At 47.8% G+C, this 144,179-nt stretch overlaps 1 protein-coding gene across 1 annotated transcript; it reads right to left on the reverse strand.

The window, feature by feature from the left end:
- Positions 1–1,773: 1,773 nt before the first annotated feature.
- DHX9 (DExH-box helicase 9) lies at positions 1,774–112,801 on the reverse strand. The gene is made up of 28 exons (XM_073571335.1): positions 112,651–112,801; positions 99,677–99,812; positions 86,998–87,138; positions 86,810–86,912; positions 86,539–86,672; positions 65,802–65,950; positions 57,791–57,837; positions 56,322–56,458; positions 38,045–38,134; positions 37,560–37,721; positions 36,959–37,036; positions 36,488–36,679; positions 36,109–36,250; positions 35,938–36,020; positions 35,329–35,485; positions 30,876–30,979; positions 30,187–30,400; positions 29,968–30,062; positions 29,387–29,460; positions 27,993–28,145; positions 27,721–27,881; positions 26,462–26,573; positions 26,214–26,375; positions 26,004–26,131; positions 25,686–25,915; positions 4,186–4,301; positions 3,415–3,615; positions 1,774–2,322 (listed from the first exon to the last, which is right to left on the reverse strand). The coding sequence occupies exons 2-28, from the start codon at positions 99,785–99,787 to the stop codon at positions 1,980–1,982; spliced, it is 3,819 nt and encodes a 1,272-aa protein (XP_073427436.1). The 5' UTR covers positions 99,788–99,812; positions 112,651–112,801; the 3' UTR covers positions 1,774–1,979.
- Positions 112,802–144,179: the final 31,378 nt, after the last annotated feature.

The raw sequence follows: 144,179 nt of genomic DNA on the forward strand, positions 1-144,179 counted from the left end.
CCAGTTCCCGTAGGTGTCTCTTAAGGCTATGTGCCCACAGTAGCGTTTTAAACCCGACACAAAACCAGACTCCTTCCCAGAAAATGCACATTTTTTTCCGCGCGTTTTTTGCTCAAAAAACGCACGTTTTTGATGCGTTTTTTTTCTGTGCGTCTTCTGGACTATAGGAAATAATTTTGCGGCTTAGTCCGCATTTAGCTAATGAACATGCTGCGTTTTTAGCCGCTAAGCGTTTCCTTAGCGGTAGAAAACGCATCCATTGGCACAAAAAGGCCAAAAAGCATTAAAATGAATGGGAAGCTTATTTTAAGCGTTTTTGAAGCTGTTTGACCCCCTAAAAACGCTTAATGTAGGCACACAGCCTAAAACCAGTGAACCTCATTCTCTGCTTCTGAACTGCAGCAGAGTAAGCTGGGTATATGGCAATCCTCTGCCTGTCGATTGTGAGGTCCTCTATCCTGAGGTAAGCTAGGGATTTAATGTCTCAATCTGTATAATTTAGTATTTTTGCAAGCAGAGGACGGGGATTAGACCCAGGGATAGGAGGTTGTGGTGGTACCCTATGAGCTCTTTCAACTGCAAAGACTTGTCAGCGGCGCATCCCCAAACTTCTCCCTCAGCCAATTTTCAATAAACTCAGTAGGGTTCCTCCCCTCCGTTTTTTTCTGGTATTCCCACTATACGAAGATTGTTTCTTCTGGATCTATTTTCAAGATCCCCATTTTTTGCAGCCAGCTCTGACAATTGTTGTATGAACTTCTTTTCAGCTTTCTGCAGTTTAGCTACATGATCTTCTGTGGTGCTCACACTCTCCTCCACTGCACCCATACACATATCAGCCTTCTGCATGGCCGCATTAATATTTGCAATCCCCTTTTGCACATCCTGCACTTGCAGAGTCAGCATGTTTAAAGTCTGCTTACATGAGGACACCAGGATAGGATAAACACATCCCTCAAGGTCGGCTCCATCTTTTCCTGGCCCCCTGCTGCATCCATAGTACCTGCTCCTGCCCATCCTGTAACTCTGTCTCCCCATCAGACAGTGCTTCCTCCTCTTCTTGGTCAGATTCGGCACCGGTGTTCGCGGCCGCTTCCTCTGTGCCCACTTCTCTGGCAAACCTCTTCAGCTTGGCGGCTGCCTCCATGCACCACTGGCACTCAGCATTAGCTTTCACCGCCTCTTCCCTTGTGGCCGTGCCATCTTGGAAGCGGCCTCCTTCTCCTGCCCCTGGATCTAGTCTCCTTCGCGTCATCTCCTCTCTCCGAAGGTTCAGGTCGGTATTTGCTGATGCCTGGACCCTTCTGCAGCCCACAGCATCTTATAAGAATCATTTCCGTTGTGGCTGTGAAGATTACAGGATTTTGGCGGGAGGTCTCCCCTATGTGTCCTCTCACATAGCCAGCTACGTCCCCAATTTCTTTTAAGTTACAGAAACAGCGTAGCTTAGCCATTCTTGTCTGTATCCATAGCTCCACCTCTAGTGGTCAGAGCCTGGACAGAGTAATTCCTGTCTCAGACATGAAAGACAGATGGAAATAACTCTTTAAAATATACTCTTTGCTCCTTGAAGGGCATACTAAACAATGGTGGGGAACCAGGAAGTAACTCCCCGGATTGTAGCTGCATACTCAGACAAAAAGAGACATCTATCAATATGTATTTTTTGTTATTTAAAATGATAGTTTAAGTTTATGGGAGTTTAGATAAAAGGCATACAAACAGATATAGATTACCAAACAAGAAATAAATGAATGGTGTTTTGAACAAATATTTTGTAAGGAAACAAAATTAGGAATTTATTAATAGGCAAATTTGACAATTTCTCTTATTGGCTACAGTGAAACGTACAAAAAAAATTACAATTTGAACACTACTTGTACAAAGGATGTGTCTGCTGTCTTCTTCAAGAGCAAAAAGAAAAAAACAACCACTCACAGGTAAAATGAAATGGACAACAAAAAAAGAAACTAAAGTCTTTAGAACCCTCCACGTGACTGGCCCCTGAAACCACCTCCACCTTGAGAGTTTCCTCTAAAGCCACCGCCTTGTCCTTGGTATCCACCTCTGAATCCGCCACCTTGATTTCCGCCTCTGTAGCCACCGCCTTGATTTCCGCCTCTGAAGCCGCCACCTTGATTTCCGCCTCTGAAGCCACCACGGTATCCTCCACCATAGCTGCCACCCCTGAAGCCCCCGCCTCTGGAGCCCCGGTAGCCACCTCCTGAGTTGTAACCACCACGGTATCCACCACCTCCTCGATTACCCTGGAAACCACCATCAAATCGAGCCATCTTAGGTGGACGAGGCCCATCTCCAAATCTGGAAGCAAATTGTACAACAGTTAACATACATTGTACTCTACACACTTTGTTAGGTCTTTATATATTTATATTAGGCTAGGTTCATACTGTGTTAACACAGCCCGTTGACGGGCTGTGTTAACTCTATAGCATAATGCGATATGCATTATGCTATCCATCTGTGCTAGCGGTGACGGAGCCTCACGCTGCAGCCCGCGTCCGAGGCTCTGTCACTGAATGACGGCACATCGCGAACGCGTGCCGCTTTATGGTATGCGTCGCGATGCGCCCGACAAGGGGCCTGAATGGCAGCATTAAAGGACTGCGTTACACCACGGTGTAACGCAGTCCATCTAACGGACTGCTATAACGTAATGTGAACCCAGCCTTAGTCTTTCCTGACCACATGCTTAAAAGATTATGTTCAGACCTTTTTTTTCTCTTTTTCAAACCGACGCATCCGCATACAACACTTGTCCCTGCGTACACAATGTTAAATATAGGTACGCAAGACGCATGTGGAGCTATGCGGATCTTAAGGAAAGAAGTTCGCAGGCCTATGCTGCGCACAAACGCTAATGTGAAACCAGCCTTATAGTCTGTATCAAACCATGCAGAGATGTTCATGTTTGGCACACATACCACTGTCTAACAGAATACATAGACGACAGGCAAGGAAGCAACTACAAGCACCTGTGGTGTTTTATCACAGGAGCAAGTGATTCTGTCATGTTTCCAGCCTTCTGAGCTCATAATAAATTAAGTTAGTGACATACAAGCTCTGCATCAGCCGATGCTCCTACTTCACTGACTTGGTTTACAATGAGCTCAGAAGCTCGGAGATGTTGCAAAAACACCCGCTCCTGTATAAAAAAAAAAGGTATTACTTCAGAAAACAGCAGCTGTCAGCCCCTGCATCCTTGTCTGTATACTCACTTATCATAAATAACTTCTGTTTCCTTCCTTGGCACTAGCTGTGGTAAGTGCAGATTATGAACTGGAGCAGGCACTGTACAGTACATAGAGGCACATTTCTAAGATCTCAACCCAAGAACATTTTTTTTTTTTTCCAATACATCCAATTCTGGAACTTAGAACATTCATCGCTTACCTGGAATTTCCAATCATGAGATTAACTCCTGCTGTGGATGGCTTAGATAATATGCGAATCATATTGAGCATCTTCTCATTAATAGGATCCAACTGAGACAAAATATCTGGTTGTTTAGTAACTTCTACAACGAGCGCTTCCATTGCAGATTTCAGCGCAGTTATGGAAGCAGCATCCTCATGGCACATCAACAGCTTGATCCTGCAGAGCAGATATTGCTAAGGTTAATTGTAGTAAATGAGACCACTTTCCCCAAACTATGAGCCAAGTTTATGCAAGATTTATTTTTTAAACCAAGGCAAAATACACACAAATCAAGGAAATTTATAAGGTCATCAGGTAGAAAATATATCAGAGCATCAATTTTTTAGGCTCTGTTAAGCATCACAAATGGCACAGACGTAGGTAAACATCCATCTAATGTTCAGCACTCTTGTGACCATTGGTTGACCTTGGCTCTGCACATTTTCACAGACAACTAGGAAAGTCTTCAGTTATTAGATCACACAACTGCTGAACCCTGAACCTCAACTTCTGCCATGGTTTCTGGGTGGAAACAAAACAACTCCACAGACTGGCAGTGTTCTTTGAAATGCAAATAAATAATAAGGATGCAAGTCAGCTGTTGCAGAGTTTGCCAGCTTTATAGTACAGCATATGGGAAATAACCAATAAAGCCAGGACATCTGGCCTGAATCACACCGTGGAACCACCTCCACAAACTTACACACAGGCACAAAACAAAAATGCAGTTAACACGTCAATACATACCAGTCATCCAAGATTATATGCTGTCCATCTGACATGACTTTTTTAGAACCGAAGAGCAACAGTTGTAGGGGGCTCACCATGGTCATCACTTTAGCAGAAATTGCTCTTGTACGGATCTGAAAATAAATATTTAATATGAGTGCACAGAAACATAGACAGGGTGAGGACTTACACATTACTTCCTTTGTAACTAATCTTAGACTTTAACATGTACCTCCTGTTTAAAACATCAGAAGTGTTTAGTCTGCTGGGGGCTTGTAAGCTGGGACCCCTCCAATTGTTGCAACAAAGTGATACTCAAACTGACAGAATAAAAGGGGAACAAACGGCTGCCTCTTTGTTCTAGTGATCAATAGATGTCACTGAACTGCATCAATAAAACACAAAAAGACACCCAAACGTTCACATGTTCAGCATTTGTAAGCCAAAAGCAGGAGTGTATGAAAAATACAGAAGCGGTGACGTGTTTCTATTACACATTTCCTCCGATTGTTCCACTTCTGATTTTGGCTTACAAGTACTGATGTAAAATACTGACCTAAAATGCTAATGTGTGAATGTGGCCTAAGTACACACATTTTGGACTACAATTTTTTTTTTTTTTTTTCATAAAGCAATTTTTTTTAATCTTGTGGTATTAGTTACTTTTATGGCACCAAATTAACCAAAATAATGCTCGCAATTCATGAATTCAGCACAAAATAAAAAATGGACTTCCTGTCTTCGGCCTTCTTCACTCGTCCCTGTATCCATTATTTTCATTGATAATGCATGTAGCCATTATAAAACTTATGCTATTATGCACATGTCTGTGCTTTTTCTTGGACAGTGTATCAGTGCAAAACACACATTAGAATGTCCGATTTTTTCCGCCAAGCAGGATGACAAGGGCCAATGTAAGTATGGGTCCATGAAAAAACACGTACAACACACAGATGGACATCAGTGTGTAACAATGCAAAGTATAGGAGCTTTGTAATTTATTTCTTTATCATTACTGGAAAAACACTGATGATAAAAACATCAAACATACACTGACTTTTTTTTGTTTTTAAAGTTGCAATTGATGAATTAAGCTAAAATATCTGGAATTGCCAGACATTGCCTACAAAGCAAAAAACAAACAAAAATCCCCCATGTACAAGAACATATAAAAGTAGCCAAAACAGGATTTTTGGTTGTTTACCGTAAAATCTGTTTCTCTGAGCCTTCATTGGGGGACACAGGAACCATGGGTGTATGCTGCTGCCACTATGCACAAAAAAGTTAGCTCCTCACCAACTGGCACTAGGCTACTCAATTAGTGAGAAAGTAGTAGGAGAAAACAAGATTAAGGAACAGACAACTCAAACCGGAACAATAGAACACGAGAAAGAACAAGAGTTGTTAAACATGGGAGGGTGCGATGTCCCCCAATGAAGGCTCTGAGAAACAGATTTTAAGGTAAGCAACGAAAAATCCTGTTTTCTCTATCGCCTCATTGGGGGACACAGGAACCATGGGATGTCCCAAAACAGTCCCTGGGGAGGGAATATGAAGCTTCATTCAGGTAGGAGAAATCACCACTGCCGCCTGCAAGATCCTTCTACCTAGGCTGGCGTCCGCTGAACCGTAGGTATGGACCTTATAAATTTTGGCGAACGTGTGGATGGAAGACCAAGTTGCCGCTTTGCAATGTTGTAGGGCGGAAGCCCTTTGGTGCACCGCCCAGGAGGCGCCCACTGCCCGTGTAGAGTGAGCACTGATCCCAGGGAGTGGCACTCTGTTCTTGACCAGGTAAGCCTCCAAAATCGTCGTTCCGTTCCAGCGAGCAATCGTAGCCTTAAAGGCCGAAAGACCTCTTCGAGCACCATCAGGAATGACGAAAAGGGAGTCAGTCTTCCTAGAGGGGGCGGTCCTGGCGAGATAGACCCTCACCAGGTCTAGCTTGTTCAATGAATGCTCCCAGAGAATGAGCCGGACTAAAGGAGAGGAGGATGATATCCTCAATTAGGTGGAAGGCCGACACCACCTTTGGAAGAAAGGAGGAAGCCGCAAAACCACCTTATCCGGGTGCAGAACCAAAAAGGGAGAGCGACAGGAAAGGGCCGCCAACTCCAAAAACGCGCCTAATGGAAGTGATGGTCACCAGAAACGCCACCTTCCAAGACCTAAAAGGCAGGGAAACCTCTCAGAGCGGTTCAAAGGGAGGACTCCTCAGAGCCTCCAGCACTAGATTGAGGTCTCAGGGGTCCACCGGTGTCTGGTACGGGGGAGCCGCATACTGCGCAAACCCCTGAAGAAAGGTTCTGACCGGAGACGGAGGATAGATTCTTCTGGAAAATTATGGAAAGTGCCGACACCTGACCCTTTAAGGAACTGAGGAGTCAGACCTGCGTCCAATCTAGTCTGGAGAAAGGCCAAGACGGAAGGCAGAGAAAATGACATCGGTGGAATGCGTTGAAACTCACACCAGTGGAAATAGGCTTTCCAGGTGCGATAATACACCCTGGAAGATGACGGCTTCCTAGCCTGGATCACAGTGAAAATCACCCGATCTGAAAAACCAGATGCTCTCAGTACCGTGGTTTCATCAGCCACGCTGTTAAATTGAGCGACCGAGAATTCTGGTGGCAGATCGGCCTTGGGATAGAAGATCTGGTCTGTCTGGGAGCCTCCAAGGGACGTCCATCAGAAGATTGACAACGTCCGCAAACCAAGATCTTTTGGGCCAGTCTGGCGTGATGAGAATGACCGGCACCCCCTCCACCTTTATCGTCGAGAGCCTGGGAAGGGGGAGGAAACATAAGGAAGCGTGAACTGGGAACAGGGAATGGCCAGAGCGTCAGCGCCCACCGCAAGCTGGTTGCGGGACCTGGAGACAAAACGTGGGACCTTCCTGTTCAGTTGGGATGCCTTGAGGTCCACGTCCGGAGTCCCCTATAGAATGCAGATCTGATGGAAGATCTCCTGGTGCAGGGACCATTCTCCTGCCGCAAGACCCTCGCGACTGAGAAAAATCGGATGCCCAGTTGTCCACGCCGGGAATATAAAATGCAGATATCGCTGGTACCTTTGGCTGCCCAGGAGAATCTTGGTTACCTCGGCCATTGCCGTGGAACTTCGGGTCCCTCCCTGGTGGTTGACATATGCCACCGCTATGGCATTGTCCGTCTGAACTCGGATTGGCAGGCCCTTGAGAAGAGTCTCCCAGTGGAGGAGGGACAGAAGAATAGCTCTCAGCTCTAGGATGTTGGATCAGCCTCTGACGCTGCCACCATCCTCCTCCCTAAAACCTTCATGGCTGAGCGGAAGGAAGCCGAGCGCTTTGTAGAGAGTGACCCCAGCTGGAGGATTACTCTCTTCTCTTTGGGGAGAAAGACCCTTGTCCAACGGGTGTCGAACAGCATGCCTAGGAAGATCAGGCGCCGAGTCGGAACAAGGCAATACTTTTACCTGTTGACAATCCCCCCCGAAATGGGAAAGGGTGTCGAGAACAATGGCGAGGCTGTCTTGGGCCTGAGAAAAGGACAGCACCTTGATGAGGATGTCGTCAAGACCACGGATTCTCAAAGTGGCCATCAAGGCTGCCATGATCTTGGTGTAAACCATGGGTCCTCAAACTACGGCCCGCGGGCCACATGCGGCCCGCCAAGGACTTTTATCCGGCCCCCTGCCAGGCCGACAATGAACTCATGAACTGCACTGCAGTTCAATGCCGGCGGGCCCTGTAATCGCGGGTGGGACGAGGCGCCGAGGAAAGGCGTTACGCAGCCCAGTGCACACAGACGGCGTGATTGTCATCACGCCGCATGCGTGGCCTGATGACGTCACGCCGCCTGTGCGCCTGTGCAGGAAGAAGACAGATGAGCGGGCGCCTCTTCAGAGCAGCGGGGGACATAGGTTTTTTTTTTTTTTTAACGCCGGGTCCTCTTTGGGTCATTTACCTGCCTAATGGGGACCTGTGCTGCCTAATGGGGACATTTACCTGCCTAATGGGGACCTGTGCTGCCTAATGGGGACATTTACCTGCCTATTGGGGACCTGTGCCGCCTAATGGGGACATTTACCTGCCTATTGGGGACCTGTGCCGCCTAATGGGGACATTTACCTGCCTAATGGGGACCTGTGCTGCCTAATGGGGACATTTACCTGCCTATTGGAGACCTGTGCTGCCTAATGGGGACATTTACCTGCCTAATGGGGACCTGTGCTGCCTAATGGGGACATTTACCTGCCTAATGGGGACCTGTGCTGCCTAATGGGGACATTTACCTGCCTATTGGGGACCTGTGCTGCCTAATGGGGACATTTACCTGCCTATTGGGGACCTGTGCTGCCTAATGGGGACATTTACCTGCCTAATGGGGACCTGTGCTGCCTAATGGGGACATTTACCTGCCTAATGGGGACCTGTGCCGCCTAATGGGGACATTTACCTGCCTAATGGGGACATTTACCTGCCTAATGGGGACATTTACCTGCCTAATGGGGACATTTACCTGCCTAATGGGGACATTTACCTGCCTATTGGGGACCTGTGCTGCCTAATGGGGACCTGTGCTGCCTAATGGGGACATTTATCTGCCTAATGGGGACATCTACCTGCCTATTGTGTGCACAGGAATTTATTCATAATTTTTTTTAAACTATATTCCAGCCCTCCAACGGTCCAAGGGACCGTAATCTGGCCCCCTGTTTAAAAAGTTTGAGGACCCCTGGTGTAAACACTTGGGGCAGTTGCAAGACCGAACAGAAGAGCGACAAACTGGAAATAATGCTGAAGTACTGCAAAACGCAGGAACCTCTGATGCCCTGGGAAAATAGGGACATGAAAGGCATCCTGAATGTCTATGGAGCACAGAAATTCCTGCGCCTCCATGGAAGCAATTTCAGAACGAAGCAACTCCATCCTGAAATGTCTCAGGCGGACTCTCCTGTTCAGCAACTTGAGATCCAGGATGGGCCGCACCGTGCCATCTTTCCAGGATTGGCCCACTTGGCAATGGCCATCGAGACCTAGGTGAAAGCAAAAGCCGGGCATAATGTGGAAGCGGCCGCTTCGAAGGCTGATTTTGCAAAGGATTCTATCATCTAGTCATTGGAGTCTTTGAGGGACACTCCATTAGCAAGCGGGAGCACCGTGCTGGTGGACAGTCTGGACACTGGCGGGTCCACGATAGAAGCTGTCCAATTAGCGGTGAGCTCAGGAGACAAGGGATATAAGACTCCGAGGCGTTTTCGTCTCTGAAAAAGTCAGGTTGGGTTCTCCCTTTTCCCTGGTGAGTATCTCCTCAAATTATCCATGAGGGGCAAAGACCTTAGAAGATGGTTTTGACAACGAAACCGCCTGATCTGCGGGCTCCGTAGAGGCATCCTTGTTGTTAAAGGTCTGGTTAACCGCCACAAAGAGGCTCTGGACCAAATCTCTCATGTTAGAGGTTTGGCCCGAATCCAGATCCGATTCATCCTCTAATAGCGAGTCCGAGAACGTCTCGCCTGACTGGCGAGAGGCAGACCACCGGGAAAGCCATGGAAAGTCAAGTATGGGCAACAGGGTCTGTGACACCTTGGTGATGTCCGCCATGGACTGCGACAGAGAGGCTCTGGAATAGGGGCTTCGCTGTAGCATGGGACAGAAAGGGGCTCCTGGGCAGTGGGTACAGTGGGGTCGCTGCAGCTCTGACAGAGGGGAGAAGACTGACCCGAAGAGCACACAAAATGTCTGACAAGAGCAGAGGAAGAAGAAGAGGTATGAGGGCAAAAGCACTCTCCTTTAGGCATGATGAGACAGACCCACTAACAGGTGCCAGAAAGTTAGGGGACAGGAAGGCGCAGAGGAGAGAGTGTCAGGCTGCAGAGCAGCTACTCAAAGACTATGCAGGCTGACAGCAGAGCAGGCCGATGTAAGCCCCTGCAGATACCATGCAGTCTGCGGGGCGCCCAGGAGGTTGCAAGACGTCCAGGAGGAGGGCGACCGGAAGCAGGCGACAGTCACAGGTGCCAGTGGAGAAAGCGCGTGCAGGAGGAAAAAGTGTGCTTTCTCCAGATGGTGCCCTTTGTCAGGGACTCGGGAGGAGGTAGCAAGAGGGTGGCGGTCAGTGGTCATACAGCTGCCGATGGAGTGGGTGGAGCTAAATGCCGGCAGAAGACAAGATGGGCGCAAGAAAAGCCCGCCCGGAGGCAGAAAAGGGGGCGGAGCTAACGCCAAACGCTAGGCCCGGAAAGCCAGGGCCTAAATTTACTGTCCAGACCGCAGGAGCAGCGCTGCGGAGGACCTGAGGAAGCACCAAAAGGAAGATAGCCTGGCACCCTATCCTGCTAGCAATTAAGGGATAAAGACCCTTAGCCTCAAAATGCCCCAGCGCTCCAAAATGGGCCAATAAAGAAATAGGGATTTTTGTGTACTCAACGTAAAATCCTTTTCTCCGAGCCAATCATTGGGGGATAAAGACAGTGGGTGTTATGCTGCTGGCCACTAGGAGGACACTAAGTACCCCAGAAAAAAAAGTTAGCTCCTCCCCTGCAGTATACACCCTCTCGCTGGCTGAGATTTCTCCAGTTCGTTGAAAAAAGCAGGAGCATAAACAGTCAATAATAACCATAAGTAAGTCAAAGCTTAAGAATGCTACAGTGAGCCAATAGGCTAAACAGGGTGGGTGCTGTGTCCCTCAATGATTGGCTCGGAGAAAAGGATTTTACGATGAGTACACAAAAATCCCTATTTCTCCTATGCCTCATTGGGGGACACAGACAGTGGGACGTCCTATAGCAGTCCCTGGGTGGGGAGCATACATCTAATACCCCATGTACCACTGAGTCAACAGTGAGGTACTGCTGATTGCAGGCTGCGTCTGTCGAGAGCTGCATCCGCAGAGGCCTGAGAATGAATTAGGCAATGTTTGTAAAGGTATGCAGGCTGGATCAAGTCGCAAATTTGCAGAAAGCCTTTGAAAAGTATGCAGACTGGACCAAGTCGCAGCCTTGCAGCCCTGTTCTGCTGAGGCCTGGTGCCGAATGGCCAAGGAGGCGCCCACTGACCGGGTAGAGTGCTCCTTAATCCCCACTGGGACAGGCGCGTTCCTGACACGGTAGGACTCCTGAATCGCCAAGCGAATCCACCTGGCTAGCGTTGCTTTTGACACGGCTAGACCCTTCCTATGCCCCTCTAGAAGCATGAACAGGGCATCTGACTTGTGGAAGGGAGCCATCCGCGAGATATACTGTCTCAGCGCCCTAACCACATCCAGGGCGTGGAGGGCCTTCTCAATGCGATGGACTGGCGCCGGACAAAAGGAAGGCAAAACAATTTCCTCGTTGAGATGGAAAGAGGAGACTACCTTGGGCAGGAAGGACGGGGACGTCCTGAGAACTACCTTTTCCTGATGAAAATTCAGGAACGAAGAACGGCAGGACAGGGCTGCCAGAACAAAACTCGTCTGATTGATGTAATTGCCACTAGAAAAAACACCTTCCAAGAGAGGACGGACAGTGACACGTCCTGCAGCGGTTCGAAACGAGCCTCCTGTAAGGCCCCGAGAACCAGGTTAAGGTCCCATGATTCCAATGGCCTTCTATAAGGAGGCGCCACATGGGAAACTCTCTGAATGAACGTCTTGACCTAAAGTTTGGTGGCAATTTTGCGTTGGAAAAGCACTGACAAGGCAGAAATTTGGCCCTTGAGCGAGCTAAGCGCGAGGCCTGATTTTAACCTAGATTGAAGGAATTCCAATATGGCCGGAATGGAAAAAACACCAGAGGTGATCGACCATGATCCTTGCCCAACGAAAAAGGTTTTCCAGGTGCGGTGATAGATGCACAGGCTTCCTAGCACTAATCATAGCATACTAATTACAGGATGAAAATCATGAAATGGTAAGACAGGATGTTGAGAAGGCCGAACTTTTAAATTCCTATTTTGCATCTGTTTTCTCTCAGAAAGGAAATGTAACATCAACTGTTCTTCACTGTCCTATTAAGGGAATAGAAGAATCCAGGATATCTAAACAGAAAGATAGTGAGGAAACACTTAGCTAACCTAAATGAATTCAAGTCTCCAGGTCCAGATGAATTACACCCCAGAGTACTGAAGGAGATAGCAGAAGAAATTTTTGAACCCCTCTCCATAATCTTTGAAAATTCTTGGAGAACAGAAGTTGTCCCAGAAGACTGGAGAAGAGCAAATGTTGTTCCTATCTTCAAAAAGGGGAAGAAGGTGGACCCAGGCAACTATAGGCCAGTGAGTCTGACTTCTATACCAGGAAAGATCTTTGAACAAATTATTAAACAACATGTATGTCAGTACCTGGATAAGAATGAAGTGATTAAACAGAGTCAGCATGGGTTTGTAACTAATAAGTCATGTCAGACTAACTTAATTTCCTTCTATGACGGAATCACTGATTGGGTGGATCAAGGAAATGCTGTAGATATAGTATATCTTGACTTCAGCAAAGCATTTGACAAAGTATCTCATACAATCCTTATTAAAAAAATTACTAAGTATGTAATGGACAAGGCAACTGTTAGGTGGATTCATAACTGGCTTTGTGATCGGACCCAAAGAGTGGTCGTAAATGGCTGCACATCCAGTTGGAAGAATGTCTCAAGTGGGGTACCACAGGGCTCTGTCCTGGGCCCTGTATTGTTCAACATCTTTATCAACGATTTAGATGAAGGAATTGAGGGTAAACTGATTAAATTTGCTGATGACACAAAGCTAGGAGGGATAGCTAATACTAGAGAAGAGAGAGAGAGGATTCAAAAAGATTTAAACAAACTGGAGAAGTGGGCAGCAACTAACAGAATGGTTTTAACAGGGAAAAATGCAAAGTACTACATCTGGGCAATAAAAATGAAAAGCATATACAGAATGGGAGGAATAGGCCTAAGCAACAGCACATGTGAAAAAGACTTGGGTATACTAATAGATCACAGACTGAATATGAGTCCACAGTGTGATGCAGCAGCAAAAAAGGCAAATGCAATTCTAGGATGTATTAATAGAAGCATACAGTCTAGATCACGTGAAGTCATTATTTCCCTCTACTCCTCTTTGGTCAGACCTCATCTGGAATATTGTGCCCAGTTTTGGGCACCACATTTTAAAAAAGACATCAACAAACTGGAGCAAGTTCAGAAAAGAGCAACCAGAATGGTGACCGGTCTGCAAACCCTGTCTTATGAGGAAAGGTTGCAGGATTTGGGAATGTTTAGTTTGCAAAAGAGAAGACTGAGAGGAGACTTAATAGCTGTCTACAAATATCTAAAGGGCTGTCACATTGTAGAAGGATCAACTTTATTCTCATTTGCACAAGGAAAGACTAGAAGCAATGGGATGAAACTGAATGGGAGGAGACACAGATTAGATATTAGAAAAAACAGTTAGAGTGATCAATGAGTGGAACAAGCTGCCACGAGAAGTGGCGAGTTCTCCTTCAATGGAAGTCTTCAAACAGAGGCTGGACAGACATCTGACTGGGAAGATTTAGAAAATCCTGCTTTGAGCAGGGGGTTGGACCAGAGGGCCAAGGAGGTCCCTTCCAACTCTACGATTCTATGGTGGAAATCACGTCGTGAGAGAACCCAGCCTGTGCTAAAAACCAGGATTCAATGGCCACGCCGTCAAAGACAGGGCCCCGGAGTTCTGGTGGTAAATCGGGCCCTGCGTGTAGATCCATGCGATCTGGAAGACGCCAGGTTACGTCGGCGACTAGATGTATTAGGTCTGCATACCATGCTCAGCGCGGCCAATCTGGCGCGACTAGGATCACTGGTACTCCCTCTGCTCTTCTTGATGACCCTCGGAAGGGAAGAGGGGGAAAGATGTAGGGAAACCAGAACCGGTGCCATGGCAGAACTAGGGCGTCCGCTCCGATGGCGCATGGATCGCGGAATCGGGCAATGAACCGAGGAACCTTGTTGTTTAGTCTTGAGGCCCTGAGATCCACATCTGGAGTCCCCCAACGATGACAAATCTGCTGAAAGACTTCCGGATGAAGAGACCACCTCCTCGAGGCAATGCCTTGGCGACTGAGAAAATCTGCTGCCCAATTTTCTACGCTCGGCCAATGGAGGATGTGACTCACTTCGTGCACGGCCATCCTGCTCCGGGTACCTCCCTGGTGGTTGACATACGCTACAGCCGTGGCGTTGTCTGATTGGATCCTGATGGGGTGACCTGTGAGGAGATGGTGGAAACTCCGTAGAGCTAATCTGATCGCTCGTATCTCCAAAATGCTGATGGGGAGACGTGACACTCGGGTTGACCAATGACCCTGTGCTGCGTGGCGACGAAAGACCGCACCCCAGCCGAGGAGACTTGCGTCGGTGGTTACTACCAACCATCTTACTGGGAGAAAAGACCTCCCTTGATTCAGGGAGGACCTCAGTGTCCACCATCTGAGGGTTTGCCTGACCCGCAGGGACAGAGGGATCCGACAGTCCAGGGAGAACGGGTTCTTGTCCCAAACTAACAGCAACGCGTGTTGTAAGGGACGGAGGTGGAACTGTGCAAATGGTACTTCTTCCATCGCTGCCACCATCTTTCCGAGAACTCTCATGCTGAAACGAATGGAGATACCGGGTCGGGAAAGAGTCCGTGCTGCCTGTTGTAAGGCTTGGGTCTCTCCTGGAGGGAGAATGACCAACCCGCGGGAAGTGTCCAAGATCATTCCTAAAAGGGAAATCTGCTGACCCGGTTTTGGGAATGACTTTTCGACGTTTATCTTCCACCCCAGATGAGAAAGTGTATTAACTGTAATATCCACGGATTCCTCGCAGGCTGGAAGGGACGGACCCTTGATGAGCAGGTCATCCAGATACGGTAACACCACCACTCCCCGAGAGTGGAGAATTGCCATGACAGCCGTCATGACCTTGGTAAAGACCCTGGGGGCGGTGGCGAGTCCAAAGGGCAAGGCAACGAACTGGAAGTGTTCCTCGTGAATTGCAAAATGCAGGAACTGCTGGTGGGACGGGCAGGTCGGAGTGTGAAGGTAAGCGTCCTTGATGTCGATGGATGCTAGGAATTCTCCTTTTTCCATGGAAGCGACAACTGATCGGAGAGATTCCATTCAGAATCGCCGTACCCTGACAAACTGATTTATCAGTTTGAGATCCAGAATGGGTCGCATCGTCCCATCCTTTTTGGAGCCACAAAAAGGTTTGAATATAATCCCCTGAATCTGTCGTGATCAGGGACCCGAATGATGACTCCGACCCTTACCAGAGCCTGAACAGCCCGAAGGAAGGCTCTTGTCTTTCTTGGGGGGAGAGGAAAGGAAAAACCGAGTTGGATGGGGGAGAAGAAAATTCTATCTTGTATCAGGAGGACACCAGCTGCCTGACCCACTTGTCATTGGGTAGATCTATGAGATCTTGTTCCCCTAGATCCAGAAGCCCTAGGCCTGGGTTTCCAAGAGCGGTTAGGTCTGTAGGAGACCTGGGAGCCTCTGTCTCCGCGCGGGGACCGACCTGATCCAGAAGAGAAGGTAGAGGAGGACCAACCGGAATTGTTGCGAGAAGATCGAAAACGCGTCGGCTGTTGGTTGTGAAAAGGTCGAACCACCCCTTTTGCTGAGGAAGGTATTTACTTTTTCCCCCGGTAGTATCAGAAATGAGATGGTCCAGTTTCTCTCCAAAAAGACGACCCGTTTGAAAGGGGAGAGAAGTCAACGATCTTTTAGATGTAGAATCCACCCGCCAGCCGCAGAGCCATAGGGCTCTTCTAATGGAGAGTGCATTAGCGGCAGTTTGAGCACCGCAATTGGCGGCATTAAAAGAAGCATCTACTACAAAGTCAGCTGCGTGAATTATCTGCCTGGCGACAGTGGTTGCCTCCAGGGGAAGATTGGTGCCCTGGAAGGAAGTAATCAAGACTTTTGCCCATGCGGCCATTGCATTAGTGACCCAAATTGCCGCGAAAGATGTGGGAAAGAAAAAAAAAAAACGCTGCTCCTGAAGCTTCAAAAAACTGAACGGCAAGGTAGTCAATTTGACAATCGGAGGGGTTTCTGATTGAGGAACCCTCAGAAACAGATAGGAGCATTTTAGAAGCAAGACGCGATATAGGAGGGTCCACCGGAGGGGACTGTAACCAATCCTACATTAGGTCTGGATGAAAAGGGTATTTAGCCTGAGTAGACTTTTGCCCTGTGAACCGCTCATGTGGCCGATTCCTATGTTTCTGGACGGCTGGTAAATAACCTGCGCACACGCTAGGTTCTCTTAAATGAGATAGGGTGTTCTGGAGCGGGAATATGTTCCTCATCCAACCTCAGTGCACCGCCGCTGACATTAAGTCAGCGCTTCTCCTGGGGGGCAGGACCCGAACCCCATACCTCCTCTGTGCTCAGGCAGGTCGTCGCTGTCCAGGGTCTTCCAGCTGTCTCATCCTCCGGGCGATGTAGCAGAGCTGGAGGAGGTCTTAAAGGGGTATTGCTCAATCGATCCACCCTGTGGTAGGGGGATGGAGAGCTCTGGGGCTGATTCAGGGCATCCAAAAAAGCGCTCTTAAGTCCTTCTCCATGCACTCCTGTGCTACGTCCTGTTGCGCTTGCCCTCGTATCTGTGGAGTCCCGACCGTAAGGGAACCATCGTCAGAGGAATCAGCCCCATTCGTCGCAGGAAAGTGTACGGGGAGGTATACTCCGCGTGCTTGCCTGTTGTTGCTTCGTGGGAGAGCGGGCCGTAGAAAGAACCATCGCCCCCTTCACTCCGTTAATTAAAAAATAAAAATTTACAGAAAATTCAAAAATAAAAAACGGTGGGCTCTGAAACCAGACCGAAGTGCCTCCTACAGACACTAAGCAAAGAACTGGAGAAATCTCAGCCAGCGAGACGGTGTATACTGCAGGGGAGGAGCTTTTTTCTGGTTTACTTAGTGTCCTCCTAGTGAACAGCAGCATAACACCCACTGTCTGTGTCCCCCAATGAGGCGTAGGAGAAAACAAAAAGTTCCATCATCTTCCCCGTGTTTTTTTTTTCTGTCCTTCATCCTTTCTTCTTCTTTGGGAACCTGGTGGAGAGGGAGAAAGTACCCCTTAATCCGGAGATGTAAGACGTCCGAACTTGGCTGCCTTGTGGGACGTCTTTGCCTCCAAATACCGACAGGCTCTGGTGGGCGAGTGGGTAGGGAGACGGGTGCAAGGACCGAATCCGGGTCGCCTACACACGCTTCTGTGTTAGGGGCTCTTGGTCCTGCCGGGAAGACATATGAGGATACGGGGTGGCAGTACACGCCGTACTCAGTCTTTTGGTGAGAGTACAGTTTTGACTATTCACAATGTATCCCTACGGGTACCTGAAAAGTTACGACGCACACTGAGGTAGATATGGGTTTAATGAAAGACCCGTGAACACCTCCTAGTGACAATAAGTTAAATTGAGTAGCCTAGTGCCAGTCGGTTCGGTATACACTGCAGAGGAGGAGCTAACTTTTTTTGTGCATAGTGTCAGCCTCCTAATGGCAGCAGCATACACTCATGGTTCTTGTGTCCCCCAATGAGGCGATAGAGAAACACAAAACTAAAACAAAGACTGCAGCGAGACCAGGAAAGTGGAATTGGTAAGCAAAACCTCCAACTACTACGCCTCAATTTCCTTGACTCTAGCCTCCACAGCACTGGTCACTACTGAACATGTAGAGTGCTGGCAAAAAAAAAAATCTTTAGAAGTTCAACGAAACCACAAAATTTTTAATATTCAAGTGTTTTATTGTGTATATTTCGTTACAATTACTATTTTGTCATGTCACTCTTACATTTTATCACCATCTGCAGTTGTAAGCCAGTTTTGCTATTAGACAGTTTTTGATTATGTCTCTCAGTGTGTGAACTTTTAAGAAGTGAAATCATGACGTGGATTTTACATGTAAAGTTTTTTGGGTTTTTTTGCCAGCACTGTACATAAAGTGCACCATGGATTCAACTCAACTAAAAGCAGAGATCTTTAGATCAGGAACAGAACAGACATTTATGGGATATTTCATAACTCTCCCAATTATGAACACATTTAAAGCACATCCTGCACTGTACTAATATACCTAATTTATAATGTATTTTAGTATTTTAGGAGTCTGAGTTGTTCCATTTTGTACAGATGAAACCGAAATGGACACCGACTACAATTCCAACTACACAGCTCTGGCAGAGACATGAATAGGGACTTTTTTTTTTTTTTAACAGGTTCAATTAGCATATTAGTGAATGCAATAGGGCAGTTAACTGAACATTCACCCCCCCCCCTGTAAAAGACCAAAAGAAAGCAGAGTGACCACAGCCCGATTTTGTACTTTCTTTGCTACTTTCAGCATTATAGAACATAGCGATCATGGAAAAAACAAAGTGACTGAGCGATTCCAGACATCAGTAACGGAATGGAAAAGATGGATTTTTGGTTCTTACCGTAAAATCTCTTTCTTGGAGCCTTCATTGGGGGACACAGATTACCATGGGTGTATGCTGCTGCTGCTAGGAGGCTGACACTATGCAAAAACAAGAAAATTGGCTCCTCCCTGGCAGTATACACCCACCGACAGATACCAAGTACCTCAGTTGGTGAGAAAGCAGTAGAAGCCACGGAACTTTAAACATATGTACCAACCCAACAAGGAGCTCAAAGCCCAACACGGTACAACTTAAGGGAGGGTGCTGTGTCCCCCAATGAAGGCTCCAAGAAAGATTTTACGGTAAGGCTGGTTTCACATTAGCGCTTTTTAAGCGCACGCACGGCCGGGGGTAGCTCCGCCCCCGAGCCGGCTCTCTGCCCGGCGTGCCCGCCCCTTGCTTGTAGCGCCGCCTCCTAGCGCACAGCGGCGCCTGCGATCGGCGCACCCTATCTTTAGCATAGGGTGCGCAGATAGTGCGGAGGCCGTGCGCTAGTTGCGCTTCACACTTTTGACGGTGCGCCGTGCGCGCCAAAATCAAACTTTTCGGATTTTGGCGCGCACGGCGCACCGTCAAAAGTGCGCAGCGCAGGTCAAAGCGCAACTAGCGCACGGCCTGCGCACCCTATGCTAAAGATAGGGTGTGCCGATCGCAGGCGCCGCTGTGCGCTAGGAGGCGGCGCTACAAGCAAGGGGCGGGCACGCCGGGCAGAGAGCCGGCTCGGGGGCGGAGCTACCCCCGGCCGTGCGTGCGCTTAAAAAGCGCTAATGTGAAACCAGCCTAAGAACCAAAAATCCATCTTTCTTTATCGCCTTATTGGGGGGACACAGATTACCATGGGACGTTCCAAAGCAGTCCCAAGGGCGGGAACAGCAAAAAGGAAGGAAAGAACCGGAAAGGCTTAGGTCGGCCGGTGAGCCACCGCCGCCTGCAGAACCTTCCTACCAACAACTGCATCAGACGAGGCCTGGGTATGAACCCTGTAGAACATGGGTCCTCAAACTGCGGCCCGCGAAGGACTTTTATCCGGCCCCTGTAATCGCGGGCGGGACGAGGCGCCGAGGAAAGGCGTTGTGCAGCCCTCAGTATGCAGCAGAGACCACACAGGCGACGTGATTATCATCACGCCGCCTGTGTGGCCTGATGACGTCACGCCGCCTGTGCAGGAAGAAGACGGAGATGAGCGGGCGCCTCTTCAGAGCAGCAAGGGACATAGATGAGTACTGTTTTTTTTTTCTTTTTAACTCCGGGTCCTATTGGGGACCTGTGCTACCTTTTGGGGACCTCTGCTACGTATTGGGGACATGTTCCTGCCTATTTGGGACCTGTGCTGCCTATTGGGGACCTGTGCTACCTGTTGGAGACATTTACCTGCCTATTGGGGACCTGTACCTGCCTATTGGGGACCTGTACCTGCCTATTGGGGACCTGTACCTGCCTATTGGGGACCTGTACCTGCCTATTGGGGACCTGTACCTGCCTATTGGGGACCTGTACCTGCCTATTGGGGACCTGTACCTGCCTATTGGGGACCTGTACCTGCCTATTGGGGACCTGTACCTGCCTATTGGGGACCTGTACCTGCCTATTGGGGACCTGTACCTGCCTATTGGGGACCTGTTACAGTACGTATTGGGGACATGTTCCTGCCTATTGGGGAACTGTGCTACCTGTTGTGGACATTTACCTGCCTATTTGGGACCTGTGCTAGTTATTGGGGACCTGTACCTGCATATTGGGGACCTGTGCTATGTATTGGGGACATGTTCCTGCCTATTGGGGACCTGTGCTGCCTATTGGGGACCTGTGCTACCTGTTGGGGACATTTACCTGCCTATTAGGGACCTATGCTACCTATTGGGGACCTGTACCTGCCTATTGGGGACCTGTGCTGCCTATTGGGGACCTGTATCTGCCTATTGGGGACCTGTGCTGCCTATTGGGGACATGTTCCTGCCTATTTGGGACCTGTGCTACCTACTGGGGACATTTACCTGCCTATTGGGGACTTGTGCTACCTTTTGGGGACCTGTACCTGCCTATTGGGGACCTGTGCTGCCTATTGGGGACCTGTATCTGCCTATTGGGGACCTGTGCTGCCTATTGGCAACCTGTGCTGCCTATTGGGGAACTGTGCTGCCTTTTGGTGACCTGTTCTACATATTGAGCACATTTTCCTGCCTATTGGGAACCTGTGCTGCCTATTGGGGACATTTACCTGCCTATTAGGGACCTGTGCTGCCTATTGGGGATCTGTGCTACCTATTGGGGATCTGTGCTGCCTTTTGGGGAACTGTGCTACATATTGAGCACATTTTCCTGCCTATTGGGGACCTGTGCTGCCTATTGGGGACATTTACCTGCTATTGGGGACCTGTGCTACCTATTGGGGACCTGTTACCTTTTAGGGACCAATGCTGCCTATTGGGGATTCTTGCACCACCCTAGTCTGAGCCTGTGGCGAAAGTGGAGTTCCACCAATATGGGCACTGGTGAGGCTGCATTGATGTGCACTGATCAGGCTGCATCGATGGGCGCTGATCAGGCCGCATTGATGGGCGCTGATCAGGCCGCATTGATGGGCGCTGATCAGGCCGCATTGATGGGCAGTGCAGTCTGTTTGTCTCTGTGTGGGAAATTTTATTGCTGGTATATATGTTGGTATTTTACTAATAGCAATTTTGAATCCCTAGAAAACAATGATATCAAGAAAGAGAAAAAATGGACTCGAAGTGTAGGATATTCGAAGAACCCCAAAAATTTGGTAAGTTTGATGATTTAACTACTTCATTTTTAATATTGTATTTGTTCCTATTTTGTTTTATTATTTCTAAATATGAAATGTGCAGTGTGCATATGAATTTGGTCCTAATTTTTTTTAAACTATATTCCAGCCCTCCAGTGGTTCGAGGGACCGTGATCTGGCCCCCTGTTTAAAAAGTTTGAGAACCCCTGCTGTAGAACCTCACAAAAGTGAGAAAGGACGACCAGGTCGCGGCCCTGCAAATCTGTAAAGCCGAAGCCTGGTGACGCACAGCCCACGAAGCTGCCACAGCTCGGGTAGAGAGGGCTCTCACTCCCGGAGGGTGCCGCTTTTCCTGAAGTCGGTACGCTTCCAGAATGGTAGAACGAATCCAGCAAGCTATCGTGGATTTGGACGCCGGAACCCTTTCCGGCGACCTTCATAGAAGACTAGCAAGGAATCGGATTGACGAAAAGAAGCAGTCCTGGCGAGATAAGCACGCAAGGCTCTGACTACATCTAGTTTGTGGAGGGACTTCTCAATAGGGTGAGACGGAGCCGGGCAAAAAGATGTAAGAACGATATCCTCATTGATGTGGAAAGAGGATACGACCTTTGGGAGAAAGGAAGGAACGAGTCTGAGAATGACCTTATCCTGATGGAGAATCAGGTACGGGGAACGGCATGACAAGGCCGCCAATTCAGAAACTCTTCTGATGGATGTAATGGCAATCAAGAAAGTTACCTTCCACGAGAGAAGGGATAAAGGAATGTCCTGGATAGGCTCGAACGGCGCCTTTTGGAGAGCGCTAAGGACGAGATTGAGATCCCACGGATCTATCGGTGAATGATGCGGAGGAGCCACATGGGCGACCCCTTGGAGAAAAGTCTTAACCTGCGGTAAGGCCGCCAGCTCTCTTTGGGAGAGGACAGACAGGGCGGAGACCTGGCCCTTGAGGGTACTGAGGGACAGACCCGCATCTAAACCAGACTGGAGGAACCCCAGAATAGATGGAATGGAAAAGGACATAGGAAAGACTTTTTTTTTTTTTTTAACCGTCGCACCAATGGAAAAAAGGTCTTCCAGCACCTATGGTAAATGCGGGAAGAGGCCGGTTTTCTGGCTTTGATCATAGTCTGAATCACCTGGTCAGACAAGCCTTATTCTCTCCGGATCGCGGCCTCAATGGCCATGCCGTTAAATTCAGAGACTGAGAATTCTCGTGGTAAAGGGGGGCTTGCGAGAGAAGATCCGGACGGTCTGGAAGCCTCCAGGGAACGTCCGCGAGCATGTTCACCAGCTTCGCGTACCAAGGGCGTCTTGGCCAGTCTGGGGCCACCAGAATCACTGGTACGCCTTCCGATTTTATCTTTTTGACCACTCGAGGGATCAAGGCAAGAGGCGGAAATAGATAAGGAAGTTGGAACTGGGACCACGGAATTATCAGGGCGTCGCAAGAGACGGCTAGAGGGTCCCTGGACCTGGCTACGAACTGCGGAACTTTGTGGTTCATCCGAGATGCCATGAGATCGACATCTGGGGTGTCCCAGCGCTGGCATATCTGATGGAAGACTGAGGAGTGAAGGGCCCATTCGCCTGATGCTAGACCTTGACGACTTAAAGTAGGCCGCTCAATTTTCCACCCCGGAATGTGAACGGCGGAGATCGCAGGAACGTGACGTTCTGCCCAGCGCAGTATCTTGGCTACTTCCGCCATTACTTGCTGCGCGTGGCCCCCTGGTGGTTTATGTATGCCACAGCCGTGGCGTTGTCCGACTGAATGCGGACCGGCTTGCCGAGGAAGAGAAGCTGCCAGTGAAGAGCCAGGAAGATTGCTCTGATCTCCAGAAGATTGATGGGGAGAAGAGCCTCCTGTGGGTTCCACCGGCCTTGAGACGTTTTTAGATGGCACACCGCTCCCCACCCTAGAAGGCTGGCATCGGTGGTGATGACTTGCCATTGAAGCGGAAGAAAGGACAGACTCTGGCCTTGCCCACCAAGTCAGAGATTATTTCACTCTGAGGGGAAGGAGAATGGGACGGTCCAAGGACAGCGAGGTCTTGTCCCAGGCCGAAAGAAGAGCCAACTGGAGGGGACGAAGATGAAATTGTGCAAAGGGTGCCGCTTCCATGGAAGCTACCATCTTCCTCAGAACCTTCATGCCGGACCGAAGGGGAATAGGGGTTGGCCGCTTGAGAAGTCGGATCCCTTTGGAAAGAGCTGAAAATCTCTCCTTTGGAAGAAACACACGGGCTAGATTTGTGTCGAATTCCATGCCTAGGAAGGTCAGGAGCTGTGTGGGGATCAAAATGGACTTCGAAGATACTTGAATAGAAGCCTGAAAATCGTTCGTGTGCGGGAACCGGAACGATCACTCCGGCGGCAAGAAGAGAGGAGACGGCTTGAAAGAATCCTGGAAAGTGAGACCGCTGTCTTGGAGGTCGGGACAGGAAAAAACGTCCCTTTGGCAGAGACGCAAACTCGATCTTGTATCCGGATGTGATGATTTCCCTGACCCAAGCGTCGTTGACAACAAACAGCAGGCGTCCATGAAAAAGGAAAGTCTGCCTCCCACCCTGGAAGAAATTCCAGGTGGGGGTGACCCGTCACTTGGAGGCAAACCGACCGGTCCGGGTACCTGACGACCTGGGGTATTGACCTCTAGATCTCCAGCAGGGAGCGAGTTTGTAAGATGGTCTTTTCTGCTCTCGCTCCTTAGAGGCGGAAGGCCGATCTTTGAGGTAGTGTCCGCATTCCATGACTTTAGGCAAAGGACTCGGCGTACGGCCACTATGTTGCTGTTAGCCCTTGCCACGCACCCAGCTGCATCTAGGGCGGCGGCCAAAAGGTATTTACCCGATTAATTTGATCTGCCATATCCGCCAACTCGTCCTGAGGAGCTGCTGCTAAGATGCCCATGCGAAGAATTTTTGCCCAAGCAGAGATGACCTTTGCTACCCAGGCAGGTGCGAAAATCAGACAGAGGGAGGCACCAGATGCCTCAAAAATTGATTTCGCTAGAGACTCTATTTGTCTGTCTGTTGGATCCTTAAGTGATGTCCCATCCGGGAGGGATAGGACCATCTTTGAGGCTATGCAAGAGACAGGAGGATCCACTTCGGGGGCTTTGGACCATTTTGCGCGTAAATCCGCATCAAAGGAGTACAGGACATCTAAGTACCTGCGGCCTGAGAGGCTCTGCTCGGGGTGCTCCCAGTGTTTGGTCAGTGTATCAAACTCTTTATGGTTTGGGAAAGTTTGGGATAGAGGCCTTGCCCGCTTAAATGGAATGGAACATTCCTGAGAAGGGGGCTTGTCTTGTTTAATTTCTAAGGTTTGAAAGATAGCTGAAAGGAGGCTATCGACCATCTTCCGAGTTTTAGACATGCCATCTGCTTCTGAGCTAGATCCTGATTGGGGATCCTCATCTGACCTAGTGTCGTCTCCTGAAGAGGGAGAACGCCAAGAGGGAGAATGGCCGCGGCGCCGATAGAGGTGAGCTGCGCCCCCACCGCTCTGGAAACCCCCCCCAGTGATGAAAAGACCCATTCAGCTGGAGCGATCGCTCCAGGGGACCGCTGATGCCTGTGCACGGCGGGGAGCGCGGCTGTCAGCATGAGGCGCGCGGCTGGCAGAGAGGGAGGAGGGCGGGAATTTCAAATGTTGCTCACAGAAATGCCGGCTGAAGGGAACGATCAGACTCTTACCTGACGTCCCTGAAGAGGATAACCGCAGGGGCCCTACGTAACAGTCAGGCCGCTGGGAGAAGACCTCTTACTCTCTGACATGTAGAAGACGGCGTTTTCTTGCTGGGAGCGAGGGATAGCCTGCTGACCACCACCGTCTTCCTCTCAGTCCTGTCCCAGGAGAGGGGTGAGGGGTTGTTTTGGCAAGGACCGGCCACCCATCATCCGCCCACAACACCGACTGGTGTTAGGGAAAGGTCCTGCCTGCGGTACTGAGAGTTGCGATGTGGGAAATCACCACACTGCTCGCTCAGCCGCCTGATATAGGAAATCAGAGTGAAAACTACACCCTGTTTCCTGATGTGAAGACCTGAAAGAAATAAGCGAGAAAAGATTAAAAAGTTCAACAAACACCTAAGGAAATAAAAGGATTATTAACTGCGGATCTGGGAAGATCCCGGTCCACCTCCTACAGACACCAAGCACAAACTGAGGTACTTGGTATCTGTCAGTGGGTGTATACTGCCAGGGAGGAGCCAATTTTCTTGTTTTTGCATAGTGTCAGCCTCCTAGCAGCAGCAGCATACACCCATGGTAATCTGTGTCCCCCAATAAGGCGATAAAGAAATACAGAACACTGGGAGAAATGCAACAATGAATTTAGCTTATCTAATTGAAAGAGGCAGTTTCTGTTACAGTTTTTACCTTTTCACCAAAAACAAAGAATGGAGACGGATACTTCATGTCTTGGCTGCTGAAGGGGCAGTTGACTGATGATTTGTGGATCAGTGCGTTGCGGCCCTCGGTTGTGAGAATTTTTCGCTTTTCTTTGTGGTAACAGACATTGGGGTAAACACCAAATGCCAACAGTGAGATGACCACATCAAGGTTATTATCTGGACCAGTATTGTTGAAAACTTGGTTCATTAAACATTCTAAAAGAAATGGGGATAATACAAAGTTATATTTCTACACATGGAAGAACAATGATGGGAGTGATCAGCTGATCTCTGGATAGTTTACCTTCAGGAAACCCTGCATTTATCAAGATGTCTTTCAGCTGCACTTTTGCTTCCCATGTCATGCGCAAGGTTGACATATTGAGACGCTTGTGTTCACAAAATCTCATCTCTGCGTCTTCGCCTCCCATTCTAAAAGGAAAGGAGACAAAGCAGGTTAAGATATAGACTCTTTATCAACAAAGTCACTCATTTTATATCCGGGCTAACGCACCTTGCATCATCCCAAGCTTGAAACACTGACAAGAGAGCCACATGATCTGAAAACCGATTACCAGAAAAGTTTCTATGCACGTATCCCAGTCTCCGACCTTCACTGATGAACGGCTCTGGGAAACATGTGGCTGCAGATATTGTGCAAAGTGCATCCCCAACACTGCAATGACAGAAAATCACACCAATGTAACTTTGAAGGTGAGAAAAAAAAATTGTATCACTTAATGCAGAATCTCATGTACTCACAAGAAGGTACAGCCCATGATCATCATTTTTCCTAGTCGTGGCTCAATAGGCAATTTAGCCAATATTCTTCCTAGAGGAGTCAACTCATCATTCATGTCCAAAGCATCAAGCTCTAAAAATATAAAGACATATAACAATTATAAGACATAGAAAATACAGTATCATCAATAGACCACTGTTCTGCCACTGTGACTTTTCCTGCCTTTATTCTACATGCCTGTCCATAGTACTTTCCTTTCAGGGAAAAGATGGCTAGATATAACTTTCACACCATCAGCAATCAGCCGATAACAGCACCAGCTTCATAATAACAGGAGGCTGTATTAAAGGGAACTTGGCAGCAGGATTGTTTTCAGTAACCCACAGACAGTGTCAGGTCAGCGCAATTATACTGATTAAAATGATACATTGGATGATGAAATTTGTCTTGTGGTTGTTGTTTAATCTTTATTTTCAGTTTTGTGTTAAATGATATGCTCATGTTCCAGTGCGGCCTGTGGGGGGGCATCTTCATGTGGTGATCTGATTAAATATTCATAATGCTGCATGCTGACACGTCACTGATCCCTCACTGACCTATCCCCTAGTTTGCATAATGAATATATACACATACTGGAGAAAAAAAACCCAAAACCTTCAGGCAGGTGCCACAGCCTTATCGCAGGTTTACTGTGTTAATAAATGTTCTTGAGGTTATCCTGATGGATTTTTTTTATATATACTATGTTGCAGCGCAGGTGCCACAGCTGGCACCTGCCTGTAGGTTATTTTTTCCCAGTATGTACAGATATTCATTATGTAAACTAGGGAGCAGGTCACTGAGGGATTAGTGACCTGTCAGCAGGCTGCATTATGAATTGTTAATCAGAGCACCACATGAAGACCACCCACAGGCCGCCCTAGAGAACGAGCACATCATTAACTCAAAACTGAAAATAAAGATTACACAACAACCACAAGACTGAGTTAATCAACCAAGGTATCATTGTAAAACAATACAACGGTACCAACCTGACATTGTGTGTAGAGTACTGTGCACGATCCTGTTGACAGATTCCCTTTAAGCTATAATGCCATTTTCAACATGTACTTAACATTACCTCCAAATTGGCTTCTCTAAAATTCATGGATGAACAATACATATTAAAAGCAGAGGATATTATACATTGTGAAACATTATTTATAATCTACAGTCCCAGTATTAAAATGTATGACCGACTGAAGCAATCCTATATTACTAACACCGATAGATAACTTGCCTTTCAGAGTGTGCTCGGCCTCTATTACAGCATCCAGTGGAGGAGGTTCTATGGCCTTTGATAGAAAGTGTCCGATGGCACCCAAACGTAGCAGCTTGATACTCAGAGCTACCTCATGCAATGGAGTACGGAATATTTCTGGTGTAAGGTGATTCTCCAAGCTAGTAAATACATTTGCAAAATTAGTATAATGTAACTCCTAGAGAAAAAACACCAAGATACCTTAAAAAAGAACAAAAAACCCCCTAACCATCCAGTACCCAGCTTCTCACCGTTCAAAGCGTGCCATGCTGCACAAGTGGAAACAAAAGCCTGCACGTACACGTCCAGCTCTTCCTTTTCTCTGCTCAAGATTGGTTTTGGAAGCCCAGACAGTGGCATAATTTGTCATGTTATTATGGGATGTAAATAGCTTCACTTTTTGCCTGTGAAATGAAAGAAGGCATGTTAAAGGGGTAACTGATCATTGTGCCTGAGTTGCTCATAGAGAACCAAGCGGGCACAACTTACAAAGAACTGAGTGCTACAAATCAATGTATCTCAACCAATGAAATATATCTCAACCAATTAAACGCACAAAGTTAATATATTTTTCAAATTTGCATAATATTCAATCCAAGATTGAAAAAATACTGAAATGTGCATAATATTGAATCCAATATTTAATATATTTTTTGCATAACTGTGTGTGTTCTTTACTTTGTTGGTTCAGAGATGTAGTCATGCACGAGTTCACAAGGCTACCAATTGTAACTGAAAGCAAATATATAGAGAGCAATCTCTGCTAAGAGTGTGAACACAGACCAGCATGAACCATAATGTCACAAGATACTATATTAGTTCTGCAGTAAATTATGGTAAATGTTGACTCATACTTTTAGCCAGCTATATACAAAAGAGAAGCTTTGTTTTTAAAAGGTATTAAAATGCAGTCTTTAGAATCCGTGTCATACACCCACCCGGGCTTATATCTCGTGAAAACAATGCCTGATCACTCTCTCTTCCAACACTAGTCATCGGGGTGAGGGGGTTACAACATACGGAAGATCACTGTCCAACTGCAATGATAAAGTTTGGTCCCAACTGTTTGCTACTTTGTACATTTTGCGTGAAAAACTGGCCGGGTACCGCCTTTGTAAGACTGAATGGTCAGGTCAGCCTACCACATCTTTGAACGATGGTTGGTAAAAATAATCCGTTACTGTTTATCAGACTTTGTACCATGTAAGGTGAATGGCGGGCCTAAGGGTATGTGTCCACGGGGCGTATTGGCAGCGCTTTGGACACAGCGGATACCCGGCTCCGCCAAAAGCGCAGCCCTCTGTTGTACGTGAGAGGATTCATTGAACACATGCGGAATCACCGCATCCTATTCATAAAATGTTATTTATCTTGCGGAGACTGAACGTCTCTGCAAGATAAATAGACATGCTGCGGTCTAGAAAGACGCGCCGCATGTCCAGTTACGCAGGTCTGCCACCTGTGTGTTTGCACGCATAGTGGAGATGGGATTTCAAAAATCCCCTACACTACACTCTAATATCTGGACGCTGCGGCTGTACACAGCATCCAATCCTCAGAAAATACTGAAAGAATACGCCCCCGTGGAAACATACCCTTACAGTTTTACTACACACCAACAGCTAATGTCGTCATGCATACTTACTTGCAGGAGTCTATGACGTAAACAACATCATTTATAGTGATACTGGTTTCAGCAATATTTGTAGACAGAATAACCTGTTGGATTAAAAATAAATATGAGAGGCAATGGATGCTCCATATCATACACGCAACTCCACAACTATTAATTTTAGAGCTGATGAATTGAGCAGTATAACAGTACCTCCCACATTTTACTCCATGAGGCACATTACTGAAATTCTTAGGGTATGTGCACACGTTGCGGATTCGGCTATGGATCCGCAGTGGATTCTGTACCATTAAAGTCTATGTAAAATGAAAAACGCTGTGCACATGCTGCAGATTTTTTCACAGATTTTAATCCGCTGCATGTCAATTCTTTCGTGCGGATCGGCAGCATTTTGACACCTGCTCCATTATAGGAATCCGCAGGTGTCAAAACCCAGGGGAAATCTGCACAAAAACTGCTGAAAATCCGCAGTAAATCTGAACTAAATCCACAGGTCATTTTACCTGTGGATTTAGCCTAATCCGTGTGGAAAAATCGGCAGGGTAATCCGCAACATGTGCACATACCCTTATACAAGTATTGACTTCTTTTACCTTGATCATTCCATCTGGAACAGGGTCAAACACTTTTCTTTGCTCCTCTCGTGGTATCTGGGAATGCAGCGGTAAAATTCGGTAATGATGGCTACCTATAGTTGTAATAAATAATTATTAAAATAAGTGTATTTTGACAACACGACAGATTTTGCACCCATAATTACCATTCCCACAATTACTATGGACGTTTTACATGTCAAACCCAAGTAGCCTTACCAAAATGAGGGTTCATCTCAAGATGCTTCTGCATGGCATAAATGAGATTCCAGCCAGGTAAAAACACCAGCACGGCACCAGGTACGTTTAGTGTTTCAATATATTTCAAGAGAGCTTCAATGAGTTCAATGGGGGTTTCCTTTTCACTCATCTGCGACATTGAGCGACGAGTCTCAGGGCCGTAACTATCGCCACATATTAGATTGCAATTGGTCTGCAGGAATTACGACAGGAATAGTAAAACATTAGTATCCACTAATACTCGGCTTTCTAAATCTGGGCCAGTGACATGCTTTAGAGAGCCATTGGCTTTTACATTAATTTGCTTCTTTTACATTACATTTGCGCTTTATTTGGTAAATACTATTTAGTTGCATTCGCTTTATTTTGCAGACCCACATCACTTGATTCTTTGGTCTACAGACCAGATCAATCAAGACTTTTTTCCTCTTTGTTTATCATAGTCAGCAAAATAAGACATATGAATAAAGCCCTGTAGAATATGTGTCCGCGAAAAAAAAAAAAAAAAAACTTGGATAGCAAAAATGAAGTCTAATGAAAAGCCCTAATCCGCTAAAGATATGAAGAAATAAGGAGAAAAGGTATCAGCAGTAAAATGTATAACTAGAATAGTTTGTAGGAAATATATCCGGAGATAGTAAATACCAAGCAACAACGTATCCACTCACCTCATCCTCCTCTCCTCCTCCTTCTTCATCTTTGTCTTTACGCTTTTTTTCCATGGGAGGAGGTCTAAACTGGGTCATCTGAATGCAGTCCTCCAAGTAGTACTCTATATATAGGAAAAAATATGAAAAGGTAAATGTTCTTTAGTTCTTTGCGCCTCTCACCTAAAAATAAGTAAAAAAGTTTGTGCCAAATGATCTTAAAATTCCCTGCATAGACAGGGCTACCATTCAGTCACCACTAGAGCGAGCTTCCAAAAAAAAATAGGGATTTTTGTGTACTCACCGTAAAATCCTTTTCTCCGAGCCAATCATTGGGGGACACGGAGACCGTGGGTGTTATGCTGCTGGCCACTAGGAGGACACTAAGTAAACCAGAAAAAGTTAGCTCCTCCCCTGCAGTATACACCCTCTCGCTGGCTGAGATTCGCCAGTTCGGTGAAAAAAGCAGTAGGAGCATAAACAGTTAACAATATCAACGCCTAAGAATGCTACAGTGAGCCAATAGGTTAAAAAGGGTGGGTGCTGTGTCCCCCAACGATTGGCTAGGAGAAAAGGATTTTACGGTGAGTACACAAAAATCCCCATTTCTCCTACGCCTCATTGGGGGACACAGAGACCGTGGGACGTCCTAAAGCAGTCCCTGGGTGGGGAGCATACATATGCTAATACCCCATGTACCACTGAGCGAACACCGTGGTACTGCCGATTGCAGGCAGCGTCTGCCGAGAGCTGCATCCGCAGAAGCCTGAGAATGAATTAGGCAATGTTTGTAAAGGTACGCAAGCTGGACCAAGTCGCAGCCTTGCGGAGAGGCCTGAGAATGAATGTGGTAACTTTTTGTAAAAGTATGCAGACTGGACGAAGTCGCAGCCTTGCAGACCTGTTCTGCCGAGGCCTGGTGCCGAAAGATCGAAGAGGCGCTCACTGACCGGGTAAAGCGCGCCTTAATCCCCGCTGGGACAGGCACGTCCCTGACACGGTAGGATACCTGAATCGCCAAGCGAATCAACCTGGCTAGACCCTTCCTATGCCCGTCTGGAAGTATGAACAGGGCATCTGGCTTGTGGAAAGGAGCCATCCGCGAGATGTACTGTCTCAGCGCCCTAACCACATCCAGGGTGTGGAGAGCCTTCTCAATGCGATGGACTGGCGCCGGAACAAAGGGAAGGCAAAACAATTTCCCCGTTGAGATGGCACGAGGAGAGGACCTTGTCCAGGAAGGACGGGAACATCCTGAGAACTACCTTTTCCTGATGAAAATTCAGAAACAGAGAACAGCAGGAAAGGGCTGCCAATTCCGAAACTCATCTGATTGACGTAGCTGCCACTAGAGAGACCACCTTCCAAGAGAGGACGATCAGTGACACATCCTGCAGCAGTTCGAAAAGGAACCTCCTGAAAGGCCCCGAGAACCGGGTTAAGGCTCCATGAGTCAAATGGTCTTCTATAAGGAGACGTCACATGGGAAACTCCCTGAATGAACGTCTTGAGCTGAAGCTTGGTGGCAATTTGTGTTGGAAAAGCACTGACAAGGCCGAAATTTTGCCGATGAGCGAGCCAAGCGCAAGGCCTGATATTAATCCGGATTGAAGGAATTCCAATATGGCCAGAATGGAAAATACCGGAGGTGATCGAGCATGAACCTTGCACCACAGAAAAAAGGAAGGTTGTCTAGGTGCGGTGATAGATGCGCATGGACACAGGCTTCCTGGTACTAATCATGGTGGAAATCACATCGTGAGGGAAACCAGCTTGAGCTAAAAACCAGGATTCAACGGCCACGCCGTCAAAGACAGGACCCCGGAGTTCTGGTGGTAAATCGGGCCCTGCGAGAGTAGATCCATATGATATGAAAGTCGCCAGGAGACATCGGCGACTAGTTGTATTAGTTCTGCATACCATGCTCGGCGCGGCCAGTCTGGCACGACTAGGATCACTGGCACTACCGGAACTAGAGCGTCCGCTCCGATGGCGCAAGGATCGCGCGATCGGAAAATGAACCGAGGAACCTTGTTGTTTAGTCTTGAGGCCATGAGATCCACATCCAGAGTCCTCCAACGATGACAAATCTGCTGAAAGAGTTCCGGATGAAGAGACCACCTCCCCGAGACAATGCCTTGTAATCCATCCTTCATTAGGTCTGGATCAAAAGGGCATTTAGCCAGAGTAAACTTTTGCCCAGTGAACCACTTATGGCTGATCCCTATGATACTGGACGGCTGGTAAATAACCAGCGCACACGCTTATTCCTTAAATGAGGAGTGCTGGAGCGGGAATATTTTCCTCATTCAACCTCAGAATCCTGTCGACTTGTCGACTGATTCTATAAGAGAATCAAGCGACTCTTGATCAGTTGGGGGATTCTGAGGGGCTGACGTGACATATACAAAATCAGAGTTATGCTCGCTGTGAACCTCAGGAGAGGGCGAGCGAGAGACAGGAGTCGCTGATGCTGAGGCGCAAACGTGACTAGGGGACGCGCCATGAGCCCGCTTTGGCAGAGACAGTCCTCCCGGAGGGGGAATATAGCCTTGGTCAGAGGCTCCACCGACCGTGACAGGGATGCAGCCCACTCGGGGGTACCAGACGCAGGAGGCCCATCAGCAGCGGCAGCGAGGGGCGTTGGAGCGCAGGTCGGGGCGCAGTTCGGACGCAGGCTGGGTCGCGGTCCGTGCATAACGGATTAGCTTGAGCACTGGAGAGTCATGCTTGCTGTGGTAAGGCCGACTTGCAGGTAGTACACACGGTAGAAAAGCACAGTGTGCTTCTTAGCGGCCCGTTTAGCCTCCTGTGGATGAGGCATAGCGTTCCAGAAAGGGTTAACGGCAGAATCTGACTGCAGCTGCAGGGAATGTGGCGGGAAGGGGTTAAGCTTTAATCTGAGGGCAGATGCAGCTTACCCACGGTCCTGTGTTATGTCCCCCGGGAGGAAAACGGTGGCCCTGTGGCGTCACCCGGAATTTGGCTGCTCCTGAAAGGGTTAACTGCAGCAGAGGTAACAGACATGGCCCCCGAGATTAGAACTGCGCGTCTCGTTTGGAATGAGAGGCGCCAAGAGGAGGGGGCGGTGACGATAGCGCGGGCGGCGCTATTCAAATTGCGGCGTTATTCAAATTGAGGCGTAGTAGGCCGGAAAAGCCGGAGACTAAATTTTTGGCCTACCCACTGTAGGGGGCGGGGGCAGCACTATCGAGGGCGGCGCTATTTAAATTGCGGCCTAGCAGGCCGAAAAAGCCGGGGGCTAAATTTCTGGCCTCCCCGCGGTAAGCGCCGGGTGAGGGGGGCCGCGACCGGGCGCCAGTGTACTGCCACTAAGTCAGCGCTTCTCTCCCGGGGACAAGGACCCGACCCCATACCTCCACTCCTGTGCTCAGTCAGGTCGTTGCTGTCCAGGGTCTTTCAGTCTCATCCTCCAGGTGATGTAGCAGAGCTGGAGGTTTTACGGGGGGGTATTGCTCAATCGATCCACCCTGTGGTAGGGGGACGTAGAGCTCTGGGGCTGATTCAGGGCATCCGAAAAAGCGCTGTTCAGGTCTGCTCCATGCACTCCTGTGCTACGTCCTGTTGCGCTTGCCCTCGTATCTGTGGAGTACCGACCATAAGGGAACCATCGTCAGAGGAATCAGCCCCATTCGTCGCAGGAAAGTGTACGTGAAGGGTTACTCTACGTGCTTGCCTGTTGTTGATTTGGGGGGAGAGCGGGCCGTAGAAAGGAACCGTCGCCCCCTTCACTCCGTTAATTAAAAAAAAAAATTACAGAAAATTCAAAAATAAAAAAAACGGTGGGGTCTGAAAGGAGACCCAAGTGCCTAATACAGACACTAAGCAAGAACTGGAGAATCTCAACCAGCGAGACGGTGTATACTGCAGGGGAGGAGCTAACTTTTTTTCTGGTTTACTTAGTGTCCTCCTAGTGGCCAGCAGCATAACACCCACAGTCTCTGTGTCCCCCAATGAGGCGTAGGAGAAATTAAAATAAAAAAACAACTCTGAAACATTGTACTTAAAAGGGGGTTGGACAACCTTTTCTTAAGTGCTGTAGATACCAGGGGAGCAAAGGTAAGAATAGGCTGCTCACACACTGCTGACAACACGGTATATCTGAACTAATACGGAGGATACCAGAGGTGCTGAGGTCTGACCTAGTACTCAAGATACCAGAGCTAAGAGGATGCTCACACTGTGTCCACCTTATCCGATCTAATCTAATATTGAAGATACCAGAGATGCTGAGGTAAGAAGAGACTGCTTACACTACTGTCCACCCAGTCTATCTGATCTAATAATGGAGATACGAGAGGTGCCGAGGTAAGAAGAGGCTGCTCCCACTGTGTCCACCCTGTCTATCTGAATGTTAAATGGATGTTGCGGAGGCATTTAGAAATTTATTCGTAATGACATTTTTTCTCTATTCCCAGATAGCACATTATTGAGATAGAAAAAAGAAACATACCTTGCACAGGAAAGGTTCGACCATACACTTCAATGATAGGGCAGTTAAAGAAATATTCACAGAACATGCTGGTGTCTATTGTAGCCGACATAAGGATAACGCGAATATCTGGAAAAGCTTGGATCACATCTCGCAGGACCACCAGCAAGAAATCAGTCTAGAAAAGAGATGTAAAAAAATACTAAGAAGATACAATGTAGAAAAAAATGCGTTTTTAAATAGCATATCAAAAGTATAGCGAGACCAGGGTACTTGGTGCTGAATACTGCATCAACAGGTTCAAGGTCTCGAAATGAATAGGATGCGGAGTGACTAGCACAGCAAGTGGATCAGCCCACCCCCAGTGCACGTCTCTGAATGGACATTGCTTTGGGACCTTATAGGACTATACATTGTACATGTACTTGTATTGCCATGTCGCACACGGCCATCTATTCTGTTTAGTTACATTACAAGTGCTGACATTTTCCCTTTACCCTTTCTAGTTTTAGTGCAAATCTCAGTATTTTTTTTTCTACAATTATGAACTATTTAAATTTATACTATATAATAGAAAAGTGACATCCTCAGTATACAGCAACTTGCCACTATCTTAGTAGAGAAACTCACATTAATATCCCGCTCATGTATTTCATCCACAATCACATGACTAATTCCTCGGATTCCAGCCTCCAGCTTCCGCAAAAGCACACCTACCAAATAAGAGAAAGAAAATCCATGTTTACACATTATAAATAGTGAAAAGTGCAAAAGCAGCGATGAACCAGAACAGCTACTCACCTACTGTGCAGAACAGTACACTGGCATGAGGACGAGGCAGCACAGACTCAAAGCGGACACTGTAACCACAGCTTTTCCCAACCTCTTCTCCTCTCTCATACGCAACCCGCTCAGCCACAGATACGGCACTGATTCTACGGGGCTAAGAACACCACAGTGAATTTCCAGCCATAACTAATGTATTACATTTGTAGATTGTGGGCCTTCGCGGGCAGGGTCCTCTCTCCTCCTGTACCAGTTATGACTTGTATTGTTTAACATTATTGTACTTGTTTTTATGTATACCCCTCCTTACATATAAAGCGCCATGGAATAAATGGCGCTATAACAATAAATAATAATAATATTACTGCATAATCATTGCCGCTCACAGCCCTACCTGAGTCACCACAATGTTGCACTGGGCTGCTCTGTCACTTTGAATGAAATCATCCAGAATATACTGCGGCACTTGAGTGGTTTTACCACAGCCTGTTGCCCCACGAATGATTACTACGGGGTTGTTGTATACTGCATTCATGATGGCACCTTCAAAATTCTTGACAGGCAGGGTTTCTCTTTCTTGCAGAATCTGCAGGATTAACAATAGGACAGTGAAAGTCAAAGCGTACATAATATCTACATGCACCTTATATGCCGACATCAGGGGGGAGAGAAGGGTTTGGCATGTCAGACTTTGGACAAATAATTTGTTCTTGGCGAGATAACCCACTGCCAGAAAGTCTGACAGCGGCTCTCTGAGAATACAGCAGCGCTCAGCAGAGCGAGCGTTCCTATCTGTGGAGTCATTGGGAGAGATCTCTGCCGGCCAGACCACCACTATCTACTGTGTATGGGGCCCCGTACTCACGGGCTGTAGGTTGTTATCTTGTTCCAGCTGGTACATCAGCTCATTCTTCAGGTCTGCACTGATCTGCTCTTGAGTTGCCTAAAAAGACAATTGAAAATGTAACCAACAAACAATGCGGCGCTATTAAATGAATACATTGCAATCTTATCTGTAAGTCAGGATAGTAGCCTCAATGCCAAGGCAAGATCTTCATGAACAAAAATTTCTAGGAGAGTTCTTTTCACGATAACCATGCAGTCTAAACAGGCTGACAGTCACCTAATGAATTAGAAAAATTCTTAAGTCATCGGGTGAAATGATCCTTTGCACTGCCCAAAATATCATCGCTCTTGGCAGCATATAATTCTGTGTAAACAGAATTTGTGCTGCCGAGAACAATGCTAGCCTATGTGCCTTGATCCATCACTGATTGTTCTGTGCGAATCCAAAGCTGTATCGGCCTGTGTAATAAAGGGTGTTAAATGACTGCTAAGCCCCAGGTCAGCCTATGTAGATGGACCCTTAGCTCCTTATGGCTAGCCATTGTCACATACATAGTCAACTTAAACAATCCCCCCACCCCCCCAAAAAAAAAAAAATAAAAAAAATTATTAACACTTACAAATGCAAGAGGACCTTCATCAATGTTGCTGCTGGTCCATGGGTTCCAGTTCTCTTGTGGTGGGGACCAGGGCACCACACCAGAAACATTTTGTCGCTGAGAAGGCTCAAAATGCACCAACTTTCCCTGTGTAATCGGCACTGGCTGGCTAGGATCCTCTGGCTGCAATTGTACAGAAGATTACCTTTTTACAACCCTATGACTATAATGCAGAATTAATTACATCCAGACATGTCATGCACAACATTGGGTGCATAGAGCGGTCTCCAAAGCTACGTTATACAGCAGGATTTCTCTAACAGCAGTGATGGCGATCAGCACTTCGATTGCTGCTATCAAGTGGTGAGTTAAGGCCTCTGTTATTACTATGCTGTGAAACCCAGCCACTGGTTGGGCGTCACAGGAGATAGTTACGTACTGCAATACGGAAACTGATCGTAGGTTCAGGCACCCTCGGAGGGCTAGTGGGATGAGACAATACTCACCGGATAAGGTATCTCAATGTTCAGTTCCTGGATAACACTATTCAGCTGCTTTTGAACATCCACGCTGAGGTTCACTTCATATGGTTCAATCTGTATATATTAAAAAGAAAACTTCAAAGACACTCGAATGGAAAACTGATGTCCAAAATATACAAAAGCATTCGTATCATGTCTGCACAAAATTTGCTATGGCCACATGTTATATGTTTTTCTTACCATTAAAATGAATGTCAGCAGTTTTGTTTTTTGCTATGTAATCTGAGAGTAACATCATGTTGGGGGGGGCAGAGCTTGAATAAAGAAATGGGTCACTTAGTAACACAGTTAGCAAGGCCGAAAAGAAGGATTTTTGGTACTCACCGTAAAATCTTTCTTGGAGCCTTCATTGGGGGACACAGGTAACCATGGGGTGTATGCTGCTGTCGCTAGGAGGCTGACACTATGCAAATAAAGCAAAAACTGGCTCCTCCTGCGTAGCATACACCCACTGACAGGCAGGAAGTACCTCAGTTAAGTGTTAAAGTAGCAGTAGGAGAAGCAACCAACAAACTCCACATATGTACCGGCTCAACAACCAAGGCACATATGCCCAAAACCAGTACAAACAAATGGGGAGGGTGCTGTGTCCCCCAATGAAGACTCCAAGAAAGATTTTACAGTGAGTACCAAAAATCCTTCTTTCTCCATCGCTTCATTGGGGGACACAGGTAACCATGGAACGTCCTAAAGCAGTCCCCAAGGGTGGGAACGGAAGGAATGCAGAGAAAAAAAGGACTGAGGCCGGCCGGTGCGTAACCGCCGCCTGTAGCACCTTTCCTTCCTAGGCCTGCATCGGACTAGACATAAGTATGAACTTGTAAGACTTTGCAATAACGTGCAAAGATGACTAGGTCGCGGCCCTGCAACCTCTAAAGCCGAGGCCTAGCAAGAAACAGCCCCAGGATTTATCCAGAGTATGGACCGGTGAGGGGCAAGAAGGACCTAGAGAAGAAAGGACAACGTCTGCACTAATGTGAAATGAAAAAGAAACGGAGGACGGCAGGATAATGCTGCCAACTCAGAACTCCTCTGATATCTCCTCATGTAGCCAATAAGGCTAATGGAACCAAATAGTAGTACTTACGCCACCTGAATCAGATCTTCAGAAACTGTCGTAGAAACTGGAGGATGCAGGTTTTCTCGCCCAAAGCATGGCCAGAATGACCTGATGGGGAAAAAACCCCAGTCCCTCTCAGAAGCACTGTAGGCTTCAAAGGCCATGGCGTTAAACTTAAACGACTGTGAAACTGTGGCGGAAGAGAGGCCTTTCGGAAGAATATCCGGACGGTCTGGCATGTACTCCAGCTCCAGGTACCAGGTCTGACTTAACAGCTTGTAGTTGTCAGGACTACTGGAAACCTTTCTGACTTTTTTTTTTGACTCTTGTGATTAAGGGAAGAGGTGGAGACAGAGGAGGCATCTGAAACTGGGACCACGGAATCACAAGTGCGTCGCAGCCGACAGCCATCGGATCATGGAACCTGGTAACGTACCGGGGAACCTTTTGGTTCGTTCGAGAAGTCATTAGGTGGGCATCTGGAATGCCCTACCTCCGACAAATTTAGCCAAAGACGGCGGTGTTGAGAGACTACTCGCCTGACGCTAACCCCCGATACAAAAAGAAAAAAAAAAAAAAAAAATTCGGGCTTCCCAGTAGTCTACCCCTGGAATGTGGACGGCTGATACGGCGGGGACATGGCAGTCTTCCCAACGCAGGATCATTGCTACCTCTACCCTGATCCGTGTATTACGAGTCCCACCTTGGTGGCTTATGTTCCAAAGACATAATGATAGGAAATTTAGATTGTGAGCCTCATCGGGGACAGCGATGATGTGTGCAAACTGTAAAGCGCTGCGGAATATGGGAATATGCCAGCGCCATACAAAAATAAATACTATTATTATTACTACTATGTAAGCCACTGCTGTGACAAAGTCTGACTGACTGCGGACTGGCTTGCCTGCGAGGAGAGATTGCCAGTGGAGGAGGGCAAGAAGAATTGCCTTGATCTCCAAAAGACTGATGGGGTGGAGGGTCTCATGAACATTCCAGCGACCTTGCGCTACAAGAATGAGAAAGCCCGCTCCCCAACCCTGAAGACTGGCATCGATGATGATCTGCCAACAGAGCGGGAGAAATGACCTCCTGTGCAGTGCAGTGACGGACAGTGTCCACGAAGAGAGGGACTGCTTCACATTGAGAGGTAAAAGTACTGGCCGATCCATGGAACAGTCCAGGGAAACAATTCTCTTGTCCCAGGTAGACCGGGGGGCCAATTGAAGAAGGCGGGTGTGAAGCTGGGCATAAGACACCGTTTCCATGACTGCCGCCATGACCTCTGTGAAGACCCTGGTAGCGGATGCCAGGCTGAGCTGGAGTGCCGTGAACTGGTAATGATGGTCCTGTATCGCAAAACCGAAGGAACCGTCGATGCCGTACCCAATAGAAATGTGCAGGAAAGCATTCCGAATGTCCACAGAGTAAAGTAAGTCCCCCTGCTCCATGTAGGGGAACACCGAGGGCAAGGACTCCGTTCTGAAGAGGCGAATCCGAAGGTGGCAATTCAACTGCTCGAGGTCAAAGATCGGGGAGAAACGTCTTTTTTTTTTTTCCCGGGTGTACGAAGAGGTTCGAGTAGAAACCAGAAGACCGTTCGTGCCAAGGAACGGGTACAATGACACCTGAGCTTAGGCAGGGACGAGACGGCTTGGAGAACCCATGAGAGGGTTGAATTAGCGGGAGGGAAAAAGGTCTTCCTGGAGGGAAAAAGGTCTTCCTGGGGGCAAAAAAAATTCCATCTTGTAGCCGGGTGTAACGATCACCCTGACCCAAGCGTCGTCAACCGCAGACAACCAAGTCTCCGAAAAAGAAGAAACCTGCCTTCCACCCTGGAAAGAAACCCAGGTAGGCATGACCCATCACTAAAGGAGAATCTGTGATAGGGGGATCCAGAGGACTTAAAGACAGGTCCTAGGCCTCTAGTGAGGAATAGCTTGAAGAAAGGTTTCCTTCTTTCCCCTTGTGCTTATCGGCCCTGCTGGAAGGAACCGCCAGAGGAAAGGCAGAGAGGTGCTTTCAGCTCTGGTGGCGTCAGAAGGGATCTGGACCAGCTTGGTCCAAAAGAGCTAGATCTGCTAGCTCCTCTGTAGGAACCGCCGCCATAATCCCCCGGCGAAGAGATCTTGGCCCAGGGCGATATGGCTTTTTCAGCACTCAAGTAGAGGCGAAATTAGGTCAGAGAGAAGTGCATGACACCTCTAAGACAGATACAGTTAAGGCCACAATGTCTGTCCGTAGCGTCCTTGAGAGACGTCGCATCAGGGCTGGACAGAACAGTTTGAGAGGCTAAGCGTGAAAAAAAAAAAAAGCAGATCCACCTTAGGGGGACCGGACCAAATGCTGACAAGGTCTAAACTAAAAAGGTCTAGAACGTCCAGACGTTTTCGTCCCGGGAAGCGTTTGCTGAGAAGTTCCCAGTGTCTAGAGGTGGTAGCCTCAGACTCTTTGGGAAAAAATGCTGGAGGGACGTCTCACCGTCAATGAAACGGAGATGTTCTGAGCAGCTACATGCTCCACTTTTACTTTGAGAGTTTGAACAATAGCCGAAATAAGGCCATCTACCAAGCCCAGCGTCCTAGAAGTCTGACCCACATCCGAGTCAGACTGACTGAAAAGCTACGTCCGACCTGACGTCCATCTCCGAGGAGGGGGAACGGGTAAAGAGGGGCATTCTGGATGCCGCAGAGGGGTCCGGTGAACTGGATGAGGAGCTAGACAGAGTCCGCTTCCTAATTCCTTCTACTGATCTGTCCCTGTGAAGGTCGTGGTCAGGTGCATGCGAATCACCATGGGAGGTGTTCGGGCACTGGTGGCGGCAGACAGATGCGGCATACATTCCAGGACCTGTACCAGGGATTGTGAATTTTCTAGTCAGGTACGAGACTGAGACCTGGCAACAGCCCACTCCGGAGGGAGGGGAGTGCTTTCATCCCGAAAATTGAATCTTCTGTCCGGCTGGGATATGGCAACAGCCCACTCCGAAGGGAGGGGAGTGCCGGCCTCCAGGCAGATGCCGGGGGACCTGGTCTCGCTTCCCTTGTTCCATACCAGATATGTCCTTGTGGACATCGAAGACAGGTGCGTGTGAAACACCATAAAAGGTGTTCGGAGCACTGGTGGCAGTAGACTGATGCAAAAGGCGCCCCAGGACCTGGGTCGTGGACTATGAAACCTCTGTCAGGTCAGATAATGACTGAGACATGGCAGCAGCCCAAGCTATAGGGCAGACACGGTGGAAAAGCTGCAGTATGGGCATAAAAAATGCAGACTGGTCAGAAGGCTACTGCTGTTATACATATGGTGGCCAAAAGGAGAGACCAAGACTGCTGCCGGGGATAGATAAGTCCCTATAAGGTAGACAAAAAGGCAACCAGCCTGGGCTGGTCCTACCTGAACCAGAGATGGCGCTGTCGCTGCCAAGACTGCAGTGTCTCCCAGATATGGTGCCGGATAGAGATGGATGCCTGCCAAGACCGCTGGAGATGCACAAATCTTCGTCCGCTGCTACAGATAGAGACACACTGCCTGCTGTGCCCTCTGGGTCCTGCGGCAGATGGTGACAGACAGTGCACAAATCCACAGATAGTGCATGATGCCAAACTTGCAGGCCTTGAGACGCTATACTTGGGTCGAGTCTCGGGTGACAGGGAGAGAGGGCTAGAGAGGCACACTCACTGACTAAACAAAACAACGTGGCCAACGGGAGGGGGCGTAGCTAAGCCCAAGGCGCACGCCGATTGGCTTGGTAATGCTCAGGGAGCGCACTGATTGGCCGAGGGACACTGACTGGCTTGAGGCTGGCATGAGAGCGTGGTTATGTGGAGACCGGGAGAGAAGGCCCAAAGCCGGGGGCTCAATTAGCAGAAGGAACCAGATAGGCCGTGCCATCTCAGGCTAATGTGCCGGCCGGCGAAAACCAAAGAAAAGAGCCCCTCCTAATGGCTTACACAGCAGGGGCGCCAGTAGTGACCGGACCTGCCAGGGAGAGACAGGTACAGCGCCATGCTGCGGAGCGGCGGGCGTGATCCAGCCAGAGCTGCGCTGGGAGGCGTGTCCTGGACGTAGCCAGGATTATCTAACCCAGCGCCGCCTCCCCTCAGGCACGAAAGAGCGCGAAAGATGAAGCTGCGGCCTGATAGGCTGACAAGCGGAGGAGGCGTGTGCGACCTGCAAACGGCCCAATTGCCGGCGCCGGGGATGACGCACAGAAGAGGGGGGGGGGGTGCCCGTCGGAGGAAAAGAGCGAGATAATAGGATGGCACGCCAAGGGGCGTCCGGCATAGAAGATGGCTAGGGAAACTAAACATGCCAACCGGGGGGCATGTCTGGTCAATAAAGGCATGCCAGAGAGGGGGGCGTGCCCCTGACTTAAAATGGCCAAAGGGAAGAAGAAAGCCTACAAAACGAAAATTTAACCTGTGGACCCGGGAGGAAGGAGGCTGTCTACAGCGGGGACCTATACACTGGTAAACGGGGGACCCGCTGGCTTACCACATGCTTGAATCCGGCTCCTCTTGATAGATGAGGATTGCATCAGGAGCCCTCAGAAGTGAGAGGGGCCTGGAAATGAAGATCCTCCTTCCTGCACCGTCTCCGGACTGTGCAGAAGACGGTATCGACCCCTTATTAAAAAGGGGGAAGGCCACCACCGTCTTCCTTTCAGACCTCTCCGAGGAGAGGGGTGAGGAGGGGATAAGGCAAGGACTGGCCACCGATAGTCACCCTGAAACACCCCAAAAAGGGGACAGGGGACAAGTCCTGCCAGCGGGTCAGAGTGTGGGCGACGTGGGTGACACCACATTGCTCTCTCGGTCGCTTAAATGTGGGAAAACAGGGTGAGCAATCTGCACCCTGTTACCCGGACGAGCTGTATCTGAAAAACAAAGCGAAAATGATTAATAAGTTCACACAGAAACCTGTGAAAGAAAAAACACTGCAGATCTGCACACTGCACTGAGGTACTTCCTGCCTGTCAGTGGGTGTTTGCTATGGAGGAGGAGCCAATTTTTGCTTTATTTGCATAGTGTCAGCCTCCTAGCGACAGTAGCAAACACCCCATGGTTACCTGTGTCCCCCAATGAAGCGATAGAGAAAAACAGGATTTTTTGTTGCTTACCGTAAAATCTGTTTCTCTGAGCCTTCATTGGGGGACACAGGAACCATGGGTGAATGCTGCTGCTACTAGGAGGCTGACACTATGCACACAAAAAAAGGTTAGCTCCTCCTCCGCAGTGTACACCCCACCGACTGGCATTATGATAATCAGTTAGTGAGAAAAGGAGATTTTTGTGTACTCACCGTAAAATCTCTTTCTCTTAGCCTTTAATTGGGGGACACAGAACCGTGGGTGTTATGCTGCTGTCCACTAGGAGGCGACACTATGCATAATCTGAAAAAGATTAACTTTGGCTCCTCCTCTGCAGTATACACCCCTGGACGGCGTCAGCCTTCTCCAGTTTTGTGCAAAAGCATTAGGAGGAATATACCAGAAACATAACCATGCCTGTAAAAAAAAAAGGCTACTATAAACAGGCTCAAACAACAATATGAGAACCCAACCGTAACAACGGCCCGCAAGGGCTACAGGGTGGGAGCTGTGTCCCCCAATTAAAGGCTAAGAGAAAGAGATTTTACTGTGAGTACACAAAAATCTCCTTTACTCTGTCGCCTTATTGGGGGACACAGAACCGTGGGACGTCCTAAAGCAGTCCCTGGGTGGGAAGCAGTGGACGAATATTGTGCTGACAGTCCCCTAGACTTGGAGTACTGCCGCCTGCAGGACCCGTCTACCCAGGCTCGCATCCGCTGAGGACTGGGTATGCACTCTGTAGTGTTTTGTAAATGTGTGCAGGCTAGTCCAAGTGGCTGCCTTACACACTTGATGTGCTGAGGGCTTGATGCCGAATGGCCCAAGAGGCCCCTACCGCCCGCGTAGAGTGTGCCGTGATACCGGCCGGAAGAGGAGAATTGTTGAGGCGGTAAGCCTCTTGAATGGTGGACTTGATCCACCTAGCAAGGGTGGCTTTGGAAGCCGGTAGGCTCTTGCGAACGCCTTCTGGAAGAAGGAAAAGTGAATCAGACTTCCGGAAAGGAGCAGTCCTAGACACGTAAACACTCAATGCCCTGACAAGGTCAAGCGTATGCAGAGCCTTCTCTACCCTATGAACGGGAGCCGGGCAAAGAGACGGTAGTGATATTTCCTCATTGAGGTGGAAGCTGGACACGACCTTCGGAAGGAAGGATGGTACTGTACGGAGAACCACCTTGTCCTGATGAAAAACCAGGAAGGGTTGTCTGCAGGAAAGAGCTGAAAGTTCAGACACCCTGCGTAGCGAGGTGATTGCCACCAGGAAAACCACTTTCTGCGATAGAAAGCGGAGTGAGACCACCCTAAGGGGTTCAAAAGGAGGTGACTGTAGTGCTGTCAAGACCAGGTTGAGGTCCCACGTCTCCAACGGACATTTGTAGGGGGGAACCAATCGGGAAACCCCTTGGAGAAAAGTCTACACTTGCGGCTTGTTAGCAATACGCCTCTGAAAGAGCACTGAAAGCGCTGACACCTGGCTCTTCAGCGAGCCCAGGGATAGCCCGGCGTCCTGGCCTGACTGAAGGGACCCGAGGGCCTTTGGAAGAGAATAGGGAAGTGGAATCTGCCCACGAGAGTCGCACCATGTGAAGAAAAACCTTCCAGGTACGATAGTAAATCCTGGCTGAAGTTGGCTTTCGAGCCCTGATCATGGTTTTAACAACGTCCGGTGAAAAACCTGCTTGGGTCAAAACCCAGGTCTCAATGGCCACGCCGTCAAATTGAGAGCCCCTGAGTTCTGGTGGAAGAACGGGCCTTGTGACAGGAGGTCGGGACGTGTGGGGAGACGCCAGGGAGCGTCTGCTGCGAGTTGCACGACGTCGGAGTACCATGTACGCCTGGGCCAGTCTGGAGCGATCAGAATGGTGGGAACACCCTCTTGTTTGATCTTCCTCAGGACTCTGGAGATCAGGGGGAGGGGTGGAAAAATGTACAGAAGCTGGAACTGGGTCCAGTCCTGAACCAGGGCATCTGCTCCGAGCGATCGCGAATCGCGCGTCCTGGCCATGAAATTGGGAACCTTGGCATTGAGATGGGATGCCATCAGATCCACGTCCGGGGTCCCCCAACGATGACAGATCTGACCGAAGACTTCGGGATGGAGAGACCATTCCCCAGAGTCCATTCCTTGTCGGCTGAGATAGTCGGCTTCCCAGTTGTCCACGCCCGGAATGTGGACCGCGGAGAGTACCGACCTTGCATCCTCCGCCCACTGTAGGATACGCGTTACTTCGGTCATCGCCTGGATGCTGCGGGTGCCGCCTTGATGGTTCACGTATACCACTGCCGTGGCATTGTCCGACTGTACTCTGATATGAAAGTCTGCCAGCAAGTGATGGAAGGCTTGCAACGCCAGGAAGCTGGCCCAAATTTCCAGGATGTTGATGGGCATGGTCGATTCCCTTGGTGACCACCTGCCTTGCGCTCTGTGATGTAGGTGCACCGCGCCCCAACCCATAAGGCTTGCGTCGGTGGTCAAAACCTTCCATTGACCAGAGAGAAAGGATTTTCCCCTTGCAAGCGAGGTTGGCTTGAGCCACCAGTGCAGGGACCTCCTGGTGTTTGCTGATAACCGGAACTCCCTGTCGAGGGAGAACGGATTCCTGTCCCAGGACTTGAGGATGGCCAGTTGAAGGGGTCTGAGGTGAAACTGGGCAAATGGTACCGCCTCCATTGCTGCTGCCATCCTGCCAAGTTCTCTCATGGCATACCGGAGAGATCTGGGGGACTTGCGGAGGAGTGTGTGAACTCCCAGACGGAGAGCCAGTGCCTTGTCCCTGGGGAGGATCACCAGACCCTTGGAGGTGTCGAATAGCATCCCCAGGAAGGTCAGAGACTGACTCGGGGTAGTCGAGGACTTCCGTAAATTGACTAACCATCCCAGGCACGTCAGAGTGTCGATCGTGATCGAGACGTTGACCTCGCAGTCCTTGAGGGTGGGGGCCTTGATGAGAAGGTCGTCCAGGTATGGAACGACTACTATGCCTCTGGAGTGCAGAACATCCATGGTAGCTGCCATGACCTTTGTAAATGTTCTGGGGGCCGTGGCCAGACCGAACGGGAGGGCCACAAGCTGATAATGGTCTTGGTTGATTGCGAATCTGAGAAACCTCTGATGGGCGGGAGCAATCGGTATATGCAGGTATGCGTCCTGTATGTCTATGGAGGCAAGATATTCTCCTTTTTCCATAGACGCAACGATTGACGGGAGGGATTCCATGCGGAAGTGACGAACTCGAACGTACTTGTTGAGTTGCTTGAGGTCTAGTATGGGTCGGACGCTGCCTCCCTTCTTGGGCACCACGAACAGGTTGGAGTAGAACCCTCGGAAGCGCTCTTCTGCTGGGACTGGCACTATGACTCCTGCTCGCAGGAGGGAAGAAACCGCTTGACGGAAGGCCTGAGCTTTGAGCGGGGATTTTGGAGGGACAGATGGAAAAAACCTGTGCGGTGGGCTGGTAGTAAACTCGATTTTGTATCCTGAAGACACTATTTCCTTGACCCACTTGTCTTCTGTAATAGGCAGCCAGACCTGCTGAAAGAGTAGCAGTCGTCCGCCAACAAGTGGGGTGTCTTCGAGAGGGCATGAGTCAGGACGAGGGAAAAGTCTGAGGTTTTCCTCCTTTAGGTTTTGCCTGGCTTGCCTTTGATTGCCAGTTCCTGTCCGGCCTCTGTGCCGCACGTGTGTTGTCCCTGCGGGGGGAACGATTACGGTTTTGTGCTGGGCGTGAGACGGACCAGCCCGAAGAATTCCGAAAGGATCGGAAACGAGATTGATTACGCCTTTTAAACGTGCGTTTTGGTCTTAGTTGAGGGAGGGAAGTACTTTTGCCCCCGGTAGCATTGGATATCATTGTATCCAGCTTTTCACCAAAAAGACGGCCACTGAAGTACGGGAGATTTGTTAGGGACTTTTTTGAGGCCGCATCCGCTTTCCATTCTCTTAGCCAGAGAATACGCCGGATTGTAATGGCGTTTGATGCTATTCCCGCTATTCCTCTTGCAGAGTCCAACGCTGCAAGGACCATGTAATCTGCCACCACTGCAATTTGCACCGCCTGGTCCGCCATCTGAGGATTTGAAGCTTGAAGGCCCTTTTGCAATAGAGCAGCCCAAGCCATGATGGCCTTGGCTGCCCAGACTGAAGCAAATGCGGGAGCCAAAGAGGCACCTGCGGCTTCAAAGATTGAACAAGCCATGCGTTCGACTTGTCTGTCTGCCGTGTCCTTGAGGGTTGATTGTCCGGCAGCGAGAGAAGCGTTTGTGCTGCCAGCCTAGAGACTGGAGGGTCCACTTCAGGCGGATCTGTCCAATCCTTGGTGTCTTTCTGTGGAAAGGGGTATTTTGCTTCCAAATACTTGCGATTGGCGAATTTTTTCTCAGGCTGCGAAAAATGCTTAGAAAGGATTTTTTTAAATTACGGGTGATTAGGGAAGACCTTCGATGGTTTTTGAACACTTTCAAAGGAAATGTTGTGTTCTGGTGCTTCCGGGGTTGGATCTGAAATGTCCAGCACCCGAAGGATGGAAGAGACGATATCCTCAACTATCGCAGTATTGCTAGGGGGACAAGGGAGCAAAGCGTTCTCTGTTTCGTTATCTGAATTGGAGTCACATATGCCCTCTGAGTCCTGCGCATCGCTAAGGAGCTCCCTAGCGGGCGAACTAGAGCGGAGGTTTCCCGTAGTCTGGGATCATTGTGGAGATCCGCATTGTCCTTCTCTATCAGGGGACGGCCTCGGTGACCTGAGGCCACTGTGTCTTTCCCAGGAGGGGGAAGACCTATTGCTATGTGAGGACACAGCTGAACGCGACCTGTGGGTCCGCTTACGCCTCGAACTGTCGGAAGCGCCCTGATCATGAGACCGGACGTCCCTTTGCTGGGTAACGTTCATAGCCGAGACATGACCCTGCAGAGCCTGCAGTAATGTGGAGGTCAGGTTATCTATAGACTGTGTCATAGACTGCGACATCTGAGTTGCCCATTCCGGCGCAGTAGCGGTCGCAGAAGCGTTGGTAGGGACTTCTTGGGGTTCTGCTCCGGTTTTTTGGGTACAGTCCCGGCCGTGCGGATACGTGCTGCCGCAGGGGAGAGTGGCCTTGCAGGCTGTGCAGACTGCATAAAAGCAGTCTTGCCTGGTTCTTTTCTTTGAGCCCGACATAGTACCTAGGCTGATTAATAGAGACCCTACAGGGGTATCTACGCAGAGGAAAAAGGAGTAGGAGAGCGCTATAGGTTATAGGAATTCACAGCTGAGTACCAAGGACCCAGCTGTGATCTTACCCCACCGGTGCTCCCCTTAGGTCCAGCGCTGATAAGCCCCATGTCCTGTGCCCCCCGGAGACTCTGTGCTGCCTTCCTCCAGGTGCAGCAAGATGGCCACCGGAGAGGGAAGGGGGCGGAGAGCTGGAAAAGGGCGCGCTGGGCCATGTAAAAGCGCGCCCTTCCTGCCTCGATCCGCCCCTTCTATGACACTGCAGTGTCATTTTCGTCATCCGGGGGGGCGGCGGCTTCGGCTAGGCCGAAGCAACGGTCTAAATTAGAGGCCTGATGCCCAGGAGGGCTCCAGAGCGGCGCGGTAGTCCGGGAGGGGGTCGGATTTGCACCGGACCCCCCCAGAATGGGCGACTGGCTAGCGGTGGGGGCAGCAGTGCTAGCGGTTCCTGTGTGGGGGGTCCCTGGAGCGCCATGGAGCCACTGCTGCTGCAGAGGCAGGGGCGCAGAAAGCCCTGTCTCTGCTGTGCCACGTCTGCCTGCACCCTCCCCCGGCCCCAGCAGGATCCCACAGCTGGGCTGGCGTCCCTGGTGCAGAATGCTGTCTGTACTCCGACCCTACCTGCGGCGTCTCAACCTAATGCCCCCTGCGGGGGATTAGGGAGGGTGCGTCTGTCACCGTCAGGGGGTCTTCATCCTGAAGAAGGCTGACGCCGTCCAGGGGTGTATACTGCAGAGGAGGAGCCAAAGTTAATCTTTTTCAGATTATGCATAGTGTCGCCTCCTAGTGGACAGCAGCATAACACCCACGGTTCTGTGTCCCCCAATAAGGCGACAGAGTAAGCAGTAGGAGAAACAAGATTGAAAGAACACAAAAACAGACATCTTAACTGTTAACCATAGAACACAAAACAAAGGAACAGATCAACATGGGAGGGTGCGGTGTCCCCCAATGAAGGCGCTGAGAAACAGGCAAACTTCCATTAGGTCGTAGAACTCACCACAGCCGCCTGCAAGATCCTTCTGCCTAGGTTGGCGTCCGCCGAAGTGCAAGTATGGACCCTGTAAAATTTGGCGACTGAAGACCATGTTGCCGCTTTGCAAAGCTGCAGTGCCAAAGCCCTGTGGTGCACTGCCCAGGATGCGCCCAAAGCCCGGGTAGAGTGAGCCCTAATCCCAGGAGGGGGCACTCTGTTCTTGACCCGGTAAGCCTCCAAAATTGCTGTTTGATCCAGCGAGCAATAATCACCTTGGAGGCCGGCAGGCCTCTTCACGCACCATCTGGAATGACAAAAAGAGTCCCGTCCGTCTTCCGAAAAGAAGCAGTTCTCGCCAGGTAGACTCCCACCGCCCTGACCAGGTCTAGCTTGCTCATGGAACGCTCCATCGGATGAGTCAGAGCAGGACAAAAAGGTAGAACAATGTCCTCATTTTGGTGGAAGGCGGACACCACCTTGGGGAGGAAGGAAGGCGGAGGCCGCAGGACCACCTTGTCCTGGTGAAGAACCAAGAAGGGAGATCGACAAGAAAGTGTCGCCAACTCCAAGACACGCCGGATGGAGGTGATTGCCACGAGAAAGGCCACCTTCCGGGACACAAAAAAGAGGCTCAAAGGGAGAACCTTTTAGGGTCTCTAGGACTAGATTGAGATCCCAGGTTTCCACGGTGGCCCGATACAGAGTTGCTGCATGCGCTACACCCTGAAGGTCTTGACCTGCAGTCAGGAGGATAACGTCTTCTGGAAAAGAATGGTAAGCGCTGGTACTTGACCCTTTAGAGAACTAAGGGCAAGACCTTTGTCCAAGCCTGCCTGGAGAAATGCCAAAATAGAAGGGAGAGAAAAGGACATAGGCGGGGTGTGATTGGACTCGCACCAGCTGATAGCAGATCCTGGAAAACGGTGGCTTCCTAGCCCTGATCATGGTGTGAATTACCCCCGATCTGAAAGACCTGACGCTTTCAGAACCGCGGTTTCAACAGCCACGCCGTCAAATTGAGCGACTGAGAATTCGGGTGGCAGATCGCATCTGTCTGGGAGCCTCCAGGGAGCATACACGAGAAGGTTGACGATGTCCGCGAACCAAGACCTTCTGGGCCAATCCGGTGCAATGAGAATGACTGGCACCCCTTCTGCCTTAATCATCTTCAACAGCTTGGGAAGAAAGAGAGGGAACAGATATGGGAGCACGAACTGTGACCAAGGAATGCTCAGAGCATCAGCGCCCACCGCGGGAGGTTTGCGGGCCCTGGAAACAAAACCATGGAACTTTCCTGTTCAGACAGGACGCCATAAGATCCACATCCGGGGTCCCCCAACGAAGGCAAATTTGATGGAAGACCCCCTGCTGCAGGGACCATTCCCCCTGCTGCAGGGACCTCGCGGCTGAGAAAGTCGGAGGCCCAGTTGTCCATGCCGGGAATGTGCGGATATCACTGGAACTGTCACCTCTGCCAAAGGAGGATTTTGGAAACCTCGGCCAACACCAAGGACCTCCGAGTCCCTCCCTGGTGGTTGACGTATGACACCGCTGTGGCATTGTCCGTCTTAATTTGAATTGGCAGACCACCGAGAAGCCTTTCCCAGTGGAGGAGGGACAGAAAGATTGCCCGTATCTCGAGGACGTTGATCGGCAGAGCAGACTCTTGTACCAACATCCCTTGACGGTCAGATGGCGAAAAACCGCACCCCAGCTGAGAAGGCTGGCATCCGTCGTCACAACCTGCCAGTGGACGGGAAGGAAGGACCGGCCCTGGGAGAGGAGAGGTGATGTCAGCCACCAATTGAGGGACTGTTTGGACCGGAACGAGAGCCGAATTGGCCGATCCAGAAAAGAGACAGACCTGTTCCACTGCGAAAGGATGGCCTGCTGACGCGGTCTTGAGTGGAATTGCACGAAGGGGATTGCCTCCGACGTTGCCACCATCCTCCCTAGGACCTTCATGGCTGATCGGAAGGATGTAAGCCGAGGGCCCTGAAGCAAGCAAACTTCCCACCGTAGAATTATTCTTTTTTCTTCAGGGAGAAAGACCCCTGTCCGATAGGTGTTAAACAACATGTCTAGAAACACGAGGCGTTGTGTCGGAAACAAGTAAGGACTTCTTCCTGTTGATGAGCCACCCGAATCGGGACAGGGTGTCGAGGACGATGGTCAGACTTTCGTGAGCCTGGGAAAAAGACGGAGCTTTGATGAGGATGTCGTCGAGGTACGGAAAGAGCACTAGACTCTGATCCTCAAGATGGCCATTAACGCTGCCATGATTTTTGTGAAAACCCTGGGAGCGGTGGCGAGACCGAACGGCAGGGCGACAAACTGATAATGCTCCTGATCTACCGCAAAAACGCAGGAATTTTTGATGTCCTAGGAATATAGGGACATGCAGATAGGCATCCTGTCTATTGAGCACCTGAATTCCTGCGCCTCCATGGAAGCGATTACTGTACGAAGGGACTCAATCCTGAAATGTCACAGGCGGACCCTTTTGTTCAGTAACTTGAGATCCAGAATGGGTCGAACCAAACTGTCCTTTTTCGGCACCACAAACAGGTTTGAGTAGAAACCTGTGAAACGTTCTGTTTCTGGTATGGAAACGATCACCCTCGAACTGAGGGAGTCGATGGATGCAAAGAAACCCAGGACCAAAGCAGGGTCTCTTGGAGGTTGGGATTCAAAGAATCAATCCCAGGGCAAAGAAACAAATTCTATTATGTATCCAGAGAATACAACTTCCCTGACCCAAGCGTCCTCCACCGAGGCGAGCCAAACGCTCTGAAGGAAAGGAGACGGCCGCCCAACTGCGGAGATGCGCTGGGGTATCGTTGACAGTCATGCAGAGGTAGACCTTCCAGGTCTGGACCTGGTGTATCTACCATGGGAGAGCGCCAGGAAGGGGTGGGCCTAAAGGAAACTTTCTTCCTATCTTGGCGCGCTTGTGGCCTCTGCTGGTGGGAAGGGGTCTCTGTCGACGCGAAACGACAAAAGGGCCGAAAAGACCGAAACTGCCGCTTCGGAGGAAGCCGACGGGATTTGGACTGGGAAAGAAGAGAGCTTGTGCCCCCAGTGGCATCTTTAATAATCTGGTGCAGCCTGGCACCGAAAAGACGCGATGCCTGAAAAGGCTGGCTGGTAAGGGACTTTTTTGATGACAAGTCCGCCTGCCAGGCCTTAAGCCAAACTGTACGCTGAATGGCAAAGACATTGCTGGAAGCCAGAGCTGCGCAAGACGTGGCATCCAAGGAGGCAGAGACCAAATACTCGCCTGCATGATAAATATGGTTGGTGAGCTCTGCCAGCTGTTCTGGTTGGGCCCCAACCAGAATGCCTTGGCAGAGATCCTTAGCCCATTTGACTATGGCCTTTGAAACCCAAGTGGAAGCAAAGGCCGGACCTAGCGCAGACACGGCCGCTTTGAAGGCTGACTTCGAAAGGGATTTTATAATTCTGTTATTAGAATCCCTTAGAGATGCTCCACCAGAAATAGGGAGGACTGTGTTGGCACACAACCTAGAAACTGGCAGGTCCACGGAGGGAGAAGCTGTCCAGTTGGCAGTGAGCTCCAGAGAAAAAGGATATAACACGCCAAAGCGCCTTCCTCTTTGAAAGCGTCTGGTCGGATTTTCTCTTTCCATGGCCAGAAGCTTCTCGAAGTCCAAATGAGGAGCGAAGACCTTGGAAGGTGGTTTGGACCGTCTGAACGAAACCGCCTGATATGCGGGTTAAGCAGGGGAGTCTTTGATGCCAAAGTTCCGGTTGATCGTCCCAATGAGGCTCTGAACCATACCCCTCATGTTACCTATTTGGTCCGAATCCAGCTCCAAAACATCCTCAGGTGCATCCAAGAACGCCTAAACTGACTCAGGAGAGGAGGACCGGGAAGAAGAGAGCTGATGGGATGGACCGTGGGGCGAGATGGAACGGGAAGAGGACCGAGACCGGTGCTCCTGTCTGGATCTTTTGCGGCCTATGTTGGCAGGCTCGGACGGAGCTTCCTGTGACCTGCTGGTTACTGAGGAAGTCTGCAGAGGCAACTTATCAAGTACTGGCATCAGGGTCTGAGACACCCTGGTGAGGTCCGCCACAGATCGTGGCAAAGAGAAAGCCCACCCTGGGATAGGGCACTCGCTCTCACGTGGGTCAGAAGGGGGCTCCTGGTCGGGGGACACAGTGGGGTTGCAGCAGGCCTGACAGAGGGGAGAGGACTGACCTGAGAGAAGTTTGCATTTACAAGACGAACATGCAAAGTGTCTGACTAAATTAGAAGACGAGGAAGAGGAGGAATATGGAGGACGAGAGCGATGTGACTTAGAATTAGATATGATGAGCAGACCCGAACAGTGAAGATGGGGGGGCGGAGTCATGACGCAGGACAAGGCCAAAATTGAAGTCGGGGCCTAGATTAAACCCGGCGCCCACCGGGGAATGTGGGGCAGCGCAGAGGTACCAAAAGGCATTGGAACTACCACAGCGATTACCCCCAAGCTGGGAGACCTCACAAAACAGGTAGCCCAGTTTGAACGTGTCGGGAGCAGGGGAACTGCAGAGACCAAGGGGACGGCGGTCCGCAAAAGACATTCTAAGATAAAGGCCCTGGACCCCTATGTTGTAAGGCACCCGTGATTTCCCCTGATATACCCATGTACCACAGCCCAGGGTCCTGCTTGTAGGAAAGAAAGGGACGCATGGGAAATATCTTTTTAAAATGTATTTACGACTTTCATATCTTCTGACGGGAAGACATGAGGATACAGGGTGGCAGTACACACCATACTCAGTCTTTGTGGGAGTACAGTTGTGACTATTCACACTGTATCCCTCTGGAAACCTGAAAAGGAACGACACACACTGAGGTAGATATGGGTGTAACGAAAGACCTGTGTCCACCTCCTACTGACACTAAGCTAAACTGATTATCATAGTGCCAGTCGGTGGGGTGTACACTGCGGAGGAGGAGCGAACCTTTTTTTGGGGATAGTGTCAGCCTCCTAGTAGCAGAATACACCCATGCTTCCTGTGTCCCCCAATGAAGCGATGGAGAAAATACATTTGTACATCCATTTCAGCCTATATTCCATCAGTATAAATCCCCAGATCTACGTCCTTCTAAAGAACCTAATAACTGTAAGGTACAATATTGCTACGCTCCAGGAAGACATCCAGGCCTCTCTTGAATCCCGACTGAGTTCGTCATCACCACCTCCTCAGGCAAGGTATTCCAGATTCTCACTGCCCTAACAGTAAAGAATCCTCTTCTATGTTGGTGGAAAAACCTTCTCTCCTCCAGACACATAGAATGCCCCCCCTTATTGGGCTGTGTTTTTCTGTATCAATAAAACACGGATTGTATCAGATCACTAGAGAACTAGGTGTCTAGTGCCTCCTGTTCTACTGCTGTATATCCCCACCCCCTCCACTGACTGGCAGCTATCCATGTACATTGCTATTTAGTGGTGTGGGTGGGGTTATACACAGCTCAGCATTCAGAGCACTGCTAGATCTGCAGCAGAGAAAACAGACTGCATCAAAACACAGCACGCAGACCAGTAATTAACACATCGTTGGAGTCAGGGTCTTCACCCCCTACATCATGCTTTTCTCAGATTGCATAGCAAAAACCTGGTGACAGATTCCCTTTAATATCTGTTGCATAAGAAAAGACCCTGTTGTGATAATTAAATTACTAAGCTGAAGGAATTCGGCATCATTACGGCAAAATCGCATGCAATTACGCACTACAATACAAGAGTAAAAAAAAAAAAAAAAAACCTGTAATACACAACAAATTTACAGGGGTGTCTAATGCCAAGCTTGTGCATCCATGTTTGACGTGTGGACTAACAGGTTTACACATGCCCAGATGTTGGTTAACTGCAGGAAACTTACTGATTCACCCTCCTTCTTTTTGGTTTGTCCCGAGTATGCTTCAATAACACCCAAGTGATACAACTGCCGCACAACTGACAGAGCACAAGACTGGGCAGCCAGTCTTTTGTTAGATCCATGTTCTCGAGCGTTTATGCCTGGAAGATAAAGTACATAAAGCAGTTACTTAAGCCTCATTCAGTCGGCAGTGTTTTTTTCAGATTTTCATCAGTGGCTTTGATCAGAGTTAATTTTTACTATGTGCAATTTTCCTGTACCCAAAAAAAAGTGTGTGTGTGTGTGTGTGTGTGTGTGTGTGTGTTCCAAAGAAAAACCTGCAGACGGCAACAGAGAACTTTTGAAAAACTACAGGAATGAAAAGGCTTACAAAAAGGGTGTCAGACAAAAACAGAAGGGACTATAAAAGTCCATGGGAAGTCTCAATCAGCAATCTGTCATAGACACTTATGCACACCCAAGACTAAGTAGTATGAGGGGAAAAAAAGGGGTTCAACCCCAATCATTTAAGTGATGTTATATGTGCTACTGTCTCTAACAGACATGTAAAAGCTAAACACTATAACAACCCCTCTATAAAATAACTCCAGAGTGGCACTAGCCGCAGGAAAGGTGGGCAGTGAATGGTTGGTTAATACCTTGCAATTTCAGCCGAGGACTATCCCTGGATGTCCCTTCTGCCCAGGGATATTCCTCAGCTGATATTGCAAGGTATTAACCATTCACTGCCCACCCTTCTCTGGAGCTATTTTATAGAGGGGTTGTTATAGTGTTTAGCTTTTACATGTCTGTTAGAGACAGTAGCACATATAACATCACTTTAATGTGCTACTGTCTCTAACAGACATGTAAAAGCTAAACACTAACAACCCCTCTATAAAATAGCTCCAGAGAAGGGTGGGCAGTGAATGGTTAATACCTTGCAATATCAGCTGAGGAATATCCCTGGGCAGAAGGGACATCCAGGGATAGTCCTCGGCTGAAATTGCAAGGTATTAACCAACCATTCACTGCCCACCCTTCCTGCGGCTAGTGCCACTCTGGAGTTATTTTATAGAGGGGTTGTTATAGTGTTTAGCTTTTACATGTTGGTTAGAGACAGTAGCATATATAACATCACTTTAATGATTGGTGTTGAACCCCCTTTTTTGCCTCATACTACTTAGTCTTGGGTGTGCATAAATGTCTGACAGATTGCTGATGGAGACTTCCCATGGACTTTAGTCCCTTTTTCTATTTTTTGTATACATGTGTTTTTTAATTGTGTTAATAAAGATGTTGTTTTAAAACTTTTATACCATTGTGTGGTACCAATTTTTCATTATTTGGTTACCATAAAGTGATAATTATTAATGGTGGTATATTACCCTTAATTGGGATTTTGTGATTATTGGGCAATTATTGTGATTACATTAGGAATGAAAAAGGCATAATATCGGTCATAGACAGAGAGGAGGTAGATGGAAACTTACTGCGTCCGAGCTGCTTAACATACAAGTGCATTTCAGCAAAAAAGCTCCTGCAACAACAGATAGAGGTTTTAACATCAAAGAAAAAATTACCCCTCTATTCCCCCAGGAAACGGCACCATATTGGGCCTATAACAAACACATATACACACATACGTGGCAGATTACAGTATAGTTAGTAGTTACCACCTTTTCTAGCCATTTATAAAATCACCAGAGTAGCCAGCGCGCTCACGCAAAACACAATGTAAGTAGTAAGTCGCAACTTCTGCCATTACATAGGACCAGCCAGTCTTTCAACCCCAGCATCACTGACCTGCGCATCGCTCCCTAGCGGACAGCGCCTGTGTGTTTCTCAGCCGGCCTTTTGTTCACCTGAAGAAAGTGACACCAGGAATCAGCAAGCAGCCATTATTTCACATGGGATTACTTAGTCCAGCCTAAGTATTAGCCCATGTTTTAAAGACAAAAAAGCCGATTCCTGTAGTCACCAGATTTGGTCCCAACAATCAGAGCCCGTTATGTTTAACTGTTTACAAGTAACAGAAAACATCACGCAATGAACGTAAACCAAGAATTATTTTTAAACTGGAAGTTAAAAAAAAAAAATAATACTGCAGGACTTAAATGACTGAATCCATTTCACCCCTGATTATATCGATTATAATTCATAAAATTGCACTAGTGCAGACAATTTTGAGGTGTACGAGTTTTACTGGGAGTAATGGAGGTGCTCCCTGTAATGCTCTATTACAACGACAGGCTGAGAAACACACATGCACTGTGAGAGCGGTCTGCCCTGGAGGTGGGACGGAGGACGTAAAGGGAAGCATATTTGGAACCACGTCATGCTTTAATCATCCATGGTTTCCAAGGAGGAGCAGGCGACTGAAGGAGAGCGATTCTCTAGGACTTTGCAAGAGATGTACAACATTGTTCATTTTGGCAATTTCTACAAAAGAGATCCTTAGAATATCTTCACAGAGTCATCTGTTGATATGGATTTCTTCAAGCCCTATTCAGCCTTGTTGCAGAAATTTTGCAGTTGTCCTATCCATCTATAAATGGATTTTCATAAGTTTTTATTCCACGTTTCTATTTTCACCATTTTCTTCCTTATGAAAAAAAACCTCCAAGCTTCTCCTACCCTTTAAACAATAAAAAGATAAAACTTGCTATCAGGAGAATAACAGGATTTTTGGTTGCTTACCGTAAAATCTGTTTCTCGGAGGCTTCATTGGGGGGGACACTGGAACCATGGGGTGCATGGGGCTGCCACTAGGAGGCTGACACTATGCACAGAAAAAGGTTAGCTCCTCTTCCGCAGTATACACCCCACCGACCGGCACCAATTTCGTCAGTTAGTGAGAAAGCAGTAGGAGAAGTAACAAAATAGAGTGAAACAGGACAACTCAACTGTAACCAACAAACAGAAGAACAGGAGTTGCAGAACATGGAAGGGTGCTGTGTCCCCCAATGAAGGCTCAGAGAAACAGATTTTACGGTAAGCAACCAAAAATCCTGTTTTCTCTATTGCTTCATTGGGGGACACAGGAACCATGGGACGTCCCAAAGCAGTCCCTGGGGAGGGAGAAGCAAACTTCCATTAGGTCTGAGAACTCACCACCGCCGCCTGCAAGATCCTTCTGCCTAGGCTGGCGTCCGCCGAAGCGTAGGTGTGGACCTTGTAAAATTTGGCAAACGTGTGGATCGAAGACCAGGTTGCAGCTTTGCAAAGCTGCAGCGCGGAAGCTCTGTGGTGCACCGCCCAGGAGGCACCCACTGCCCGGGTAGAGTGAGCTCTAATTCCAGGAGGGGGCACTTGATGCTTCACCCGGTAGGCTTCCAAAATTGCCGATCTGATCCAGCGAGCAATAGCAGCCTTGGAGGCCAGCTGACCTTTCCGCGCACCATCTGGAATGACGAAAAGTGAGTGTCTTCCGCAAGGGAGCCGTACTAGCCAGGTAGACCTTCATCGCCCTGACCAGGTCTAGCTTGTTCAAGGTGCGCTCAAGAGGGTGGATTGGACCCGGACAAAAGGACGGAAGAACAATGTCCTCATTTAGGTGGAAAGTGGACACCTCCTTAGGAAGGAAGGAAGGAAGGAAGGCGGGGGCCGCAGGACCACCTTATCCTGGTGGAGCACCAAGGAAGGGGGGCCACAAGAAAGGGCCGCCAATTCCGACATGCGCCGGATGGAGGTGATGGCCACCAGAAAGGCTACTTTCCAGGAGAGAAGGGATAGGGAAACTTCCCTAAGAGGTTCAAAGGGTGAACCTTGAAGAGCCTCCAGGACCAGATTGAGATCCCATGGATCCACGGGAGCGCGGTACGGAGGTGCCGCATGAGCCACCCCCTGAAGAAAAGTCTTGACCTGCGGTCGGGAGGATAACATCTTCTGGAGAAGAATGGAAAGCGCCGAGACTTGACCCTTTAAAGAGCTGAGGGCAAGGCCCACGTCTAGGCCTGCCTGGAGGAACACCAGGATAGAAGGGAGTGAAAAGGCCATGGGCGGAAACGTCATTGGCCTTACACCAAATGAAATAGGCCTTCCACATACGATAAATTCTGGAAGACTATCGCTTTCTAGCCCGGATCATGGTGTGAATAACCCGATCCGAAAAACCTGACCGTTTCAGAACCACAGTTTCAACAGCCACGCCGCTAAATTGAGCAACCGAGAATTGGGGTGGCAGATTGGACCATTAGACAGCAAATCTGCTTTGTCTGGAAGCTTCCAGGAGGCGTCCGCGAGAAGGTTGACGATGTCCGCGAACCAAGACCTTCTGGGCCGATCCGGAGCGATGAGAATGACTGGTATCCCTTCCACCTTGATTTTCTTCAACAGCTTGGAAAGAAGAGGAAGGGGAGGAAACAGATAGGGGAGCTTGAACTGAGACCAGGGAATGGTCAGAGCATCGGCGCCCACTGCGAGAGGCTCTCGGGCCCTGGAGACGAATTGTAGGACCTTCCTGTTCAGGCGAGACACCAGCAGATCTACGTCCGGAGTCCCCCAACGACGGCAAAGCTGATGGAAGACGTCAGGATGTAAGGACCACTCTCCCGCCGCGAGACCCTCGCGGCTGAGAAAATCGGTGGCCCAGTTGTCCACGCCGGGAATGTGCACAGCGGATATCACTGGGACTGATACCTCTGCCCAGTGGAGAATCTTGGACACCTCCGCTAGTGCCGAGGGACTCCGTGTCCCCCCTTGGTGATTGACGTATGCCACCGCTGTGGCACTGTGTCTGAATCCGGATCGGCAGACCCCTGAGAAGCCTTTCCGAGTGAATGAGAGACAGAAAAATAGCCCGTATCTCGAGGACGTTGATCGGCAGAGTTGTCTCTTGTGTCGACCACCGACCCTGAACAGTCCGATTGCGAAACATCGCACCCCAGCCGAGAAGGCTGGCGTCCGTTGTCACAATCTGCCAGTGAATCGGAAGGAATGACCGGCCTAGGGAAATGAGCGGTGACGTCAGCCACCAATTGAGGGACTGTTTGACCCTGGACGAGAGGCGAATTGGACGATCCAGGGAAATGACAGACCTATTCCACTGAGACAGGATGGCCTGTTGAAGCGGTCTCGAGTGAAATTGAGTAAAGGGAATCGCTCCGGCCGTCGCCACCATCTTTCCTAAGACTCTAATGGCTGACTGGAAAGATGGAAACTGGGGGCTCTGCAGCAATCGTACATCCCGTTGAAGAGATCTTCTCTTCGGGGAGAAAGACCCTCGATCGACGGGTGTCGAACAATAAGCCTAGAAACACAAGACGTTGTGTCGGAACAAGACAGGACTTCCTTTTGTTGACGAGCCACCCGAATCTGGACAGGGTGTCGAGAACGAGAGCCTGGGGAAAGGACGGAGCTTTGATTAGAATGTCGTCGAGGTACGGAAAGAGGATGAGACCTCTGATCCTCAACAGGGCCATCAACACCGCCATGATCTTTGTAAACACTGTGGGCGCGGTGGCGAGACCGAACGGCAAGGCAACAAACTGGAAGTGGTCATGATGAATTGCGAAACGCAGGAATTTCTGATACCCGGGAAAGATGGGGACATGCAGATAGGCATCTTAAATGTCTATTGAGCACATGAATTCCTGCACTTCCATGGAAGTGATTACTGAACTAAGGGACTCCATCCTGAAATGTCACAGGCAGACCCTTTTGTTCAGTAATTTGAGATCCAGAATGGACCGAACCGTGCCGCCTTTTTTCGGCACTACAAACAGGTTTGAGTAAAACCCAGTGAAACGTTCTGTTTCGGGAATGGGCACAATCACCCCGGAACTAAGGTGGGGTCTTTTGGAGGTCGGGACTCGAAGAAGCGATCCCGGGGCCGAGAAACGAACTCTATCTTGTATCCTGAGGATACAACTTCCCTGACCCAAGCGTCTTCCACCGACGCGAGCCAGACATTTCTGAAGAAAAGGTGTCGGCCTCCCAGTTGGGGAGGCGCCTCGGGACTTTGTTGATAGTCATGCCGATGCGGACAGTCCAGGTCTCGACCTGGAGGATCTGCCTTGGGAGGAGTGAGATCGCCAGGAGGGAGTGGGCCTAAAGGAGACCTTCCTATCCTGGCAGGCTTGCGGCCTTTGTTGGTTGGAAAAAAAGTTCTGTCGTCGCGACGCGGCGGAAAGACCGAAAGGGCCGAAACTAACGCCTTGGAGGGGGGTCTACGAGGTTTGGACTGAGGGAGAAGAGAGCTTGTGCCCCCAGTGGCGTCTTTAATAATCTGGTCTAGCTGGGATCCGAAGAGACGCGCTCCCTGAAAAGGCAGATTGGTAAGGGACTTTTTTGATGACAAATCCGCCTGCCAAGCCTTAAGCCAAATTGTACGCCGGATTGCAACTACGTTGCTGGACACTTGAGCCGCGCAAGACGCGGCATCTAAGGAGGCAGAGACCAAATATTCACCTGCATGGGAGATCTGGTTGGCTAGCTAGGCCAGCCGCTCCGGCTGGGCTCCATCAAGAATGCCTTGGCGGAGATCCTCCGCCCAAGTAGCTGTGGCCTTTGCTACCCAAGTGGAAGCAAAAACCGGACTTAGCACCGTCGCAGCCGCTTCGAATGCTGACTTTGCTAAAGATTCTATGATCCTGTCGTTAGAATCCCTCAGAGATGCCACACCTGAGATTGGAAGGACCGTGTTGCTAGATAGCCTAGAAACAGGAGCGTCTACAGAGGGGGAAGCCGACCAGTTGTCGGTGAGCTCTTGAGAAAATGGATACAGCACGCCGAGACGCTTCCCTCTTTGAAAGCGCCTGGTCGGATTTTCTCTTTGCCTGGTAAGGAGCTTCTCAAACAAGCGAAGACCTTAGAAGGTGCTTCTGCCCGTCTGAACGAAACCTCCTGATTTGAGGGTTTCGCAGGGGAGTCTGATCTCGAAAGTGTGGTTGATCGCTGCAATGAGGTTCTGTACCGTAACCTTCATGTCCGCGATATGGTCCGAATCCAGCTCTAAAATCCCTTCGGATGGCGCATCCAAGAAGGCTTCGCCTGACTCGGGGGAGGAGGCGGCACGGGAAGGAGACTGCTGGGAAGGACTATGTGGCGAAATGGGGCGAGGAGAGGATTCCAGCCGGAGATCCTGCCTGGGCCTCTTGCGGCTAATGCTGGCTGGCTCAGATGGAGCCTCGTGACCTGCTGGATCCTACAGAAGTGTCCAGGGGCAACTTATCAAGAACGGCCACTAGGGTCTGAGATTAAGGGGATTCACTCTCACGTGGAGCAATAGGGGGCTCCTGGGTGGCAGGCTCAATAGGATTGATGCAGTCGAGGCAGAGGGGAGTGGACTGACCTGAAGGAAGCTTGCGTTTGCAAGATGAACATGCAAAGTACTTGACTAAAGTGCAAGTGGAGGAAGCAGGAGGATGAGCACGATCAGGCTTAGAGTTAAACATAATGAAAGGAAAAACACTGAAGCGGTGTCGGAAGGCTGGGGGACAGGAGGCAGAGGAGGGTGTCAGTCTGCAGTGCAGAGCTTACTCATGGTCCAGTGTCCTGTAGATACTTCCAGCAAGCGATGCTGCACAGCTCGTCTGGACCTGCAGTGGCCACGAGTCCGGCTGACAGGCTGACAAAATGGCGGCAGCCTGAGAGGTGCAGGGTAGAAAGCGCACACTTTCCTGATGAGACCGAGGAAAAGGGATGGGCGGAGCTAACCACAGTTAGGAGGCCAAGATGGCGCCGCCCGCAGACAATAGACAGGCTAGGAGTGGTAGGGCCGAGCGCCGCCCAGCATAACACGGAGGGAGAGAGCGGTGGGCGGGCCTAAAACGGGCAGGAGAGAAGTCCGCTTAAGTATGAAGGCGGGGGCGTGGCTGCGACGCAGAGCAAGGCCCAAAATGAAGCCGGGGCCTGGAGTAAATGCGGCGGCCGCCGGGAAACGCGAGGCGGCGCGGAGACATTGCTGCACTGCCGCGGCGACCGCTCCCGACTGGATCCCTGCCTGGAGCCCGGCTGCAGAGATGGAATAAGATAAGTGCAGCCGGGGGGGGGGGGTTGGCAGGGTGAGGAAAGAGGCCAAAAGCTGAGAGGAACCGTGATTCCTCGGGAGACATGTCACTCAGGAGCCCCATACTTACCCTCTGTCTGTTCCATCTTCTGAGGAGGAAAAACCTGGAGAAAGAAGAGGTATCTTCATTATCCAAGTGGCTGTAGAAGGATGTCCGCGCTTCTTCCAAACCGACAAGCTCTGGTGGGTGAGTGGGTGGGAGACCGGGGACGAGGCCAGTCTGGATCGCATGACACGCAGCCGTGTTAGGGGCTCTTGGTCCTGCTGTGGAGAGCCATGAGGATGTGGAGAGCCATGAGGATACGGAGTGGCAGTACACGCCGTACTCATAGTCTCTTTGTGGGACTACAGATGTGATCCTTCACTCTGTATCCCTCCGGAACCTGAAAAGAAACGACGCACACTGAGGTAGATATGGGTCTAACGAAAGACCCGTGTCCACCTCCTACTGACACTAAGCTAAACTGACGAAATTAGTCCCGGTCGGAGGGGTGTATACTGCGGAGGAGGAGCTAACCTTTTTCTGTGCATAGTGTCAGCCTCCTAGTGGCAGCAGCATACACCCCATGGTTCCTGTGTCCCCCAATGAAGCGATAGAGAAATTAAACTTTTTTCTTCTTGGTAGACACTAACAATACTGTGAGCGATGGATGTAGGCACAACTGGGCACTTCCTAGATTTCATCAGTGCAAAGCGATCTGTCAAAGTGCCAGGCATACCAACAGCCGCCGCTCATAGCACGGTGAGCAGTGACCAATTGCACCATGCATGCCCCCATAACTAAAAGTTGGTGGCTACCGGAAGGAAATACATTAATTTTCTCTCAATAGCCACACTTGCAGTATGGTGGCCGGGCAGTATTGTAATGCCATTTACCAGCAGACTAATGCTGTATCTGCAGGCAAATAGCATATTCAACAGGTTCTTTGTAAAACAATGCTTACAAGCTCAATAGAAAAAAACTTGTAAGCATTGCACATCATCTTCTGCTTATTTTTACAGCAATGGTCAGTCTCCAAGACAACAAGCTGTAAACAGAAGAAAAAAAAAATTTTCATGCATTTTTTTTTAAATTTACAAGCAGTAAATTGCAATATTAGTTAGATTTACAGCTTTAATCCACAATACCAGTTTTTGAAGATGGGAATAACCCTTTAAGACACTGGCAGTTAAATCAAAAGCAGGTAGGTGGTTCACCCGTTCTACCATCCTTTGTGTGAATACCCGCTGCAGGCACACATCAATGAGCTACAAACCTTAGTATGTACTGCAGTTAATATATGGATATTTTTAATGCATGTGCTTAATATCCAGAAATATTGAGGTCAATATTCTCATTGTCATGTGTGTAAATTCGGTTAACCTCCAGGCCACAAGAAAACTGTTAAACTAAGTCTTCCTTGCCATGAATGAAATAATATCGTGGAACCGGCAGCAGAATTCACTAACAATATATTTTGTGCAGCAGATAAACGAGAATCTACAAAACATACTTGTTATGATCAGGCCCCACTTCTGTGTACTTGTAATCGCCTTGTGACTTTTCCTTTTGAAAAAATTGATTGAGACGAGCTTTTGCATTTTCAAGAGTCCAGTTCCCATGCAAACCTGCATTCAAGTCGACCTCTTCAGACTCCAATGTCTAAAATGTCAAGAAGACAACACAAAAGGATTAATTCAGAAGGGAGAAACAAAAAAAAAAAAAAAATTTTAAAGTGTAGGAAAGATTTGCCATCACGGACTGTCCATTTTACTACATTTAAGACCCCCATGCACATTAGACAAACATCAGCAGATTCCACTGATTTCAACAGCTTTGGACAACAGTCTAAGGTGTATGCAGGCAGGGTCGGACTGGCCTACCTGAGAACTAGAGGATTCGCCAGTGTGCCCAGGCACTGACACCTGCTGGCATACAGGGACGGCAGCTGCCTAGGGTCTCCAGCCAGTAGCGTATCGCTAATAGCGGCACACCATGAAGCTGCTATCGGGCTCGTGAGTCAGGGGGACCCGCCCAGTGCCAGGAGAGCAGCAGCGGGTGACAAAAGGCAGAAGCCAGCTGCTGCGGCTTAAGCCTCTCCCTGCTGCTAAAAAAATAGGGATTTTTGGGTACTCACCGTAAAATCCTTTTCTCCGAGCCATTCATTGGGGGACACAGACAGTGGGTGTTATGCTGCTTGCCACTAGGAGGACACTAAGTAAACCAGAAAAAAAGTTAGCTCCTCCCCTGCAGTATAAACCCTCTCGCTGGATGAGAGATCTCCAGTTCAGTGAAAAAAAGCAGTAGGAGCTTAAACAGTCAACAATAACTATGTCAAAACCTAAGAATGCTACAAATGAGCCAGTAGGCTAAACAGGGCGGGTGCTGTGTCCCCCAATGAATGGCTCGGAGAAAAGGATTTTACGGTGAGTACACAAAAATCCCTAATTCTCTTACGCCTCATTGGGGGACATAGAGACAGTGGGACATCCTAAAGCAGTCCCTCGGTGGGGAGCATACATCTGCTAATATCCCATGTAACAATGAGTCAACACTGAGGTACTGCCGATCGCAGGATGCGTCTGCCGAGAGCTGCATCTGCAGAGGCCTGAGAATGAATTTGGTAATGTTTTGTAAAGGTATGCAGACTGGACCAAGTCACAGCCTTGCAGACCTGTTCTGCCGAGGCCTGATGCTGAATGGCCCAAGAGGCACCCACTGACCGGGTAGAGTGCACCTTAGTCCCCGCTGGGACAGGCGCATTCCTGACATGAATAAAAAACAAATCTGAACTGAGAAAAGTAAGTTAATGTGTATGCACAATGTAAGTGCATATAAACACATGACCATTAACCAGAGAAAACAAAAAGCAAAAAACACAAATATCCTGAACTAAAAGTAAAAAATATACTGCAAATAATGCATAAAGGTAATAATAATAATAATAATAATAATAATAATAATAATAATAATAGTATTTAGTAAACATAATTTTGATCAAAATAATGTACAAGCCATCTCGCCACGTCACGGCAACCCTTGTGGGACAGTCCCTACTCTAGTATTTAAAACCTTATCACTTGCCAAGTGGCGTGAATGTGAATAAGGGTCGAGCGACTGAACCACTTGTAACAGCTTAGGCCAGACTGGATGGCTTTCCCAGCTCAGAAAGAGGGCGGTCACACCCATATATGCACTGAATGCACAATGAAATGAATAAAAAACAAATCTGAACTGAGAAAAGTAAGTTAATGTGTATGCACAATGTAAGTGCATATAAACACATGACCATTAACCAGAGAAAACAAAAAGCAAAAAACACAAATATCCTGAACTAAAAGTAAAAAATATACTGCAAATAATGCATAAAGGTAATAATAATAATAATAATAATAATATTATTATTAAGGGTATTTAGTAAACATAATTTTGATCAAAATAATGTACAAGCCATCCCGCCACGTCACGGCAACCCTTGTGGGACAGTTCCTACTCTAGTATTTATTATTACCTTTATGCATTATTTGCAGTATATTTTTTACTTTTAGTTCAGGATATTTGTGTTTTTTGCTTTTTGTTTTCTCTGGTTAATGGTCATGTGTTTATATGCACTTACACTGTGCATACACATTAACTTACTTTTCTCAGTTCAGATTTGTTTTTTATTCATTTCATTGTGCATTCAGTGCATATATGGGTGTGACCGCCCTCTTTCTGAGCTGGGAAAGCCATCCAGTCTGGCCTAAGCTGTTACAAGTGGTTCAGTCGCTCGACCCTTATTCACATTCACGCCACTTGGCAAGTGATAAGGTTTTAAATACTAGAGTAGGGACTGTCCCACAAGGGTTGCCGTGACGTGGCGGGATGGCTTGTACATTATTTTGATCAAAATTATGTTTACTAAATACCCTTATTATTATTATTACTACCTTTATGCATTATTTGCAGTATATTTTTTACTTTTAGTTCAGGATATTTGTGTTTTTTGCTTTTTGTTTTCTCTGGTTAATGGTCATGTGTTTATATGCACTTACATTGTGCATACACATTAACTTACTTTTCTCAGTTCAGATTTGTTTTTTATTCATTTCATTGTGCATTCAGTGCATATATGGGTGTGACCGCCTTCTTTCTGAGCTGGGAAAGCCATCCAGTCTGGCCTAAGCTGTTACAAGTGGTTCAGTCGCTCGACCCTTATTCACATTCACGCCACTTGGCAAGTGATAAGGTTTTAAATACTAGAGTAGGGACTGTCCCACAAGGGTTGCCGTGACGTGGCGGGATGGCTTGTACATTATTTTGATCAAAATTATGTTTACTAAATACCATTATTATTATTATTACCTTTATGCATTATTTGCAGTATATTTTTTACTTTTAGTTCAGGATATTTGTGTTTTTTGCTTTTTGTTTTCTCTGGTTAATGGTCATGTGTTTATATGCACTTACATTGTGCATACACATTAACTTACTTTTCTCAGTTCAGATTTGTTTTTTATTCATTTCATTGTGCATTCAGTGCATATATGGGTGTGACCGCCCTCTTTCTGAGCTGGGAAAGCCATCCAGTCTGGCCTAAGCTGTTACAAGTGGTTCAGTCGCTCGACCCTTATTCACATTCACGCCACTTGGCAAGTGATAAGGTTTTAAATACTAGAGTAGGGACTGTCCCACAAGGGTTGCCGTGACGTGGCGGGATGGCTTGTACATTATTTTGATCAAAATTATGTTTACTAAATACCATTATTATTATTATTACCTTTATGCATTATTTGCAGTATATTTTTTACTTTTAGTTCAGGATATTTGTGTTTTTTGCTTTTTGCATTCCTGACATGGTAGGATTCCTGAATCGCTGAGCGAATCCACCTGGCGAGCGTTACTTTTGAAGCGGCTAGGCCCTTCCTATGCCCCTCTGGAAGTATGAACAGGGCATCTGACTTGCGGAAGGGAGCCGTCCGCGAAACGTACCGTCTCAGCGCCCTAACCACATCCAGGGTGTGGAGGGCCTTCTCAATGCGACGGACTGGCGCCGGACAAAAGGAAGGCAAAACAATTTCCTCGTTGAGATGGAAAGAGGAGACTACCTTGGGCAGGAAGGACGGGGACGTCCTGAGAACTACCTTTTCCTGATGAAAATTCAGGAACGGAAAACTGCAGGACAGGGCTGCCAACTCCGAAACTCGTCTGATTGATGTAACTGCCACTAGAAAGCCAACCTTCCAAGAGAGGACGGCCAATGACACATCCTGCAGTGGTTCGAAAGGGACCTTCTGCAAGGCCCAGAGAACCAGGTTAAGGTCCCATGATTCCAATGGCCTTCTATAAGGAGGCACCACATGGGAAACTCCTTGAATGAACGTCTTGACCTGAGGTTTGGTGGCAATTTTGCATTGGAAAAGCACTGACAAGGCCGCAATTTGGCCCTTGAGCGAGGTAAGCGCGAGGCCTGAGTTCAATCTGGATTGATGGAACTCCAATATGGCCGGAATGGAGAACACCAGAGGGGATCGACCATGATCCTTGCACCACAAAAAGAAGGTCTTCCAGGTGCGGTGATAGATGCGCATGGACACAGGCTTCCTAGCACTAATCATGTTGGAAATCACGTTGTGAGAGAAGCCAGCCTGTGCTAAAATCCAGGATTCAACGGCCACGCCGTCAGAGACAGGGCCCTGGAGTTCTGTTGGTAAATCGGGCCCTCAGAGAGTAGATCCATGCGTTCCGGAAGTCGCCAGGGGACGTCGGCGACTAGTTGTATTAGTTCTCCGTACCATGCTCGGTGCGGCTAATCCGGCACGACTAGGATCACTGGTACTCCCTCCACTCTGATCGTGATGACCCTCGGAAGCAAGGGAAGAGGGGGAAAGATGTATGGGAGCTGAAACCGGTGCCATGGCAGAAACTAGGGCGTCCGCGCCGATGGCACATGGATTGCGCGATTGGGCAATGAACCGAGGAACCTTGTTGTTTAGTCTTTAGGCCATGAGGTCCACATCCGGAGTACCCCAACGATGACAAATCTGCTGAAAGACTTCTGGATGAAGAGAACTTGTGTGACCTGCAGGGACAGAAGGAACCGACGGTCCAGGGAGAACGGGCTCTTGTCCCAAGCTAACAGCAACGCATATCGTAAGGGATGGAGATGGAACAGTGCGAATGGGACTGCTGCTATTGCTGCCACCATCGTTTCAAAAATTCTCATTCGTGAGTGAGAAATCGGTCAGGAAAGAGTCCGCGCTGCCTGTTGTAAGGCTTGGGTCTTTTTTGGAGGGAGAATGACCAACACGCGGGAAGTGTCCAAGATCATTCCTAACAAGGAAAACTTCTGAGACGGTTTTGGGAAAGACTTTTCGAAGATTATCTTCCACCCCAGACGAGAAAGTGTATTAACTGTTATATCCACGGATTCCTCGCAGGCTGGAAGGGACGGACCCTTGATGAGCAGGTCGTCCAGATACGGTAACACTACTACTCCCCGAGAGTGAAGAATGGCCATGACAGCCACCATGACCTTGGTAAAGACCCTGGGGGCGGTGGCGAGTCCAAAGGGCAAGGCAACGAACTGGAAGTGTTCCTCGTGAATTGCAAAACGCAGGAACTGCTAGTGGGACGGGCAGATCGGAGTGTGAAGGTAAGCGTCCTTGATGTCGATGGATGCTAGGAACTTTTCCATGGAAGCGACAACTGGTCCAAGAGATTCCATTCGGAATCGCCGCACCTCGACAAACTGATTTAACAGTTTGAGAGCCAGTATGGGCCATATCGTCCCATCCTTCTTTGGAATCACAAAAAGGTTTGAATAAAAAAACCCTGAACCTTTCGTGTTGAGGGACCGGGATGATGACTGTCCCTTTGCAGAGCCTGACCTTTGCAGAGCCTGAACAGCCTGAAGGGAGGCTCTTGCCGTTTATTTTATTTTATTTTTTTTTGGGGGGGGGGGGGGGGGGTGAAATCGGAAAAAACGTGTTGGAGGGGGGAGAAATTTTCCTCTTGTATCCGGAGAACACCAGCTCCCTGACCCCACTTGTCGTGGACAAAAAAAAACATTGAATAAAAACTATGTTTGCATCCATCCAGATGTGTTACTTTGTGAGATCACTGAGGGATGGTAGGGGGAGGATCCTTTTGAACTCTCGTGGTTTCCTGCCCCACTCCGGATGAGAAGGATGTCCTCTAGTGTGGTGTCAGGATGGATTCCTGGAAACACAATTACCGGTAGGTCCAATTACCGTTTTCCAGGTCACCACCTGACAGCACACTGGAGTAGTACCAAAGTATATTGGTCTTAGGGCGGGATCACTGCGTGGAGTACCTTTCTCCCAAAAGTAAGCTGTGTGGATGTTATGTCTAGTTTATAGTGCTTGGAGAAAGTACTAAGACTGGTCCAAGACACTGCCCTGCAGATCTGTTCTGCCAAAGCTCCCCGTCTTTCTGTCCATGAAGCGGCCATGGCCCTAGTTGAGTGGGCTCTAAGGTTCCCCGGGGGAATCTGACCCTGTGCTCTGTATGCCATGCTAATAGTGGATCTAATCCACCTTGCTATTGTTGATTTTGATGCTTTCTTCCCCTTGTTGGGGCCTCTGTATTGGACGAAAAGGTTGCTATCCTGCCTCCAGGGTCTGGTGACGTCCAGGTACCCGAGTACAGTTTCCCTTACGTCCAAATTATGGTAGTTTTTTTCCCTGCTATTCTTGGGAGACTGGAAAAAGGAAGGGAGTACTACTTCCTGGTTCATGTTAGAGTTTGAGATAACTTTGAGCAGGAAAGCTGGGTCAAGTCTTAGGACTAAACGGTCACTAAACACCTGTAAATAGGGATCTTGGGTTGATAAGGCCTGCAGTTCTCCTAACCTTTTGGCTGAGGTGACTGCCACCAGAAAGGCTGTTTTGAGAGAGAGATTACCGATATTTATCTCTGCCCCTAGCTGATACGGCTGTTTGCATAACGTATTGAGGACTAGGTTAAGGTCCCAGGGTGGTATGCTCTTCCCAATTAGGGGTTTAAGCCTTTTCACCGCTCTCGAAAACCGGGCTACCCATGGGTGTGATGATAGAGCTGTGTCATAGAACACACTCAAGGCTGCTATCTGCACTCTCAGAGTGCTGGGTCTAAGGCCCTTTCTGAACCCTTCCTGCAAGAAATCAAGTATCTTCGGGATGTTGGGCTGGTCAGTTCCGACTGTCGCCTCTCCACAAAAGCTGCAGAACTTTTTCCAGATCTTGTTATATATCGCCGTAGTCACGGGTTTCCTACTGGCTTGTAAGGTAGAAATAACTTTGTCCGATAGCCCCCTTGCTCTTAGGACCTGCCACTCAGGATCCAGGCTGACAAGTGGAAAGCCTCCGGTCTTTGACGTAGGACCAGGCCCTGATGGAGGAGGTCTTCTCTTCTTGGCAGGAGAATGGGTTCCTCGTCCGCTAGTTTCCTGAGTAGGGGAAACCAACTTCTTCTTGGCCAGTAGGCAACCACCAGTATGACCCTGGCTCTGTCCTCGCAGATTTTCCTGAGGACCCGTGAAATGAGGGCTAGGGGCGGGAAGGCGTACAACAGTCCCCTGCACCAAGATTGTGATAGGGCATCTATTCCTGCCGGATTTCCCAGGGGTTTCAGGGAGTAAAAGGTCCTGAGCTTTGCGTTCCCTTTGTCCACGAACAGGTCTATTGTTGGTTGTCCCCAACGATCGCACAGGCTGCTGAACACTTCGTTGTTGAGCTCCCAGTCTGTCGCAGTTATCCTTTTCCTGCTGAGGAAGTCTGTGATCTGGTTCCGAGAGCCCTCCAATTGCACGGCCGAGATTGAGAGGACCTCCTTTTCTACCCATCTGAAAATCTGATCCGCTAAGCCCTGAAGTGTTGGGTGTCTTGTCAGCCCTGGTGACGGCGAAAGGCCACTGCTGTGGTATTGTCTGACATAATTTTGACGTGTCTGTTCTTCAAGTGAGACCCGGCGACGAGCAGTACTTTCCAGACTGCATGTAATTCTCTGACGGAGGACCTGTTGCTGTCCTCCGGACTCCATCGCCCCTGGTGGTACCTCCCTGCGACATGTCCGCCCCAGCCGAATAGACTCGCTTCCGTTGTTACTACAACCTCCGGAGACTGAACCCATGAGACACCTCTCTAGGTTTCTCGGAATGGTCCACCACAATAGCGATCTTCTGGCTCCTGGGGGTCAACAGTATCTTGCTGTCCAGTGAGCCCTGCCTTCTGTCCCAGGACGCTAGGACTGTGCGTTGCAGGTCGCGGGAGTGGAACTGACTCAATCTGACACAGGAAATGCATGAAGTCATCAGCCCCAGGACTCTCATTGCGTCCCTGATCGATACCCGATTCTTTGAGAATTGCCGGATCTTCTTCGGCATCATGGTCTGCTTTTCGGTTGGTAGATAAGACAATCTTCTTTCTGAGTCTAGCGTGACCCCCAAGAATTTTATTCTGGGCTTGGGTATAAGATCTGACTTTGACCAATTTATGATCCATCCTACACTCTGCAGTGTGGAGATCAAGGACTGACAGTCGGCCCTGAGCTGGGCTGCCGAATCGGCTATAATTAGGAAGTCGTCTCGATACGGGACCACAAAGATGTTCCGGTCCCTTAAGTAGGCTACTACCTTGATCATTAATTTTTGTGAAGACTCTCGGGGATGACGCAAGGCCGAAGGGTAGGCAGCGAAACTGATAATGGTAAATCATGCCGTCTCTTTCGACCGCGAATCTGAGGTACTTTTGGTGATCTGGGTGGATAGGGACATGATAATACGCGTTTTTTAAAATCTAACGTGCACATTACTGCTCCCTTCCCCAGGAGTGGAATCGTAGATCTTATTGATTCCATTTTGAAGCGTCTGTATGTTACCCATTTGTTTAGGGGTTTGAGGTTTATTATGGTTCTGTTTTCCCCCCCGAGGGTTTTTTATTGCAAAGAGGCTTGAGTAGTGCCCTCTGCTTTCCTCCTGGGTGGGAACAGGAGTGACCGCTCCCATGTGCAGGAGATCCTGAATGTCCAACCACATGGGGGAAGCTGAACTGAGACGCGAACTGGTGACTAAAAACTTGTTCGGGGGCAGGGAGTTGAATTCTACCTTGTACCCCTGAGAGATGATCTGTAGTACCCAGGGGCTGGAGGTAATTTTCTGCCATTCTCCCGCAATCGCCCCCCTACTCTGGTGGCGTCATTTTCTCCGGGAGCTGGACCCAGGCCCGGAAAAGATGTTCTCTGTTCCTATTTCTACCCTCGCTTCCTTTGGGGTAGCTCCATCGACCCGACTTCCCCTTCCCCCTATAGTCCGTTCTCTGGTTGTAACGGGATCTACGAAAGGGCTGGTATCTCCTACGCTTCTCTTCAGGGAACCCCTTTTTTTCATCTGATGCTTTTCCAGGTTGTCATCGAGCACAGGCCCGAAGACCCTGCCCCCCGAGAAGGGAATTGAGCAGTTTATTTTTTCATTGCATGTCGCCCGGCCCAACTTTTAAGCCAGATAGCCCTTCTGGCTGTGTTGAACAAGGCCTGGCTCCTGGCCGTGAACCTAACTGATTTTGCCAAGGCGTCGGCCAAAAACCCAGTAGCTAACTTAAGTAAAGGGAGGGACTTCAGAATGGTTTCCCTCGGGGTTCTATCTGACAAATTGCTCTTCCAGGTCATCTATCCATAGATGCATGGAGCGTGCTACTGATGTTGCAGCTATATTCGTCTTTATGACCGCCGCCGAGCTTTCCCAGGCCCTTTTTAAGAGCCCATCTGCCTTCCGATCTAGGGGTTCCTTCAAGCTTGAGGAATCCTCGAACGGAATTGCCGTCTTCTTTGACACCTTTGCTACGGGGATGTCTATTTTGGGGACCTTCTCCCAGACTTTGACCTCTTCCGGGTCAAACGGCAGATGCAACCTAAAGTCTCTGGGGATAGTTAACCTTTTCTCTGCCTCTTCCCATTCCTCCAGTATCACTGCCCGTATATGGGCATTTACTGGGAAGACCATTGAAGTCTGGGAGCGCAACCCCCCAAACATTTCGTCCTGAATTGAGAGGGAAGGAGGGGGTTCCTCGATCTGCATAGTCTGCCGTACCGCCCCCAATAGTTCGTCTGTATCCCCAGACGAAAACAGATATTTCCTTCCCCTTTCCGGGTGCTCTCTGATCTCCTCCTCCTCTGCGTCTGACTCGGACAGAATGTCTTCAGAAGCCGTATCCGACTCCCTCTGTCTTTTCCTGGATGACTGGGGATTCGCCTGCGTGGTCTGGGAAGTGGCTAGACCGGATACCGAGGCCTGGACTTCCTCTCTGATTATCGCTCTCATGTTAGACATGAAAGTAGCCTGCTCCTCCCCCACTATACGCTTTGCACATGCGTCACAGAGGGTCTTTTGCCACGTGTCCTTTAGCTTCTTAGAGCAAATCGGACACTTCTTATCCTTCCGCTTAGGGTCCTCTCTCTCAGAAGTGGAGGCTCCCCCCTAGAACATATAAAATACGGGTTCTGTGGGGGTCTATCTTTACGGGCTCTGCAGTGACCTCTTCAGAGGTTACTCACGTGACCCTGGCTCTCTGCTCCCATCTCCGTCTTAACCTGGTCCTCCATTGGTAATGGTGGAGATCGTCGCTGTCTGTCGGCCACTGTGGAGACACAGACCTGTAAGTGGTGACGTGTCTCCTTCCTGGCCCCCCTGAGCAGAGCCTGCGTACCACCTTGTAGCTGCGCTGTTGATCCGTTCCTACGGACGCCTGCCCACTTCCCTGGTGGGTTTATGCCGCTGCGGTTTGTGGTACCGGGCGGTCGCTGTCAGAGGGCTTTGCAGCGACGCGACCGGAAGTGACGCGTCCCCGGCCGATGACGCAACCGGAAGTGACGCGTCCCCGGCCGACGACGCGCCCCCCGACCCGTCTGGATGGGGGCGACTGCTGCGGTGCCCTCGGTCTATGCCGTGCGCCTGCTGCTGCATGCCTCTGTCTCCAGGCATGGCGACTCCCGAGTTCCCCGGGGCAGGCGGGGGAAGGTGCGGTAACTGTCAGTGAGCCGCTTGTGGGCTCAGTGGGCTCCCAGAGGCGGTCTGGCGGTGGTGGCATCCAGAGTCGAGAGCCCCCGTCAGGAGGAAGCGACTCTACATCCAGGAGCAGCGCTACACCGGGATAGCTGAGGGACCCTCTGTCGGGTGTCAGCTGCAGATCTCTCCAGGTAGGAAGGGAAAAGGCTGGGCCCCCCGATCCTGACCATCTGCATGGAACGGTTGGATATTCCTCTCGTCGTTCCTATCCGCAGTGGGACAGGAAAAACACTGAGGGATGGTAGGGGGGAGTATCCTTTTGAACTCTTGTGGTTTCCTTTCCCACTCCGGATGAGGACATCCTCCAGTGTGCTGTCAGGTGGTGACCTGGAAAACGCGTTGGCTGTTGGTTGTGAAACGGCCGAACAGCCTTTTGTTGGGGAATGTACTCTTTCCCCCGGTAGTATCAGAAATAAGCTGGTCCAGTTCTCTCCAAAAAGGCGACCAGTTTGAAAGGGCAGAGAAATCCACGATCTTTTAGATGTGGCATCCGCCCGCCAGTTGCGGAGCCATAGGGCTCTTCTAATGGAGATCGCATTAGTGGCAGTTTGAGCAGCACAATTGCGGCATCTAAAAGAAGCGTCCACTACAAGATCTCCTGTGTGAATTATCTGCCTGGTGATGCTGGTTGTCTCCAGAGGAAGATTGCTACCCTAGAAGGCAGTAATTAAGACTTCTTCCAAAGCGGCCATTGCATTAGCGACCCAAGTCGCCGCGAAAGATGGAAAAAGCACCGCTCCTGAAGCTTAAAAAAAAACTGAGCGGGCCAGGTAGTCAATTTGACGGTCGGAGGGGTATCTGACTGAGGAGCCCTCAGAAACGGATAGGAGTGTTTTTGAAGCAAGACACGATACAGTAGGGTCCACCGAAGGGGATTGTAACCAATCCTTCATTAGGGTCTGGAGCAAAAGAGTATTTAGCCTCAGTAGACTTTTGCCCTGTGAACCATTTATGAGGACGATCTCTATGTTTCTGGACAATTTCCTTAAAGTCCGGATGGCTGGTAAATAACCTGTGCACACGCTTGGTTTTCTTAAGTGAGATAGGATGTGCTGGAGCAGGAACATTATCCTCATCCAACTTCAGAATCCTGTTGACTGATTCCATAAGAGAATCAAGCGACTCCTGATCAGTTGGGAGATTCTGAGGGGCTGACGTGTCAGATTCGAATTCAGAGTCGAGCTCGCTGAGAACTCCAGGAGAGGGAGAGCGAGAGACAGGAGTCACAGATGCAGACGTGCGAACGGGACTAGAGGACGAGTCATGGGTCCGCTTTCTAGAGACCTGACCATCCCTTGAACGAGTACGGCCCCTGCTGGTGGATGGTTCCTGGCCATCGCCAGGGCCCTCCTCGGGCGGTAAAGACGCTTTCTGACTTAGAGGATTCCCGGAGGGCGTCTATAGCCTGGGTCAGTGACTCCACAGACCGTGACAGGGACGCAGCCCACTCAGGGGGACTAAACGCAGGAGGCCCGTTAGCAGCGGCGGTGAGGGGCGTTGGAGCGCAGGTTGGGGCGCAGTCGGGGGTCGCAGTCCGTGCATAATGGATTAGTCTGGGCACTGGGCAAAGCAGTCTTGCAAGTGGTACACACGGTAAAAAACGCAGTGTGCTTTTTAGCAGCCCATTTAGCTTCTTAGATGGAGACTCGCTCCCCTGAAAGGGTTATGGGCAGAGCCTAGCGCTGCAGAGAATGTGCAGAGAAGGGGTTAAGCTTTAATCTGAGGGCAGATGCAGTTTACCCACGGTCCTGTGCTGCGTCCCCGAGAGGAATAACGGTGGTCCTGTGTGACACCAGGTTCTGTCCGTCAGTGTTCACGCTTTGCGGCAGTCCCAGAACAGGCGCCGCTATGCAAATTCTGGCCTAGTAGGCCTAAAAGCCGGGAACTAAATTTCTGGCCTCCCCGCGGTAAGCGCCGGGCGGGGGGGGGGGGGGTGGGGGTGGGGGGGGGTAACGCCGCTGACGCTAAGTCAGCGCTTCTCCCGGGGACAAGGACCCGACCCCATACCTCCACTCCTGTGCTCAGGCAGGTCGCGCTGTCCGGGGCCCTCCAGCTGCAGGTGTCTCATCCTCCGGGCGATGTAGCAGAGCTGGAGGAGGTCTTAAAGGGGTATTGCTCAATCGTTCCACCCTGTGGCAGGGGGATGGAGAGCTCTGGGGCTGATTCAGGGCATCCGAAAAGTGCTGCTCAAGTCCTCTCCATGCACTCCTGTGCTTTGTTCTGTTGCGCTCGCCCTTGTATCCGTGGAGTACCGACCGTAAAGGAATTATAGTCAGAGGAATTAGCCCCATTCGTCACATTAAAGGTAACGAGGAGGTATACTCAGCGTGCTTGCCTGTTGTTGGTTCGGGGGAGAGCGGGCCGTAGAAAGGAACCGACGCCCCCTTCACTCCGTTAATTAAAAAATAAAAATGTACAGAAAATCAAAAATGAAAATAAAAACGGACCCAAGTGCCTCCTACAGACACTAAGCAAGAACTGGAGAAATCTCAGCCAGCAAGAGGGTGTATACTGCAGGGGAGGAGCTAACTTTTTTTCTGGTTTAGTGTCCTCCTAGTGGCCAGCAGCAAAACACCCACTGTCTGTGTCGCCCAATGAGGCGTAGGAGAAATGTTAAAAACAATAAAACAAAGAAAAACAGTTAATTTTCACTACCATCACTTTAATCTAAAGCAAAACCCCCAAAAATGAGCCAGAGCCCAAGGTATATATGCAATGTGTAAGAACACGTTCACATTGCGTACATTTCATAGACAAAACCCAAGAAAGCACAAAATGAGCATATACACTGATGTAAATAAATGGGGTACCTAGTTATTACTATTTTGATCCCACCACGACAAGGTGTGCCCAAATGGGACTATGAGGTAGGCAATTTCATCTACATGGCTTCCCAAGGGCAGGGTGTCTGAACAGTAGAGCAGAATCGGGAATATCTACATTGAGGTCGGCCGACACCAGATGACAGAACGTCCTGATCGGGTACACATTATTGCGTTGGGATGACTTTTATGTTTTGATCAAAATAGTGTTAACTACAGTGCTGTGCAAATTGGGACAAAGCATTTTTTCCTCTTCGCCACGACAGCAACCACTGAGAGAGGGGATCCGCCCCAGGAACAGGAAACCTACTGTCACGGTCACGTGTGTCTGGACGCAGATGATACCGCAAGGCGGACCCATAACACACGTGACCCTGGATACAGCGCCTCCAGTGGGGCGAATTTAAATAATAAAACGTGCAGATGGATACACCGCCTCCACCTGGCGAATTTAGGAATTACACGTTCTACATACATTCTGGAAACCCCGTCTCCAGTAAGGCGAATTAAATAAGGGGGACCTGGGTCACATTAACAATGGTGGGCCCTGCAATAGGGAATAGGGAAGTGGAGACCTCCTGAGCTCCCCTGAGCCAGCGTCCCTGCACTCCTAACGTCCCCTATACAGGCTCCGCACCTGTCGCCGCACGCGAACCTTAAACCCTTGCTCGCCCTGACCCTAAACCCTCACTAGGGAATTGGGCGGTGCGGAGACTAATCCCACCACTGCACTAATAACACACATGAGGGAAAGAGACAATACAGGGGGACACCACTTAGCTTTATGCTCTGTGCTTATGCTCCTGCAACAGAGCCCTCCACCTGCGTGCGTCTTCTCCTCCACCCGGATCCATCACCATAACAGGATCCTTCACCATAGTGCAGCCTTGGAGCAGAGTCCAGCACCAGTTGCTGCTGCTTAGTAACAGTCCCAAAGATGAGTTCAGCTTCTGCCACGAAGTCAAGCATGCTTGAGTCCAGCTCAGCAGCCAAGTCCCACATGGTGAGTGCCACTCTCCATAGTCGCCACTCCACCAGTCCATGCAGACACTTCCCGCTGACACCATCACTGCGACCCCACCACGCCATGCCAGCCCTTCGTCCAGACACCATAGCTGCGCAGGACTCCTCCTCAGCTCCATCCTTCCACCAGACTCTCACCAACTCAATCAATGAATGAATCAATATCACCAGCAGTGATTGCACACCCTGAGACTCATTTGTAGAGCCCCACACCTGAATTATAATTACAGAGAACTTTAAACTGAAAACCTAAGGTGCGATACCACTAACCACCACCGGGGACAGTCAAGTCACCTTGGCAACTTGCCAAAAGGAAAAAAAAAGGCCACTCTGTGCTTTTAAAACTGTCAGATCACTTCAGATCATGACACCTACAGAGAGATAAATGGGGCGGTCCCCCTCGCTCCCTCAGTTTGGTTTCCTGATCCAGGAAAGGAACCCGCAGAAGAGGATACCTGGTCTGGTAGCCGCCTGCGTGCATAATATGAGCAGCAGGGGCCCCAGGACTGGAAGCAGCGTCGGGCGGAGGTGATTTCCCCCCCCCCCCCAGAGCTGGTAATGCAGGTGAGGCCGGAGGTAAGAGAGGTGCCAAGGCTCACTGAGGGGACATGGGTATACCCCCCCCCAGGAAGGGGCCAGCGCATTACAAATGCCATTGGGCATATCGGGGATGGTGGCCGCGCGCCCCCCCTCCCCCCGAGAGGAAGCAGAAGAGCCTGAGCGTTGTGCCAGGCAGCGCTACTGGGGGTCATACCTGCGGCAAGGGGTTAACATGTTGCGGCCGGGTGCGTGGGTGTCACCGTCCGACGGCCGCTGCATCAGCACTTCCAGCGGCGCTCCCAGGCAGAGGCAACCCGGAAGTGGTATGAGAACTTCCGGGGTCAAGACAGGAGGCGACGATCGCGGGAAAACGCCCGCGCATGCGCAGAAGGGACAAAAAAAAAAAAAAAAAAATGGTGGATAAAAAAAAAAAAAGAAAAAAAAAAAAAAAAAAAAAGGGGAGCATCAATAGGAAAGGCTATAAAAAGAAGCCACGAACGCAGCGCCAGTGCGCAGTCATGTCATCCATAGATGACCCAGCTTCGCTCCCGTTAAGTCAGCCAGTAGAATCCCCACATGACAGCAGACAAAGCGGTACTACAAGGAGAAGCAGTAGCACCAGAAGAAGTGGCAGCTCCAGGAAGGAATCTAGCGGACCTTCCAGGCAAGATGAGCCCTTGGAGAAGAAACGTAAAGAGAAAAAACCGTCCCACGCCTCGCCTAAGCCTGAGTCGCGGACCCCGCAGCCGGTAGTTTGCTGACGAGACTCACGGGTGAGTGTTTTTAGTCAGAATAAATAACTGATGGCCGTTTTTTCTGGTCCATACCCCCCTTTTAGGCCAAAAGAACGGAGAAGGCGAAAAATAGAGAGTGTGCCTTATGTTCTCAGCCCCTCCCAGACGGCCACCCTAAAAGATTATGCCAGTCGTGTATTGAGGAGGCCTTACAGGAGGAATCCTCACGGAAAAAAGAGGATATCCGAGCAATAATTAGAGAAGAGCTACGGGCCTTAGGCAGCTCCAGTAGTCTGGGGGGGGGGGTCACTCCTCCGTGAGAGTAATAGGTTCACCGAGAGGAGGAGCTTCGCCGGCGTCAAAGTCACCGTCAGAAACCGGGGAACTAGACTCTGATAGATCCCAGGAATACCCTTCCTCAGAGGACGAGGAGCAGACGTGTTTCCCTACAGACAGCGTCAGTAACTTGGTTAAGTCTGTCCGAAATACCATGGGGCTACCAGAGAGTAAGGACCCCAAGACTCCGCAAGACAATGTTTGCAGGCATTTCACGTAGAAAAGTCCGAGCATTCCCAGTGGTCCCAGCTATAAAAGAGCTAGTAAAAAGGGAGTGGGAAAAACAGGGGCAAAGAACCTTCCTCCCCTTAACGTCAAAGCGTAAATACCCTTTTGACGATGAGGAATTGACGGCTTGGTCGAGAGCCCACAAGGTGGATGCGGCAGTGGCCTCTACCTCTCGTAGATCCTCCCTGCCGGTAGAGGATTCAGGAACTTTGGCTGACTCATTAGATCGTAAGACCGATACACTCCTTAAACGATCCTGGGAAGCATGTACGGCAGCTTTTAAGCCCGCAATAGCAGCCACGTGCACGGCAAGGTCAATGTTGGTGTGGCTGAATGACCTAGAGGACAATATTAAAAACGGAGCGGCCAGGAATAAACTCCTGTCCTCTATGCCCCTCATTAAAGGAGCAGCGGCCTTCCTCTCCGATTCCTCAGCGGACTCTCTCCGTTTATCTGCTAGAGCAGCAGGGCTAACCAATGCAGGCCGGCGGGCCTTATGGTTGAAGGGGTGAAAAGGAGACACGCAGACAAAAACTAAACTGTGTGCTATACCCTGCCAGGGTAAGTACCTATTTGGCACTGAACTGGACGAGATCTTAAAAGCGGGGGAGAGAAAAAAAGGTTTTCCTAACCCGTATATTCCCTTTAATAGGAGGGCCTACAGAAAGCCGCCGTTTGGCAAAAAGAAAGACTTTAAACCCCAGGATCGCTGGGGAAATAAGGACCCCAAATAGAGGGGCAATCTATTTGGGAAACGTCCCTTCAGAGGAGACAGGTTCCGCTAATACCAGTACACCGGTAGGTGGCAGACTACTGGAATTCAGCCACCAATGGGGGAAGGTAACATCAAACCCATGGGCCATTGATATCGTCTCATCGGGCCTAAAACTAGAATTTGTTCGGCATCCACCGAACTTCTTCCTATTGACTTCCATGAAGTCCCAGATACAGCAGGAAGCACTGGAGATGGAGATTGCAGTACTGCTAACTAAACAGGTCCTGATAGAGGTCCCAGGGGACGAAAAAGGAATGGGCTTTTATTCTCCTCTTTTTAGTCCCAAAACCAGATGGCTCTTTTAGGACTATAATAAATTTAAAGAAGCTTAATAACCTTCTTGAGGCTGAGGCCATTTAAGATGGAGTCAATAAATTCTGCAATACAACTTTTGTTTCCCAGGTGTTATATGGCAGTCTTGGACCTAAAGGATGCCTATTACCATCTCCCCATATACCGAGAGCACCAGAAGTTCCTGCGGGTAGCGGTCTGGTTCAAGGGTCGGATTCAGCATTTCCAGTTTGCGGCAATGCCATTCGGGCTATCCATGGCTCCTCGGGTATTTACCAAATTGATGCTGGAGGTGATGTCGTATGTAAGGCTGAATGACACCCTAGTGGTCCCTTACTTGGTCGACCTGTTCGTAGTGGGGAATTCTGTTTCTCAGTGCGAAACAAGAATAGCTAAGATTATCTCATCCTTACAGACACTAGGCTGGCTAATCAACTGGGAGAAGTCCAGGCTAGAACCAGTGACCTGTCAGAGGTTCCTAGGCCTGCAAGTAGATTCCGTAAGTCAGAAATGCTTTCTACCAGACGCTAAAGCGGTGGCCATAATCAATAAGATACAGAATGCTACAGGAAGACCCATAATATCATTGAGACAGGGTATGTCCTTGCTGGGGTCCCTGATATCGTGCATCCCAGCGGTGCAATGGGCCCAGTTCCACTCCAGAAAACTACAGTGGGCTATTCTGCAGGAAACAGATAGACTGCAGGTGCGGTTGGAAGGGAGGATGTCCCTATCGCCAGAAGTGGTTAAATCCCTAAAGTGGTGGTTGAATCCTACCAATTTGTCAAAGGGAGTGCAATGGTGGGTAACTCCCTCCAAGGTGCTCACCACGGATGCTAGCCCCTTAGGTTGGGGGGCCCACCTGGAGGAGCACATGATACAAGGCCGGTGGCGTAAACATTAAATAGAAACCTCCTCTAATGTAAAGGAGCTAAAAGCAATTTACTATGCGATATCTCAATTTCTCCCGCAGTTAAGAGGAACCCACGTGAGGATCCAGACAGACAATACCACCGCAGTGGCCTATATAAACCGACAAGGAGGTACGCGATCAGGACCGTTAATGTCTATCGCGGAAAAGATCCTAGAAATAGCCGAGGTACATCTTCACTCCTTGTCGGCGCTCCACATAAGAGGAGTGGACAACTCTCAAGCAGACTCTCTCAGTCGCCAGGTCCTATATCAGGGCGAGTGGGTCCTCAGCAGGCACGTCTTCGAGACGATAGCGACAGAATGGGGCAGACCAGAGATAGACCTGTTCGCGACCAGAGCCAACAGACGCGTAAGAAGGTTTGCTTCGCTCTACAGGTCAGACAACCCAGACATTCTAGATGCCCTCCAAGCACCCTGGACATTCCAGCTAGCCTATGCCTTCCCTCCAATGGTTCTACTACCAACAGTAGTCAGGAAAATAAGACAAGAGAGGGCGAGGGTCATCTTGATAGCCCCGTTTTGGCCCAAAAGGCCGTGGTTTTCATGGCTGAGAGCCATGTCAATAACCGACCCGTGGATCCTGCCGCTGCACCAGGATCTTCTCTCGCAGGGACCCTGCTACCATCCACAGGTCAAAGCCCTACACCTAGCGGCCTGGAATTTGAAAGGGAACTATTGAAGCAGAAGGGCTTTTCGAAAAACCTGATTAATACCCTGCTACAAAGTAGAAAAGAGTCTACAACAAAAATATACGCTAAGGTGTGGAGGAAGTTCCTGGCCTTTCACCCAGCAGAGCTAGCCGGTGAAGTACCCATTACGGCCATCTTAGAGTTTCTTCAAAGAGGCCGAGAATTGGGCCTCTCAGTAAATACTCTTAAAGTCCATATATCGGCCCTAGGAGCCCTATTTAACTATAACGTGGAAGCAAATAGATGGGTGACCCGTTTTGTTTCAGCTTGTCAAAGATCAGAACCGGTGCATATTCCTCGGCTTCCGGCATGGAACCTTACTCTGGTTTTGGATGCCTTTACTCAGGCCCCGTTTGAGCCCATAAGTTCAGCATCAGTGAAGTGCCTCTCATTAAAAACTGCTACACTAGTAGCTTTAGTATCAGCTAGAAGAGTAAGTGATCTTCATGCTCTATCAGTAGACCCTCCGTTCCTGTCAATAACACGAGACAGACTGATTTTGAAGACAGACCCGTCCTACCTTCCCAAACAGGCAACTAAATTTCATAGGTCTCAGGAGATATGCCTACCTTCCTTCTACAAGAACCCGTCAAACCAGGACGAGGTGAAATATCACACCTTAGATGTGAGAAGAGCTGTACTAGCCTACCTTGATAGGACCAGTCCCTGGAGGCAGAGTAGGTCTCTTTTTGTCTCCTTCCAGGGCAACAGAAAGGGGTCTGGAGTTACAACAGGCACATTATCCAGGTGGATTAGAGATGCGATCACAATGGCATATTTGGCAAAAGGAGAAGAACCTCCGCTGGGGATTAAGGCGCACTCTACTAGAGCCATATCATCCTCCTGGGCCTAGAGGGCAACGTCCCAATTGAACAAATATGTAAGGCTGCAACCTGGTCTTCTCCATCTACCTTTTATAGTCACTATAGACTAGATTTATCCTCTACCGAGGATTTGACTTTTGGTAGATCAGTCCTTAACACTGTGTGCCCTCCCAAGTGATTATCACTGGAAATCTCTCAGTGGGTGCTGTCGTAGCGAAGAGGAAAAACCGGATTACTTACCGGTAATACTCTTTTGTAGAGTCCACGACAGCACCCGCTCACTTCCCTCCCGTTAAAATTTGTTTTCACACATGGGTCTCCTTGGTGGTGGAGATTGTAATTAGAATTTAATATGTGGTTAAACTTAGCGAGCATAAAGGATATAGGGGTAAGATAGATGAATCGCCCAAACAAATTGACTAAAACATGTATGGCCCCATTTATCTCTCTGTAGGTTTCCTGTTCCTGGGGCGGATCCCCTCTCTCAGTGGGTGCTGTCGTGGACTCTACAAAAGAGTATTACCGGTAAGTAATCCGGTTTTTTAAGTAAAATCGTAAGTTGGTTACCAGTCAGTGATTCAAACCAGTTTTAACTGCTTTAAACAGGTGTGAATGCCTGTTCAAAGCAGTTAAAACTGGTTTGAATCACTGACTGGTAACCAACTTACGATTTTACTTAAAAAATGCTTTGTCCCAATTAATTTGCACAGCACTGTAAGTACCTTATGTTATTGACATGTACTATTATCATCTACTTACTATAGGTAATAATACAGGTTACAAGCTCATTGAATTTTTTTCTTGGGTTTCATCACTTTAATCTGTCTGGTAAGGCCCAGGCATTATATTAATCTGGTGAAACCAAAACAGAAAAAGTTTGAGAAACCCTAAAGTTTAGCCGACTGTAAGAATTGCACAAAAAACCCCGAAACCAAGATTTCTTGAAAAGAGCTGCAAAAAACTGCAAAGTGTGAATGCTGAAGTCAAAATGTTTTGTCACAAAGTAGTAACATACCGCCTGAGCATCCTGTTCATCTCTTTTTGCGTAATAGTCTTTCAGGTTGGCCCCACGGCCCCAGCTTGCACCACCAGTTTGTGGACCATATCCCGAGTTGCCGGAAAACTGTGAGCCGCCAGAAACCGGTGATTCTTGAGAAAAGAAAAAAAAAAAAAAGAACACACATTTAACTTACAATAGATTCATAGAAAGAAAAAAAAAAGTTTCTGTGCATCAACTAAATTTCAAAATACTAAGGACTACAATCTCACGCTGCCATCACGCATACCTCCTTTTTCTGCCTTTATGGCCAAGTGTGGAGGCAATGGTCCTCCAGTGGGGCCCTCAAATCCATCTGTACCTCCATCATCAGTTGAATCCGTCTGCCCAACCTGAAAATTAAGATGCTGATCAACATTTCTAACACAAGCAGTCAGAATTTTCGTTTGCACTTTTAAAAGGTCAGACGTCGCCTACCCCAAGTGATGGCACTTCATCACTCCTCACTTCTCCAATTCTAACCAGGTAGTTCACAAAGTCTCGAGCCGCATTACTCTGGGCGTCCTTCTTACTTGTAGAATTTCCCATGCCTGTGAAGTTGAAGGTATCAACACGAACCTATAGAAATAAATATTTAATAATGTGAATAGTACAGTAGTATCGTAACTTAGCACCACAAATTTTTATAAACAATATGCCTGATATGAAATAAAAACTAAAAATCAATCATAAACCAGGATGGATACACATAAAATTAGCTGTCGGACAAAAATCTGAGAGCTATTGCCCCAACCTTGCTGATGAAAAATATGTAGGGGAAAACTACTGCTGTTTGGGCACACGTTGGGGCTCGGAAAGGAAAGATTGATATTTTGGAACGCAGACTTTGATGGAATGGTCTGCGAGCGTAATGTCACGTTTGGAAATCCCATAATGAGCCTGAACTGTGGAAACCCCCACCACTGACCCCATTTTGGAACTACACTATAGTGAGCATTTTGAACCCACAGGTACTACACAGAATTTGATAACACTAGGTCGTCATATTGAAAAGATTTATTTTTTTCACGAAAATGTTTTTTGCCTCAACTTTGCAATTTTCATAAAGGATAATGTGAGAAAACGTACTCAGTTGCATAATTAATGCGAATATAGCCCATATGTGGTCAAAAACTTCTGTTTGGGCACATGGAAGGGCTATGAAAAGAAAGCTTGCCTGGGATAGATTATAAATGTTATGTTGCCTTTGCAGAGCCCGACATGCGAAAACAGCAGAAACCTCCCACAAGTGACCCCCCTATTGGACAATTCACTGCCTAAGGAATTCATCTAGGGGTGTATTGAGTATTTTGAACCCGTAGGTGCCTCACAGAATTTTATAACACTGAGACCTAGTGACAGCAGTATACACCCATGGCCCTGTGTCCCCCAATGAGGCAAAGGAGAAATATGATATTTTAGTGGTAGAAATTTTATTTTTGTATTTGTTGCAAATTTGTCAGGTACACAATGGTTATTAGGGGAAACTGGACCCAATCAATTTTTGCGCAAGTTCTCCCGAATGCGGTGCAGCCCCATATAATGTTTTAAGAAGTTTCTGCTTGGCCACATGTCAGGGCTGAGAAGGAAGGAGCATTCATTAGCTTTTGGAGCATAGATTTTGCTTGCGTTTATGGGCGGTCATTTGCAGAGACCCAAAGGTGCCAGACCCCACTGTAGAAACTGAGGTGGGCATTTAGATTGGGGACCACAGGATGCACTAGATTTTATTTGAGGGGGCGGGAGCCATGTCATTCTTCCAGAGTCTTTGTTCTAGCACTAATATGGGAACCCCCTATAGTTCCAGTGACAGATGACGGACCTGAGAGGGGGCTGCTTTTGTGTGGGATGAATTAGGGTTTTTATTAGTAACATTCTGGGGTACATAATTTTTTGATCGTTTCCAAAATAAGGCTGGATCGCATTCTTGTGTTCTACGCTGATCACTTACGTCTAGGTTTCCATGTAAATCTCACAAAAAATGTGATACAGACGACACCCCAACAACCACCCACCATAAGGCAGAAGGAGACACTTCGTACTTCATTTGGAGTCTGTTCTGGGGTGTCCCATCTTTTTAGGCATTCACAGAACTGTGGTCGCCCACACTTCTGAGCTTAAAAGGATGCGGAAAATTATTGGACACCACCAGAATAGAGACCAGATGGTTACAAAGGGGGTCTTGTAAAAGCCTTGCAACCAACTAAATACCTCTGTGACGATAAACAGCAGTATTTAAGTGGTTAATCAACCCTGACACCTTTGGGAATTGAAGCGACCATTTTAAAACGGCAATTAGGAATAAGGTCTCTTAACGACCGCTGTTTTAATGCATATCGACGGTCGTTAAGGGGTTAAATAACTCCCAGCAAAGTCTTTATTATCTTAATACATTGCAATAATCATATTATATAGCACAGTGTGCTTACTAGTACTCATTTATCTTTCTACCCAGCTAATTATTCTCTTTTCTATCTAGAAACAGGTAGTGTCTTGCCCCTGCAAAAATCATTCCCATCTTCATATCCTGGCCCATCTGCTCCCTCCTCCCCCTGCCAGAGACTTTTGCATTGGCTGATGACTCATGCAGGCAAAATTGACTTCCTGTTTCTACATAGAGCTTAGAAGGATTCAGCTAGTCAGTTTTTAATCACATGATGTAATAGTTCTAATGGAAGAGAGAATTAGTTGGGTAGTATGGGAAAAACAGGATTTTTGGGTTGCTTACCGTAAAATCTGTTTCTCGGAGCCTTCATTGGGGGACACAGAGACCATGGGTGTATGCTGCTGCCACTAGGAGGCTGACACTATGCAAATAAGAAAGTTAGCTCCTCCTCCGCAGTATACACCTCACCGACAGGAAGTAAGATATCCAGTTAGTGAGAAAGCAGTAGGAGAAACAACAGAATAGAGAATAAACAGACAACTCAACTGTAACCATAAGACACATAGCAAATAGCAGGAGTTGTAAAACATGGGAGGGTGCTGTGTCCCCCAATGAAGGCTCCGAGAAACAGATTTTACGGTAAGCAACCCAAAAATCCTGTTTTCTCTATCGCCTTATTGGGGGACACAGAGACCATGGGACGTCCCAAAGCAGTCCCTGGGGAGGGAAAACAAATATCAATCAGGCCAGCGGACTCACCACCGCTGCCTGCAGGATCCTTTTTTCCTAGGCTGGCATCCGCCGAAGCATAGGTGTGGACCCTGGAAAATTTCACACACGTGTGAAGAGATGACCAGGTTGCAGCTTTGCAAAGCTGCCGAGCAGAAGCTGTGTGATGCACCGCCTAGGAGGCACACACTGCCCGGGTAGAGTGAGCTCTAATTCCAGGAGGGACCACTCGATGCTTGACCCGGTAGGCTTCCAAAATTGCCGATCTGATCCAGCGAGCAATAGTAGCCTTGAAGGCCGGCTGACCTTTCCGCGCGTCATCTGGAATGACGAAGAGGGAGTCTGTCTTCCGCAAGGGAGTCGTCCTAACAAGGTCGACTTTCATCACACTGACCAGGTCTAGCTTGTTCAAGTAACGTTCAAGAGGATGAGTTGGACCCGGACAAAAGGACAGGAGAACAATATCCTCATACAGGTGGAAAGTGGACACCACCTTAGGAAGGAAAGAGAGCGGAGGCCGCAGGACCACCTTATCCTAATGGGGTACCAAGAAAGGGGAGCGACAAGAAAGGGCCGCCAATTCCGACACGCGCCGGATGGAGGTGATGGCCACCAGGAATGCTACCTTCCAGAAGAGAAGGGATAGAGAAACTTCCCTGAGAGGTTGGAAAGGTGGACCTTGCAGAACCTCGAGAACCAGATTAAGATCCCATGGATCCACAGGAACGCGGTATGGAGGTGCCGCATGAGCCACCACTGAAGGAAGGTCTTGACCTGCGGATGGGAGGCCTATGTCTTCTGAAACAGAATGGAAAACGCCGAAACTTGACCTTTCAAAAAGCTGAGGGCAAAGCCTGCATCAAGGCCTGTCTGGAGGAACGCCAGGACAGAAGGGAATGAAAAAGGACATGGGCGGAATGTTAATGGCCTCGCACCGAGTGAAATAAGCCGTCCCCGTACGATAATAAATTTTGGAATACGAAGGCTTCCTAGCCCGGAACATGGTGTGAAAAACCCGATCCGAAGAACCAGACCGTTTCAGAACCGCGGCCTCAACAGCCATGCCGTTAAATAGAGCGACTGAGAATTAGGGTGGCAAATCGGACCCTGAGAAAGCAGATCTGCTCTGTCTGGAAGCTTCCAGGGGGCGTCCGCGAGCAGGTTGACGACGTCCGTGAACCAAAAACTTCTGGGCCAATCCGGAGCGATGACGATGACTGGAACCCCTACCGCCTTGATTTTCTTCAACAACTTGGGAAGAAGAGGAAGGGGAGGGAAAGGATAAGGGAGCTCGAACTGAGACCAGGGAATGGTCAGAGCATCTGCGCCCGCTGCAAGAGAATCTCGGGCCCTGGATACGAACTGTGGGACTTTGCTGTTTAGGCGATCTACCTCCGGAGTCCCCAAATGACGGGAAAGCTGATGAAAGACGTCCGGATGTAAGGACCATTCTCCCGCTGCGAGACCTCGCGGCCGAGAAAAACGGCGGCCCAGTTGTGCACGCCGGGAATGTGCACCGCAGAATTACTGGGACTGATATCTCTGCCCAGTGAACAATCTTGGGCACTTCCGCTAGAGCTGAGGAATTTCGTGTCCCCCTTGGAGATTGACATATGCCCCCGCTGTGGCATAGTTCGTTTGAATACGGAGTGCAGACCCCTGAGCATTTCCCAGAGAACGAGAGACAGATAAATCGTCCGTATCTTGAGGACATTGATAGACAGACTTGTGTATTGAGTCGACCACCGACGCTGAATAGCGTGATTGCGAAACACTGCACCCCAGCCCAAAGGACTGGCGTCCGTTGTCACAATGACCTGCCCAGAGAAAGAGAGAGAGGTGACGTCAGCCACCAATTGAGGGATTGTTTGACACAGGGCGAAAGGTGAATTGGCCGATCCAGGGAAAGGACAGACCTGTTCTACCGAGACAGGATGGCTTGTTGAAGCGGTCTTGAGAGAAATGGGTAAAGGGAACCGCTTCGGCCGTTGCCACCATCTTTCCCAAGACCTTCATGGCTGACCGGAAAGATGGAATCCGTGTGCTCTGCAGTGACCGTACATCTCGCCGCAGAGAGATCATTTTCTCTAGTGGAAGAAAAACCCCGGATCGACGGGTGTCGAATAATAGGCCTAGAAACACAAGACGTAGTGTCGGAACAAGCAGGACATCGTTTGTTGACAAGCCACCCTAAATTGGACAGGGTGTAGAGGGTAGACCTTGCGAGTCTGGTGAACAAACGGAACTTTGATTAGAATGTCGTCGAGGTACGGAAAGAGGACCAGACCTCTGATCCACAACAAGGCGATCAACGCCACCATGATCCTTGTAAATACTCAGTGTGGTGGTGAGACCGAACGGCAGGGCGACAAACTGGTAGAGGTCCTGGTGAAACACGAAGTGCAGGAATTTCTGATGCCCAAAAAGGATGGGCACATGCAGATAGGCATGTTGAATGTCTATTGAGCCCATGAATTCCGGCGCTTCTATGGAAGCGATTACTGAACGAAGAGACTCCATCCTGAAATGTCGTAGGCGGTCCCTCCTGTTCAGTAACTTGAGGTCCAGGATGGGCCAGACCGCGCCGCCTCTTTTTTTTTTTTTTTTTTAAACCACAAACAGGCTTGAATAAAACCCTGTGAAACGGTTCTGACTCGAGAACGGGGACGATCACCCCGGAACTGAGGAGGGAGGCGATGGATGCAAAAAAACCCGGAACGAAGGCAGGTGTCGTGATAGTCATGCTGATGTGGACCGTCCAGTTCTGGATCTGGAGGACTGAGAGGAGTGAGACCGCCAGGAGGGAGTGGGCTTAAAGGAGACCTTCTTCCTATCCTGGCGTGCTTGCGGCTTTGTTGGTTGGACAAGGCTTCTGCCGTCGCGAAGCAGTGGAAAGACCGAAAGCTAAACTGACGCCTTGGAGGAGGTCTACGAGGCTTGGACTGAGGGAGAAGAGAGCTTGTACCTCCAGTGGCGTCTTTAATAATCTGGACCAGCTGGGATCCGAAAAGATGCGCTCCCTGAAAAGGCAGATTGGTAAGGGACTTTTCTGAAGACAAATCCGCCTGCCAAGCCTTGAGCCAAATTATACGCCGGATTGCAACAACGTTGCTAGACGCTTGAGCTGCGCAAGACGCGGCATCCAAGGAGGCTGAGACCAAATAATCCCCTGCATGGGAGATCTGGTTGGCTAGCTCGGCCAATCGCTCTGGTTGGGCCCTATCCAGAATGCCCTGGCGGAAATTCTCCGCCCAGGTAGCTATGGCGTTTGCTACCCAAGTGGAAGCGAAGGCAGGACTTAGCACCGTCGCAGCTGCTTCAAATGCTGACTTTGCTAAAGATTCTATGATCCTGTCGTTAGAATCTTTCAGAGACGCCACAACTGAAATCGGGAGGACCGTGTTGTTAGATAGTCTGGACACGGGAGTGTCAACAGCGGGGGAAGCCGACGTGGTCGGTGAGCTCTTGAGAAAATGGATACCGTGCGCCGAGGCGCTTCCCTCATTGAAAGTGCCTGGTCGGATTTACTCTTTCCCTGGTAAGACGCTTGTCAAACTCAGAGTGCCCGTCTGAACGAAACCTCCTGATCTGAGGATTTCGCAGGGGAGTCTGTGATTTCGAAGGAGTGGTTAAACGCTGCAATGAGGTTCTGAACCGTAACCTTCATGTCCGCGTCATGGTCCGAATCCAGCTCTAAAATCTCTTCGGATGGCGCGTCCGAGAACGCTTCGCCTGACTCAGGTGAGGAGGCACGGGAAGAAGACTGCTGGGACGGACTATGTGGCGAGATGGGACGAGGGGAGGATTCCGGCTGGAGAACTTGCCTGGGTCTTTTGCGACTCATGCTGGCTGGCTCAGATGGAGCCTCTTGCAACCTAGTGGATACTGAAGAAGTATCCAGGGGCAACTTATCCAGAACCGCCACTGACTGGGGAGTGGACTGACCTGAGCGAAGTTTGCGCTTGCAGAAGAACATGCAAAGAACTTGAACTAAAGTGCCCGTGGGAGCAGGGGGGCGAGCATGATCAGGCTTAGTTGTACACATAATGAGGGACAGTCACTGAAAGGAATGCCGGAAGATTGGGGGACAGGGAGGAGGGTGTCAGTCTGCCGAAGCAGAACTACTCACGGTCTGTTGTCCTGTGGATAACCCCAGTACGCGATGCTGCACAGCTCCTCTGGATTTGCAGGGTCGCAGCAGAGTGCAGTGTCCGGCTGACAGTGTCTGGTTGACAGGAGAGAAAATGGCGGCCGCCTGAGATGCACGAGAAGGAAGCGCGCTTTTCCTGATAGGATGGGCGGAGCTAACCGCCGACGCTGAACATGACTCTGCCCGCTGACAATGGTGGGCTGATCGCCGCCTCAGGGCGCCTGGGAGCAGGAGGGGAGGCGGTGGGCGGGCTTAGAACGGGCGGGAGGAAAAGCCGCCTGAGAATGAAGGAGGGGGCGTGGCCGCGACGCTGGACTAGGCCCAACACTGCCCGCTGACAATGGTGGGCTGATCGCCGCCTCAGGGCGCCTGGGAGCAGGAGGGGAGGCGGTGGGCGGGCTTAGAACGGGCGGGAGGAAAAGCCGCCTGAGAATGAAGGAGGGGGCGTGGTCGCGACGCTGGACTAGGCCCAAACTGAAGCCGGGGCCTAAATTAAGTGCGGCGGCCGCCTGTCAGCAAGGGGTGGCGCGGAGGTAACGCAGCCCGAACGCTGCTGTCTGAAGCCTGGCCGAGATGAAGAAAAACGGGCTGTGGGGCACATGCGGTGGCAGTCTGGAAGCGCGGGACGGTCGCGGAGGCCTCGCAGCACCGCCACGGCGACCGCTCCTGAAGGATGAAGCTGATGGAGGATGCGACTGGGGCCCTATACTTACCCTGTCCTCGGACCGTTCCATGGAAAACCTGTTGGAAAAAAGGTACCTTGAACGTCCTTGTAGAAGTATGTCCGCGCCTCATCCAAACCGACAGGCTCTGGTAGGCGAGTGGGTGGGAGACGGGAGACGAGGACCATCTGGATCGCTGACACGAACCCGTGCTGGCGCTGTTGGTCCTGCATCGGAGAGCTGTGAGGATACGGGGTGGCAGTACACGCCGTACTCACAGTCTCTTGTGGGACTACAGATGTGACTATTCACTCTGTATCCCTCCGAAAGATCTGAAAAGAAACGACGCACACTGAGGTAGATATGGGTCTATGAAAGACCCGTGTCCACCTCCTACTGACACTAAGGTAAACTGGATATCTTACTTCCTGTCGGTGAGGTGTATACTGCGGAGGAGGAGCTAACTTTCTTATTTGCATAGTGTCAGCCTCCTAGTGGCAGCAGCATACACCCATGGTCTCTGTGTCCCCCAATGAGGCGATAGAGAAATGAGCAATTGTAAGTACACAGTGCATTATAATATGATGATTACAATATATTAAGAGGATAACATTTTTTGATGAGCGTGCTTCCTTAATATCATTTGTGGTGGGGGGGGGTCACAGGGCCGTGGCCATCCCGACACAGCCCCAATGGGTGGGAAAATAGGACAATAGCTGTCCATGCAGCCTGCAGTACTTTGGGCCTCAGAGTGCAGCCATATTGCGCATTTGGTAAAATTTGTCAAGGTGTGGACTGAGGACCAGATGGCAGCTTTAATGGTCTGAGACAGAGACCTGATGACTGACTACCCTTGTGGAATTAACAGTGACCCAAAACTGACCTAACTTGCGGAATTGGGGCTGTTGTCTATAAGATTACCTGGTTTTCCAAGTGCATTAACAGTGCGCTCTGCTGCCGACTCACCTCTTCTCATTAGAGCCGACGAAAGAGTACACTGTCACTGTGCATTAAAAAGATTGCAGTCACAAGAACCTACTGAGCACATTTTGGAATTGACAACTGATGCATGCTCTAAAGAACAGGGACTAGCCCAGCCCCCAAAACAGACATCTTTGATGGTGCTTTGCTTCTGGGTGGGAGTAGAGGCAGTGACTGCGGCCTCTGTCCCTTAATGAGGACTCTATTAACCCCAGTGCACACTGGCATAGTCAAACAAAGCTCCATCAAAGTGAAGGTAGTGAGAGAATATATGTGGCTCAGTGGTAAGCACTGCAACCTTGAAGCGCTGGAGTCCTGGGTTCAAATCCCACCAAGGACGTCATCTGTAACGAGTTTCTATATTTTTCCCGTGTTTGTGTGGGTTTCTTCCAGGTACTCCGGTTTCCTCCCACACTTCAAAGAAATACTGATAGGGAATTTAGATTGTGAGCATCAATGGGGACAGTGCCGATAATGTATGTAACGCACTGTGGTATTAATGGCGCCATATAAGTGAGCAAAATAAAGAAAAATAGATTACATTAAAGGGAACCTGTCACCTCTTTTTTGGCCTACCAGCTAAAAATATCAGTTAATTGAGTATCAGCTATGCATTCCACAACTACGTCTGAAACCCCCTGACTCCCCATGTATCACCTATAAAAACCTTTACTGCTCCCGCGCTGTATGGTAATGTGTTCGGTCCGGTCGGCATTGCTTCTGTTCCTTCACTCCACCCTTCCTCGGCTTGCTGTACGCATTCCTTGCCGAGAATATCGCAGATCGAGTAGAGATTTCACTCGTGCACAGTATACTTTGCCCAACTGCGGGCAAAGCTGAAAAGCGGTACGGCACATGAACACCACTGCTTTTCGGCTTTGCCCGCAGTTGACAAAGCATACTGCACACACGCGAGATCCCATTTAAATGCGCACGCGCGAGATCTCTACGGGATCTGCGATATTCATGGCAAAGAATGCATACAGCAAACCAAGGAGGGAGGGGTGGCGTGAGGGAACTAAAGCAACGCCTATTATAATTGGGTCACCGAGGAGGAAAGCAAGACCAAGCTAAGCCACAGAAAACCTGAGAGGTTGGTAACTAAGCGGATTGCAGACCCCTGATCCTATCCACACAACTAGCAGTAGCCGTGGAGCGTGCCTACGATGATCCTAGACGCCTGGACACAGTCGGAGAACTAAATAAGCCTAAAGCAAGAAAGGGGAAATCTAAACTGCCCCAGGTCAGACCCCAAAGGAATAGATAGCCCCCAAACATATACTGTCGGTGAGACAAGATGAAAACACAAACGCAGGTAGGAAAATAGACTGAGCAAACGATGGGCCCCACACTAACTAGACAAGACAGGAAAGAAAAGACTGTCTGCAATCACGCAAAAAATCCTGGTTAAAAAAATGCCCAACACGTCTGATAGAAAAATACTGAAGTCACTAGACTTCGCCCACTTTATCAGTACTCAGACCTCTTTTTGCTCTGCTTTCAGAATATACCAATCTAATAAGGGACAAAAACAAACTGGCACAAACAGTAACATAAGGATGGAAATTCAGTACAGCCCCAGCCGGAGCTGGCTGAACACACAAAACTGAAATAGACAAAACCAGATCAAATGAGAACAATAGAAAAAGAACACTTAGCTGAGCATGCAGGGACTGAGCTGGAAACTAAGACCTCAGGAGGCAGGGAGTCGGCTGTCTTAAATCCAGTCAGAAACTCCAGATCTCCAGTCATCCTCCTCATTATCAGGTGGCAGGCCTCTGTTAATTAGATCAGCTCCATTACCTCCAGTAACCACCAGAGGGAGCCCAGAAAGAGAACTCGCGACCCCTCTGTCAATACAACCAGCTCCACTACCTTCACTAGCAACCAGAGGTAGGCCAGAAAGCGAATTCACAACAAACGCCCATCGGACCGGACACATTACCATACAGCGTGGGAGCAATAAAAAAGGTTTTTATGGGTGATACATAGGGAGTCAAGGGATTTCAGAAGTAGTTGTGGAATGCATAGCTGACACTTAACTGATATTTTTAGCTGGTAGGCCAAAAAAAAGAGGTGACAGGTTCCCTTTAAAAAGAGATTTATGATTTAATCAGTGTTTCAGACCACTTTTTTATGAACTGATCAGTATTGTAGCAGATGTCATTAAAGTAAGAACAAATGTGAGTGCTCCCAATGCTTCTGTGGTGCTCATTTTACAGAGTAAAGTCAGCTGTTGAACTGACAGACGGTGCTACGCATGAGACATGTATAGTCACATTTAGGTTTGGGGGATAAAGGGTCACTTTACCAGGTTTGCCCCATATGTGATAAGACCAACACTTTTCAGCCCTGATATACAGCAATCTAATATGCTGTACATATGCCCCTATTTATTATACTCACCTACAATGTGGTGGGGTCCAATGGGCGTCAGGTATCTTGGTCCGGTGCCTCCTCTCTTCTTGCGATGCCATCTTCCTAATGTGCTTCGTGTGGTTAATGTGTCCTCCATCATCCACACAGTGTCCCCGTCATTGCACTTCTGCTCAGGCGTACTGCAGTGTACCTGGGCTCTTTGGCCTATTGCTTAGCATGCACACTACAATACTTTGCTCTGCCCTCAACAGGGTAGAAAAGTATGCCTGCGATGTGGGGACACTATGTGGATGACACAGGACACGTTATCCACAAAAAGCACAGGAGGACGGCATTGCAAGAAGAGAGGAGGCATCGGACCAAGACAGTGATGCCCGTTGGACCCGAATGTCCAGTAGGCGGGCATAAAGGCATTGCAAGAAGAGAGGAGGCACCGGACCAAGACAGTGATGCCCATTGGACCCGACTGTCCAGTAGGCGAGTATAAAGGCATTGCAAGAAGAGGAGACACCGGACCAAGACAGTGACGCCCACTGGACCTGAATGTCCAGTAGGCGAGTAGATTAGTGTTTTTCTTGTCTTGCAGGTTGGATTGGGGACAGATATACAGCTTATTAGAATGGCCTCACCACATATGGGACAATCCTGGTGACAGGTTCCCTTAAAAGAGGTTGTCCACTACTAGGATAATCCCTTCTTAAACCAAATGCTATGCCACGATAAAATAAAGCCTATACTCACCTCCCGTACCAACTCCGTTCCCAAGGTGTCGGCGTTCACTCTCCCCGGGGCTGTGATGCGGTGCAATGACATGAGGCCGGCACCCAATCAGCGCTGACATCACTGTCTCCGCCTTCAGACACACTGAACATGAACAGGAAGCCAGGGCTGCAGCTGATCCTGGTTTTCCTCTTCATGTTCAGGGTGTCCGAAAGCAGAGACAGTGACGCCAGCTCTAATTGGGCGCTGGCATCACGTGTCATTCCACTGCATCACAGCACCGGTACCGTGAGTGCAAGCACGGGAGTATAAACAATTTTATTGGGGCAAAACATTTAATTTAAGATGGGGCTGTCTTAGTAGTGGACAACCCCTTTAAGACCTTGCGCATGTAACTGGATAACAGATCTACAATAAGACACCAACAAAAGCATTCAGGTTTTATCCAAATCGTGATCTGAAGAGATACAGGATGAGTGCCCGCAGCTGCATCGTGCCACAAGGACTCCACAGTAGTGTGCAATAAAAAAGATAAACTGATCAGGAGATGGTAGAAAATCTTACGATCCATCAGTGATGGACACACTGCACCGATCATAAGGTGACGGCACATCCCAGCCTTAGGACACAGGAATACTCCCTTTAATTATAATCCACATATTTTTGGTCACTAAAAACGCTATAGCGGCTTTGTGGAAAGAAAATCCTGTCCCTGTTATGAGTGATATTTATGATAAGATGATGCTACATAATTCATATGAAAAGAGCCATGAAATAGCCAATCACTATTACACAACTTATTATAAGAGGTGGAAATCTTGGTCTGGCTATATCTTGAAATTATATTATTGTCTCTCTTATGTTTTGGAATTTTCTTGTTATTACTTGATATATAATGTTATTTGAGATGCTAATGTATATCCTCAACAGCATTTAAATATGATACACATTACTGTTAAGTATGTGTATTATTTCTTTCCCCTTACCTTCCTTTCTCTGTATTGTTTTTTAATAAAGATGAACAAGCCATTTGTAATCATTCCTTTCCTTTGTGTTCAAATTTTAATAACGTTCTTTGAAAAGGAATACCCCTTTAATAACACAACATACCTCACACACAAACTTCGGACGGTTCTTATTTCCTGCCGCGCGGATGTCATAGCTTGGAGTAACTTTCTTCTTCCCGCACCAAGCATATAGAAAATTCTTTATGTCAGCCATGATGGGACAAGGACTTTCTTGTGACCTGGGAACATATAATATATATCTGTCAATACACTTAAGAGTTTATGTGATGAAAACAAGAGTAACATGAAGTGACTTAATTTTTGGTCATTGGCCTGGACACTATGTACAGTCATGGCCAAAAGTTTTGAGAATGACACAAATATTATATTTTCACATGATCTGCTGGCCTCTGGTTTTTATGTGTGTTTGTCAGATGTTTTTATCACATACAGAAATATAATTGCAATCATATTATGAGTAGCAAAAGGTTATATTGACAGTTAGAATGAGTTAATGCAGCAAGTCAATATTTGCAGTGTTGACCCTTCTTCAGGACCTCAGCAATTCTCCCTGGCATGCTCTCAATCAACTTCTGGATCAAATCCTGACTGATAGCAGTCCATTCTTGCAAAATCAATGCTTTTATTTTGTCTGAATTTGAAGGTTTTTGTTTGTCCACCCGTCTCTTGATGATTGACCACAAGTTCTCAATGGGATTAAGATCTGGGGAGTTTCCAGGCCATGGTCCCAAAAACAGGATTTTTTGGGTTGCTTACCGTAAAATCTGTTTCTCGGGGCCTTCATTGGGGGACACAGAGACCATGGGTGTATGCTGCTGCCACTAGGAGGCTGACACTATGCACAAAAAAGTTAGCTCCTCCTCCGCCGTATACACCCCACCGACCGGCAGGAAATTCCTCAGTTAGTGAGAAAGCAGTAGGAGAAGTAACGGAATAGATTGAAAACAGAACGAACAACTCAACTGTAACCAATCAACAAACATAAGAACAGGAGTTGTAGAACATGGGAGGGTGCTGTGTCCCCCAATGAAGGCTCCGAGAAACAGATTTTACGGTAAGCAACCCAAAAAATCCTGTTTTCTCGTTCGCCTTATTGGGGGACACAGAGACCATGGGACGTCCCAAAGCAGTCCCTGGGGTGGGAAACAAACTTCCATCAGGCCAGTGGACTCACCACCGCGGCCTGCAGAATCCTTCTACCTAGGCTGGCGTCCGCCGAAGCATAGGTGTGGACCCTGTAGAATTTCACAAAAGTGTGAACCGAAGACCACGTTGCAGATTTGCAGAGCTGCAGCGCGGAAGCTCTGTGGCACACCGCCCAGGAGGCACCCACCGCCCGGGTAGAGTGCGCTCTGATCCCTGAAGGAGCTGCACGATGCTTGACCCGGTATGCCTCCAAAATTGCCGATCTGATCCAGCGAGCAATAGTGGCCTTTGAGGCTGGGTGACCTTTCCTTGCACCGTCTGGAATGATAAACAGAGAGTCTGACTTCCGCAAGGAAGATGTCCTGGCTAGATAGACTCTCAATGCCCTGACCAGGTCCAGCTTGTTCAAGGATCGCTCCTGAGGATGAGCTGGGCTCGGGCAGAAGGATGGCAGAACAATGTCCTCATTGAGGTGAAACGAAGATACCACCTTCGGAAGGAAAGAGGGCGGAGGCCGCAGAACTACCTTGTCCTGATGAAGTACCAAGAAGGGAGAGCGGCAAGAAAGGGCCGCTAATTCCGACACACGTCGGATGGAAGTAATGGCCACCAGAAAGGCCACCTTCCAAGAAAGGAGGGCAGGGAAACATCCCTGAGAGGTTCAAAAGGAGGACCTTGCAGAACCCCAAGAACGAAATTAAGATCCCAAGGATCCACGGGCGCTCGGTACGGAGGAACCGTGTGAGCCACACCCTGAAGAAAGGTTTTGACCTGGGGCCGGGAGGCCAGCATCTTCTGAAATAAAATGGACAGTGCCGAAACTTGACCCTTAAGGAACTGAGAGCAAGCCCCGCATCCAGCCCTGTCTGAAGAAACGCCAGAACAGAAGGAAGCGAAAAAACCATGGCTGCAATGTCATTGGCCTCACACCAGGAGAAATAGGCTTTCCAAGTACGGTAATAGAGCTTGGAAGAGGAAGGCTTTCTGGCGCGGATCATGGTATGAATCACTCGATCAGAGAATCCTGCCCGTTTCAAAACCTCGGTCTCAACAGCCACACCGTTAAATTGAGCGACCGAGAATTGGGGTGGCAAATCGGGCCTTGCGACAGCAGATCTGCCCTGTCGGGAAGCTTCCAGGGGGCGTCCGCGAGAAGGTTGACAATGTCCGCGAAGCAAGACCTTCTGGGCCAATTCGGGGCGATGAGGACGACTGGAATCCCTTCTGCCTTGATTTTCTTCAACAGCTTGGGAAGAAGAGGCAAGGGAGGGAACAGGTAGGGGAGCTCGAACTGTGACCAAGGAACGGCCAGAGCGTCGGCGCCCCCTGCCAGGGGGCCCCCGAGACCTGGACACGAATTGTGGTACCTTCCTTTTGAGGAGAGACGCCATGAGGTCTACGTCCGGGGTTCCCCACCGACGGCAGAGGAGATGAAACACCTCCGGATGTAGGGACCAATCCCCTGCCGCGAGACCCTCGCAGCTTAGAAAATCGGCGGCCCAGTTGTCCACGTCGGGAATGTGAACCGCGGAAATTGTTGGAACGAAGGTCTCTGCCCATTGAAGAATTCTGGACACTTCCGCCAGGGCTGAGACACTCCGTGTCCCCCCTTGTCGGTTGATATACGCCACCGCTGTGGCATTGTCTGTTTGAATCCTGACAGGCAGGCCCTTGAGGTGCTGTTCCCAGTGGACGAGAGCCAGAAGGATCGCTCGTATCTCTAGGACATTGATCTGCAGAGCTGATTCCTTAGTCGACCATCGACCCTGAACAGTGTGATTGCGGAACACTGCACCCCAGCCGATGAGGCTGGAGTCCGTTGTGACAATCTGGGAAGAAAGGCCCGCCCCGAGAGAATGAGGGGAGACGTCAACCACCAGTTGAGAGACTGCTTGATCCGGCATGAAAGACGAACCGGACGATCCAGAGACAGAGCCGACCTGTTCCACCTGGACAAAATGGCCTGCTGGAGGGGCCTGGCGTGAAAACTGGGCAAAGGGAACTGCCTCTATTGCTGCCACCATCTTCCCCAGAGTCCTCATGGCTGTCCTGAGAGATGAAAACCGTGCGATCTGTAGTGATCGGACGCCCTGCTGCAGGGAAAGAATCTTGTCTTGTGGGAGAAATACCCTTGACCGACAAGTGTCGAAAAGAAGGCCCAGAAACACAAGGCGTTGAGTAGGGATCAGACAGGACTTTTCCGGTTGACGATCCACCCAAAACTGGACAGGGTGTCTAGAACGATCGCCACACTTAGGCGGGCCTGATGAAAGGAGGGAGCCTTGATCAGAATATCGTCGAGATACGGAAAAACAAGACCTCTGATCCTCAACAAGGCCATCAACGCTGCCATAATCTTCGTGAAGACCCTGGGAGCGGTGGCGAGCCCGAAAGGGAGCGCGACGAACTGATAATGTTCGTGGTGAATCGCAAACCACAGGAACTTCGGATGTCCGGGAAATATGGGCACGTGTAGATAGGCATCTTGGATGTCTATGGAACACATGAATTCCTGCTCCTCCATGGAGGCAATCACCGAGCGAACCGACTCCATCCGGAAGTGGCGGAGGCGAACTCTCTTGTTGAGTAACTTGAGATCCAAGATGGGTCGAACCGCCCCGTCCTTTTTCGGCACCACAAACAGGTTTAAATAAAACCCTGTGAATCGTTCCGATTCGGGAACGGGCACAGTCACCCCGGAGCTGAGGAGAGAGGCGATGGCCGAACCGAACCCCGGGATCAAGGCAGGATCCCGTGGCGGACGGGATTGGAAGAAGCGATCCCGTGGAAGAGAAACGAACTCTATTTTGTATCCTGTCGATACAACCTCTCTGACCCAAGCGTCCTCTACTGAGGCGAACCAGACGTCGCTGAAGAAAAGAAGTCGACCTCCCAATTGGAAGGGACCCACGGAAGACCGATGATAGTCATGCGGACGTAGACCGTCCAGATCTAGATCTGGGTGGTCTTCCCTGGGAAGAGTGGGACCGCCAGGACGGAGTGAGCCTGAAGGAGACCTTCTTTCTTTCCTGACGTGCTTGTGGCCTTTGCTGGTTGGAAGGGTTTTCCGCCGCATTGAAACGGCGGAAAGACCGAAAGGGACGGAACTGACGCCTTGGAGGAGGTCTGCGAGACTTGGATTGGGGGAGAAGAGAACTCGTACCTCCGGTAGCGTCCTTAATAATCTGGTCCAATTGGGACCCAAAGAGACGCACTCCTTGAAAAGGCAGATTAGTCAGACTTTTTAGAGGACAAGTCCGCCTGCCAGGCCTTGAGCCAAATTGTACGTCGGATTGCCACGATGTTGCTTGACGCCTGAACCGCGCAAGATGCGGCATCCAAGGAAGCAGAATGCAGATAATCCCCCGCATGGGAAATCTGATTGGCGAGATCGGCCAAATGCTCCGGTTGTGCCTTATCCAGAATGCCCTGCCGAAGGTCCTCTGCCCAAGCGGATATAGCCTTTGCTGCCCAAGATGAAGCAAAGACTGGACATACCGCCACAGATGCCGCCTCGAAGGCAGACTTTGCTAGGGATTCTATGATTCTGTCATTAGAATCTTTTAGAGACGCTACACCCGACAGCGGAAGAACAGTATTATTAGAGAGTCTGGATACGGGAGGGTCCACTGAAGGAGAAGCGGCCCAGTTGTCCGTGAGCTCTTTAGCAAACGGATACAGCACGCCGAGACGCTTTCCTCTTTGAAAGCGTCTAGTCGGATCTTCCCTTTCCTTGGTAAAAATCTTCCCAAACTCGGAATGAAAGGGAAACACCCTGGAACGTGTTTCCGCCCGTCTGAACGAAACCTCCTGATCTGAGGATTTCGCAGGGGCGTCAGTGATGTCGAAGGTATGGTAAATCGCGGCAATGAGGTTCTGCACCGTAACCTTCATGTTCGCATCCTGATCCGAATCCAGCTCTAAGACCCCTTCAGATTCCGAAAGCGCTTCACCTGACTCGGGAGAGGAGGCCCGAGAGGGAGACTGCTGGGGAGTATGGGGTGAGGTAGGGCGAGGAGAGGACTCCGCCTGGAGATCCTGCCTGGGTCTCTTGCGACTGACACTGGCTGGCTCAGATGGGACGTCCTGGGACGTGCTAGGTCCCGCAGAAGCTCCCAAGGGCAACTTATCCAGAACGGCTACTAGGGACCGAGACACCTTGGTGAGGTCTGCCACCGACTGTGATAGGGAGGAGGCCCAACCCGGCAAGGGGGGCTCACTCACCCCTGGGGCTTTGGATGGCTCCTGAGCGGCGTCGGGCTGTGCAGGGGAGGGCCGAAGAGCGGGTACGATCAGCCGTAGGGATAGACATTGTGAAAAACCTGAGGTAGTGCCGGAAGGTTGGGGGACAGAGGGCGGAGAAGGGTCTGTCTGCCGTGCAGAACTACTCACGGTCCGGTGTCCCCAAAAGCGATGCTGCTCGACCTGTCCGGGGATGCAGATCAGGGAGAAGTCCGGCTGGCCGTCCCAAAGAGGCAAAAAGCTGCTTGCAGAAACTGCACAGGGGCTGGGGAGCCTCTCCAGCTGCGTCCGGCTGGCAGGCTGTGAAGATGGCGCCTGCCTGTAGAAAAGCGCGGGTCCCGGGGAAGGGCGGTCCTCGCAGGGTTAATAATTGCTGCCCTCTAGCCATATGCTGGGCAGGAGAGGGAAAGGCGGGGGGAGGGCCTGGGGAGAGCGGGAGTGAAGCCCGCTTAGTAGAAAGGGGCGGGGGGCGTGGCCGCGACGCTGCGGTAGGCCCGAACACAAGCCGGGGCCTAAATTAGTTGCGGCGGCCGCCTGTCAGCAGGGGGTCTGCGCGGAAGACGCGTCGCAACACCGGGCCGCGTCCCTGCCCAGAACTGCTCGACCCCAGCGCTACCCCTGCCAAGATGGAAAAAAGGGGGAAGCACAGAACGAGGCCCATGAAGACCCGGGGCCTGCATGGATGCGGTGACCGTGGGGGGATGCGGGGCGTGCAGGGACCATAACGTGGTCCCCCTGGCGACCGCTCCAAGAGAAAACGCCGGGGGAAGACTGACATACTCACCCAGGCAGGGGGCCTTACAATAAAGGTACCTGAAAATCCCACGCTGTCTGTCTCTATGAAATCCGCGCCTCATCCAACCTTCAGGCTCTGGTAGGCGAGATGGTGGGAGGCGGGGGGCAAGGACCGTCCGTGCGGCTGGCACCTACTTGTGCGAGGCTCCTGGTCCTGCTCCGGAGACCTATGAGGATACGGGGTGGCAGTACACGCCGTACTCATAGTCTCTTTGTGGGAGTACGGATGTGACTGTTCACTCCGTATCCCTCCGGAACCTGCAAAGAAACGACGCACACTGAGGTAGATATGGGTCTAATAAAAGACCCGTGTCCACCTCCTACTGACACTAAGCTAAACTGAGGAATTTCCTGCCGGTCGGTGGGGTGTATACGGCGGAGGAGGAGCTAACTTTTTTGTGCATAGTGTCAGCCTCCTAGTGGCAGCAGCATACACCCATGGTCTCTGTGTCCCCCAATAAGGCGAACGAGAAATCTCTGTTTTGTTCCCTGAGCCATTTAGTTATCACCTTTGCTTTATGGCAAGGTGCTCCATCATGTTGAAAAAGGCATTGTTGATCGCCAAACTGCTCTTGGACGGTTGGGAGAAGTTGCTCTTGGAGGACATTCTGGTACCATTCTTTATTCATGGCTGTGTTTTTAGGCAAGACTGAGAGAGAGCCCATTCCCTTGGCTGAGAAGCAACCCCACACATGAATGGTTTCAGGATGCTTGACAGTTGGCATGAGACAAGACTGGTGGTAGCGCTCACTTGGTCTTCTCCGAATAAGCCGTTTTCCAGATGTCCCAAACAATCGAAAAGGGGATTCATCAGAGAAAATGACTTTACCCCAGTCCTCAGCAGTCCACTCCCTGTACCTCTTGCAGAATATCAGTCTGTCCATGATGTTTTTCCTGGAGAGAAGTGGCTTCTTTGCTGCCCTCCTTGAGACCAGGCCTTGCTCCAAGAGTCTCCGCCTCACAGTGCGTGCAGATGCACTCACACCTGCCTGCTGCCATTCCTGAGCAAGCTCTGCACTGCTGATAGCCCGATCCGCAGCTGAAACACTTTTAAGAGACGGTCCTGGCGCTTGCTGGTCTTTCTTGGACGCCCTGGAGTCTCTCTCCTTGAAGTTCTTGATGATGCGATAGATTGTTGACTGAGGTGCAATCTTTCTAGCTGCGATATTCTTCCCTGTTAGGCCATTTTTGTGCAGTGCAATGATGACTGCACGTGTTTCTTTAGAGATAACCATGGTTAACAGAAGAGAAACAATGATGCCAAGCACAAGCCTCCTTTTAAAGTGTCCAGTGGTGTCATTCTTACTTAATCATGACAGATTGATCTCCAGCCCTGTTCTCATCAACACCCACATCTGTGTTAATGGAGCAATCACTGAAACGATGTTAGCTGGTCCTTTTAAGGCAGGGCTGCAATGATGTTGAAATGTGTTTTGGGGGATAAAGTTCATTTTCTAGGCAAATATTGACTTTGCAAGCAATTGCTGTTAAGCTGATCACTCTTTATAACATTCTGGAGTATATGCAAATTGCCATTAGAAAAAATGAAGCAGTAGACTTTGTAAAAATTAATATTTGTGTCATTCTCAAAACTTTTGGCCATGACTGTAGAATGCAGGACCTTACGTATGGCAGCCTGTATTCTGCAGCATCCAATGTTGGCGTCATTGATACATATGCCTCTGTTTGTTGGCCCTTAATATATTCCGAATATGTGACATTTATTTATGTGACATGGTGGGTGCGAGGGTATGAAGCGGGCTGAGGAGCTCACTCCATACATGGCGACTGTGCTACACAATCAGCACCTGCCTCTAACAGAAGCGATCCGATCTAGACAAGATGGTTATCGTTTATACACTTAATGGGAATCTGCCACCTAGTTTGAAAGCTACATGATGTATTGGCAGAGACCTCAATTCCAGCTATGTGTCACTTACAGGGCTGCTTGCTGTAGTTTTGATAAAAATTAGTTTTATCAGCAGGAGATTATCACTAGAGGACTAGTAAACCTACTGCCATGTAGTCCTCCATATTCCAGAGCTCTGCTTAACCCCACCCCTGACATTATCAGCTTTCTGCCTATGCGCAGTGTACACCGAAAGTAGCCAATCAATGGTGTTGGCAGGGTTATAGAGGGTTCAGCATTCAGAGGACTGGAAGATCTGCAGCAGATGAATCAGGGTGTTTATCAAAATAGCAGCAACCGGGCCAGTAAGCGACACATCGCAGAAATCAGGATCTCTGCCCCTTCATCATGCTGTTTTTAGATGGGATAGCAAAAACCTGCTGGCAGATTCACTTTAAAGAGAACCTGTCACATCGGATAACGCTGTTAACTTGCAGACATGGGATTAATCTTCAGGTTAAAGTTTTAGAAAGGTGCCTGGCTGTTGGGAGAAAATTAACTTTCTCCCAGGAGCCACCAGCTTTCAGTGCCAGGCTAATTTCTAACAATTAAAATGCATATTAACCCTATATCTGCGGGCTAAACTTGTTAACCGTCCTGACAGGTTCCTTTTAAATACCGATGGCGATCTCTGACATCATCATTTAGAGGGAGAGATGGTGTCTTACAACCTTCCGAAGTCCATCGCCTGCCATTATTGAAAACACAGGCTAAGCTACCAGGCCCAAGTTGGTTTCTTATTTGGCAATTTTATTCTTTTCTGTTTTTTATAGGTTTAACAAAAAATAAGCATAACTAACAGCATACAATGCAGCGAGGTACCCTGATGTGAATACACTTAAAACAGCTACAAAAATTATAAAACTATAACAAAAACGGGCATCAAAGTGGGCACCAAAGGATGTTACTGAAAGGGTTAAATGACTCTGGCCACTGATATCACATTACAAACATGGAACAGGGAGCCACATATTAAAACCAGGTCTCTCCAGCCTGTCCCAAATGGGTTCTAGGCATCAGAATTGGCATCAAATTGGGCAAACAGCCCATTCTCACAAATTTGAATAAGTAACTGATGTTTTTAAGGGGTTAAATGACTTTGGGCCACTGATCTCATATTAAAGGGAACCTGTCACCCCCCCCAGGGAGGTTTTAAGTAAAAGAGCCACCTTCAGCAGCACGAAGGCTGCACTCTGTGAAGGTGGCTCTTCTGTTTCTAATCCCTTGTAACGCCGAAATATTGAGTTATATAAATTGCTCGCCATACCTGTATTGAGTCCCATAGGTATGGTGTGTCCCCCTGTATGAGCCGTCGCCCAGCCATCCATCATCCCCCTGTTGTGTCTGTGCGCCGCCTCCTCCTGTTACATGCCGGCGCCTGCGCTGTGCCAACAGTTCTCGGGCATGCGCAGTGCGCGTTGCCCGGGGACTGACATCAGGCTACCGCGTCTGCGTGTTTCGGAGGCCCCAGATCCCGCTCGCAGTGTGTTATGATGTATTCACACTGCGTGGCTGGGAATCTATAGCTGCGCCTGCCCCCAGCTATAGTGAACTGTGTGTGCGGAGATCAGATGGCAGGTCAGCTCATAAGACGCTGCAGAGGGAGGAAAGAGACGAGGGAGATAAGGGCAGGCGCAGCTATAGTTCCTCACTGCGCAGGCACCAGATTCCTAGCCTCGCAGTGTGAATACATCATAACACACTGTGGGGCGGGATCTGGGGAGTGATAGCCTGATGTCAGTTCTTAGGCTACTTTCACACATCAGGTTTTTTCCGACAAGCAGGATCCGGCTATTTTTTTTTAAAAAAAAACGGATCAGGCTAAGTCTGCCGCCAGTTCTGGTTTTGTCTCATTGAATTGTATTAGCGCCGGATCGCGACGCATGGCCTTCTGTTTCTTCCGGTTTCTGCCAGATCTGGCAAAAATTTTGATTCTGGCAACTGGAAACGTCTCAAGTAACGGTTTTTTGTCTGCGGCGAAAAAACGGACAGCGCCGGATCCCAGCTTTTTACTACAATGCAAATCTATCGACGCCAGATCCAGAAAAAGACGGATCCGGTTACCGGATCAGTTTTTTTTTTTTTTAAGTCTGAGCATGCCCAAATTCAATGGGCCAACCCCTAGGAAACAGATATGGTGAGGCCCTCATCCATTACCAGCCAGCTAGACAGTTCCGGCAGAAAAATGGATCCGTTTAATCAGTTTTCCACAATTTACGTCGGATCCGGCGCGACACCGGATCCTGCCTGTCAGAAAAAAAACCTGATGTGTGAAAGTAGCCTGAGGCTATGTGCCCATGTAAGCAGAATTTTCCTTAGCAAAACTGGACTCCTCATGAAATCCGCTTTTTCTCTCTCGCTTTTTATTGCAGTTTTTTGTGTTTTTGTTTTTTTCCGGAGCATCCTAATACAATGAACATAGTGGCAAATCCACAGATTTTCAGCAAAATTAATGAACATGCTGCGTTTTTTTTCGCGGGAAAAAACACAGCATGGGCACAAAAATTGCGGAATGCATTCTAATAATGGGTTGCTTAATGTATGCGTTTAAGCGTTTTTGCAGGGGAGGGGAAATCGCTAAAAAAAACGCAAAAGATCCTGAACGTGGGCGCCTTAGGCTGTGTGCCCACGTAAGCAGTTTTTTCGCGTTTAAGCGTTTTTACCAGCAAAAACGCTTAAAAATCGCTCAAAAGAAGTATCCTATTCATTTTAATGTATTTTGCACTTTTTGTGCATATTGATACATTCTTTTTCTGCGAAAAAACAGCTTCGCAGTAAAAAAACGCAGCATGCTCATTAATTTCACGGAAAAGTCTGCGTTTTTACGTATATTTTCTGTGTCTGGAGAAGCGCGGAAAAAAATGTATCCTAAAAATGCGCGTTTTCTGGGAAGGAGTCCGGTTTTCATGCAGAAATTTTCTGCATACCTGGGCACATAACCTTAGTGTTGAGATCAGTGGCCCAAAGTCTTTAAACCCCTAAAAAACATCAGTTACCGTATTTTCCGCTTTGTAAGACGCACTTTTTAAATGGGGGTGCATCTGACAAAGTGGATATACCTAACCCCTGCGGCCTACACCCGGTAAGTGTCGGCAGAGCCCCGGGCTGCTGCACAGACCCCCCCTGGCAGCAGCACAAGCCCCCCTGATAGCAGCACAGATCCCTGGCAGCAGGACAAGCCCCCCTGATAGCAGCACGAGCCTCCATGGTAGCAGCACAGACCCCTGGCAGCAGCACAAGCCCCCCTGATAGCAGCACAGATCCCTGGCAGCAGGACAAGCCCCCCTGATAGCAGCACGAGCCTCCATGGTAGCAGCACAGACCCCTGGCAGCAGGACAAGCCCCCCTGATAGCAGCACAAGCCCCCATGGTAGCAGCACAGACCCCTGGCAGCAGCACAAGCCCCCCTGATAGCATCACGAGCCCCCCTGGCAGCGCGCTGCACATCGGAGCACCCTCTCATCCCTTCCTGCGGCCTGCAGTATCACCCCACGCCTGCCTCCTCCAGCAGCGACCCTGGGACCCCGCTTCACCGCAGCCACCACCCCCAGTAAGCAATAAGACACCTGGATTATAAGAGGCACCACCATTTTATTAAAAAAAAGTTATTTCCTATTTTTCTCCTCAAAATTTGTGGTGCGTCTTATAATCCGGAGTGTCTTATAAAGCGAAAAATACAAAATCTGTGAAAATCGGTTGTTTGTGATGCCAGTTCTGATGCCCAGAACCCATTTGGACCAGGCTTCAGGGTCCTGGGTTTTATGCGGAAAATCACTGTGTATTCTTAGTTTTAGATCACTGGCCCAAACTCATTTAACCCCATAAGAACACCAGTTACTTAGTCAAATACCAAAATCGACTGTCTGCCCACTTTGATGCCAATTCTAATGCCCAGAACCCATTTGGGCCAGGCTAGAGGGACCTGGGTTTGATGCGGGGCACCAATGTCTGTGTATTCTTAGTGTGAGATCAGTAGCCCAAAGTCATTTAACCCTTTCATTAACACTCTTCAGTCCCCACTCTGATGCTCATTTTTGTGTCAGTTTTATAATTTTTGGAGATGTTTTTAAGTGTATTCACATCAGGGCACCTCGCTGCATTGTATGTTATTATTGTGATGCTTATTTTTAGTTGTTAAACCAATATAAAAAAAATATGAAAAAAAAAATTGCCGAATAAGAAACCAACTTCAGCGTCGTGGCTAAGCTGCAAAAGGAGATCATTTTTTTTCCAATGCAATACTGATATGCGGGTGCTAGTGTCTTATGGGGACTAAAGACGTTAAGGTTTTTATTTTTTAGAGAATATATATTTTAAACACACGAGAGCGAGAAAAAGAGCAACACATATGGTATATACTTAAAGAGCGAGAATCAGAGCGCAAAAACACTATCAATAAAAACCGTTCATCACGAAGGGGAAAAAAAAACAACATGAGTTGTCGCATCTCCATTGATCACACAGGTGACGCGTTTTAAGATTTCTGCTTGCAGTCACTGAACGTAGCACGAGGCTTCGCCACTATTACCGATGACTATGATGGCGCAGAGATCGCAGCGGCAACCACGGGTCACACACGTATGATGGCGCTCTGTACCACGCTCTGGTATGTGTTGCTGCTATAAAAGCAATTGGAGACCATAACAACAAAGCACCGAGATCAATGGGGACAGCAACTGACCCAGTCAGGGAGGTCGCACTGCACCTGGCACAAAAGGGCTGATAACAGGGAACAAAAGCGCTTCAGTCATACAGAAGCACATAACGCACATATGTGACCAGGGCCTGCAGGGAGATGCGGCACATCCACAACGCAGACATATGGCAGCAGGACGGCGTCACCACCATTACCCTATACATGTGACTATGGAAAAGTCACTCTCCGCACAATAACACAGGCTGGAGAATCCTCCGTTCTACTATTTATTTGCCGGTCACGATATTTATATAGAACCGCCACTCACCGGGATCTCCGCGTCTCTTCCGTCCGCACCACACAGGCCGCTGGTCACAATACACAGCCACGAACAAAATGGCCGCGGAGATACCACACATAAGCGCCTCACCTCTCGTCAAAACGACCTGCGCATGCGCCAATACACAATGACCAATCATGAAGAACCATGAACCGGAAGTTGTATTTTTCTGCTGAGAACGTTTGGCGCCATCTTTGAATAGGGCACCACTGCCTTTGAATAAATAGAGGAAGAGGTGGGAAAAAATAAAAACAGTTGAAAGAAAGAGCGTGCATTTTAGTTTCTACACAAGAACTGTATGTTTTAGACGGGAAGTTGTCTTGTGCAGAGAGTTTGGGCATACAAAACCTTAGGTAATTCGTTGTTCACAGTAATAAATCAGAAACTATTAATAAGGCTGGGGTCACACTGCGTTATGGCAGTCCGTTAACGCTGCCATAGACCCCCATTATGTGGTGCATTGCGACGTATGCCGTAAGGCCAGGTTCACATAGTGTTAACACAGCCCGTTCAACGCATAGCATAACGCGATATGCTTCATCAGCGCTAGGGGTGACGGAGCCTCAGACGCTACAGTCCGAGACTCCGTCAGTGGATAACGGCACGTCGCGAACGCATGCCGCTTTACGGCATACGTCACGATGCGCCACATAATGGGGGGTCTATGGCGGCGTAAACGGAAGCATCAGTGCTAGCGGTATAGCATTAACGCAGTCCGTTAACGCTATGCGTTGAACGGGCTGTGTTAACGCTATGTGAACCTGGCCTTACCACAGAAAAACACCTCAGGTGACCCTCCAGCTGGGAATAAACTTGCGGGGATGTTGTAGAACTGCTTAGGGTTTGTGCACACCATGAGATTTTTTCACACAGATTCTGAATGGAACCCGCCTGAAAAAGTGCAAAAAAAACCCCCAGCCAATGGCAAAAAGACTCGCTGTGCCCATGTCGTGGTTGCAGGAACTCGGCTTTTTACTGCTTCAGGCTTAGCGAGCGAAAAAAGTGGCTAAAAGTAATAATCCCACTGCTCCATTCTTCTGGCGGTAGCAACGGCGTCAGAAAAAGACTCTTCAGGCAAAACAACAGTGTTTCTCTGTCGCTTCATTGGGGGAGACAGGAGACCATGGGTGTATGCTGCTGCCACCTGGAGACTGACACTAAGGAAAAAATGTATCTCCTTCCCAGCAGTGTACACCCCACCGAAAGGCAAGGAGCTAATCAGTTTTTCCTTAGTGTCAGTAGGAGGCAGACACAGGGCTGTATTCAGCCCCATTACTTCCTTAGGTTCCCTTGCTGTGTTTTATTAATCATTTTGCTTTGTTTCTCACCCTGTGACTCTGCCAACCTAAGAAACCAAGAAAACAGTGTGATCCACATAGGTAGGTTGTGGTCTGCAAGGCAGGACTCTACCCCCCTAACACATCAAGAGTGTCTTGTGGCGGCCCTGGAGGACCTTCCTAGCCAACCCATCCCTGACCGTTTGTCCACCACAGCGAGACGGTGCGGAGAGGAAGACGGACCCTTTTTCCCAGTGACCCTTTCCCCCATCACCTGTGGCTCCTTATGCCGTCTTCTGCAATGTCAGAGTGGACCACGATTTTGCATGGCGGAAGACTACCCATTCCAGCGATCTCCACACCTGGGGCTCCTGATGCTATCTTCTGTACTGTGAAGAAGTCGGGACCACAGCGGGACCCAGCTCTTCACAGCGACGGGCGATCAAAGACAGGAATCCCTTAAGGAGTGCTCCTCTCATCTAATGTGGAGCTTCCTATTCCGCTTCCTTATCTCTCCGATCCTCAGTTTACGGGCACATACCACCTCCCCGGCTCTGGCCCTCATAGAGCAGTTCCCCTCTCTAATCTAGGCACCAGCTTTCCCAAAGCCTACTGCTCCAGCTGGCCAATCCTGCCCCGAGTGTGCTCCACCCAGTTGGCATTGCGTGCTTTTTGTCATATAGCACCTATTCTTCATTCCTCCAGCGTGGGCTCACCACGCGCCTCTCACGGACCTTTGTTCTCCACTACGTCTGCTCTTCCTGCAAGAAAAAAAATGCCCATAGGTCAGGACATGGCCCTCTGTTCCAACTGCCGCACCCACACGATCCTGGCCGCCTGGGATGAGAGCCCTGGGATGAGAGCGTACCCTCTCTCCATGAGTGGTCTGCTGCTCTATCTTAATCAGAGGCTAACTTAACCAAGGATTCCAAGTCTCTGGTACAGGTCATGGAGCGTCTGCCTAATCACCCAGCCACCGTTGTTGCTTCGATTGTTACCCGGGGTGAATTGTACGCACCTAGTTTCTTCTCCAACATGGCGTATGGCAAACAACATAAATTTAAAAAAGAAAGATATCGAAATGCAATTGATGTTTTTCAGTCATTGTACTTAACTTTTTAAAGGGATCAAAATGTTGTAGGTATCCTACATTGGTATAATAAAAACTACACCTTGCTGCAAAGCAAACCCTCAAACAGCTCCATCGATGGTAAAATAAAAACGATATGGGTATTGAAATATAGCTGCACAAAAAACTTCCTTGTCACCCCCCAATGGGGTTGGTCTTTGTTGTCCTTTCTCATTCTCGGGTCCTCTACCAGAGACCTGGAAGTTTGAGGGTTCTGCGCAGGATCTTGGTTGCTCCCAGCATTGCTCTTTTCTGGACAGAGTTCAGATGTTGCTCCTGGGATCTGTTGTAGCCATTTTTCCAACTTATGGGTCACTGTTCCAAGTGCTCCTATCACCACTGGAATCACTGTTGCCTTCACCTTCCACATCTTCTCCAGTTCTCCTTTGAGGCCCTGGTATTTCTCCAGCTTCTCATATTCCTCCTTTCTGATGTTGCTGTCACTTGGTATTGCCACATCTATTATCATTGCTGTCTTTTGATCCTTGTCTACTATCACAATGTCTGGTTAGTTAGCCAACATCTGCTTATCTGTCTGGATCTTGAAATCTTAGAGAAAAACCTCCAAAAAAAAAAAAAAATTTTTGGGATCAAGAGACAAAGCGGACACCAAGGTGGCAACAGAAAAAAAGATCCCTAAAACTTCACTTTTAATCAATATATAAAAACTAGACAATCCCAGTTCATATGGACTAGGGTAATAAACAACACCAGACACAGAATAATAAATACTTCGGGCCACTAAACTCACCCTAATAAGCCCTGGCAGTCCCTGCCTGGCCGCGGAGGTTGGCACCCTAATTGTATAGAATCATAGAATCGTAGAGTTGGAAGGGACCTCCTGGGCCATCTGGTCCAACCCCCTGCTCAAAGCAGGATTCGCTAAATCATCCCAGTCAGATGTCTGTCCAGCCTCTGTTTGAAGACTTCCATTGAAGGAGAACTCACCACTTCTCGTGGCAGCCTGTTCCACTCATTGATCACTCTAACTGTCAAAAAGTTTTTTCTAATATCTAATCTGTGTCTCCTCCCATTCAGTTTCATCCCATTGCTTCTAGTCTTTCCTTGTGCAAATGAGAATAAAGTTGAGCCTTCTACAATGTGACAGCCCTTTAGATATTTGTAGACAGCAATTAAGTCTCCTCTCAGTCTTCTCTTTTGCAAACTAAACATTCCCAAATCCTGCAACCTTTCCTCATAAGACAGGGTTTGCAGACCGGTCACCATTCTGGTCGCTCTTTTCTGAACTTGCTCCAGTTTGTTGATGTCTTTTTTAAAATGTGGTGCCCAAAACTGGACACAATATTCCAGATGAGGTCTGACCAAAGAGGAGTAGAGGGAAATAATGACTTCACGTGATCTAGACTGTATGCTTCTGTTAATACATCCTAGAACTGCATTTGCCTTTTTTGCTGCTGCATCACACTGTTGACTCATATTCAGTCTGTGATCTATTAGTATACCCAAGTCTTTTTCACATGTGCTGTCACTTAGCCCTATTCCTCCCATTCTATATATGCTTTTTTCATTTTAATTGCCCAGATGTAGTACTTTGCATTTCTCCCTGTTAAAAACCATTCTGTTAGTTGCTGCCCACTTCTCCAGTTTATTTAAATCTTTTTGAATCCTCTCTCTCTCTTCTCTAGTATTAGCTATCCCTCCTAGCTTTGTGTCATCAGCAAATTTAATCAGTTTACCCTCAATTCCTTCATCTAAATCGTTGATAAAGATGTTGAACAATACAGGGCCCAGGACAGAGCCCTGTGGTACCCCACTTGAGACATTCTTCCAACTGGATGTGCAGCCATTTACGACCACTCTTTGGGTCCGATCACTAAGCCAGTTATGAATCCACCTAACAGTTGCCTTGTCCATTCCATACTTAGTCATTTTTTCAATAAGGATTGTATGAGAGACTTTATCAAATGCTTTGCTGAAGTCAAGATATACTATATCTACAGCATTTCCTTGATCCACCCAATCAGTGATACCGTCATAGAAGGAAATTAAGTTAGTCTGACATGACTTATTAGTTACAAACCCATGCTGACTCTGTTTGATCACTTCATTCTTATCCAGGTATTGACTTACATGTTGTTTAATAATTTGTTCAAAGATCTTTCCTGGTATAGAAGTCAGACTCACCGGCCTATAGTTGCCTGGGTCCACCTTCTTCCCCTTTTTGAAGATAGGAACAACATTTGCTCTTCTCCAGTCTTCTGGCACTTCTCCTGTTCTCCAAGAATTTTCAAAGATTATGGAGAGTGGTTCAGAAATTTCTTCTGCTATCTCCTTCAGTACTCTGGGGTGTAATTCATCTGGACCTGGAGACTTGAATTCATTTAGGTTAGCTAAGTGTTTCCTCACTATCTTTCTGTTTATAGATATCCTGGATTCTTCTATTCCCTTAATAGGACAGTGAATAACAGTTGGTGTTACATTTCCTTTCTGAGAGAAAACAGATGCAAAATAGGAATTTAAAAGTTCAGCCTTCTCAACATCCTGTCTTACCATTTCATCATTTTCATCCTGTAAAAATCCTATAGCATCTTTGACTTTTCTTTTACTTTTGACATATCCCCAAAATCCTTTATTATTGCTTTTGACATCTCTTGCAAGCCTCAATTCATTTTCAGCTTTAGCTAATCTGATTTGTGCCCTGCAGATTCTGCAGACAGCATTATATTCTTCTTTAGATATGCCTCCCTCTTTCCATTTTATAAACATTTTTTTCTTCCTTTTTAGCATGTGCTTAAGTTCTGTGTTCACCCATCCTGGTTTCCTTAAATGCTTCCTATTCTTCCCTCTTTTCGGAATTGTTAACAACTGTGCTTTGAGAATTTCATTTTTCAAGATTTCCCATCCTTCCTGGACATTTTTGTCTTTAAGGATATCCAGCCATTGGATTCCTCCAATTATCTTTCTGAATCCCTTAAAATCTGCCTTTCTGAAATCTAACCTTGACGTCTGAGTCTTCACAGGTCTTCCGCCTCTAGTTATCCAAAATTCTAAAATAGCATGGTCGCTACCTCCTAGGGTTCCAGCCACTTTTACCTCCTCAACCATTTCCTCCCTGTTTATAAGGATTAGATCCAAGGTAGCAGTTCCCCTTGTTTTCTCCCCTACCTTTTGGAAGATAAAGTTGTCAGCAAGAGAGGATAAGAATTTCCTTGACTTGTTAGTTTTGCCTGAGAGAGATTCCCAACAAATGTCTGGATAGTTGAAATCTCCCATGACAACTATGTCATATTTTTTGGAGAACTTGGCCATTTGATGCATAAAGAGTTCATCCATATCTTCAGCTTGCACAGGCGGCCTGTAGTAAATGCCTACAATGGTGTCCTTTCCATTGTTCTGTCCTTGTATTCTTACCCAAACAGTTTCCACAGAACTCCCAGTCTCTGAAGCTTCAATCTCTGTGCAGATATATGCATTTCTAACATACAATGCAACACCCCCTCCTCGTTTATCAAGTCTGTTTCTTGCAAATAAGTTGTATCCTTCTAGTCTTGTATTCCAATCATGTGTATCGTCCCACCAAGTTTCAGTGATTCCAATGACATCATATTTCTTTTCCTGTGTTAGTAGTTCCAATTCTCCTTGTTTGTTGCCCATGCTTTGTGCATTAGTATAGAAACATTTTAGTTTGTGATTGGTTTCTCTTTCTCCAATATTTTTATTAATTAGATTCTTTCGTCTTTGTTCTTCCTTTCCACTTCTATTAGCAGAGTTCTCAATAGCATTTGTCAGGTGTATGGCTTTTTCTGGTCTTTTGCTTCCCTTCCCATGTTGTTCTAGTTTAAAGCTCTCCTTACAAGTGTAGCAAGGCGACTTCCAAATACATGCTTTCCAGTCTTCGTAAGGTGCACCCCATCTCTAGCAAGTAGTCCATCGTATAAGTAGTTCACTCCGTGATCCAGAAATCCAAATCGTTGCTGACGGCACCATCGACGTAGCCAGTTGTTCACCTGCAGAATCTTATTCCACCTCCTTGTTCCATGGCCATCCACTGGGAGGATGGAAGAGAAGACCACCTGCGCTCCCAGTTCTTTCACTTTCTTGCCTAAGTCTTCAAAGTCTCTGCAGATGGTTTCCAGGTCGTTTCTTGCGGTGTCATTTGTCCCCACATGTAGTAGCAGGAATGGGTAGTCATCTGTAGGTCTGAAGAGTCCTGATATCCTGTCAGACACATCTTTAATTTTTGCACCTGGAAGACAGCACATTTCTCTTGAAGTTATATCCGGTCTGCAGATAGCGGCCTCTGTTCCTCTCAACAGGGAATCCCCCATGACCACCACTCTCCGTTTCTTCTTCACAACATTTTTCTTTCTCCATCCAGGAGGACTCTGAAGGCGTACAAGGTTGCTGTTTGTTGGCAAAGTCTTATCCTGATGTATTTCTTCATCATTTTCCTGCGTGAGAGCCTGGTACTGGTTCCTGAGCAGTATTTGTGCTGACTGCCTCCTGATCCTCCTGCTTCTCTGGGTCACATGTCTCCATTCCTCTGTTTCTTCAGGTGCACTTCGAATTTCTTCTCTTTCTGTAACATGAAGAGATAATTCTGCTCTGTCCAAGAACTCTTCACCTTCCTTAATGATCTTCAACGTAGCCAACCTCTCTTCGAGATTTTGCAACTTTTCCTCCAACAGGGACACAAGCTTGCATTTGTGGCATGTGAAGTTTGGCTTTTCCACTGGTAAGTCTGTGAACATGTAGCAAGAAATGCAGCTCACCAAATGGCTCCTGGCCTCTTCCATCTTGAGATTTCTTAAAAACGATGAAAGATGATCCAAAATTCGCGCGCCTATCGGCGCGCGGTTTTTCCGATTTCCTCTTTTCAGCTGCAACGGCCAAAACCCAGTGATCGTTGAGCTCGCGGAGACTCTTCACTTATCCCAGAAGGCACTGGGAATATGCAAATGATCTCCTCAAGACTCTTCCCCTGGTTTTCCGATTTCCTCTTTTCAGCTGCAACGGCCAAAACCCAGTGATCGTTGAGCTCGCGGAGACTCTTCACTTATCCCAGAAGGCACTGGGAATATGCAAATGATCTCCTCAAGACTCTTCCCCTGGTTTTCCGATTTCCTCTTTTCAGCTGCAACGGCCAAAACCCAGTGATCGTTGAGCTCGCGGAGACTCTTCACTTATCCCAGAAGGCACTGGGAATATGCAAATGATCTCCTCAAGACTCTTCCCCTGGTTTTCCGATTTCCTCTTTTCAGCTGCAATGGCCAAAACCCAGTGATCGTTGAGCTCGCGGAGACTCTTCACTTATCCCAGAAGGCACTGGGAATATGCAAATGATCTCCTCAAGACTCTTCCCCTGGTTTTCCGATTTCCTCTTTTCAGCTGCAACGGCCAAAACCCAGTGATCGTTGAGCTCGCGGAGACTCTTCACTTATCCCAGAAGGCACTGGGAATGTGCAAATGATCTCCTCAAGACTCTTCCCCTGGTTTTCCGATTTCCTCTTTTCAGCTGCAACGGCCAAAACCCAGTGATCGTTGAGCTCGCGGAGACTCTTCACTTATCCCAGAAGGCACTGGGAATATGCAAATGATCTCCTCAAGACTCTTCCCCTGGTTTTTGTAGACGATAGTGGCGCCCCCGCTCAACGTCGGTGACCCTAATACACCCTAAAAAACCCTAGTCCACGGCGAGGATACACAGAAAAACACAACCACACAATAAACACCCGAAAAAACCCCTGGTGGAGAGACTGTATAACGTCTCTAAGATAATTAACTTATCTCGTACTAGAATCATGGGCATATAAACCCACCCTAGATAATATCTCGTAGTAAAAAATACTGATATATAGCAGCTTTTGTTAACTTATCTCGTAATGAAAAAGACTTATGCTGCAAAAAGGGATAGACCAGATATACCCCCCAAAAAAAAGGGGAAAAAAGAAAAGACGTTTATACAGTAAAAAGTGCACCCACAATAATGCACAAAGCACTTCAGGTTAAATAACCACAAAAAATTGTATCCACCAGATGGAAATTAGTGGCATATAAATGATATATATAAAACGCTTAGTGGACATAATAGTCCTACATATAGACAATAGCGTTGTAAGATTGATACTTATCAGCCATCCAAAAATATGAGGCCCAGCCAAACAATAGGTCTATCAGCGTTATAAGGTTGATACTTATCAGCCATCAGGAGATATGAGGCCCAGCCCGACGCGTTTCCCCCTCCTAGATACCGAGGGTTCATCAGGGGCAGAGAGAAAAAGGGGATTCCATCACCCCGGCCGAAAGATCAGTACAATGTGCGGCGTCTTTTCCGTGTCTCTGAGGCTCATATTTACCGCGTTCTAGCTGTGACATCACTTCCGGTGACGCGCCGTGATCACGTGTGGTATACGCGGTAATCTCATTGGAGGGGATTTAGAAAAATGAAACACCAAAGACGTCACTTCTGCAATGATCACACATAGCGGGGAAGAGTTTTGATGGACACCATCCTGCCTCCTAGCAAACAGCGTCACTTCCGGACTTATACACCGGAACTTGCGCATTCTATACATAGCGATTTACCATCACATCAAAACATAAGGGGGAATCATGCAGCAGTTCATAATTTTAGATAATCACTACAAAATATAATATTATAATCACATATCCTTACGGGAAATACTAATAATAGAGAAATTCTAGGACATCACCATAAAATGTAATCAGGATATCGACTAGAGAAATATATGAAGGTATCGCTTATGGATAGAAGAACGAACTATAGCATTAGTCTTCATAACAGAGCCCTAAAGAGACCTCTATGTATCCAAAAAAAAAAAAAAGATAAATAGATAACAAAATAACACAATAGATACACAAAATAGCATACTAGATTTGTCGAGTACCATCCTATAGGAAACTGGTAAAATTCAGCTGCTCATTTAAACCATTAGGGCTTTGTGATTCAAGCCAGAAAATCCAACGCGTCTCACGTTGTAGGATTTTCTTGTCCCAATCTCCCTGTCTTGCCACGGGTTGAACTCTCTCAATAACACAGAAACCAATCTGCTTCTCGTCCCCACCATGAACCAAGTTAACATGGCGTGCTAATGGTGTATCTCTTTTATGTCTGATGTCCCCCAGATGTTCACCAATACGTATGCGGAGCTCACGTTTAGTTTTGCCCACATAGTCTCGGGGACAGGAACACTTGCATAGATAGACGACCCCTGCAGTTTTGCAGTTCGCAAATGAATTCATCTTGTATATCCTTTTTGTGTAGGCACTAGTAAAGGTTTTCGAAGGTATAACATACTTGCAGAAACTACAATGTCCACATCTAAACGTTCCAACCTGCCTGTTTGTTAGCCATGTTCCCTCCTTCTTATGGGGTTCAAGATGACTCTTTACCACTATATCTCTGATAGATTTACCCCTTCTATAAGTCACTGAAGGTCTGGAGGGAATTAACTCTCTAATATCCTGATCGGTCCTGAGAATAGCCCAATGTTTCTTTAGAATCTCCATTACTCTCCCTGACTGATCATCAAACATGCCTATTAACCTAACTAGGCTGTCAGGGCTTTCCTTCTCTCTCGGGACCAATAATGATGATCTCCTTGTCCGTTTTGCCAGATTATAGGCTGGCTGAATAGTGTTGATGGGGTAACCCCTATCCCTGAATCTACCCCATAGATCACCTGATTGTTCCTCAAAGTCACCCCAGTCGGAGCAGTTCCTCCTAAGTCTGAGAAACTGCCCCCTGGGGATACCACGTTTCAGGGGGGGAGGATGATGACTCTCCCACCTTAAAAGACTATTCGTTGATGTGGGTTTACGATACAGGGATGTTTTCAAGGATCCATCTCCTTCAATGGATATTGTAATATCCAAGAAAGTGATGCTATCTCCCCCAATCTCATGTGTAAAAAACAAGCCCATCTCATTCTTGTTAAGATAGTCCACAAAGGACTTGAAAGACTCCTGATCTCCTGCCCATAGGACGAGAATGTCGTCAATGTAACGTCCCCAAAACACAATGTTAGGGGACCAGACGACATCTCGTCCCTGAACACCACAGTATCCTCCCACCAGCCCAGGAGCAAATTAGCATACGTGGGGGCACAAGGGCTCCCCATCGCAGTGCCCCTGAGCTGGTGGAAGTATCTGCCATTAAACAAGAAATAATTATGGCAGAGTACAAACTCCAGAAGATGTAACAAAAATTTTCTGTTTGACTAGCATGGCTGGTTTTTTGTCAGGTCCCATTGATACTAAAAGATGGCTAGATGATGCTAAAGAGGTATTCTCAGAACTAGAAACTGATTCCTTGTCTGCTACGGGTCCTTCTCTCAGGACACTGTTCTCTGATTTGCTCGAGGCATTTAAGGAGAATATTAAATCCTGGTGGGAAGTACAATCACTAGAAAATTATATTAAACAAAAAATTGTTCCACGGGGGCTGAGGATTCACTTGACACCTGCCCCTAGATGTAGAACTTCAATATTGCTGAATAAGTGGGAAGAGGAATTAACTTCCTCATCCCTACGTTTAATGCAGGTTTTGTTGGATGAAGAGAAAGTCACTCTTGAAAAAACCTCTCTGAAAGTGAAAGATCTGACAGAGAATGTGCTGAAATTTAAAACAACTACTGACTTTGCTACAAAGGAGGAGAATCTTAAAATTGCGGTTGAAAAATATCAACTGTATATTAAAGAGAGGAAACATAGGAGGTTTATAAGGGATACAACAGAATTTAAAGAAAAGAGGGCATATCCTGCTCTATTGGATAAGAAAAATTGTCCTACAGATATATCATCCTCAGAGGTGGAGTCATCAGACGCTGAGGGAAATCTGGGATATCACGGTAAAAAAACTAACTATAGAAGCAGGGGACGCAGTCGTAGAGGTGGTAGTAGAAGATGGCAGGAAACAGACAGGTTCTATGGAAGAGCACAAATGAATACTGCCTCGGAGCATATAAATCAGCCTTCCTCTACGGCTGGTGGATCATCATCTCACTCCTCCTCTTTTTTAGAAACGAAGGGTTTAGCTCCCTACAAACTAAGGGAACGTACCAAGTAGGGATGAAGAGAGGGTATAACAACCAGATTATTAATCTATCCTCTTATGCTCTTACGAATGTGGAGATTGATGTCCTGAGTAGAGGACTTTCCTTTGTACCAACCACTAAATTTGATCCATTTGAATGGATAAAAGACATTAATTTGTTTATACGGAAATTGAAATGGAAAAAATTTTTTGCTATGGGTGACAGGGCTATGTGTCAGCAACTAGGTATAATTGAACAAAACCGTTGGCACAACCCTGTGGTATTGGTGGTGCTCAAGTAGGATCCCAATCCGTGACTCGTGATATACAAAAACTTGGCACACACTAGTGGATTCTGATGCAGAAAAGTGGTGGATTTTAATAAAGTACAGTACATACAAATAGACGTTTCGGTCTATGACCTTCATCAGTGTACTGTAGGCATGAAACAAAAAAATAAAAAACAGCAATAAACATAGATACAAAGAAAGTATATACAAAAACTGGGTCGCTCGAACAGAATCGATCATAAGCATATGCAGAGACATCAAAAACATTAATGCACATATGTGTAAGGTGTATATGAAAAGGGAATAGTAGTGGAAACCAAGGTCTACTGAGTAAGAGAGAAACATACCGTGAGACTGTACTGTGAGCTCAAAGATAACTGGGCATAATTCTAGAAATCCTATGGGAGAAGGGTATTATTATAGGACTTAAGGTACACTGAATGGTGGGAGTATTTAACATACCCAGATTACATACCGATAAATGAGGAGGCACAAGAGGCCGTTTCTCTGCAAAAAAAGGAATATATGGAGCTAATGAAAAGGGTCCCATATCAAAGTATAAATAAACTAAGTATCCATAAGGGCTTACCGTTGCTTATAAATGGTAGATGGACGCGGTATCCGCCGCAAGTCAATGGCGCTAAGTGATTGGGGAGCATCAGGGTTTATATCCCTGAGAAAAGTGGAGGCTGAGTGAAGGAGCGCGGACCGGAAGTGCGCAACCGGAAGTGAGCCTGGTGTGCGCTCCACTAACATCATTGTGCGCTCCAGGCACTGAACTATGACAAGAAGGGGGCGTAGATAAAAGACACCAGTATGTGTGTATGAATACTAATGAGTGGGATGGATTGAGGGGAGATACATGGTGATGACTAGGTTACCATAGTAACCGCTAGAACGTGGTTACAGGAGGTGCCAGAGAATAATGTAGAGAAAGTTCAGTGCTCTGGTGACGGTGATTTCAAGACAATTCACAATTGTTGGTTCTGAAATAGAGATGAAAACACATTAGTATACGGTATGCAATGTTTAAATACATAGTATGTTTATCATATAGACCATACCGCCTCGTATCCCAATAATAATATCATATGATAGCCCATAGATTAGTTCATAGATTGCAGAAATGGTTATGATGGAAGAAAGGATTGTATATCATAGTCCTTATTTAACCCCTTTGGCGCCAGGGTATTGAGCTCATGGATCCAGTAGGCCTCTCTTCTTTTTAATATATTGATCCGGTTGCCCCCCCTGCGTGACGGATGAATTTGTTCTATAACTTGAAACTTTAGTTGTGCAATAGTGTGTCCAGCAGTGATGAAATGATGAGGAACCGGAAGGAGCATATTTTTACATCTGATAGTAGATTTATGTTTGGATATCCGATCCCTTATATGCTGTGTAGTTTCCCCCACATATAGTAAGCCACAAGGGCATTTAATGATATATATCACAAAAGAGCTGTCACAGGTATAATACTCTCTAATGTCATATTTTCTGCCTGTGTGGGGATGATGAAAGGTATTTCCTTTCTGAATGTTATTGCATTGTGTGCATTGAAGGCAAGGGAAGGTACCATATTTAGGATTTTTAAGAAAGCGTTGTTGACTGTAGGGACGAAGAGAGCCTATGTCTGCTTTAATTAAGATGTCACGTATATTTCTCGGTCTCCTAAAACAAGGGAGAAAAGGTTTTTTGAAAGCCTCTATGTTTGGATAGGCCGTTGTCAGAAGGTGCCAGTGGCGTCTTATGTTGGAATGTAATCGATAGGCTAAGGGATGGTAATCATGTACAAATGCAATCCGGTTGGTTATCTTTGGTTTGGGAGGGGAATTTAAATCTAAATTGTTCAATGTGTGTGATGGATAACCCCTCTCCAAAAATTTAGTACGCAACTCATTCATGCGTACTTTCTGTACCTCCGTGTCTGAGACTATCCTCTGAACTCTCTTCAATTGCGATTTGGGGATAGCATTCTTCATTTTGGTCGGGTGAAAGCTTCCGTAATGAAGTAAGCTATTACGATCAGTTGGTTTTCTATATAGATCGGTGGAGAGGTTGCCTAGGCTATCTTTAATGACTAGTGTGTCCAGAAAATTAATCTGGTCATTGTGATGTGTCATTGTGAAACTGAGGCCTGGCCAGGATGTTTGTAATAAGGAGAAGAAGGAATCCAAGGTGTCAAGTGATCCACTCCAGATGCAAAAGATATCATCGATGTATCTCTTCCACACTATAGAATAGGTGCGGAAGAGAACATCACGATATATGACACAGTCCTCAAAATGGGCTACGTAGCAATTTGCATAAGGGGGTGCAGTGTTAGAGCCCATCGCGGTCCCCCTGGTCTGTAGATAATATTTATCCTCAAAGAGAAAAAAATTTTTTGTTAATACTATGGACAGGAGTTCACAGCAGAGGTTAGTCTGTTGGGGATGAAATTGAGACAATTCAAGTAGCCTACGTACTGACTGGATACCCTCCTTATGAGGAATAGACGTGTATAAATCTTTAACGTCAAATGTAACAAGGATGGCATCCTTGGGAATTGGACCTAGATTATGGATAATATCCAGGAAGGCTCCTGTGTCTAGTAGGAAAGATGGTGTTGATTTTATGAGAGGTGTGAGAATTTTTTCCAAATATTTCGAGATGGGAGAGAAGATGGACTCTGTAGAGGCCACGATCGGTCTACCTGGTGGATTATTTAAGTTTTTGTGTATTTTAGGGAGAATGTAAAAGACAGGTGTGATTGGAGATTGTTTAGTTAAATAACCACAAGTTTTGTCATCCAACATTCCACTAATTTTATATTTGGATATCGTGTCCTGAATTAATAGTCTGACTTCATTAGTAGGATCATGTGGAAGTGGTTTGTAAACTGACGTATCGCCAAGTTGGCGATAAACTTCACCTAAATACATGGATTTGTCTAGAATTACAATGGCTCCTCCCTTGTCAGCCGTTTGATGATAATCTCCTTATCATCTTGTAGATTTTTGAGCGCTAGTTGATCCAGTGTAGTGAGGTTTGACGGGAAGTGAACCTTGCCCTTATTGATATCACCCCTGAGGCTCTGAAAAGTGTCATCTATGAAAGAGATGAAAGTCTCCAGGGCATGAGACCCCATGGGTGGTCTATAGTTACTCTTATTCCTGAGTCCCAAGCTGTCGGATGATATCAATGGTGAATGTGATGGTATGGATTCGTTTCTGTTATTAATAACACTGGAAAAATGTAATTTAAGTCTTAACGATCTATAGAACCTTTGAAGGTCCATATCAAGATTGAGTGTATTATATTTATAACTAGGACAGAATGAGAGACCCTTCTGTAGCATACGATGTTCCGCTGTACCTAGATTTTTTGAAGAAATGTTAACTACGAGTGGGTCATTACCTGTGAGCGTGTTATGCGACCAAAGTCCGTATTTCTGCGTAGGTCTATTCCCCCTCCGGGTCCTCTTCTTTTTGAGGGTCTGCGTCTCTGTCCTAAAAAATGACTCGATGGCGCCTGTCTCTCGTAGTCTGAACCTGAAGAAGAAATGTCCGTGGTAGACCTGTAATTTGAGTGAGTGTGGAAGTTCCCGGAACTGTAGGATTCTCGCCATTTATACACTCTGTTCTGTTCGTAGTCCTCCGTATCTCGAACGAATTTATTCCTTTTCCTTGTCTCGGTGTCCCGTCGATGTTGCTCAATGACGCTATTAATCTTGGTTTTCAAATTGTTGAATTCCTCAGTAGTAGTAGAAGATGCTAGTTGTGTTTCGATGTTGGAAATCTCTTCCTTGCACTTAGTGATTCCCAGGTGCAGATGCTCTAACGTTAGAGTGATAAGGTCAAAGGAACATTTATTAATAATTTGCTCAAACCGCGAGCAAAAATCATGTGAATCACTGAAAAGAGTGGGACGTAAAGGGACCCGTAGCCCCCTAGGAATCCTCTGAACTTTGAGGTATTCCGTAAGAGTAACACAGTGTAACTCAAGGTTAGTGCATCGCCTGAGTGTTTTCTCCAAATCACGACCTCTGGTCTCTTTGGGAGGAAGTCTAAGGAAATCACTCGGCAAGGTAGACTGTGCTATAATGTTCGATGTCTCCTCTGCATTATACGAAAAAGTCAATGAAGACATAGCCCAGAAAGGGTGTGCTCAGCGTAAGGGTTACTATAATTGAACAAAACCGTTGGCACAACCCTGTGGTATTGGTGGTGCTCAAGTAGGATCCCAATCCGTGACTCGTGATATACAAAAACTTGGCACACACTAGTGGATTCTGATGCAGAAAAGTGGTGGATTTTAATAAAGTACAGTACATACAAATAGACGTTTCGGTCTATGACCTTCATCAGTGTACTGTAGGCATGAAACAAAAAAATAAAAAACAGCAATAAACATAGATACAAAGAAAGTATATACAAAAACTGGGTCGCTCGAACAGAATCGATCATAAGCATATGCAGAGACATCAAAAACATTAATGCACATATGTGTAAGGTGTATATGAAAAGGGAATAGTAGTGGAAACCAAGGTCTACTGAGTAAGAGAGAAACATACCGTGAGACTGTACTGTGAGCTCAAAGATAACTGGGCATAATTCTAGAAATCCTATGGGAGAAGGGTATTATTATAGGACTTAAGGTACACTGAATGGTGGGAGTATTTAACATACCCAGATTACATACCGATAAATGAGGAGGCACAAGAGGCCGTTTCTCTGCAAAAAAAGGAATATATGGAGCTAATGAAAAGGGTCCCATATCAAAGTATAAATAAACTAAGTATCCATAAGGGCTTACCGTACCCTTGCCTTCAATGCACACAATGCAATAACATTCAGAAAGGAAATACCTTTCATCATCCCCACACAGGCAGAAAATATGACATTAGAGAGTATTATACCTGTGACAGCTCTTTTGTGATATATATCATTAAATGCCCTTGTGGCTTACTATATGTGGGGGAAACTACACAGCATATAAGGGATCGGATATCCAAACATAAATCTACTATCAGATGTAAAAATATGCTCCTTCCGGTTCCTCATCATTTCATCACTGCTGGACACACTATTGCACAACTAAAGTTTCAAGTTATAGAACAAATTCATCCGTCACGCAGGGGGGGCAACCGGATCAATATATTAAAAAGAAGAGAGGCCTACTGGATCCATGAGCTCAATACCCTGGCGCCAAAGGGGTTAAATAAGGACTATGATATACAATCCTTTCTTCCATCATAACCATTTCTGCAATCTATGAACTAATCTATGGGCTATCATATGATATTATTATTGGGATACGAGGTGGTATGGTCTATATGATAAACATACTATGTATTTAAACATTGCATACCGTATACTAATGTGTTTTCATCTCTATTTCAGAACCAACAATTGTGAATTGTCTTGAAATCACCGTCACCAGAGCACTGAACTTTCTCTACATTATTCTCTGGCACCTCCTGTAACCACGTTCTAGCGGTTACTATGGTAACCTAGTCATCACCATGTATCTCCCCTCAATCCATCCCACTCATTAGTATTCATACACACATACTGGCGTCTTTTATCTACGCCCCCTTCTTGTCATAGTTCAGTGCCTGGAGCGCACAATGATGTTAGTGGAGCGCACGCCAGGCTCACTTCCGGTTGCGCACTTCCGGTCCGCGCTCCTTCACTCAGCCTCCACTTTTCTCAGGGATATAAACCCTGATGCTCCCCAATCACTTAGCGCCATTGACTTGCGGCGGATACCGCGTCCATCTACCATTTATAAGCAACGGTAAGCCCTTATGGATACTTAGTTTATTTATACTTTGACATGGGACCCTTTTCATTAGCTCCATATATTCCTTTTTTTGCAGAGAAACGGCCTCTTGTGCCTCCTCATTTATCGGTATGTAATCTGGGTATGTTAAATACTCCCACCATTCAGTGTACCTTAAGTCCTATAATAATACCCTTCTCCCATAGGATTTCTAGAATTATGCCCAGTTATCTTTGAGCTCACAGTACAGTCTCACGGTATGTTTCTCTCTTACTCAGTAGACCTTGGTTTCCACTACTATTCCCTTTTCATATACACCTTACACATATGTGCATTAATGTTTTTGATGTCTCTGCATATGCTTATGATCGATTCTGTTCGAGCGACCCAGTTTTTGTATATACTTTCTTTGTATCTATGTTTATTGCTGTTTTTTATTTTTTTGTTTCATGCCTACAGTACACTGATGAAGGTCATAGACCGAAACGTCTATTTGTATGTACTGTACTTTATTAAAATCCACCACTTTTCTGCATCAGAATCCACTAGTGTGTGCCAAGTTTTTGTATATCACGAGTCACGGATTGGGATCCTACTTGAGCACCACCAATACCACAGGGTTGTGCCAACAGTTTTGTTCAATTATAGTAACCCTTACGCTGAGCACACCCTTTCTGGGCTATGTCTTCATTGACTTTTTCGTATAATGCAGAGGAGACATCGAACATTATAGCACAGTCTACCTTGCCGAGTGATTTCCTTAGACTTCCTCCCAAAGAGACCAGAGGTCGTGATTTGGAGAAAACACTCAGGCGATGCACTAACCTTGAGTTACACTGTGTTACTCTTACGGAATACCTCAAAGTTCAGAGGATTCCTAGGGGGCTACGGGTCCCTTTACGTCCCACTCTTTTCAGTGATTCACATGATTTTTGCTCGCGGTTTGAGCAAATTATTAATAAATGTTCCTTTGACCTTATCACTCTAACGTTAGAGCATCTGCACCTGGGAATCACTAAGTGCAAGGAAGAGATTTCCAACATCGAAACACAACTAGCATCTTCTACTACTACTGAGGAATTCAACAATTTGAAAACCAAGATTAATAGCGTCATTGAGCAACATCGACGGGACACCGAGACAAGGAAAAGGAATAAATTCGTTCGAGATACGGAGGACTACGAACAGAACAGAGTGTATAAATGGCGAGAATCCTACAGTTCCGGGAACTTCCACACTCACTCAAATTACAGGTCTACCACGGACATTTCTTCTTCAGGTTCAGACTACGAGAGACAGGCGCCATCGAGTCATTTTTTAGGACAGAGACGCAGACCCTCAAAAAGAAGAGGACCCGGAGGGGGAATAGACCTACGCAGAAATACGGACTTTGGTCGCATAACACGCTCACAGGTAATGACCCACTCGTAGTTAACATTTCTTCAAAAAATCTAGGTACAGCGGAACATCGTATGCTACAGAAGGGTCTCTCATTCTGTCCTAGTTATAAATATAATACACTCAATCTTGATATGGACCTTCAAAGGTTCTATAGATCGTTAAGACTTAAATTACATTTTTCCAGTGTTATTAATAACAGAAACGAATCCATACCATCACATTCACCATTGATATCATCCGACAGCTTGGGACTCAGGAATAAGAGTAACTATAGACCACCCATGGGGTCTCATGCCCTGGAGACTTTCATCTCTTTCATAGATGACACTTTTCAGAGCCTCAGGGGTGATATCAATAAGGGCAAGGTTCACTTCCCGTCAAACCTCACTACACTGGATCAACTAGCGCTCAAAAATCTACAAGATGATAAGGAGATTATCATCAAACGGCTGACAAGGGAGGAGCCATTGTAATTCTAGACAAATCCATGTATTTAGGTGAAGTTTATCGCCAACTTGGCGATACGTCAGTTTACAAACCACTTCCACATGATCCTACTAATGAAGTCAGACTATTAATTCAGGACACGATATCCAAATATAAAATTAGTGGAATGTTGGATGACAAAACTTGTGGTTATTTAACTAAACAATCTCCAATCACACCTGTCTTTTACATTCTCCCTAAAATACACAAAAACTTAAATAATCCACCAGGTAGACCGATCGTGGCCTCTACAGAGTCCATCTTCTCTCCCATCTCGAAATATTTGGAAAAAATTCTCACACCTCTCATAAAATCAACACCATCTTTCCTACTAGACACAGGAGCCTTCCTGGATATTATCCATAATCTAGGTCCAATTCCCAAGGATGCCATCCTTGTTACATTTGACGTTAAAGATTTATACACGTCTATTCCTCATAAGGAGGGTATCCAGTCAGTACGTAGGCTACTTGAATTGTCTCAATTTCATCCCCAACAGACTAACCTCTGCTGTGAACTCCTGTCCATAGTATTAACAAAAAATTTTTTTCTCTTTGAGGATAAATATTATCTACAGACCAGGGGGACCGCGATGGGCTCTAACACTGCACCCCCTTATGCAAATTGCTACGTAGCCCATTTTGAGGACTGTGTCATATATCGTGATGTTCTCTTCCGCACCTATTCTATAGTGTGGAAGAGATACATCGATGATATCTTTTGCATCTGGAGTGGATCACTTGACACCTTGGATTCCTTCTTCTCCTTATTACAAACATCCTGGCCAGGCCTCAGTTTCACAATGACACATCACAATGACCAGATTAATTTTCTGGACACACTAGTCATTAAAGATAGCCTAGGCAACCTCTCCACCGATCTATATAGAAAACCAACTGATCGTAATAGCTTACTTCATTACGGAAGCTTTCACCCGACCAAAATGAAGAATGCTATCCCCAAATCGCAATTGAAGAGAGTTCAGAGGATAGTCTCAGACACGGAGGTACAGAAAGTACGCATGAATGAGATGCGTACTAAATTTTTGGAGAGGGGTTATCCATCACACACATTGAACAATTTAGATTTAAATTCCCCTCCCAAACCAAAGATAACCAACCGGATCGCATTTGTACATGATTACCATCCCTTAGCCTATCGATTACATTCCAACATAAGACGCCACTGGCACCTTCTGACAACGGCCTATCCAAACATAGAGGCTTTCAAAAAACCTTTTCTCCCTTGTTTTAGGAGACCGAGAAATATACGTGACATCTTAATTAAAGCAGACATAGGCTCTCTTCGTCCCTACAGTCAACAACGCTTTCTTAAAAATCCTAAATATGGTACCTTCCCTTGCCTTCAATGCACACAATGCAATAACATTCAGAAAGGAAATACCTTTCATCATCCCCACACAGGCAGAAAATATGACATTAGAGAGTATTATACCTGTGACAGCTCTTTTGTGATATATATCATTAAATGCCCTTGTGGCTTACTATATGTGGGGGAAACTACACAGCATATAAGGGATCGGATATCCAAACATAAATCTACTATCAGATGTAAAAATATGCTCCTTCCGGTTCCTCATCATTTCATCACTGCTGGACACACTATTGCACAACTAAAGTTTCAAGTTATAGAACAAATTCATCCGTCACGCAGGGGGGGCAACCGGATCAATATATTAAAAAGAAGAGAGGCCTACTGGATCCATGAGCTCAATACCCTGGCGCCAAAGGGGTTAAATAAGGACTATGATATACAATCCTTTCTTCCATCATAACCATTTCTGCAATCTATGAACTAATCTATGGGCTATCATATGATATTATTATTGGGATACGAGGCGGTATGGTCTATATGATAAACATACTATGTATTTAAACATTGCATACCGTATACTAATGTGTTTTCATCTCTATTTCAGAACCAACAATTGTGAATTGTCTTGAAATCACCGTCACCAGAGCACTGAACTTTCTCTACATTATTCTCTGGCACCTCCTGTAACCACGTTCTAGCGGTTACTATGGTAACCTAGTCATCACCATGTATCTCCCCTCAATCCATCCCACTCATTAGTATTCATACACACATACTGGCGTCTTTTATCTACGCCCCCTTCTTGTCATAGTTCAGTGCCTGGTGCGCACAATGATGTTAGTGGAGCGCACGCCAGGCTCACTTCCGGATGCGCACTTCCGGTCCGCGCTCCTTCACTCAGCCTCCACTTTTCTCAGGGATATAAACCCTGATGCTCCCCAATCACTTAGCGCCATTGACTTGCGGCGGATACCGCGTCCATCTACCATTTATAAGCAACGGTAAGCCCTTATGGATACTTAGTTTATTTATACTTTGATATGGGACCCTTTTCATTAGCTCCATATATTCCTTTTTTTGCAGAGAAACGGCCTCTTGTGCCTCCTCATTTATCGGTATGTAATCTGGGTATGTTAAATACTCCCACCATTCAGTGTACCTTAAGTCCTATAATAATACCCTTCTCCCATAGGATTTCTAGAATTATGCCCAGTTATCTTTGAGCTCACAGTACAGTCTCACGGTATGTTTCTCTCTTACTCAGTAGACCTTGGTTTCCACTACTATTCCCTTTTCATATACACCTTACACATATGTGCATTAATGTTTTTGATGTCTCTGCATATGCTTATGATCGATTCTGTTCGAGCGACCCAGTTTTTGTATATACTTTCTTTGTATCTATGTTTATTGCTGTTTTTTATTTTTTTGTTTCATGCCTACAGTACACTGATAAAGGTCATAGACCGAAACGTCTATTTGTATGTACTGTACTTTATTAAAATCCACCACTTTTCTGCATCAGAATCCACTAGTGTGTGCCAAGTTTTTGTATATAGCAACTAGGTATAACACTGGATGAATTTCCTGATGTTCTTCTTCTAACCAACCTGGCGGAGGAAGGGCAACGGGAAATTGGGGCCGGACCATTTTCAGATCTGAAATTAAAGAGTAAAAGGACACCTCCGATAGGGGAGATTGGGTGTACTGACATCTTTTTGCAGCTAGTCTCTGAGGAGATTCGGAATATCAATCCTAAAGCTGAACAGACACAACCCAATCTCTCCTATTGTGAGAGAAAGGCCCTGGAAGGGTTGATGAACAACAAGCAGATTATATTGAAGCCTTCAGATAAGGGAGGCAATACAGTTATCCTTGAAAGGGATAAATATATTGAGATGTGTCTCTCTATTTTGTCGGATCAATTGACTTATGAGATTTTGAAAGTAGATCCAACAAAGGACTTTAGCTGTGGACTGTCTAAGATTCTGAGGAAAGCCCTTGAAACAAAGTTAGTCTCAAAAAATGAATTTGACTTTATGTTGCCAAAATGGCCAGCTATTGCAACATTTTATGCATTACCAAAGATTCATAAGGGTATTGACCCATTAAAAGGGAGACCAATTGTCTCTGGGATTGATGCCCTGTGTCAAAACTCCAGTGTCTATTTGGACAAATTGTTGAGACCCTTTGTGTTGGCCCTTCCCTCCTACCTTAGAGACACTAAGGATCTCCTAAATAAACTAGAGGGGATCATAGTAGACCCAGGAACTATTCTAGCATCAATTGATGTGGAGGCGCATTACAGTAGTATTGGACATACTGAAGGTCTAAAAGCAGTCGACTATTTCCTTAAAGGTAGGGGGATTCATTTGGGTGCACACAATGAATTTTTGTTACAGCTTCTGGAGTTTGTACTCTGCCATAATTATTTCTTGTTTAATGGCAGATACGTCCACCAGTTCAGGGGCACTGCGATGGGGAGCCCTTGTGCCCCCACGTATGCTAATTTGCTCCTGGGCTGGTGGGAGGATACTGTGGTGTTCAGGGACGAGGATGTCGTCTGGTCCCCTAACATTGTGTTTTGGGGACGTTACATTGACGACATTCTCGTCCTATGGGCAGGAGATCAGGAGTCTTTCAAGTACTTTGTGGACTATCTTAACAAGAATGAGATGGGCTTGTTTTTTACACATGAGATTGGGGGAGATAGCATCACTTTCTTGGATATTACAATATCCATTGAAGGAGATGGATCCTTGAAAACATCCCTGTATCGTAAACCCACATCAACGAATAGTCTTTTAAGGTGGGAGAGTCATCATCCTCCCCCCCTGAAACGTGGTATCCCCAGGGGGCAGTTTCTCAGACTTAGGAGGAACTGCTCCGACTGGGGTGACTTTGAGGAACAATCAGGTGATCTATGGGGTAGATTCAGGGATAGGGGTTACCCCATCAACACTATTCAGCCAGCCTATAATCTGGCAAAACGGACAAGGAGATCATCATTATTGGTCCCGAGAGAGAAGAAAAGCCCTGACAGCCTAGTTAGGTTAATAGGCATGTTTGATGATCAGTCAGGGAGAGTAATGGAGATTCTAAAGAAACATTGGGCTATTCTCAGGACCGATCAGGATATTAGAGAGCTAATTCCCTCCAGACCTTCAGTGACTTATAGAAGGGGTAAATCTATCAGAGATATAGTGGTAAAGAGTCATCTTGAACCCCATAAGGCTAAGTGCACATGTACCGGAACTCTCGCGGAAATTACCGCAAGAATTCCGGAATTCCAGTCCGCGGGAAAATCGCATTTTAAATTCCCGCGATTTTCCCGCGGAAAAACTAGCATTTTGCAAGCGTATTTAGCTTGCAAAATGCTAGCTTTCTCCAAGCGATCTGTAGCATCGCTTGGAGAACTGATTGACAGGTTGGTCACACTCGTCAAACATAGTGTTTGACAAGTGTGACCAACTTTTTACTACTGAGGCCGCCTATGCGGCATCAGTAGTAAAAGATAGAATGTAAAAAAAAAAAAAACGGTGTTATTCTCACCCTCCGACGTCCCGCGCATCCGTTCCCAGTAATCCGTTCTCGCGGGATCGCGACGTCATCGCGAATGACCGCGAGACTTCGCGATCCCGCGAGAACGGACGCCATCGCGGGCATATTCGCAAAGGACTACTGGGAACGAGAGCGTGAAGAGAAGCAGGAAGACTGCGCGGGACGTCGGAAGGTAAGAATAACAATATTTTTTATTTTTAAATTCTTTTTTTTACAGGGATATGGTACCCAAAGCCCGGAGGACAGTCTCCTCTCCTCCGGACCGTGGGTACCATCCGCAAATGTTCTGCTTACTTTCCGCATGGTGTGCACAGCCACATGCGGGAAGTAAGCGGAACAATGCATTCCTATGGGTGCGGGATCGCCGCGATTCCGCAAATTAATGAGCATGCTGCGGTTTTTACCGCGAAGCGATTCCGCCGCGGTAAAAACCGCAGCATTAGTACAGCATTGCGGAATCCCATAGGAATGCATGGGATGTTTATTTTTCGCGTTTTCGCGGCAAAATAACGCGGTTAAAACCGCCGTGGAAACGCGAAAAAAACGCCACGTGTGAACTCAGCTTAAGAAGGAGGGAACATGGCTAACAAACAGGCAGGTTGGAATGTTTAGATGTGGACATTGTAGTTTCTGCAAGTATGTTATACCTTCGAAAACCTTTACTAGTGCCTACACGAAAAGGATATACAAGATGAATTCATTTGCGAACTGCAAAACTGCAGGGGTCGTCTATCTATGCAAGTGTTCCTGTCCCCGAGACTATGTGGGCAAAACTAAACGTGAGCTCCGCATACGTATTGGTGAACATCCGGGGGACATCAGACATAAAAGAGATACACCATTAGCACGCCATGTTAACTTGGTTCATGGTGGGGACGAGAAGCAGATTGGTTTCTGTGTTATTGAGAGAGTTCAACCCGTGGCAAGACAGGGAGATTGGGACAAGAAAATCCTACAACGTGAGACGCGTTGGATTTTCTGGCTTGAATCACAAAGCCCTAATGGTTTAAATGAGCAGCTGAATTTTACCAGTTTCCTATAGGATGGTACTCGACAAATCTAGTATGCTATTTTGTGTATCTATTGTGTTATTATGTTATCAATTTATCTTTTTTTTTTTTTTTGGATACATAGAGGTCTCTTTAGGGCTCTGTTATGAAGACTAATGCTATAGTTCGTTCTTCTATCCATAAGCTATACCTTCATATATTTCTCTAGTCGATATCCTGATTACATTTTATGGTGATGTCCTAGAATTTCTCTATTATTAGTATTTCCCGTAAGGATGTATGATTATAATATTATATTTTGTAGTGATTATCTAAAATTATGAACTGCTGCATGATTCCCCCTTATGTTTTGATGTGATGGTAAATCGCTATGTATAGAATGTGCAAGTTCCGGTGTATAAGTCCGGAAGTGACGCTGTTTGCTAGGAGGCAGGATGGTGTCCATCAAAACTCTTCCCCGCTATGTGTGATCATTGCAGAAGTGACGTCTTTGGTGTTTCATTTTTCTAAATCCCCTCCAATGAGATTACCGTGAATACCACACGTGATCACGGCGCGTCACCGGAAGTGATGTCACAGCTAGAACGCGGTAAATATGAGCCTCAGAGACACGGAAAAGACGCCGCACATTGTACTGATCTTTCGGCCGGGGTGATGGAATCCCCTTTTTCTCTCTGCCCCTGATGAACCCTCGGTATCTAGGAGGGGGAAACGCGTCGGGCTGGGCCTCATATCTCCTGATGGCTGATAAGTATCAATCTTATAACGCTGATAGACCTATTGTTTGGCTGGGCCTCATATTTTTGGATGGGTGATAAGTATCAATCTTACAACGCTATTGTCTATATGTAGGACTATTATGTCCACTAAGCGTTTTATATATATCATTTATATGCCACTAATTTCCATCTGGTGGATACAATTTTTTGTGGTTATTTAACCTGAAGTGCTTTGTGCATTATTGTGGGTGCACCTTTTACTGTATAAACGTCTTTTCTTTTTTCCCCTTTTTTTTGGGGGGTATATCTGGTCTATTCCTTTTTGCAGCATAAGTCTTTTTCATTACGAGATAAGTTAACAAAAGCTGCTATATATCAGTATTTTTTACTACGAGATATTATCTAGGGTGGGTTTATATGCCCATGATTCTAGTACGAGATAAGTTAATTATCTTAGAGACGTTATACAGTCTCTCCACCAGGGGGTTTTTTCGGGTGTTTATTGTGTGGTTGTGTTTTTCTGTGTATTCTCGCCGTGGACTAGGGTTTTTTAGGGTGTATTAGGGTCACCGACGTTGAGCGGGGGCGCCACTATCGTCTACAATTAGGGTGCCAACCTCCGCGGCCAGGCAGGGACTGCCAGGGCTTATTAGGGTGAGTTTAGTGGCCCGAAGTATTTATTATTCTGTGTATGGTGTTGTTTATTACCCTAGTCCAAATGAACTGGGATTGTCTAGTTTTTATATATTGATTAAAAGTGAAGTTTTATGGATCTTGAAATCTTACAGGATTTTTGCCCTTTCATTCTCCACCACTTTCTCTGGGGTCTCCCACCTGGACTTAGGGGGACTTAGCCCTTATGTTGTGCAGATGTTCCTGTATATAATTCTCGCTACTTGGTTGTGGCTTTCGGTATACGCTGTTCCTGCTTGCATTTTGCATCCTGCCATTATGTGTTGGACGGTTTCTGAGGTTTCTTTGCATAGTCTGCACCTTGGCTCTTGTCTTGTGTGGTAGATTCCTGCTTCTATGGATCTGGTACTTAGAGCTTGCTCTTGTGCCACTATGATTAGTGCCTCTCTGTGCTGTCTCGGAGTCCAGCTTTCTCCAGCCATTGGTAGGATTTTAGGATTTCTCCATGTCAGCCACCTCCATTATCTATCGTTGGTATATCCCATGCAGCGGCTTGTCTTGCCATGGCGCTTCATGTTCCTGTTTTTCCTTCCAGATCTGTTGTTGTTGCTGCCTTAGGCATTCTCTCATCATCTCATCTTTTGGTTCCATTTTTCTGATGTATTCCTGGATACTCCTTGTTTCATCCGTGATGGTGGCTTGGATGCTTATCAAGCCTCGACCAACCTTCTTTCTGTTGGTATACAATCTTTGTGTATTAGACTTGGGATGGAGACCTCCATGCATTGTGAGGAGCTTTTGTGTCTTCACATCTGCAGCTTCCATCTACTCTTTTGGCCAGCACACTATGCCAGAAGGGTATCTGATAACTGGCAGGGCATATGTATTGATGGGGCGGATTTTATGCTTCCCATTGAGCTAGCTTTTCAGGACCTGTCTTACTCTTTGATGGTATTTGGATGTTGCAGCTTTCCGTAGTTGGACTATTCCGTAGGGGCTTGTAGGACGCCTTCAGGACGCCCTGGCTCTGCATCCACCTCCTGACAATCTGGAGGATGCCATGACCCAAGCCGTGTGGATGGATCGCCGGCTCAGAGCCAGAGGGGTTATGTACTCTGAGTCGTCCTTGTTTTCCAGCAGTAAAGAGGTGGAGGCCAGTCCTGTGCCTATGGAAATTGGTGCCACCTCGGTCAGAGAGAAAGAGAGGAAGCGCCACCGTGAGAAACAACTTTGCTTCTACTGTGGGGAACCAGGACATTGGAGGAGAGATTGTCCAGTATGTCCAACGTCCTCCAAGCCGACGGGAAACTACTAGGTCTGGGTAGTGATCGAGGAGGCTGCCCAGACCCCCAGGTACTTTTTTCCTCATGCCCTAAATTTCTTCTTAATGTTGAACTGGTAGTAGACAACTGTCATTTTATTTCTACAGCCTTGGTGGACTGCAGTTCATCACTTAACCTGGTCAGTTCCAGTACCGTTTCCAAGGTTAAGATAGGGACAGTCAGGTTGGCGACCCCTTTGAAAATCGTGGCCATTGACTCTTCCCCTCTCACCCATTCGAGGATTCATTATGTTACTAACAGTTTTGTTTTGCATGTTGGTTCCTCTCATGTTGAGGAGATGAAATGTTTTGTCATGGACAACCTGCCCGAAGGGCTTGGTATTGGGCATGCCGTGGCTTCAACGGCACAACCCAGTTATTGATTGGGAGAAAAGAGAAATTGTTAAGTGGAGTCCTAAATGTATTGACTGTGCCTATAAACCTGTGTTCTGTGTTACAGCTGCAAAACCTGCCTGTGAGTCTTCTGTTTGTCTGGAGGGTATTCCGGAGTACCTCAAGGACTTCGAGGACGTGTTTTCCGAAAGCGAGGCCGAGGCATTACCCCCACATAGGTCATTTGACTGCACTATAGACCTAATCCCTGGGGCCAAATTGCCCAAAGCCCATTTATTTAATTTGTCAGGACCTGAGCATCTGGCAATGAAGGAATACATAACGGAAAGTCTCTGAAAAGGGCATATAAGACCCTCAGTTTCTCCGGTAGCAGCAGGGTTTTTCTTTGTTAAAAAGAAAGATGGTGGCCTGCGCCCCTGCCTCGACTTCAGAGAACTCAACAAAATTACTGTCAGGAATACGTACCCCTTACCCCTGATTCCAGATTTGTGTAACCAACTTTCAGGGGCAAAATGGTTTTCCAAATTGGATCTTAGCGGGGCTTATAATTTGATAAGAATTAAAGAAGGGGACGAATGCCGCTTGGCCTCACTAATGCTCCAGCGATCTTTCAAAATTTCATTAATGTGGTGTTTGCGGACCTCATCGGCCGCTTCGTTGTCATTTACTTGGATGATATTCTGATTTACTCGACTGACAAAGAGTCTCATTTGTTCCATGTCAAAACGGTACTTCAAAGACTCAGGGAAAACCAATTATTTGTTAAACCTGAAAAATGTACTTTTTTCGTCCAGGAGCTAACGTTCTTGGGACTCATAATCTCGCCACAGGGGTTTCGGATGTGCAAGCCATTGTGCAAGCCATTGTGGAGTGGGTCCAACCTCAGGACCTGAAAGGACTCCAGCGCTTCTTGGGATTCGCAAACTATTACCGCAGATTTATCAAGGGCTTCTCAAAGATTGTGAAACCTCTCACAGATCTCACATGCAAAGGGGCTGATATCAAAAATTGGTCCCCCTCGGCGAAACAGTCCTTTCTGGTTTTAATAAATTGTTTTATTTCTGCTCCAATACTTGTGCAACCAGATCCGTCCTTGCCATTTGTGGTGGAGGTTGACGCCTCTGAGGTAGGGGCAGGGGCTGTGTTGTCTCAAGGGCCAGCTACCCTGACTAACCTTAGACCTTGTGCTTATTTTTCCAAAACGTTTTCTCCGGCAGAGAGAAACTACGATGTTGGGAATAGAGAGCTTCTGGCAATTAAGCTGGCATTTGAAGAATGGAGATATTTTTTGGAAGGGGCAGAACATCCGATTACGGTCATCACTGATCACAAAAATCTGGAATATATCAAAACTGCTAAGAGATTGACCCCAGACAGGCCCGTTGGTCACTTTTTTTTTTTTTTTTCCCGATTTCAATTCTCGATTACGTTCCATCCAGGATCTAAAAATGTGAAAGCAGACGCATTATCACACAGTTTTGAACCATTGTCTGCCCCTGATCCTCCGTCATCCATTCTTCAACCTGGGGTAGTTTTAGCTGCACTGTCATTGTGTTGTTTGTCCCGCAAAACTTGCGTTCTGATCTCCTGCGAGAGTTTCATGACTCTAAACTTGGCGCTCATCCAGGTATTGCTGCCACAGGTGAGGCGATAAAAAGAGTCTTCTGGTGGCCATGTATGTCGGGGGAGATTAAGAAACATGTCACTGCATGCGGGGTTTGCGCACGTTCAAAGAGCGCTCATTGCCGGCCGGGGAATTGGTGCCTTTACCAATTCCAAGAAGGCCTTGGACTCATTTGTCCATGGACTTCATCACTAACCTCCCTCCTTCTCGGGGTAATATGGTAATTTGGGTAATTGTGGATAGATTCTCTAAGATGGCACATTTTGTACCCATGACTAAATTACCGTCTGCAGAAGTTCTATCTCGACAATTCCTTTCTCAAATTGGTCGCCTCCATGGGGTACCTACTAACATTGTCTCGGACAGGGGGACACAATTTGTGGCTAAGTTTTGGCAGGCTTTCTGTAGGAAGTTGGGTATATATCTGTCTTTCTCCTCAGCTTACCACCCAGAGAGCAATGGACAGACGGAACTGTTATAAATGGGTCACCGAGGAGAAAAAAGCAAAACAAGCTAAGTCACAGAAAACTAGAGAGGTTGGTAACTATGCAGATTGCAGACCCCTGATCTTACCACAGCAACTAGCAGTAGCCGTGGAGCGTGCCTATGATGTTCCTAGACGCCTCGTCACGGCCGGAGGACTAAATAAGCCTAAAGCAAGAAAAGGGAAAACTAACTGCCCCAGAGCAGACCCCAAAGGAATAGATAGCCCCCACACATGTATTGACGCTGAAACAAGATGAAGGCACAAACACAGGCAGGAAAATAGGCTGAGCAAATGATGGGGCCCAAACTAACTAGACAGGAAAGGAAAGGGAAGACACTGTCTGCAACCTGCAAAAAACCCTACAAAAATCATGTCCAACACTTCTGATAGCAAAATTAACCCTGAAGTCACTAGACTTCTCCCACTATATCAGCACTCTGAAATATTCTGAGACAGAGCAAAAAGAGACCGAACTAGTAAGGGACAAAAAGCCAATTGGCAAAATATTGATAAATAAGAGTGGAAATTCAGCACAGCCCCCAGCCGGGGCTGGCTGACCACACAAAAAAATGAACAGACCAACAAAATCAAGTGTGAACATTAGCAGAAAAACTTAGCTTTAGATGACTGGAACAGAGCTGAAAACCAAGAGCTGACAAGCCAGAAGGAATCACCAGCAACTGATTAGGGCGTCGGCTGTCTTAAATCCAATCTAAGAATCCTGAGGTCCAATCGTCATCCTCATTCTCAGGTGGCAGACCTCCACCAATCAAACCAGCCTCACCACCTCCTGTCACCACCAGAGCGAGTCTGGAAGGAGAACTCACAACTGGTGAACCAGAGAATGAACTCACAACACGGAACGCACCAATCAGTCATTGGAACAGATCCTCCGGTGTTTAACTTCCACGTTACAGGACGACTGGTGCGAGGCCTTACCATTGGCGGAGTTCGCCTTTAACAGTCAAATAAACCAATCCACGGGTAGGTCACCATTTTTTATTAATTATGGACTGAACCCTCACTTTGGTGAGTTCTCACGGCTGGATTCAAGCTGTCCAGGGGCGGAAGACTCCGTCAGCAGAATAAGTGATTTATGGGCTAAGGT

Source organism: Dendrobates tinctorius, unplaced genomic scaffold, assembly GCF_039654945.1.
Source record: "Dendrobates tinctorius isolate UK_male_01 unplaced genomic scaffold, ASM3965494v1 ptg000029l, whole genome shotgun sequence".
In the NCBI taxonomy this organism is placed as follows: domain Eukaryota; kingdom Metazoa; phylum Chordata; class Amphibia; order Anura; family Dendrobatidae; genus Dendrobates; species Dendrobates tinctorius.

Coding starts and splice junctions, on each gene's coding strand:
- DHX9 (XM_073571335.1), bottom strand. CDS start 99,787: ATGGCTGACATAAAGAATTTTCTATATGCTTGGTGCGGGAAGAAGAAA. Junction 87,139..99,676: donor GTCCGAAGTTTGTGTGTGAG/GTATGTTGTGTT, acceptor TTATTTCTATAG/GTTCGTGTTGATACCTTCAA. Junction 4,302..25,685: donor TCTTTGTTTTTGGTGAAAAG/GTAAAAACTGTA, acceptor ATTTATTTTCAG/ATCCGTACAAGAGCAATTTC.